We start from the raw sequence: 105,973 nt of genomic DNA on the forward strand, positions 1-105,973 counted from the left end.
CACAGACGGCGGTGTGTGCGGGGGGCGGTGGCAGTGCACACCGTAGAGGTTCCGTAAAACTACGTTCCGCTCCAGAGAACAATAAGTTGTTGACAACAAACAAGTTTTTTTTGGGACATTTTTGGCTAAACTGAGAAACAAAACTTGAGTACTTGAGTATTTTATTTATGACTTACTTGTACTTGTACTTGAGTACAATTTTAATCAAGTAGCAGTACTTCTATTTGAGTAGGATCAATAAGTGGTCTTTACACCTATGAATATGATACATAATACATCTACAATTGCTAATTTCTCAAAGCTCGACTTGGCTCAGGCTCAGCATAACTGTTTTTTTATTACTACTTAGTACAGTCATGATGTGTGTAGGCCACGTGTGTCAAACTCAAGGCCAAATCAAATCAAATTCGGCCCGCTCGAGAAAGTGGAAAAATTGCACAAAAAACATAAAACATTCAGTAAATTACCACCTAATTCAGTTTTAAATATCTCAGCCCCTTTCATTTTTTTACAAAATCTGGCAAATTATCCTCAAACTATTTCACAGAATTTCTCCAGATTCCACAGGGTTGGATACACTCACATGTTTTAGCATTTATATTATCATTTATACGTAGAAATCCATAGCACATTAATGTTGAATTTGTTCTTTTTCCCCCACCCAAAATCTGTGTCCCACTTACGATCAAACTGGTCCGTATTTGGCCCCTGAACTGAAATTAGTTTGACAACCCTAGTGTAGGCCATCAAAGGAAGGTAGTCTGACAGTGATGGCATGGACATCAAAGAAAACAGGAAGTGTCTAAGAGAGTTAGGGATGGTGTGGAGACAAATGACAAACGACAAAACATTCTGGATAATCTGTGGCCTGGAGTCTGACTCTCATTTGTAAAAGCCAACCTGAGAAGACATCAGTAAAAGCTCCAGAAGTTCAGTACGATACCTTAATGTCGACATCAGTATAATTTCTATCCCCATTTATAACAATACAGCAGGTCCTAATACTGTATAAAGGCACCTCCATTTAAAAAAAAAAAATTGCCATAAAATGTGAATTACAATATAGATACGATGTGGATGAAAATTAATTGGTTGGGTAATTAAAGGACCAACTCCACATAAATGCGTCAATTTTCAAAAAGATCGGTTAATTACAAACCAAGATGTGAATTTTTGAAATTTCTCCAGTAATGAGGATTTATTTTTGATTTTTGAAACCGATCCAGAGTCAGTATATTGATCAGAATATCCTCCAAAATGTATTGGAATCTTCCATGGTGTAATTCTGATTTAATCGTGCCAACAAACAAATAAACAAGTAAACACAGGTGAAAATAATACCTCCTTGGCCTGTGGTAGTCACAGTAAAAGTATTAAAATAAAATAAATGAGTCTGACTTCTAATCTAATGTTGGTAATGTTTGGCTGAACTACACTTTAATTAGAAGTAAATTGTTGTTTTAAATTAGACACTGCTTTGTGCAGTACATTTCATCATCTTTCTTAGCTTTTTAAATTACTTTGTTTTGAAAAAAAAAAATAATAACATTGCAAAATATATAGGTTTCCTATTAATATTTGTCCCGTGACATTTTACATTTTACATAAACAGTTCATTTGGGGATCTCAGCTCCAAAGTAATTGTTTGGTGTGAGAAGTCCTTTTTCTCCCAAATTTCTATTGTTTTTTTTTTTTTTTAACTAATAGAGTATCATACAACAAGCTTCAATTCCCTATATTTGCATAGTTTTATGCGAACACACAAAAACTAAAAATGTAAAATGTAGGGATGTAACGATTAATCGTAAGGCAGTTAAAAATCGATTCATAGGTATCACGGTTGATATCGATTTTCTGAAAATTGAATCGCAGTACTTTTTTTAACCAGCAGAGTGTAGGCGGCAGGCGGAGTCTGATAATACTTTCTTTCTGGCCGCCATCTACTCTTAAATATGTTAATAAATGATTCATTACTCCTTTAGCACCGAAAGAATATTTGTAATATTACTTGAATATCTGTAAAAGTCACGTTTTTCTATTAGCTCTGTCTGCTAGCATAGCTTCTCTTCTTCACTGCTAGAATATCTGCATGCCAACCGACCACTGGGTTACCAGCGCCCTCTGCTGGTCCAAACAAATATGACGTAAATCAGGGCAATCACGTTATTTTTTTTTTTTTTTAAAGTCCAATTGTTAAGGCACAAAATACATTTTCAGTTGCACTTTTAAAAGAAAAAGAACTATTATGCAGTTTTGCATTGTTTATTATAGAACCAGAATTTAAATTAATAGGCTTCATTTTCATTTGTATTATTCCTTTATTTACTTCATTCAAGATTTATTTTTAGTTAAATTGCATCATTTTGAATAGTTTATCAAGGAATTCTTTTGACAATGAAAAATAAAAGGAAAATAGTACCGTATTTTCTAGTTTTTTTCCCAAAAAAAAAATTTGTCTACAGTCCCATTTTGTAAAATAAATCAAAAGAGAATCGTATCGTGAACTCAGTATCGCGAATCGAATCGTATCGGGAGTTGAGTGAATCATTACATCCGCAGTAAAATGTGAATTGTCAGATGATAAAGCATGTCAGATGAAAAATAATAATCTTACCTCAGACATTTCAATTCGTCCATCTTTGTTCTTGTCAAACTTCTGCATGAACTCTTTCATGTTTTCTCTGAATGTAGGGTTGGTAGGATCCTAGGGATGACCAATCACACACACACACATTATTGAAGGAGTACATGGGGTTTTTATTACAAACACATGATGAGAATCTGCTGTCCCTGAACTCACCACCCCTGCTCCTCGTCGAGCCATCTCCAACTCCCTGAAGAAGTTCTCCAGCTCCTTTCCTTCGATGTAGCCATTACCTGGGGAAGTGATAGGCCATGATAATCTTACATTCCTGCAACATACTAAAGAGGTTTTCTCTGTGGTTCAGAATAGCTGACGTGCAAAAACCTTATGCAGATGTGATAGCAGTGTCACAGTGTCAAGCAGATCCCAGCGTGGCTCGATATTGAGTATTGATTCAAACATGAGCCTTTTACCAGCAACTCCTGTCTCTCCCTAGAACAGTGGTTCCCAACCTATCTTGTCTTTATGTCAAACCATGAGTGGGGGTACTCGTGGTTTGACACTCGTACACTCATACGTGTTCACGCTTCTCCAAAAGTAGAACGTAACACAAATTAATAATCAACGCAAGTCATTTTATTTCAACTTCTTAAATTGAACAATTAATATTCAGGCTTTATCTTCTTATTTAACTCAAATTAAACATAAAATGATGTTGCCTTCAAGGCAATAAAAATTATAAATATACGAAGAAAAAAAATTATAGTAAAGGTTTGTATTATTAATACTAATATATTATGATTATAGTGTTATTAAAGAAAAATAAGAATAAAAAATAATATAAATAAATAGATACAAAACGAATAATGAACCTGCCTGTGTTATATATAACTTTTTATGGCATTTACTACAAGGAGTTTCTTTGAATCAGGCATTTAAATTTGAAAAACAAGTCATTGCGCACACGTACCATTTTATTGACAGACTTATGAAATGACTGAGAATATTTTTTATTATCTTGGAAATAAATTCTTAATTTTTCCACATACTCCCTGCAATGTGCTCACGTACCCCTAGGGTTACGCGTACCCCTGGTTGGGAACCACTGCCCTAGACTACACTATTGTCAAACACATTGCAAACCGATCACTCTTCCAAGAATGTGTGTTTACCAGAGTGTGTGCAAGCAAGCGCTAATTATAGAGTTGCTATCTTGGATTTTAAAGGGCCCATGTTCAGCTAAATCAACGTTTCTGTGCTTTAAACATCATAAATCGTGCTATTTGGGTTTCAACAACATTCCCATAGTGTTTTTTTTCATTGATTCCCTCAATCGTTATTTAGAGGGTGATTTGCTCCTTTCTTACTGCAGGGTGAGCCCAAACACCTTGCTCCAATTTGATGACGCGTTCCCACTTTGATGACGAATTTGAGCTGGAGAAGCCGCGCCTCCAGGAAGCTCTCTGCCCTGATTGACATGTAAACAGACACGCCCACAAAGGTGAACATTTCAGCGTCCTTCGCGCAGTGCTATGTATGTATTTTCTACAGTCTATGTATGTACCGGTGAACGCCCCACGCTCTGTCTCGTGTTCATAAAGCAGCATGAGCTCGGCTACGGAGTGGGTGGGAGGAGGAAATCAGTGTCCCGTCTATAGACACGCCCACTCGTGAATATGCATTAGTAGGCCGCAAATCAGCCTGTTTGTGTAGAGTTGCTCAGAAAGTAACTTTTCAGAGGCTAAAACTCTGGAAAACATTTGAGTTTGGGAAAATAAACCTCAAATACTATGTTTTGGGGGTTCTTAGAACAAATGGAGACGGGTGAAAAATAGCATGACATGAGACCTTTAAGATGCAGGCTGATTATAGCTCTCACCAATTAATCGACATCGGTCAATAGCGCGGCTGATTAATCGGTCAGTTTATTAAATGTAACTCATGTATTAATGTTTTTGCTGAGTGGAGATTATGTGGCTCTGTGCTTTCAGCATTATAAGCCAAAACTTTTGAATCAGCAGTAATGATTACAAAATGACAACACCAGGAGAAGTACACTAATTCATTATTTGCATTTACATTTAGCCTTTTTTTGATTTATCCATGTTTACGCTCTGAGATTTGAGCAACGTCATTTTTTACTGTATATATTTTTAACAATGTAATTCCAGAAAAACTGTTTGCGCAAGTTTGCCTTTTCTTAATTATCAGTGGCTTTACAGTCCTTTTGTTGACAGTGTTACTAATTAAACTTTTATTTACGGTAGTAGTATTTTTCTTTTGCTGTCTTGAAATATATTTTGGATATTATGAGATTTATTTTTCTTTATGTAAAGTATACATTTTGTGTACTGTCTATCAACGTCGTTATTTAATATCGACCGATATATCGATTATTGGCAGATATATCGGATATCTACAGAAGTCGTATCGGGCCAAATATTGAGTGAGAAAATTATTTTGGGCAAATCAAGAATAAAGTCGAAATTTCGAGAATAAAGTTGAAATATAATGTCGAGATTAAAGTCGTAAAGACAAGATTAAAGTTGAAATTTTGAAAATGAACCCAAAATACAATATTGTGATAAAAGTCAAAGGTTTGTTAACAAAAGTAAAATCTACAGAAGCTGACTAGGGCCAATTCGACAACAAACAGCAGATCTGTTCAGAAAGAAAAATCAGTCAAGTTTAGAAGAGGTGGAGCATTCAGTCCTGTCTGTGGCTATTGAGGAACTACGGAAACAGATTAGGGCCAGTTGGGATGGCGACTGCTGTTGTATATGGTGAACTGGCCCTAGTCTGCTTCCGTAGATTTGACTTTAATAGCAAACCTTTGACTTTTATCACAATATTATATTTTGAGTTCATTTTCTAAATTTTGACTTTAATCTCTTCTTTTAGACTTTAATCTCGACCAAATTTGCATCAAAATTGACCGTAATCCGCTTCCGTAGTTATCAGCTACTTAGAAACCTTAATATCTGCATCAGGGTTGTGGTCAATTATAAGTGTAATTGATAATTGATTACAATTATGGTTTAATTATGAATGTAATTGTAATAAAAATCCCATATCGGTCGGCCTCTACTTTAATCATCTGGTTAAGTTCCTTATTAATATTTACAGAAAGTTATTAGTCTTATTATCTATCCATGGGTTTGCCAATCATCACAAACGAATCCTTATGTTTATTTTGTTGCTCTGACTACAGCCCATTCACATAATGAAAAAGGGCAATAATCACTGCGTAGCATGTGAACCTGTGCCAGTATTCTATCAACGACCATGCTGGATGACTGGACAGATGGCTCCAAATGATGCGACGAGATGCTTCAGTAAAACCCTGGAGGGTAGAGTTGCCTCATTAAATCCTAACAAAAATGATCATGCCTTCCACTTCCTCTGCACTTTCTCCGTCTTTGTCATCTTCAATCTCACATCTTCTCTGCACACACAGGCGGCTTCGCGTCTGTGGACGGAACGCATATGTCTGAATATGCTTATTTCCTTCTTTGATGATTCCATGTAAAAACTCAAACACACAAACTGCGCAGTTTAATACAAGCACAGCGATGCAGGTCTGTATCCTGTGGGCCGTATTGACATTTAGCACTGGCCAACCGGATAATTGAACAGCGTAAGATGTGATTAACTACAAATCGAATGGCACAAAACAACAAAATTATTGATGTATGAATAGATTACACTGGGTAGTTGTCATCTGTTAAACAAATGCAGCAATAGATCAATAAATCTTATGAATATTTGAGGTTGAAATGCACTTGTTATTACTCTTTGGACTGTTCAACATTATGTTTAAAGAGTTAACTTTTCTCCAATGAAATGCTGAAGATGCCCTGAACTATAACTACCTTATACATTCTGGCACTAACATGCAGTATATAGACTGAATATAAGCGATGTGTAATAATTTGTTGCCATGAGCTATACAGCTTATTGCTGATTCCCACTTTATAATGAGAGGATGCCTACCAACTTGCTCTCACTAAGCACTTGACGCTTGCACCAGCCAGCGAGATAAAAGGTTCATGAAACCACTTTTGGCCCAAACACACTCGCTCTCTTTTGGGATACTGCGTCACTGCAGTCTCTGGAGATGCTGGCAGTGACGCTTTACTTCCAGTTTTGATTTAAACATTCAGCCCCCAACACAAAAAAACTTTCAAAAAAGGCAGTTGGACCAACTAAGTGCATATTTAAAACCGATATAATGAGTATTTGCCTTTCAAAGGAGAGTGCAGCCCTGTGTATTCAAATAATTTGTGTTAAGATCACAGCTGGGTCAGCTCAGGAAGGAGATTTTTGCTTAGCGCTGCATATTTCCATATTTAGGACAATGAAAGACTATTGGCAGAAAATAAGCTATAATTAGCATGAGAATGTGCATTTGTTTCAGTTGTCAAGTTTGAAGTGACTGAATCGAGGTCTAAGAGGAAAAAATCAGAAGAGGGATGAAGCTTCTGATCCAGATGTGATATGATCAAGCTTCCCATGATGGATCATGCTGTTTCATCAACACCTTACCATGTATTTGTACCGGCAACTCAACTCGGAGATGTTTAATCAAATACGAACAATCAAATCAGCCCTCCTTTCTTTCCTCCAGGCTAGATGCCATCCAAATATTGAGAGCCATGAAGTAAACACTGTAGCCAAATCTACCATTCCACACTGGAGCTGTGATTTGCAAAGTGGCTCTTTGCAAATCACAATATGCAAAATACCTGCACGGACTCAATGAAAGCCATACGCTTTAACCAGGCTAGTGATTAAAAAAAATAAACCAGATATGACAGTTTTTTTTTTTTTTACACTCGCGTGAAGAAGCTCCACTGAGATGCTGAGATCCCCCCCCACCCCCCTTCCCCTCTCCCCACCCGCCAACCATGCCTGACTCCTTATTGCGTCCTGATTTCCCTGTGGAACGTATTTCAGCATGTGTGCAAGCGTCAAAACCCATCAGGCTGACAATGAATCCCCACGAGGCTGTGTGTAAAACAAATAGGTGTAGCACACTTTTCTCGTTGACAGGTGGGTTTTGCACATCAAAAGAAAGTTGATTGAAGAGGTGGAGCTAAGGACACTTCAGCCTCATCACACACATAGAACACTATATGCAGGTTTGACAGTGTTTGAAGGCGTTTCGCGAGAAAATCCTCGCTTATCGGGTCAAAGAGGCGAATGCACGTGGAAGCTAATGCAGTCTTTGGTGTTGCTAAGGTTCGTTCATCAGTCTTCAACTCCCTTTGCCTTCAGCACTGTGCCTTTATGTGTGCTGATGGATACGAGTGCACAAACAGTGAAATTACACCTTATATGGTCTGTGGTACTGATTGCAAGTTACATAAAATTATATTATATTATTTCAAGCCAAAACTGTGGGTCGCAGGTCTCCAAGCAAAACATCTTATTATGCACCTAACTTCCAGAGATGAAAGTAACAGATTACAAGTACTCACATTACTGTAAGTCAGTTGCTTTTATGGGTACTTGTACTTTTATGAGTATATTTTCTGAATCAGTAAATTTACTTGTACTTAAGTACATTTTAAAAAAGGCTATTTGTTACATTTCTACACCCAACCCTTACTGAGTAAATTATTGTTTTTTTGTTTTAAAATGATCAACGGACATCATGAAACTACAAAAAATGACAACAATCAAATGCATCACATCATGGCCGACCAAAATGCATTGCATCGCACCAAAACAGCATTGAACGGAGGTTATTTTCTCAGTTTTAGAGTTCATAAATTTTGCGATACATAGAGCTTGAGAATTTTTTCTATAGAATGAATTGATGTTATTTGATTTAAAAAAGAATTGTACATTTTGACAAACCTTTTATTTTACATTGATGTCTTTGTGGAAAATAAATTCAATTCCAATTGTGCAAGATTTGGTCTCTTCCTTTTTAAGTTTATACATGAGATGTTTACTGTATGCTAGGGAACCGTGGCAAGATTTATTGCCAAAAATAAACGTAGCTGGTGAAAGTAACTAGTGACTTTTACTTTGAGGACTATTTAATTGAGCTACTCTCTATTTGTATTTGAGTATTTTATGTACTTCTACTTGTACTTATCTCTCTCTTGCAGTCAGTCGACCCGACTAGGACTATCCTATGGTTTCAGCTTTGGTTTGATGACAGTTCTTGAGTACAATTTCAATCAAGTAACAGTACTTCTACTTGAGTATATATCAGTACTCTTTACATCTCTGCTAAGTTCTAAATAGCTCCATACTTAAAATAAAACAGAAGAAAAGAGAGAGCGAGATGGACATTTTTCTTCTTGGTGCCGCATGCTTGGCATCAACACATCACAGCACAGAGCTTGCAGATTTAAGCCCTGTGTGTGTGTGTGTGTGTGTGTGTGTGTGTGTGTGTGTGTGTGTGTGTGTGTGTGTGTGTGTGTGTGTGTGTGTGTGTGTGTGTGTGTGTGTGTGTGTGTGTGTGTGTGTGTGTGTGTGCGTGTGTGTGTGTGTGTGTGTCCAGAGTGAACCACGTCTTGCACCCCACATCAGCTGGGAATGGGCTCCAACATCGCCTGCAGGACAAGCTGGCATATAGAAGATGATCCTTTTCATTATAGACGTTTACGTCTGCACTACTTTGGAGTATATCTTTCATTTAATTCGTGAATTAGACAATATTCACAATTAGGCTTGTAAAAAAAAAACTAAAACAAAAAAAAACATCTGTGCCATCTTAATGAAGGATTGTCACAGATGTCAGAAAGTATTGTCAGAGCTGTCAGAAGTGTGTGTGTGTGTGTGTGTGTGTGTGTGTGTGTGTGTGTGTGTGTGTGTGTGTGTGTGTGTGTGTGTGTGCGTGTGTGTGTGTGCGTGTGAGAGAGAGAGAGGGATAGATAGATAGATAGATAGATAGATAGATAGATAGATAGATAGATAGATAGATAGATTATCACAGTGTATCACTAAATTAGTATACGTGTCCCATAAATACACTTTAACCTATTGGCCAATAATAAACAAAAATCAGTAAAAGAAATGTAAACACACAAAAAACACAAATCAAGTAGAAAACATACTGTCCATCGATGAAGACTTAACTTAATACATTTCTGTCATTGCCCTCAGTAAGGATTGAATACTATAAGTCATTCAATACTGACAAATCCCATCATCATCATTTAGGGACCAGTTATGACCATGGATTTACTAATTAACAGTAAATCTTTATATGCTGTATATTTTTTTACATTTTCAAGTTAAAAATCAAGGAAAAATCACAAAAAGGAAAAAAATTAAGTATGAGTAATTCATTTGAGAATGTCTTTATTTTAAATGAGCAAATCCCCTAAAAAAAATAAAATAAATTCAAAAAATAAAAATCTATCATTCAGAAATAATCTTATAGAATTTATCATTCAGAAGAAGAAAAATACAACTCAGGATTTCCCCGCAATAAATTTGAAATATTTTGCTTTAATTTTGAGAAAGAAAAAAAAAATGTAATAAAATGTAAAATAAAAAAGGTTATTTATTATGTAATATACACATGTATTTCTGTTGCATCTGGGCTATACATGGCTAATTAGTTGTGGTTTGAAGCCTTTGATATAAAAACAGATTTTTAATCAGAATAGTAAAATGTCCTACCATCAGCGTCGAAGTGTTTCCAAATGTCCAGGAACTGGGTCGCTGTGACCTCGGCCAGGTGGAGGTGAGGAGGCTGCTGGGCTTTGTTTGCCATGGTGATGATGATGATGCTCTTTCTTTAGGATGCTGCAGCAGGTCTGACGCTGAGGATAAAATCCGCTGTCAACTTTTTTCTTTCTCTTTTTTTATTTTTTTTTTTGTTTTTACTTTGTGTGTCTTTGGTTCAACCCCAGCACACACTGTGGCCCCGGTGCGCCGCCTGCCGCTTTTTAAAGCCCTGCGCTGCGCATGGGCTGCAGTGACGCTGCATCACCACCAGGGGCGCAGTGACACTCATCATCTCCATCCAAGTCAACGTGTGTGTGTGTGTGTGTGTGTGTGTGTGTGTACTGTTGATGGAGGGCTGTGATAGGATGTCTTCAGCCACTGCAGTTTCTCTCTCTCTCTCTCTCTCTCTCTCTCTCTCTCTCTCTCTCTCTCTCTCTCTCTCTCTCTCTCTCTCTCTCTCTCTCTCTCACACACACACACACCTTTCCCCCCCTTTTTCCTCCATCCTCGTGCGTGTGCGTGTGCGTGCAGCTCCCTGAGCTCGTCAGTGTGAAGCTTCATATACTTAATTACGCCTCACACACTAATCACGTTCCCCACAATGCCTGTGGCCACCAGTGATTAACCCACTTAACACATGAGATGAGGAAGGGAACCAGCAACCATGGCTCACAAATAACATCAACTGATACATTTCTTTAACCCTTTTACAGCAGGAGCTGATGATAATCCAGGGGAAACAATGCTTATGTAATGAGCAGCAGCGTCAGGATTCAGTATTCCTCACTTTCACTGGTTTAGATAAGTGTTTCTCAAATAGGGGTCCGTGTACCCCTAAGGGTTAGCGATGGCACTAGGGCAGTGTTTCCCAAACTTTCTCCCATCCCGTACCCCTTCAGACATTTAACCTGAAGCCATGTACCCCCTACCGCTGCACACTTCGAAAACATAATAATGTAACGCAGGGTTTTTCAACCTTGGGCTTGTGACCCCATGTGGGGTCGCCTGAAATTCAAATGGGGTCCCCTTAAATCTCTAATCATTTATAATCATGAAAAAAATACTGATTAAAAACGCATTTTTAGAATGTTTTGATTATTATTTTTATTTTATTTTTTTTGATTTTTCTATACTTTCGCAAATATAAATCTAGTTCAAATAAAATGCAGTGTAAAATCTGAGCTGGCCCACTTTGTCACTTCATGCACTAATTCTCGCCACAATAAACATGATCAAAAGCTAATTCTAAAAAGAAAAAAAAAAACACGCCAAAAAATTGTCAATATTAAAATGGGGGTACCCGTACCCCACTTTGGGAACCTAGGCACTAGGGGGTACTTGAGAGAGCAAGAGAGAGAGAGGGGGCGGTGTTTAGCTCAGTGGGTTGAGCGCCCGCCCCATGTACAGAGGCTATAGTTCCTCACCTGCAGCGGGTCCAGGTTCGATTCCCGGCCTGGGACCCTCTCCTGCGTGTCATTCCCTGCTCTCTCTAACCCCCTTCCTGTCACACAACTGTCATATAAAGGCCACTAGAGCCAAAAAAATCCTTTAAAAGAGAGAGAGAGAGCAAAATTAACAAATAAAGAGTCAGTCTTGGACCCACATCAGGTGTGATATGATGAGGATTGTTTACTATATATATTTATCTATTTTTATTTCTATGTATAGTTTTGATTATTGTATTGTTTATTTTATCTTCATTGCACTATTTTTTTGTGTATCTTTTGGGTTTTTGTTGTCTTTTTTATTGCATTTTATCTGAAGTGAGCTGTCATGACTGTACATTTCCACACTGCGGGATCAATAAAGATACTCTACTCCCTAGGTTCCCAAAGCGGGGTACAGGTACCCCCAGGGGTACGCAAATTGTCATAGGGGGTACGTGAATGAAAATTAAAAACACTGTTACAACATTGGAAACTAGAATATAAATAGAGCAGCTAATGCTATTGCTAGGCTAATGCTAAAGCTAGGCTAATGTTAATGCTAGGTTAAAGTTAATGCTAGATCAATGTTAATTCTAGGTTAATGCTAATGCTAGGATAATGCTATTGCTAGGCTAACGTTAATGTTTTTGCTCTTGCTAAGTTATTGCTAGGCTAATGTGAATGTTAGGCAAATGTTAATGCTAGTTAATGCTAATGCTAGGCTAATGCAGTGTGACACAGGCCAGCACCTGCATCCTCACTTATGTTTTCTTCAGGAAATTCAAATATTCTGGTTATTATTATTATTATTATTATTATTATTATTATTATTATTATATTGCTCCTCAACAAGATAAGTAAATTTCAGGGACAAATTATACAGCAGGGCTACATTGTATATTGTGTTTTTTAAAGGTGCAGTCTGCAACTCTTATAAAAGTGAGTTTTTGTCAGACTGGCTAAAACAGTCACTATGTAAGGACAGCTTTACATCAAACTAGTAGTTTGTGTGAAAAAAACAAACTCATTGACTCCCCCCTGCTGCTCCTGCAGCCTTTGGCAGATTGCCAGAATGCACCGCGACCGAACAAAAAGAACCAATCAGAGCCAGGATTGTGTTTGATGGACTGTCTGACAGCTGTTACTCACAGGCCCCGCCCTTTTCCCGGAGAACGCCGTCTTTTTTATAGTGTATGGTCTGGCGGAGTAGAAGGTGGAATTAGTGACTTTTCTGCTTGAAAGATAATTACTGCTGCTTGATTTACATTATGTTTGATTTGTAATTGTTCCACTAGAACTCTGTAGTGCATGTGTTGTTCGTGTGTTGTTCATGTGCACGCAGCAGCCTCCATGTGAGCTGCAGTAAGTGACACTGTGTTGTTGCTGCCCCTGCTGAGGTGTGTGCACATAGAGAGAGAGAAGCGCTGCTGCAATATGCTTTTAATAGAGCATGTTATATTACTGTGATGTTGCTGTCGGACTAGCGTTAGCTTGTTAGCTAGGGAAGGACTTTGGAAAGTTTGGAGGCAGGGCAAGAGAGCAGCGGGGAGGGAGGGGGAGAGAGGGATCTGAGAGTTGCGGACTGCACCTTTAATTGTGCAGGAGTAGGGGGTACATGGCTTCAAGTTAAATGTCTGAAAGGCTCCAGGACTGTGAAAAGTTTGCGAACCACTGCTCTCCTCTCCTCTAAATGGTAAAAACTATAGAAACAAATCTATTCAGGAGCCCCTAAATGAAATTTCTGAAAAATAATAATTGATTTTTTAATTTTTTTTAAAAATTATTATGAAACACACAATCTTAAACAACGGTATTTCTATACTTTCATTTTTGTGAATCTAGTTAAACTAAAATGCAGTAATAAATAAATAGATATCTGAGCTCAAAAACTAATTTTGGAAAAAAATGTCTTCGGGGTCTCCAGAAAATCTTGATATCAAAATGGGGTCACGATTCAAAAAAGGTCGGGAACCACTGCACTAAATACTGTTTTTTTCTACTTATTTACAAAATGAGATTCTTTAAAATGTGTGTTATCACTCATTCATTCCATCATTATGCTCTATAGTTGTTTTTTCACAGAATTCTGAGCAAAATATATTAGTTGGACATAAGGGGGTTCTTGGATTCGAAAGTAAGAGAAATGGGGTACTTGAGCCAAATCATTTCGAGAACCACTGGTTTGGATAATAGATTTAGCTTTTGGACTGGAATCTTCTTTGCGCTGTCAGGAATAATAACTTTATAAGTTCATAAAATAAATAAAATTAAAGCAAACTCTTGAGAAAATTAATTATTTTTACTTAGATCAATCGGAATTCGATTTGATGAACTGATCTGATTGACCTAAGTAAACATAAATTAAACATAAATGAACAACTTTGCATTTTTTTTTTTTTTTAAAGTAAAGACAACTTTTTGTTCTTTACAGTGTGTTGGATTCTTTCAACTGGTGAGGTTTGCTCTCTTTTTCAGGATTTTTTTCTAGTTCAGGGGCGTCATACTTATTTTAGCTCAGAGGCCAAACAAACACAGACAAGCAGACCAGAGATTATAACAGAGGAAGATAAGCAACTTTAACACGAATCTGTCCTAGTTTGGAGCTCAGTGTATAAATGATATATAAAGTATGTAAGGCAAGAAACAAGTGACATATATCCTTTCTCTGAACATGTATCAGTTACTTTCACACAATTCTCTGCTGTTTTAGAACATTATCATTTGCTTATGTCATGTCAGTCAAAATGAACTATATTTATGGATGCTGAATTGTCGTTCCCAATAAAACTAATAGTCTTAATTCCATTGCTTGAGTCATTACATACAAAATTGATGAACTCGTTATCAAATTCTGCCAAGCCAATTTTGTACCTTTCTTTATCATTTTTTTCCTAAAAATGTCTCCTAAATGGAACAAGGGATGATATCCATTGTGATGTAGATGTAAATATGTGACCAGACAGACAGGAACGTCTGGATGAGCCAGAATGATTTATCTATGTTCAGTTACAATATGTACGTTCACATTTGTGCACAGCTCTACCAAAAAGATGTTTCTTATGTTTGTTCTAAATAAGTGACTGTGGTGTATTTTTCTTTTGCACAATGCTGTAGAATTGCAAAGAGCATATACAGTAAAAATGTGAAAAGTACGTATTCAGTGTCTTTTGCTCACATACTCCCCTAACTACAGCAATGTGTAACTTTACAGTAGTTTTCAAATGGCTGTAGAAGTAGTGTATAGTGCTGTCTTGAGCATTTTTTTTTTTTTTGCAGTGGAAAACAATGAGAGAATAAACTGTCATAATGAAAACATGACAAAGCCATTTGATGATCTTGTTCATTAATGATGGTGTCAAGACTTCTCATTTTGATGACACTGGCAGTTTCACTGACATGAATACTTGCTTTTGAGGAATGAACATTCCATTTTGAGCATGTGACGTGCTTTTGCAGGTTGTCCACTAGGTTTTGCAGTTTTGAGAAATGCACTAACTGCCGTGCAGATGTTAATAGTGATGTGAGAAAAGCATCAAAGCGAAAAACTGTAAATCGCCCACTTTTGTATAGAAATACATACTTCTTCCTACAAGCGCTGCACTAGTTCTATATAACATTGGTTCCCAACATTTCTAGTCTTGTGTACCCCTTGAGCCTTTTTGTCATACCATGAGTCACTCATACGTGTTCATGATTCTCCAAAAGTAGAACATAACACAACGAATAGTCAACGCAAGTCATTTTATTTCATCTTTTTAAATTGAACAATTAATATTCAGGCTTTATCTTCTTATTTCACTCAAATCAAACATAAAATGATGTTGCCTTCAAGGCAATAAAAATTATAAATATAAGAAATAAAATTATAGTAAACATTTGTATTATTAGTATTTAATATATTATGATTACATTGTTATTAAAGAAAAATAAAAAATAAGAATAAAGAAAAATAATAATTAATATAAATACAAAACAAATAATTAACCTGCCTGTGTTATATATAACTTTTTTGACATTTACTACAAAGGAGCTTCTTTGAATATGTCCCTTTAAACAGGCATTTCAATTTTAAAAACAAATCATAGCGTACACGTACCATTTTATTGACAGACTTATGAAATAAGGAAATCAATTCTTAATTTTTCCACGTAACCCCTGCAATGTGCTCACGTACCCCTAGGAGTACGCATACCCCTGGTTGGGAAACACTGCTATATAACACAGCGACAACATGACACTTTTAAAAATGAAACTATTCAGAAGGCTTTAGCACTGCCCTATTGGGAGCCCAGGTACACATAATTGATGATTCTTACAATGTTTGTGGGAACTGAAAACAGAAGAGTGAACGTGTGTACACATTTAGTAGATGTTCCCTCTATATTCTTATCATTCCTTTCACATTTTAACTATCAACATATTAACATTATATTCCTAATGAGCCCTGTCACCAGGCTGTATGGCTTCCAAGCAGAGCACACCTCGTCCTCCTCTCTTAATCCCATTAGTCGCTCCCTTCTCTTGTCCTAATCCGTGAATCCTCTTCCACTCATCCAAAGCAGGGAGCCAAGTATTTGCATATAGTCTGTGTAAACCAAGTTGGGAGCCATTAGGGTGGATGTGTGTATCACAAGGTTAGTATAGGTGTTTTGTTGTCAAGCTGACTGCTTCATTTGTATTAATATTTCAGCTCCACAGTGGGCTGCACCTCCACACGCTGTATGCAGATGAATTATGTAAGAGAAAGAAGCGGGGCATGGAACAGCCATTTCCACTCCGTCTCAATCTCACAGCAAACTCATGTGTTTGAGGTGTGTGTGTGTGTGTGTGTGTGTGTTTGCTTTCATCCTCCAGCTTTCTTTTTACTGTGTTCACTGATCCTCAATATTGCTGAAAGTGAAAAAAGCTCATTTCCTTTGAGAAAACAACTACCGTATTGATTGATTTCAGGCTGCTCCCAATGCAGCACCCTTATTCACACCAACACTCATGCATGACAGTAAACACCAGCATCTGGATATCATATTTGCTTATTTATTAGACTGCACCATCATTTGTTATAGAAATAAGCTTATTTGAAATTCCAGCCTGAACGCCACACAACAGACAATAGTGTAAGATTGCACTGAAAACATACAATGTGGAGGAAGACAACAGAAGACTAAACAGGTTTGTGGTTATTTTCATCTTCAGAAAAACAGTCAACATGACGTTGGAAAGTTCGTTCAGGCATTTAGTGGTAGATTCGTTGTGATTCATCTTCTATACCTGCCTAAAGCCTGCACAGGGTGGCTGCAGCATAAACTGTCACACAAACTGTGGCACATAGAAATTCTAACTAACGTGCACTCAGGAAAATGTGCAAACCCTGCACAGGTCAGGAGGAGGTAGAACAGCAGCGTAAATGCCAAGGTTGGGGTCAATTATATTTTTCATTTACTGTTTCAATTACGATTACAGTGACGAGCATTTTATTCCAATTACAATTCTTTTTTATCCTCAGAAAGGCAATTACACTCAATTACTAAAGTTCAATTACAAATAATAATAATTACTGAGCCTGAAATAAATAACCTAATAAAAGTTAACCTTTCTCTTGTGTTAACATCTCTTATGATAACGGGTCCTAAAAAAGCTGTAGAATACACTGAAAACAAATATCTATCATCTAATGCACTGATTCTCAAACTGTGGTACGCGTACCACTACTGGTAGTAGTAGCGGTATGCCAAATTAATTTTATTTGATTTATTATTTAAGTAGAGTGTTTTATTTTCCTATATTTAAGCACAGTGTTACTGCTCAAACTGTATGTAATGTTACAGTTGCCATCAATATTAAATATACTTGTTGAATAAAACCTCTGCCTTGTTTTCAATGAATACTCAGGCCTACTACGCTACTGTATTTTAATGTTGGTCATTATGGTGGTACAATGAAAATATTGGTTTTAATATTTATGGTGTGGGCGTCTGAGCCTTTTTTTGTGTCAGTATACCCTTAGATTTCAATTCATTAAAATGGTCAAATGTGGGAAAGCTTGATATGAAAGATATTTTAATAACTCTTAGCAACATATGTGTAGAAATCCCGTAATATGGTTCCCCAGTTTTGCGTTAAACTTATAATTGACCATTTTTATCGAATTTTTTATGGCAGTTACAATTACAAAGTCAATTGTCTGAACTCAATTACAATTTGATTACGATTACAGCGACAGATTCTTTAAATTGCGCCGTAATTGTAATAAATGATCAATTACGCGATTACAATTATAATTGACCCCAACACTTGCCTAGGCTAAATGGACAAACTGTGCTTCTAAAAATGTAAAAACGACTGTATTTTTGTTTCACTGATGCCTCTTTACGACTAGCTCCCATTAGCTTAATACAGCCAGTCTCTGGAGATCAGCTGCTGATGGTGGGTTTCTGCAGCTCTCCCAGCTCTAATGAAAGAGTTGGTCAAGGGTAGCTGGCACAAGGCTGGAGGTCAGTGCAACCAGGATTTCATATTGCAGCTATTTTAGCCCTTATTAGCAATCGGGCATTCTCTTAGTGTGAGAAAAAAAAATAAAAAATATCCTGAGTGCAGTGTGCTGCTAACAAATACAACAACCACGTATATTAACTGTACCGTAATATCCTGTAGTTCTGAGGCTTTTTACTTAGATCACTTTGTGCTTTTATTGTATATTGTTCACGTTTGCTGATTCAGCAGTTCTACTAAATCTCAATATTATTTTAATTTGCCTATAATACATGCTGTACATCCATGTCTTACAATTGTATATAAGTATTCTGACATATAAAATAACACATTATATGTTCTTTGCCTAGAACAACCGATCAAAATGTTGATTAAAAAAGGTGCAAGTTGATTTTAGAGATAATTATGAACTTTTTTTAAAAAAACAAGCAGCATTTGGTAAGCCTTCATTTCCATCAACCAGTTAAAATCAACCCAACAACACAATGATTTAAAACCATCACGAACCTGTAGGAAGCTGATGTTTACATTGGATGTAAGAGATGAACAGAATGATCTTCAAGTAATCAGAAAAAAAAAATGATACAGGTATACAAGAATTACCAGGAATTACAAATTTGCCTGGATTAAGTTTGAGGTTGATTGTGTTGATAATCAGAAACAAGAAGGGTGATGAAAATCTAAAGGCTTTAAATTCATAATACAGATTTAAATTAAAAATTAAAAGCAAGCATTAGAAAAAAAACCCTGCTGTTTATGCTGTTATTTGCATACTGTATGCTCAACATGAGGTCGGTACTTGTGCAATAGCCTCTACTTTATCATTTCTAATACAGTTATTGATCTGTGCTTTGTGATACATGGGAACTGCAGATAAATCATGATGTACTTTCACGTTTCCACATAACTTGATCGTTTCTCAAAGATCTTTTATTCCTTTATCGTATTCATATTCTCCCCTATTTAATTGCCTGTCTATGTTTCACAGTTAACATCAACCCCTTCAATGAAAGCAGGCTTTCTTGTCCTCTAGTGGCTTCGTTACCATAATGTAACCTTTCCCATAATCAAAAAAGATATTCAGTTTCAACCATTTGATTCATATTCACAATTATCCCATCACCAGAGGTATAATTGTGCAATAAAAATAGGGATACTGTTAAATCTTGGTGATGAGATTGCTGACAAGCCTCTGCAGGTCTTGGGTCCTGTGCTTAGTGGTCGCCAGCACTTCTTCATGGTTGGCTTTCTCCTTGCTATCATAATCTGTCACAACCTTGTTGGTGATGAGGGAGAGACCCAAGACTCGCAAGTTGCAGTGACGAGCCACCACTACTTCTGGGACTGTGCTCATACCTACAAAGACGGCGAAGGATGATACTTAATTTCGGTCAAATGCACTCCAACATTTCACACTTTAGAAATACATTTAGCATTTCACTGTAATATACTGTTTGACAAAAACACCTTTCCTTTTATAGGCTAATCCTTTTCAATATTGTTACCTCTGCCAAGAAGGTTATATTTTTCACCGGTGCTGTCCTAGTCTGCGTGTTTGTTACATCAAAAGTATTTAAAGTATTTAAAGCTGCAGTATGTATGTTTTTTTGCTGCAGGTTTTTTGCGTCCGTCATTGTAAAAAGGGAGCTGAGCCAAAAAGCAAAGCTCTCGATTTACAGGTCGGTCTACGTTCCAACCCTCACCTATGGTCATGAACTTTGGGTCATGACCGAAAGAACAAGATCACGGGTACAAGCGGCCGAAATGAGTTTCCTCCGTAGGGTGGCTGGGCTCTCCCTTAGAGATAGGGTGAGAAGCTCAGTCATTCGGGAGGGGCTCAAAGTAGAGTCGCTGCTCCTCCGCATCGAGAAGAGCCAGATGAGGTGGCTCGGGCACCTAATTAGGATGCCCCCTGAACGCCTCCCTAGTGAGGCGTTCAGGGCACGTCCCTCCGGGAGGAGGCCCCGGGGAAGACCCAGGACACGCTGGAGAGACTATGTCTCTCGGCTGGCCTGGGAACGTCTCGGGGTCCCCCCGGAAGAGCTGGAGGAAGTGGCCGGGGAGAGGGAAGTCTGGGCCTCCCTACTGAGGATGCTGCCCCCGCGACCCGGAAACGGCTAAGCGGGAGAAGATGGATGGATGGATGGATGGGTTTTTTGCGTCATTTTTTCAAAAATCCTTAATACCTTTGAGCATGTTGTAATTCAAAGTGTTCTGAGAGGACACCGGACCTGCTCCTTCTCTTTGCTCTGTATTTGAGCTTTAGAAATCCAGGAGCGTGACACTCTTTTTCACCCAATCAGAGATCTTTTTCCAAACAAAGTGCTCCATGAGCTGTTTTGGGTGTTACTATTGGCTGCTCAACTAAAGTCGATACGCGTTCACGTACCATCGGTAGTAAAAGTGCAAAGGCGGACGTTTCAACAGGAAAAGTCCCTAACGGTTACACGGCAAACCAAGACAAAAAAGGAAGAACAAGATGGGAAAGAGACAGTGTAAAGACCCAAACTTATTCGAACGGAACGCAGTGGTCTGCATGGACTCAAAGTAGGTGTTCGCCTCATGGATTGGTGTAAGAGGGAGAGTGATAACAGACTGGATAAATCGCGTGTAAACTTTAGACAAACATATCCAAGGTGGAGAGAACATGTACAATTAATTTGCAGTCTGGGAGTGCCGTGACTGGGGGTTACTGTGTGGACCTGGGTGGGTCTCACGGCAGCACCCACTGCTCATTGAGGACAGTTACTACAGAGTTATACGTGCTTTCATGTCGGACTCTCTAAAACATCAGAAAACTCTCCAATAACAAAAGCAAAAGTCATTTTGTCACTAGTCACTAAAGAGTTCCATATTTGTAGTTGTTCAAATAATGTAGGTGAATTTGAAACAGGGAGTGGGGAGCATGGTTGATTCCATTCCAGTCTCACGACTCTACATACTGCAGCTTTAATGGATTTTGACAAAATCTTAGCAAAAGATAGACCTTACATAATGGAAAATTCTATTACATTTTGGGGGGGGGATCCGGATAGTGATTTCTTCCAAGCCTTTAAGTGTGAATGATGATGGTGCCATGATCAGAATCACTGATCCAGATAACTGGCAACATCTGGTCAAGAGGATATTTGCTCTTTTGTTGATAATAATTTTGTATCATATTTCAAACACACACACACACACACACATACACACACAGCGTTATGCAGGATCTGCACTCACCCACAGCATCAGCTCCAAGTGTCTGCAGGACTTTGCACTCTGCTATGGTTTCAAATGTGGGTCCAGCCAGCATGCAGTAAACGCCCTCTTGCAGGAAGCTGTCACAGTCCTGCTCCACTGCTGTTTGCTTTGCTAGCGCCCTCAGTTCACAGTCATATGCATCCGACATGCAGGGGAAGCGCACACCAAATCTAGTGCAACATTCAACGCATGAGTGGGTTAGTGCATGACACAGCAAACTTACACGTGAGGCAGGCTGCACTTTACACAGTGCAGCATGCAGGTGCTGTACCTCTCATCATTGTGCCCACACAGAGGGTTCTGTCCAGCAAATCCTGGCATGTTGATGTGATCCTTAATCAGCATGATGTCTCCAATATTGTAGGTGCCATTCAGTCCCCCCGCTGCATTTGTCACGATCAAAGTCTCCACACCTATCAGGAAGAAAACTCGCACTGGGTATGTCACCTGAAAAACATAATTTTTTTCACTATCATACATATGATTCCATGCCATGTAAATTTGATGCACTCTAAAGCTACGTCAACATCACGTTTTCAACGAATGTTAATATTAGGATTCAAAATAGAACCTATCCGATCCGCGCATCAACAACGTTGGCCGTGCGAGCGTGCTCCCGATTTTTTGTCATATTCGCACATTCGCTCAAGTTGAAAATATTGAACTCTTGCGACTGTTTCACATGACAAAAGCCAATCAGAGTCTTTGTTGATGTCTGTTCTCCCATTCAACCATGGAGTAGAAGCTGTGTGTGACCACCTGGAGCTGTATGACACAGTGTCGCTGGTGGGCGGTGCTTCACTTCAAAACCTGATCCTGCAAAACCTACGTTTCGTGCGGCAGATGCGTCCGGTGCCGCAGAAGACGCATTCAGTGTGAACGCAGCATACTGTAGGTCAGTCCATCAGATAAAAATCTATGTCTTTCATAGCTTAGCTATAAAGTTGGTGGCTGTGGACAGAGGGAATGAGTGAGTGGTAATACCTAAAGCAGGTATTTGGGATTAACGTGTCTAAAGTTAAGCCCAGTATGAGTTTTATCCCACATCCCAAGGAGTGCCAGTGCATCATAGACCAGTATATGTGCAAAAACCGCTACCGCAAACCCAGGAACTTCCCCGGGCCCGCAGATGCAGCCAGGCCAGAAGAATGAGTGGGGGCCAAGGAGCCCCAGGCCACCCCCCACGGCCGAGCAGCCCCCCAGACGCCCCCAAGATCCCAGGCCGAGAGGCAGCCACCGCCCCCCACACACACATCCGAGGAAGCCCCAAGCAGCCGAGCACCCAGCGCATCCCGCCACCGACCCCAACCCCCAACCCCAAGGCCCCCAGCCAGTATCCCGTCCCCCCACCCACACCCAAGCACCCAACCTCCCGAGGGGAGGGCCCAGAGAGCCCCCCGCCCGAGACCCCAGCAGAGGAGCCAAGGCCCACGCCCAGCAGACGGCCAAAACCGCACCAAATGGGCAGCTGGCGGGTGCCCGCCGGTGGGCCCAGAGCCAGCAGGGACCGGACCCCAGGCCAGAAGGACCTGGAACTGAAGCAGCACCGAGAGCAGCGCCCCCAGGGATGACGACCACGCCCATAGTTGCCGAGGGCACCAAGGAGATGCTGCAAGTCACCCCGCCGGCCCCCAGGCGCACCGACCGAGCACCCCAGAGCGCGCCAAAACTCTGGGGGGGGGGGGGGGGGCTGTCTAGGGCTCATCGCGCGGGTGGCATCAAGGAAAGGCGGTCCGCATCTTTAAGTGCATCTTTAAAGTTATTTGAAAATGTAGTCATTTTTCTCTTCAATACATATTTTTGCAAGAAACACAGAACTAAATGTTACTACTGTATGTAGAAACACAACTATTAAGTGACACAAATGTGATATTCATAATTTTTAGGGTCAGAATTTGCTACATTTTTCAAAAAACATTACACAAAAGACACTTCCAACTCCTTTTTATAGGAGTTTCTGTGGTGCATGTTCTCATGAACTAACACATCTTATTCCAATTAATCTATAATCATCCAGCTCTGCACAAGGCTTAGTAATCATCACATACAGGAATTTTGAAGCAAGAATATCGCAAACAAACACGACTGAGGCTTTTAGGGCATAGAGAACAAGTTTATACATAATTCTCAATTTTATGATTCAAAATGTGTTATATATTTATAGATCCTTTTATGTGAAGGTGGCACATGAAAGGTGGTAATATAACAGGAACACATGTTCAAAGGACAAAGTCAGGAAGAAACAGCACGTACCAACCTCATTTTTTACAGTTAATGTTTTAAACCATAGAAGAATATCGTAAATCATAAATATGTAACTGACAAAGATGAGTAATGCATAATGAAAATGCAAATGTAAGTTACTTTTGAGCTCAAACAAAAACTCAGAATTTTGACATTAATGACAACCAATCCTTCCAAAGTCCAACCAAAGTCAGACTGAAAAAGTTATGCTTCATATTTCTATGATCAAGGTTTTAAACGAAAGGAGACTTTTGGCTTGTCATTGAGACTGTGGCTAAAAGTTTTATGAACCATGGCACCATTAAATATTCATTATCACCTTATACTCTTCATTTTTACTTGAACAAAGTATTCCACAAACATTCAGTTAAAACTTGATTCTGTCCGTCCATCCATCCACCCATTAGGGACCATTAGTCTTGCTTGTGACCACTATAAATGCTATGTCACTAGCATATCAAAACAATAGTTTGTCAGTAATAATGTTCCAACTTTTTATGCTGTGCTCAGAACTCTTATGTTTAAATGTATGCTGAGGTTATCTAATTTGAAAAAGGAGCTGATCTAGGCCTTGGTTGAGCCTACGTTAAGTGACTCGAGATATTCCTCCTGTTATTGGAAGCATTGACAGGCATGTTTGTATGTGTTTTAACTGAAATGGCTAATAAACTGAACTGAATTGAAATACTGAATTTTTATGAAATAAGGTATTTGGACTTTTTCCTCAACATATTAGCAGGTTTTCTTTGTAGCTTGCATTGAGACTGAGCACAAAAGTATCATAAATTACAAAAACACACATTTGTAACGTGTGTGTAGAAAATTGTCATTGTCATTACAACTATTACAACACAAGCAAAATAAAAAAGAAGCAGCAAATGAACTGAATATCATGTCTTACCGTGTTTATGTCGTATCCCTCGTAGAAATGAAAGCGTCCCTGCATGCAGACACACTCTCGACCCTGCAGCGTCCCAAACACCAGCTGGCCTGCATGGCCCTGGACTGCATGGCACAAGGAGATGCTTTGTTTACAGCATCCTAACAAATGTACTCAAAGTAAAGCTACTGACCAGTGCTGGTGGGAAAACGAGGAATATCCTTATATGAGAACTTTCTCTTGTCTTGCAGTAGATCAGCCAGCCCACCGAGGCCTGACCCACAGATGATGGCCACTTTGGGACGCTGCTTTGTTTGTGCTAGCAGCCAGTCTGCTGTCTCTTTATAATCATCATAACTGGATCTGAAAAAAACATAAAACAGCCTACCATGAAATTAAAGCTGTGTAGTCAAAGTTCTTTCATAACAACTCTGTTGCTGTTCGTGTAAGAATAGATAAACAATTGTAATAATGTAAAATGCTTGATCTTTTTTTGTGTGGAAAAAAAATAGGTCTTTAAAGTTAAAAACTCAGAATGAATTTTATCCAGTTATTGGCTTGATTTAAGGTAGTGTGAAGGTGCGAAACATGATGTCAAAGGAGTCAATCAGATGTATTGTGTGTGTGGGAAGTCAACATTACATCATTCCCATCATCATTATTAAATTGGAATTTAGTCAACAGAAAAAGCGAAATACAGCTGATTACAGTAAAGCTGACAAAATTACGTTTTTGTTAAAAGACTGAGAGACTAAATTCAAAGCTACTGTCAAAACAAACAACTAATGTGGGGAAAACAAAATGTGCAAAAAGCTGGTTTTGAGCGCACAGGCCTCGAGTTATGCACACAAGTCATGTACAGTATTTGTATTCAAGTTTAACTTTACTTGTTTTTTGTTTTAAAGAAAAATGTTTGCAGTTTTTACCTTGTTCACTGTGTTTCTGTTAAGTAGAATAGTTCAGAGTTGGAAATGTTATTTGAAGGAATCATTATTATTGGCTTATTGAAAAACAGGCTTTAACATTTGGTTGTATTTATTTAACTTCCATTGGAGTGGCTTTGCATACATTTCATTTTACCCTCAAGGTTAAAGTGGTTCATCCTCAATGTCATCTTGACAGTCAGGAGCATTTAGACAGTAGAGGAGCAGTTAGTAAACTATAGACATCATGTTCATAGAGGGAAACATTTAATTAATTGTGTTTATAATAAAAAAATAATGGCAGTGTAGGGCCCCCAAAAGGTATTCTGCTTTGGGCCCCAATATGTCTGCATACAGCACACAAATAGATCATCAAATAAATAAATAAATAAATAATTTCCAATTGTTTAAGGCTTGAATAAGAAATTATTCTATAAAAAAACTACCACCGCAAACACTTGAACAATGTTTTTCCAATGTGGACAAAGTTTTCAAAAGTTTCTGGCCTGCTCTGTGGTAATCATAGCCACATTAGAAAAATGGCAAACACAAATCAATTTGCTGCTCGGGAAAAAAAAAAAATCGGCAAATTAAAAAAAAGTATTAAAAATGCATTGTGTAACACATGTTTGCCAGCCAAATGATTATTCATGCTGTTGATTTAGTTGGTAGTGCCTCGAGCCGCTACATTTTCCACCGTGTGAAACAGTCTGTGTCTGTAGTTATAAATCTGGCTGTAAAGCTATAACTCTGTTAATGTTTCCTGCCTCAAGCTTTGAACCATTAAAACACAATGACACTGCAGCAGGCACGAGTCTGATGACTATGAGTCCATTTCAGGGCTGTCAACTGAAATGACTGCCACGTCTGGCCAACCCTGGATCTCACTCTGTTCACTTTCTGTGGTGTTTGAATTTAGAAGATCGACTTGAAAAGAAAGTGTTTTGGGTTATAGACTGAACTCAAAGACTTAATGTACAGTAATGGCTGCATACAAAAATTGAAAAGCTTTGATGTAATTGTTTTTTTTAAAGGAGCATAGGGCAGGATCAAGAAATCAGACTCCATAGTGACACGATGGTCATTAGTGTAACTGCAGTCATCAGCTGATGATACCAACCGAAGCCTGACGGGAACTGATGAGTTGGGTTCGGACAGATATTTAGAACTGGTGGTCTGGTTCGGTCACAAAGTGTCCTTGTGCGCAGCGTTCTTTCCATTCCTGCAGCGGTAGCAGTGAGCGCAGCTTCAACGCTGCAGGACAATTGCCCCTGTTTGTATTTGATGCCCCGTTTGCTAATCTGATGACATTAAGAGTTGTAAGTTAAATTAAAGCGGGCCTTACACTAAAACAGACGTAAACTAGGCAAGACCTGTATATGCAAGGCAAATACATATTTGGCAATTGAAAGTTTAAAAAATTGGCAAAAATGACAACCTGTATCTAGATTTGTTGACAAGTTTATCTTTTTACTAAATTGAAAGTAATAATGCAGGAAAAGTGAAAGGTCACACATTGAAAGGAAATGTTGTTCAATGGTACCAGTCTGAGCACTGTGTTTCAATTTGGGGCCAAGTTATATATAAAAAAATTTTTGTTTTGTTTTGGCTGAGCTTTGTCATCCTGAGAGAGTTGAGGTCTCACTTTGTTCACTTTTCTGAGGAGTTCTTGACTTTAAATTTGACCTTGAGTGAAGGTCAAGGTCACACATTGAACGTTAATGTTGTTCAATGGTACAAGTGGCAAAGTAATTTTTTGTGACGTCAAGAACTTGGACCCCTACTAATCTTTTTTCTGGTAAGTCATACAGCTTCGGTCCAATTAAATACAATACTCGTAGAGGTATGGAAAATTTTGTTTTTTGACACTTGACTCAACCTTGACCTTGACATTTTGGCTCCAAAAAAGGTCGACTGCACATCCTTGACTTTGCTCCTATGAGAGGACATACGTGTCATTAGTGCTGCATTAATAGCCTAGGAGGAGTTCTATAACAAAGGAGGTGCGGAAGAAAAATAATAAGAATAAGAACTCCTACGAGAACAGTATATTTGGCAATTTTCAATTGCCAAATACGATAAGCCATTTGTATGAGGAAAAAAAATCAGGTTTTACTGTCGGACTCAGACAAAAAACTGGGGCCCGATATGCACTCCAACTGTGACACGATTATTTCTTTACTTCACATGACTGCAAGACCTCCGCGCATGCCTCTGTGGAACCAAACAGTAGTTTGGTCCACCGTGCTTGTTTTCTTTCAGTCTTCTTCTTCTTGTTCTTCATTCCCAGCAGAGTAGTTGCCTCTCCAAGCCGTCGTGAACGCACATCAGCGTCATTTGGTGTCACGTCCATAGGACTATGTGGGAAATTCGGCCCCGGAATTGCAGTACAAAATGCATCATAGACTATAGTTCCAGCAAGATTAATTTTGTCTTCGTCTTGAGAAGTATGTTAAGTTGAGGTTTCGTCAAAGGCGATCAGCAGAACTCCTTTGACGGAGTCTGGCAGTTGACAGTTGAAACATGACGGGAGATAAAAATGTCCAGAAAAACCTTGTCTGAATAAACCAAACCTCAACTTAACATACAGCATCACAGTCTGTTCAAGGCAATAGGGAAATCAGAATCAGAATCAGAATTGCTTTATTATTCCCAGGGGGAAATTGCTTTTGATATGTGTGTGGGCTCATTCTTTTTAGTTTTGAATACTTGATCATCACTCATTAGCATTAAAAGACTTAAAATGAATGTTATTTTTTGAAAAATCCTGCCCTATGCTCTTTTAAAATGTGTTTCTTCAAAAATCATTGGGTTTTAACAGATGAAAGCTGCTTTAAAGACATAAAAGATGTCCTGCACGTTTCTGCAGTCAACACTTTTGTGAGTTCATTGACTGTCAGCTACAGCGGTTGAAGCCAATGTGGCACATTAACTTTCTTCATGCAGAGTGGCAGGTGACACATAAACTCTGACTCATTCTGGACTGGTGCCAGTGCAAAATGACAAATGAACTACAGCACTTCAGGGTGTTTAACTGGAATCAGTTAAAAAGTCAGTCATTTATAAACTTAAGGGACACGAAGACATCAGCAGATATGTCAAATATGTACCCGAGCCATACAAAGTGTGACTTATTTAACAAAACAATGAAATTATATGACCGTGTCTGGAATTTAAAGCTAATATTTGTTATAAAGCCATGGTTATAGTTTCTGTAAAATTAAAGTAGGGTTTTTGCTAAGTTTAAACAACCTGATGGAATTAACTTGTGATGCCCATTGTAAAGTTGTTAAAACAATTTCACAATGGTTGAACCTTCACAGCAATCTTATCTATGCTAAAATATGTCAACCGGTGTTACTGGTTTAGCTGACGCAAAATGGAAAAAGAGTTTCAGTGCTGTAAGCAACACAGGCCTACAAATGCATTCTTCTATATATTTGCCTAGTTTGTTTGAGAGTATACAGGTGTATTTGTTACTCTCTACTTCCTTTAGTGATTTAAACACATTATTTAGCTCAAATCAAATAGTATAATCAGTTCCAACAACAACAACATCAACAAGAGCCCTCAGAGAGCACAAACCTCCGCCAAGCGCCAAATATCCTCATTGCTATTGACAGTTCTTTTGGACCAGTGATCCTGTTCATGGTACCATGATCATTCACACTTAAAAGGCTAGTAAGAAATGTTTATCCCCATTAATAACACAGTAAGTCCAAATGTATGAGTATCAGAACTTCGCAATGAAATGTGCAATCCAAAACACCCTGGTGGGGTAACTGTGAAACCAACGGGACATAATTGAATCAAATTTAATTAAGACTTGGTCATTATGAACTGAGATATGAACTTTTGAAATGTTGCCAATGACGAGAGATAAGGGTATTTAGATTTTTTAAACAATTCCAGAATCAGCATATCGATCTGGATCCCCTCCAAAATATAATGGAATCTTCCATGGCATAAGGTCTATCTTTGAGTAAAGTCTCCTGTGATGCTAATGAATGCACCCTGGTCTTTAAAACAGGGAATTTTTCACAACCAAGTGTTTCTCTTTCACTCTCTTTCACATTCATTTATATATTTAACTGTACATGAATGCCTCTCTAATAAGGGGTGAATTGGCTGTGGCCACTCCATATGCAACTACAGTCTAAAAACATGAATGTTTGTATACATGTGTATTCTAGACCAGCGGTTCTCAACTGGTAGGTCAGGATCCAGAAGTGGGTGGGTCGCAGACAGCTGGTAAAAAATAAATAAATACTGAATGTTTCTCATGTTTTGTTTTGAAAGAAACTTTTCTTTTGACAGGAATGCTGTGAAATGCATGTCACACATGAAAATATATAAATGTATTTTTTAAAAAAAAAAAAATAACGTTATATATCTGTTTTCAACAGCTATTTTTCGAAAAACTAACAGAGGTGTAAAGAGTACTGATATAACCTACTCAAGTAGAAGTACTGTCACGTGGTCGAAATTATACTCAAGTACAAGTACAAGAAAGTCATACATAAAATACTCAAGTATAAGTAAAAAGTAGCTCAATTAAAAAGTACTCAAAGTAAAAGTTATTAGTTACTTTGATCCCCCATGTTTATTTTTGGTAATAAATCTTGCCACGGTTCCCTTGCAGACAGTAAATATCTCATGCATAAACTTAAAAAAAGAAAAAGAAAAAAAAAAAAAAAGGAAAAGACCAAATTTTGCACAATTGGAACTTCATCTATTTTCCATAAAGGCATCTGTATAAAATAAAAGGTTTGACAAAAATGTACATTTAAAAATGATATTATTATTATTATTATTATAATAATAATAATAATAATAATAATAATAATAATAATAATAATAATAATAAACACCAGGCTCTAAGTATAGCTACATGGTTTGACTGTTTGTCTGGTCATTTCATTTATCGTAGTTTAACAATGTCCATTGATCATTTTAAAACTAAAAATAATAATTTACTCAGTAACGGTTGGGTGTAGTCGAAATGTATCTGTTTATTTCTTTTAAAATGTACTTAAGTACAAGTAAAAATACTGATTTAGAAATATACTCAAAAAAGTACAAGTACCCATAAAATCAACTCAATTACAGTCACGTGAGAACTTATAACCCATTACTTTCGCCTTTGAAAACTAAATTTGATTGGTTGAATTAAATGTGGGTATAATAATGGATGTTTTATTTTTCCGTTTCATTTGCGCCGTTGCACATTTCTGAGGACGCACAAAACCGGAAGTGACGCTGCCAGAGCGGCGACCACCGCAGCGGCTCAGCCCGGAGCTGTCCGAGGTGCTGCGGTGGCTTTAGTGACGCAGGCGGAGCAGCCAGGCGATGTTTCCGTGTGTCCATGTGTCTCATACACACACAAAGCAAGGGATTGATAAATATAAATGGCGAAATAAAACAAAGCCGGTCTGTTAAAGAGAGCAGAGTGAGTGCAGCCAGCCACCTGTGACACTTCACAGGTGAAAATATATCAGCAGCGTCCTGTCACACACGCAAACATACAGTATGCAGTGTTTTTTAGACACTGTTGGAGGGTTTTTCCTGCGTTCAGGTGTTATCATTATCATATCATCCATCCAGCAAAAACATATCAAGCCGACATCACACATTACCTGCACTGAGATTGAGTTAAAGACGCCTTTTCCATGTCGGATACCAAACGATGAGCTGTCCGTAGTTTAGAGGTGTTAGATTTCCGGGTATTTCAAATAGTATTTACTATCTTTAGTTCACAGTAGTTGAGCTGCTTTGGGGGGGGGCGGGGGGGCGCTGTCATGGAGGTTATCACAACGCACTGACGTCATTTTAGAGGTGGGAGGAGCCTACAAGAACTGCTGCTCATTCCTACTGTAGAGATTATAACACAGATGGTGTGTGCTGCAGGGTAGGGTACACACAATAGAATAGAATAGAATAGAATAGAATAGAATAGAATAGAACAATTTTAATGTCATTGCACAAGTACAACGAAATTGCATTAAATGCCCCTCCCAACAACATTCAGCTACACTTCAAAGATTCAAGCTAAACAGACACAATCATCATAAAAATAACATAAGGTACGCTAAAAGTCTGTTGGGATAAAAAAGTTCATCAGCATAACAGTTCATCGTTATAAAAGGTTCATCGGTATAATCAGAATCAGAATTCCTTTATTAATCCCAGGGGGAAATTGCTTATGTTCCAGCTACAAAAAAAAGTCACAACTAAAAGAATAAAAGGTTTAACAAAGAAAAAAGAAAGAATAAACGTTAAATAAGTGTATAATTAAGTAAAAGACTGTTAAAAAAAAATAGGGATCAGATACACACATATTACAGTAGTAGAAAATAAAGTATAATAATAATAATAATAATAATAATAATAATAATATACAAATATGATACAGATATTTACAAAAATTATACAAATATACAAATATAAATATAATAAAAGGTTAATCAGTATAAAACTGGAAGGGTATAAAAAGTTAATCAGAATGTGCATGGGTATAAAATATTAAAAAAGAGACTATTATTCATATTCATAGGAAGTTTCACTGTCACATAAACAAACATTTATTTCAGAGGCTCCAAGTCTCAAGCTACATGTGTTAGGACTTTGAAGAGAAGGAAGTGTTGGTCTACCAGTGTTTAAAAAAAACAAAATATCACCCATAGTGGAGCTCCAGTGACTGTTGAGAAAGATTGGGGTGTAACCAGGAAGTAAACTCATGATCCTTCAGTTAGCTTCCCTTTGAAGAATGCTAAATCCAATTTTCTACCAGGATGAGTAACTCACTCATCCATGAACTACAAAAAGACCAGGCTGGGAAATGTGGTGAAAACAAAGAAATGATTTCTTTAAAATAATAATTTAAGTAAACCCAATTACTTATTTGAAAATAATAAAAATGTATACTCCATAAATAATCTCTCTCTCTCTCTCTCTCTCTCTCTATATATATATATATATATATATATATATATATATATATATATATATATATATATATATATATATATATTTTATTTATTTATTTATTTTTTTTCTTTAGTCACTCCATGTGTAATCATTCCCAATCCAATGAAAAATAATAGAATTAATCATTATACAGAGCAAAGCATAGTTTCAACAACTGTTAGAGAAGTTATTCTCAAACTGGGGTCTGTGAACGCCCCAAGGCCCCCAGTGATGAACATCTGCCTTTTTGTCTGTATTCTTTGAAAATGGGGTACAGGATCTTTCAACGTTCGTTGATCTCTCAAGGAAGTTAGTCATTCATTGCAAAAGTTCATGCGAAACTGCACCTCGCTGTGGGGGTGGGACTGCTGTGACTGGTCTGCTGTATCTTAACCACTCTGGGAGCAATGCCCATAATCAGACTTTTTTTTTAATTTCCCCCTAGTGGCAGTTCAGCAAAAAACCTGGAGGTGTACGTACACCTTAAGTTAATGCGCTTTGTGTTTAACCTGGACTTCTGTTGAAAATTCTCAAATTTGAGGATGATGGTGCATGTGTTGCTGCCTCTACGAGGGATCTTTAGAGCAGACGTCACTAAGCTTTTCAGAACAGCCTCTGAATGATCGTTGGGCATTTCTTGAATACCCGAAAAGATTAAATTGTCTCACATCATGCAATATTTGATGTCTAGGACTGTTTCTTTCACCTATGTGGACACTGCTAATTAGGCCTAATGAACATTGTGATTCTCTTTTTGTAAGTAGTTTATCTGTTCATAGACGAACTCCAGGCTGACCTTCAATCTTAAAATTCCTAGTGAAGTAAGCCAAGACTTCCAACTTCTTGATTCCAGAACAGATACTTGGATATTTGTCTCCAGATTTGATGTGTCAGTTGGTCTTCTGATGCTTTGCTGGCTTACCAGACGCGCTGATATGAAAAACTTATATCATGATACATTTTTCAGGCATATTGCCCAGCCCCACATTACATTCTTGAGCCTGTTTGGGAAACAGTGATCCAGCAGTCATGGAACAGGGCTGAAGCACTAGAGAAACAGGGATCAAATCCAGTGGGAGCCACTTTTGAGAATATATGTACACTGAGAAACATTCAAAATTACTTTTATGTACAAATGTGATTATTTATGTAGAGAAATATATTATTCATAATTTTTTTTAGTAATTCATAGAACCATGAACCATGCCACAACACAAAAAAAGAAGAAAAATAATTACACACTGGTTACAGTTTTTCTCAGTGACTTTGGTGCTTTACTCACATCAATATTAACATTTGCACAGCAGTTAGTGCATTTCTCAAAACAATTAGTGCAAACTGCAAAACCTAGTGGATAACCTGCAAAAGCACGTCACATGCTCAAAATGGAATGTTCATTCCTCAAAAGCAAGTATTCATGTCAATGAAACTGCCAGTGTCATCAAAATGAGAAGTCTTGACACCATCATTTATGAACAAGATCATCAAATGGCTTTGTCATGTTTTCATTATGACAGTTTATTCTCTCATTGTTTTCCACTGCAAAAAAAAAAAAAATGCTCACGACAGCACTATACACTACTTGTACAGCCATTTGAAAACTACCGTAAAGTTACACATTGCTGTAGTTAGGGGAGTATGTGAGCACAAGACACTGAATACGTACTTTTCACATTTTTACTGTATATGCTCTTTGCAATTCTACAGCATTGTGCAAAAGAAAAATACACCACAGTCACTTATTTAGAACAAACATAAGAAACATCTTTTTGGTAGAGCTGTGCACAAATGTGAATGTACATATTGTAACTGAACATAGATAAATCATTCTGGCACATCCAGACGTTCCTGTCTGGTCACATATTTTCAACTACATCACATCACAAGGAAAGAAATACAATTGGCTTGGCAGAATTTGATAACCAGTTCAACAATTTTGTATGTAATGACTCAAGCAATGAAATGAAGACCATTTGTTTGATTGGGAACGACTATTCAGCATCCATAAATATAGTTCATTTTGACTGACATGACATAAGCAAAAGATAATGTTATAAAACAGCAGAGAATTGTATGAAAGCAACTGATACATGTTTAAAAGCATTTGCAATTAATTCAGAGAAAAGATAAATTGCTACGACGATGTGCACAAATGACTAAATCTTGTGGAGGTTGAACTAATAGTTATCAGAATTTTCATTCTGATCTGAGAAAAGCACCAAAGTGACTGAGAAAAACTGTAAGATACAGCTGCCTGTAATTATACATCTGGCCAGTAGGTGGTTTCATGTGCACATGATGAAGCGTAAAGAAATGAACCATTTTTCTAAGTGTTATGATGTGGTGAGGCTTCACCGAACCATTATGGGGCGCCGATTGTAAAGTTGCATATGCCAAAATAAGCAGAAACTTTTTGTAACATTTAGCAACAAAACATATGTGAATTTTTTTATGTTATTTTTGATCAGATTTAAGGCAATATTTGTAAATTTTGTGAAAATATACTGTCAATGTTAAATCTAAATGTTACATTCAAATATACATGTTAAATCTAAATCCAAATATTAAAACTAAATGTTAACTCTAAATGTTAAATATTAAATCTAAAGGGTGAATTTGCATGTTAGCTAAATATTTAGTTTCACCCTCAACATTTAGATTTAGCATTTAATATTTAGATTTAACGTTTTATGATTTACATTTAACATTTAGATTTCACATTTAGCATTTAGATTTATTATTTATATTTAAATGCAACATTTAGATTTAACATTGACATTATTTTCACAAGAAAAAAATGTCACAAATATTGCAGTAAATCTGGTCAAAAGTAACGTTTAAAAAAAAAAAAAAAAAAAAAAAAAAACGTTTTTTAAACGTAATTTGTTGCTACATATTTCAAAAAAATTACTGTTTATTCCAGCATGTCCAACTTTACAATTGGTGCCCCACACACCATCACCATCAAAAATCATCATAACAAGTGTGTAACAAACACATTTTAATCTTGGCAGCAGAGGGCCACCATGATTCAATTATTATTTTTTTCTATTTTTTCTCTCTAAGGGAGATCCTTTATTTTCATTTTTACCAATTTATTTCAGTGTATTTCTCTTTTTTGTTTTTGTTTATTATTTTAGTTTTTAGAATGTTTTACAATGTTGCACTGTAGTTAACACGTTTCTTTAAATACTCTCAGATAATGGTGAAGTGCAATCTGCTCCCAAAAGTGTTTGGGGTATAAATAACACTGTTTATTTTTTGTTATCGGCTTCTGCAAATTGTCATTGTGCTTTTATTATTTTACATTTAAATAAATAAATAAATAAATAAATAAATAAATAAATAAATAAATAAAAAGCAGAGGGCCGTAATGATGAATCTCGACCAGTAACAAGTGACTCAGAACATCTTGCGTGACTTGCCGCTCTCCTGTCTTAGTTCTGTGTTGACAAGTCGTCATGGTAACTCAGGCCTCTGATGTCTAATTCTTTAAAAGAGGTACTGCTGCTCGAAGAACAGTCAGGAGCGCCTTCTAATATCTTGAACACCCCGTGAAGTTTAACTTGTGGGAGTTTTTACTGAGGTACGGTTGTGTAACATCATCTAAAAGTGTGTTTATCACTTGTTTTGTGCAGTAGTTGATGTTAGTTTGTCTTACAACACTCAAAAGCCATTTTAAAATAAATAGAAATCGGAGCACTACGAGATAAAAGTCGTCATTTTATGACAATAATGTCGTAATTTAGTTAAAGTCGTAATAATTTGGGATTAAAATCGTAATATTTTGAGAATATAGTCATAATTTTAGGAGCCTAAAGCCTAATCTTTAAAAAAAAAACAAAAAAAAAACTAGTATTGGTATAGACTAGCGCTCAGAATTCCCTGTTCATGTGAACGCAACTAAAATGTCGACCACTTCCATCCAGTTCCTTCTCCACAGGAGAGGCTATTAGCTTTTTTCGTCGGAACAAGCGCAAACGTATGTAAAGTTGCTATAACGTCCTTAAACTTCAACAGTGTGATATTGATGGGTCAAAAGGCTCAGTATTTTGCCATGTGTGAAACCTAAATAGAAATATAATCTCACTAAATGCTCCACATTTTCCTCCATAACGCAGGAGTGACCGCAATACAGACAAGATCCGGTTTGTATTTCAGTTTTATTCTCGAAAAATTACGACTTTAATCTCATGTAATTATGATTTTATTAAGATTAACATTAATCACCATTACTGAGTCTGAAATAAATAACCTAATATAAGTGTTAGTGTGTCCTAAATCAGCTGAAAGGTACACTAAAAATAAATATTTATCGTCTAATTTATTTCCTATCTATTGTTTTTTTTTTTTTTTTGTTAGGCTTTATATTAATATATAGGTTTTATTATTTTTGGTTTGGGCATCTGAGCCTTTTTTTTGTGTGTCAATGTACTTCTAGATTTAAACTTTTCAAACGGTAAAATGTGGAAAAGCTTGATTTTTTTAAAAAATAATTGTGAACTACATATGTGTATAACTGTACATGGTTCCTCAGTTTTGCGTTAAATTATAATTGACAATTTTTTTTTAATTACAATTACAAAGTTAATTATCTTAACTTAAATACAATGTCATTACGACTACGACAGTGACAGATTTTTAAAATTAAAATTAATGATTATAATCACACTTGACCCCATCCCTGACATTGAAAACCAAGCAGCCATCATTCTGTGAAGGAGGCCTGATTGGGAATGAGCCACACCTGGGTGTAAAACATGAGTCAGCTAAACACAAAGACGGGCAGACTATCCGTCTGTCTTTAACCTTATTATACTTTTAGCTAAATGGCATATTCACAAATGTCGGTACACAAAACCGCTGCTTTCTATTTTTGAAAATGAAGTCATACAATATATGAAAACCATCAAACACTCCACTTATATGAAATTAAGACTTTTGATTGTGTTCTCTTCATTTTTTTTTTTTTTTTATAATGTTTTACTCTGAAGCTGTGGCTCTGTATGTTCGTTAACCCCTGGCAGTTGTTATTGCAGTATTTTGTGCTGTATTGTTTAGAAGGTGTCCCGATCCGATATTGATATTGGATATCGGTCTGATAAAAACGAATATCGGATTTTATCGGGCTGCATCTAAAATCTCCGATATGAGCGCTCCGATAAGTTTTTGTTGTTTTTGTCCCCGCCCTCAGTTGTTCCCACCATATACGGACAGTAAAAAATTACTGAAGTGAACTGTTGTTCTCTGTTTCATTAACATCACTTGATCAAGCATTTTCTAACCTCCCGCAATACAAAATAAGTAAAAAAAAAAAGTATGTATGATCCGTGCTGATATGGTATAGTATCGATATCGGCCATCACTCAAGGCTGCAATATCGGCATCGCACATGTTGTCTGCACTGTTGCTAGAAGTGTTCAGTGGTTTTATGGGTTGTGATAAACTCTGTATTCTTTCTAAGAGTATTTTCTCTTGACTTTGAAAATGAGATGATATTTAAGTGTTTATTTATCTGACAAACTTTCTACTCTTCTGCTCCTTTCACATTTACAGGCGATTTTTCCGCGATTCCAATTAGAAATGACGTCAAAGGGCAACACACCTGTGGTCCGCCGTACCAAAACGGTTGCAAAGTCAAGAAGGGTGAGTCTATCCTTTGTTTACTGCTGCTAGTTGTACTCACTTTTTTTTCTATAGGCGGAGTTTGAGATTCTTGCTGGGGGGGGGGTGAAAAAAAAAATAGAATTAAATATATAGAACGTCCCAAGATTCATGCCAACCACAATATATGTAACATAATCAATAATCCAAAAACAATTAGTAACATAATTGATAATGTTGACTAAAAAAATTAGTTGACGCATTGTTGAATGTTGTAAAGTCATGATTAAATCTTTCTGCTTAATTTTTTCTGCAGTACCATACATGAACTGCTGCAATCCAAAATGCAGCTTGAAATGTTCAGCACCTCCTGTAACTTAAAGAATGAGAGAGTAATAATAATAATAAATAATAATGCATCAATTTTATATAGCTGTACTGTAATACTGTAATAAAAACTTTTGATCACTAGAGGGGGGCAATGCCCCCTTGCCCCCCCTTTACTTTGTAATTGTAATTACCATGGAAATACAATAAAACCTTGCAATTACAATTTAATTTAACACAAAACAGGTCAATGGCTTACACATACCAAATATTAAATTATGTTTCATATTAAGTGTCAGTCAATTTTCACACTAATACAGGTGGTAAATGTTATAAGAGTTAGGGTTTAGGATATATTACTAGTCATTTTCAATATTAATAGTAGAATTTTCCAGAGTAACAATACTGTGAATTTAACTGTCTGATGCAGTGCCCGTAGGAAGTATGTATATATTTAGCACTGTAATATAGGCTAGCATGCATCTGCAGCTTGCTGAGAAAGAGAGTTAGAAATTTCTTCTGTTGATTCTTGTTTTTTATTTTTTTATTTTGCCATTGAAAGAGGCCATTATGTCTCAAAATAACTTCACTAATCAATCGATTTCAATTTGTATAGCGCCAATTCATAACATTGAGCTATGCTGCAAAGCTGCCTTTATGAAATAATTTATAAACGGTATCATTGCAGTCCAACCCTTGAACCAAGCAGCAGCCATGTTGAAAGTCTCAGCTCTGTCTGTCCCTGAACCGCAGAGATATTTAACCCACATACAGACACACAGACAGAGATTCCATGCTTTTATAGATAGATAGATGTTTTGTACAAAGAGTTTATAGTAATTGCTAAATTCCAATTCTTGTCCCTCATTGGGCGTTTACATAAGATATTTTAATAAATGTACTAAAAGGTAAATGTAAAGATGCCAAAAATGACATTGTACACACAAAAAACGCATACAATCATCACAACACTATATGACAGTTAGTGAAATTGTAATCGAACATTTGTAAATGAGAACGTAATTGTAATTGACTTTCAGGAGAAAAATTCTAATTGTAATTTATTTGTATTTGGAAAAAATGCAGTTATCTTAATCATATCTGAATTGTAAATTGACATGGATGATGGAAAACATAATTGTAATTGAAAAATGTAATTGACCCCTACCTGTGCCACCACTGCCCAATCTTATGCCAGATATCTGTACATTAATCATCAATACCTAAAATAGCATGTCCTACATTATTTTGAGGTTTAAGCGACACTGTGTGTTGTCTGTTCTGTTAACACAACTGTCCATTAGTTTTATGGACATTTTTTTCTTTTGACTTTGAAAATGAGATAATATTGAAGTGTTTATTATCTGACAAACTTTCTACTCTTCTGCTGTTTTCACATTTACAGGCGATTTTACCACAATTCCTATTAGAAATGACATCAAAGGGCAGCACAGCACTGGTCCGCCGTTACAAAGTGGTTGCAAAGGTGGACAAGCCAAGAAGGGTGAGTCAATCACTGTAAATATTGTAAATACTTGTTTTGTTGTTGTTGGACTGACTTCATAATTTATATATTCTACATTGTCATGTTTTTGTGTTTGTAAAAGTGTGTGGTGGAGAGAATAGTAATTTCGTATCTCTACTGTACATGTGTTGTACATGTAGTGGATTCGACAATTAAGCTGACTTTGACTTTACTGTTACAAGTTGTACTCGCTTTTCTCTCACTTTTATATTGTTGTTGTAATCATAATTGGATCGTACTTTGTAATTGTAATTCTATAAAAACTGTCAATTACAATCTAATTAAAATGCAAAACTGGAACCATGTTCTGTGGCTTACACATGTAGTTAACAATGATTAGAATATGATTCATGTTTCCCCACTATCTCTCACTTCTCTCGAGGATCATCTTACCATTTAAAAATGATTATTAATGACAATATAATCATTGATTAGTAAGCCTAACAAGGCAACCAAAATATTTGATAAGGTTATATATTAAAAGCTCAGCAATAGTGATTTATTGAATTTGAACTTTAGTAATTGAGAATGTAATTGTATTGTATAAATGTACTTGATTTATATCGCGCTTTATCCCTACACTGAAGTAGTCCCAAAGCGTTTTACATATCAGCTCATTCACCCATTCACACACCAATGGGACTGAGTTGCCATGCAAGGCGCTAGTCGACCTCTGGGAGCAACTTAGGGTTCAGTGTCTTGCCCAAGGACACTTCAACAAATAATCTGGTAAAAAAAAAAAAAAAAAAATAGTATAGACTGGGATTGAACCCCCAACCTCTCGATCAGAAGACGGTCTCCTTTCAAAAAATAACAATTGTAATTTCATTGTAAATGGAGAAAATGCCTGTCACCGTAATCATAACAAAGTTACATTGATCATTATAGACGTAATTGTAATTGAAAAATGTAATTGACCGCAGCTTGAAAAGCTGTCTTTGACACATTTGACCCATGCATTCTTTTAAAGATTGAACATCCAATGACAGATTGTCCTGATAATTACCTTGGCTTCTTCAAAGGGAGCAAAATCAATGTGTTGTTTCAGTGACCTCCACTCAGCAATTATAGAGCTTCACTTTTTACTTTTTACTTTTAAACTTGATTTCCTGAAGCCAGAAGGTGACTGCATCAAAGCTGATTTTTTGTTTTATAGTTGATTTATTTCTGTTTTGGAATTCAGACCAAAAAGCTTTTTTCATTTGGCTGCATTATGAAAAACACAAATATAATTTTTTTTAAGAATATTTCTCTCTTGCTCAGTAATCACTGAATGTTGCTGAGTAAAAATACCAAATTTTGTAAATATTAAATCAAACCAACTCATGTATGTTTTTAGTTCTTGTATGTTTGTGCGTCTCAGGATTGCGTGTTTTCCTATTGTCAGTGTTAACAGTCAGTGACCCATCAGGGCTAATGTAATAGTAAATAAACCGATTGTTAGTGGAGCTAACAGCCTGTGCTTTTGCTGGGATTGCAGGTATCTCCATCCATTTACACCCGGGAGATGAAACAGACCTCCGAGGAACGCCTGAACAACGCTGTGGTGCACCCGCCTCGCATTTTGGAGCTGTTTGATGACAAGAGCAGTGTTTCTTGTCAGAAGGTAAACACCAGCTTCTACTATACCAACTCTGTATTTGTAATAATGAAAAGCAGAAAAAGAGACATGAGTGAGAAGTAAAAGATGAAATATTTAGAGATGTTTCCTGTGTCTTTCTACATTACAATGAAGCTCAGGAAACAATCCTGAAGAAAAACTATTTATAACCTTTACATGTGCTCAGTGTTGCATCATTATTTGTTTTACTTTATGTTTTACTTAATGTTTGTCCTTTTTTTTACAACATTAGAACATTAGGTATGTAGTAAATAAGGTTCATTGCAACAGCAGATCTAAAATGCATTAGTCACTGACTGCACTCAAACTCCTCATTAATGCATAAATAGAAAATATATGCTGTCGGCATTTTAATTGTTCAAAGACCTGTGCTCCCTTAGTCAGCAGGCTCTAATTGATAGGCAGAGGGCAACCAATGTGACTCAGTGCTGTGCTCTTTTACAAGCTCTTTTAAACAAGTGCTTGGAGCAGAAGTGCTTTGGAAAGTTCGTAAAAAGCATTTGAACTCATATAGTGTCTAAACACATCGCACCGAGAAGGACATACAGTAGATGTGGACCTCATTTGTTGTTGACTGTAATGAGTGAAATTATCATCTTGTCATCTCGAGAGACATAAAGTTAAACAAATCATCATATAGCAAAACAAAATGATAGGTGGCTAATTCTGAATGCACTATGTTGGTAGAATTTTAGAATAGCAAGCTATGCTCTGCCTAATGATAAAGTCCCTTTCCTATACTCTTAAACGTCATTATTGCTTACTATAAAAACTGGCTTTTATGACTGAGACTCTGCTGTAGTTACTTATTTGCTTTTGAAAAGTCAAGACAATTTATACAACCTTTCAGCTTTTGCTAAAAGGTTATCAAGCTATACCTGCACTGTAACTTTACGGCCTAAAAAAAGTACCATACTTTGCCTTTTTTGGTTTTTTAAAAAAAAAATTCTTATTTTTGAAGAAGACAATTTATGGTTCATGGGATTTGCCCTCCTTCAAAAAGAATATAGTATATATAGTATATATAGTATAGTGTAGTATATATGGTATCGTATAGTATATATATAGTAGGCAGTGGCTATCCGTATGGTTGCCGTATCGATATACCGACATTCTATCCATACGCAGTGCCCCCATTTGGCCAGTTTAGGTTACGTGATTGGTCAGTCATTGGCCAGTTTTGGTCACATGACTAAGACTAAACCTGACCCTAACCCTAAAAATTGTTGCGATATAGGGTTATAACCTAACCTTAACCCTAAGACAGCAACCGTACAAATAGACACTTTCTATTTAGTAATGGTCCATGTTAACAGAGAATACAATATCACACCTCCTTCTCATACCTCAAAATCAAAGTAGTAGTGCCCGATTGCAGCGCATTACATCAGTTGTTACAGTGTCTGTGTGTGTGTGTGTGCTTTCAGACAACCATTGTAGGTCTGGATCAGGCACTTTTCCAGCCTTACCCATCTGAGCTGATCTTCCAGAACTTCTCTCCTGAACTCACTTACGAGTTACCTCTTGTTCTGCTCAACAATGACAAGGTGTGTTAATTATTTATAGATGTTCAATAATGACCTTTGCCGATATTCGATAAGTCAATATTTTCCGGCACTATTTTTCCGATATATAGATAGATTAATAGAAAAAATACATCATAATAATTAGGAAACTAATGTTACTAGTTCTACAATACACATTCAATATATATTCTTCACAAAGTTCTACTGTATATAAACAGTTTATGCATGCATATTAAACATATATATATACATATATACACGTTCACACATTTACACACATACATATACACATGCATTTACATGACATGTACATAATATTAATTATATACAATTTAATAGTATGATGTTTGATATTGGTGGAACAGTAATATTGCCCATCCCTAGAGGTAGAATATGAATCAAACCAGTGTAATCTATAAGACTGCCATACCTGGACATACAAAGTCAAAAGTAAAAGATGTGCACCAGGCTAGCTGCAAAAACCCTGATTGTGATATCAAGTTAGAATTTATTTTATTTTTTTTTCGCATTTGTGAGTTCTTTTGTAAAGTGAAGTCATTTCTGTTACTCAGGTTCCAAGATGTGTGAAGTTGGAACAAGTGGATTCGCTGTATTTTCAAGTGAAAAGACATGAGTCTCCTGGTAAAAAAGTTGCACCAGGAATGACTGCCACTTTCTCAGTCCTCTTCACACCCCAAGAGAACATGGTTGGTGCTTGGAATTTCATATTTCAAACAAATACTGAGCTTTTCCCTCGTGTTCTGTGTTACAGACTGTGTTTTAATGTATGGATTCCTTTTCCCCCCCACAGGACTATTGCCATAGTCTATTTTTTTGCACAGAAAGGGAACGCTTTGAGGTTCCAATCAGTGCCATTGGACCACGAGCCATTCTTAATTTTGGAGACGATATAAATTTGCCTGCATGTCTCGTGAAGGCGTCAACAGAGAAAACTTGCTTTGTTCGCAATGTAGGAAACTGTCAAGCAAAGTTCAAGCTTTACACACAGAGGTAGGTTTCTGTTTCTAAGGAGAGTTTGTCCTTTTTCATCTGCTGCACAGCCACAGCCAAAATCATCTCTCAACATTCCTGCCTGTGTCGCATTTGCTAATTTCCTCACAATGTTTCTTAATTTCAGTCCTTTCTCAGTGACACCCTCATCTGGGACTCTTGATGTGCACGAGGGCATTCAGGTCACTGTAGATTTCCAGCCAATCACCTCTGGGGTCTACAAAGATGAGATGATTCTCCACTACCACACTGGTGAGATAAATTCAGGCTTCAGTTAATTATAGAAACCTGTTTCTTTTTTCGGTTTTTGATGCTCTACTAACAACCCAGTTGAATACTTAGTTTGGCACAATTTTGACTTCAGTTTAGAGTGATTAATTGCAACAGATGGTTTTTCTTCATTGACTTAGGACTGAAAAGGCAGAAATGACAGAAATAGTAATGAAGAGAAGAGAATCCATAAGCTCCAGAGGGGCCTGAAATATAAGATCGATGTAGAATTAATCTAGTGTATTATGTCACGTTTGATAAATGCTAGATTTGCTAACTGATCCCACTGTCATTACTTTTCAATTTTGTGTTTCTATGACAGTTATTCTCTTTTGCAATAACCTAGTTAAAGCCTGGGCCTAAGTTCAACACTTACACTAGACTAGACTATAACATGACGTTCAGTGGTCACACGGTTTTCATGATAGGCTCAGAAGCCATAGTAATTACCCAGACACTGTAAGATCAAAGACATAAAAGAAATGTTGTCTTGTTCAAACACATGGGGACTAATTAGAGATGTGTGGAGAAAGTTGGTGGGAAAAGTCTGCTCGCATTTTTTTTCCCGTTCAGCAAAAATCACGAGGTGATTAAATGGAGCATTAAACTCTGAGACGCACTCTAGCTAACCTTCTTTTAAATTCCCCACATAAATACATAGAATGGTAAGCAGTAGAAAGCCCCTAATCACTATGATGGATTGTAAGGATTTGAATTTAAACCTAAAAGACAGAAGTGGGTTGAACTTGGCAAAGGGAATGCACTTCTGTGATCATTTTTTATGATTAATAAAGAAATGTGGCCTCCTCGCTAACTGCTGTGCGTTAAACGTAGCAAAAGGAAACACAAGGCAAATTTATTTCTATGGCACATTTCATACACAAGGCAACTCAATGTGCTTTACATGGTGCAACAGAAAACATTCAACAGCTTAAAATCTATAAGAACATCATTTAAAATCATCAGTAAAAACATTTAAAATCATCAACAAACACATTACATCAACAACATGACCAAAAATCTCCCTCTCAATCATACGCAGCAGAGAAAAAAAGTGCCTTTAACTTTTGAGCTGACTTCAGCTCTGCTGGCAGTTTGTTCCACTTCTTTGCAGCATAACAACTAAACACAGCATCACCATGTTTACTGTGAGCTCTGGGCTCCACTATCTGACCTGTGTCCATAGATCTGAGAGACCTGCTGGGTTCATACCTGACTAACATCTCACTGATGTATTCTGGATCAAACCCATTCACAGATTTATACATCAGCAGCAGAACTTTAAAGTCTATTCTGAGGCTGACTGGGAGCCAGTGTAAAGACTTTAAAACTGGAGTAATGTGTTCTGACCTCTTTGTTCTGGTTAAGACCCGAGCTGCAGCGTTCTGAACCAGCTGTAGATGTTTGATGATCTTTTGGGTGATTCCTGTCAGAAGACCATTACAATAGTCCAGTCTGCTGGAGATAAAAGCATGGACCAGTTTCTCCTGATCTTTCTGAGTCATTAAACCTTTCACTCTGGAGATGTTCTTTAGGTGGTAGAAGCTGATAGATTTGATCTGACTGCTGAATGTAAGATCTGAGTCAATCAGAACACCAAAGTTTTTGACTTGGTCTTTAGCTTTTAAAGATCGAGACTCAAGACACTCGCTGACAGCTGTCCTCTTTTCCTTGTTACCAAAGACATTCACCTCCATCTTGTCATGATTTAGTTGAAGGAAGTTTTCACTCAACCAGCAGTTTACTTTTTCTAAGCAGTCACACAACAGCAAAAAAGCAAACCTGTTTTTCTTTACCCTCGCTGATCACATCCAAACGAACTTGGGTTGATTGCATAAAACTAGTTTAGTGTCAACTTATATTAAAATATTGCATGACTAGATTGTTAGTGTTTTTGTATCTAGTATATCTATTTTTGTAATATTTTAGGTTAACTTTATATAAACAGTATTGTAATGTGACTGTTGAAGGAATGGCAGCAGTAGTGGCATTAAGATTTTATAGTGGGAGGGACCTGCACAAGTCTGTAGCACCACTTATAGCCCATCAAGAGACTATCATTTTTAATTTAGCACTTTTCCTGTTTCATTCTCATACATGTTTCAAGTCAGCAAAGACTTTATTCAGTTTAGGCAAGCAAAGAAATGTCAACATAAGCAATTTGACATTGTCGCTGTGTGCATGGAATTGTCACATACATGAATAAGGTCCTTGTTGTCAATTCAGGTGAATAATGTGTGTCATATGTCAATGTGGATTTTTAAAAGACACACTTGTGTTTCTTATGGTGTTGTGAGACAGGACTCTGCTGGACTCTACAGCAGGCACTTTTTTGGGGACTTACCATTAATAAACTCCACTGATGGAGTGGCTCCAACATTAATGGTCACAAAAAAACCGTATTCATACAATCTCTACTTTGTGCAATAACCGGCAGTGACTGATTGAGTTAGGAGATGGTTTTGCAGCCTACTGAAAGAATTACGGGAGGGGAAGTGAAGACAGGGTGGTGGAGAGAAAGGATGAAAGCTAAGCAATAAGCTGCAGCTCTCCCTGCATGTCAGCAGCTGTCATAACATCCAGATGCTGCAAGATAATTGCTTTTCTCTCTGGAATTCCCCAATTCATTGGCCAATCTCGCTCATCTTCTCTTCTTCTGTCTGTCTGTCTTTATCTGTCTAAAGATTTCTTGCAATTTTTTGATTGTGATTGTAGAGAAAATCACGCTTTGTGTTGAAGTGTGTCCGTTTATGGCAATACTTTTAGCCCTTTGTGTCACTGGGCATGATGGGATTATGTAATACTTAGGAGCAGTCATTGAAATCTGAGCCTCTGTGTGTGCTAGTGTGTATTGTTTTGTTTTTCCTAACTATAGCCTGGTCTTAGTTATTGCACTTTTTTCACTGTATCCTGTTTTTTTTTATTTTCCTGCTGTCACATCTCTCACATTGCCAGTTAAGGGCCTGCCTTTTTTAATGAATTTCCTTCTGGCATTTCTTTTTACATGAACCAGTTGACAGATCTTATTTAAAATGATCAAGCTCAGACAATATAAATGCTATTGCCTTTCTCTTCTTAGGGAACAGGTTGTTTTATTTATGTCAGGGCTGTTACTGTAATTCCTAAACAGTGTAGTGTAATCCTCAAAGAAATATATATGCAAGCTTAAAAAGTCAATAACTTTTAAGTTATTATTATTATTATTATTATTATTATTATTATTATTATTATTATTATTAATTTGTCAGAGTTGAAATATGTAATGCTAAAGCTTCGTTTTTCAAAACATATATTTAGAAGTTTTTTTTCTATAGCTCCTAATGGTCAGTTGCACCCTGAATAACCAATACTTATCCATTGTTGTAGGGATTTTTTCTCATGTCAGTCATAATTTTAAACAAAGCCGAATTTCACTCACCATTATTTAGACCAAGGCTTAAATTTTACAATCGTATTTCTTGTATTAAATAGCAATGTTACGCTCTTGTGTTATTTCTACTTTGGCCTCAGAAGTGTATATATGTTACATTGGACATAAGCCTCAGCATGTGATGCAAAAGTTGTTTAAACACAACAAACTGCATGCTGTATCTGACACAGATAGGCTATTTGCAAAAAACGTCTTTTTTCATTGAAACTGAAATGAGTTTTTCTGATTTGAATATAAAGAAAAGATTTACATGAGGCGTTGATCCACGTGTCCTTATACAAAAATCATGCAAAGCATGGCGTTTTTGAATCTGTTTTTCATTGCTCTGCCCGTGTATCAACATTAGCTGTGGACTCACAGGGGGTATGCTACGAAGCGAGATTACTTGTTATTGTGCTAACTTCTAAGATTTAATCAGTGAGTGCTGTCCTACAAAGCTCGCTAACATCTTACGGAGCTAAATCACTATGGTAGCTTAGGCTGAACGACTAGCCTGGTCAGCACCAGGTTTTGTTCTGGCTAGGATCTTAGTGAGTACTAAAGCCCCGCCTACTGACCAATCAGTTCTCTAATAAAATGACCTGCCCATTGTTAGAAGATCTTGGTTGGTGCAGATCTGACAGCTGCGTCAAGGAAAGAAAGATTATTAATGGATAAATGCAATTATTTCATTTACTGATAACATCCTTTAGGAAAGATATAGATTTATATCTGATGGACTGATCTACAGTCAGCTGATGAAGCCTGTGTGTCCCTATGCGCGGATGGGTGAAGTCATTCATTCATTCATTCATTCATTCATTCATACGCTAGTGAGGCTGACAGCATCAGCAGGAACATACTAGTGAAACGATGTGCTCTCATCCCAGTGTGTGTGTAATAAATAGGTCTACTTGAATAGAAAAACGTGTGTGCTGTAATAAAGGGAAACTGATCAGAGCGCTGTCTGTTTATCATCCCATCCAATGGATTCATATCATAAATAATCTCACGCATTTACGCATTCACAGTCGGCATTCTCTCCGTGTGCGCTGCACTAACACTGTTGCTCTTCGTTGTCATCATGTATTTAAATTCATTATATTTGTGTTTAAGATCATAAGCTGTTCCTTCATTGTAAAGACACTCGCTCTGCCAGATTTCTCCATTGTAATGATTGGTCAGACGCTGCAATCTCCACCCCTTTTATGTGAGCGCGCACGTACTTCGGCTGAAAACACTTGGCTTAAATTAGCGTGTTGTTATCGACCTTCGTAGGACAGCTTCTCTCTGACCGGGAATGTTTGGTTAGGTGAAGCCCGCTAATGGAGATTAATCCAGGATATAATTATCTAGCTTCGTAGCATACCCCCACAACAATGATGGCGATACCTTAGTATCAACACAGATAATAAGGTACACAGATAAAGATATACGTCTTTTGAAAGATATATATATTTAAATGTAGGTTTTGAAAGTTCACTGAACCTTTTTGACAATGCATAAAATGTCTTGAAAAGATATAATCATAAAGGTGGAGCACCAATGTTACATATCTTCACAGACTATTGTCAAACCATTGTAATTATCAACTTGTTTATCTCACAGATTGCTGCGATACACATAAAGATATCAGTTATGTTTGGAAATCTGTCAAATTCAGGGCAGTTTCAATAATTAAATAATTAACAATTCATTATATCACATATTAATATATAATTGTTTATTTTTTATTTATTTTTTTTCATTATTATTATTATTATAAACAAAAACAAATTGATTTAGCTCCCAAAGCCTGTATTTGGTCTCTGTTTGACTTTTATGTTACATTTTAATTGAAATTTTGCTCTTCAAGGACCAAAGACTTTAAATTATGCAACAATTTTTGCTTACTGACCTGACAAGGTATCATTAGAATTTAAGCAGGAAAGGCTTTGAGTTAAACAAAAACATTTTTTTTTCTTCTTCCAATTAATAAATATTAATAAGATTCTTTCAAACTGTGCCTGTCTCATCGGGGATCTATTTCTAACCTTCAGGGGTAACAAACTATGAGGTATCACAATGAAATATGGCATAGGTGTGATTGTGAAAACAATACTGTTTGTCCTCTCCTCAGGTGAAGATGTGCACATCAGCTTGCATGGAATTTGTGAAGAAGCAAATTTGCAACTCAGACCCAATTCCGTGTGGTTTGAGAAGACGTTTATCTCCCTGGTCAGCCAGCAGACAGTGTCCCTCACTAACAAGAATGACGTCCCGCTGCGGTACTGCTGGAAAGCTTGGCCCACCCAGCAAGAAAAGGATCTCAGGTTATTGATCAATGTGCTAATACATGTTCATGTAAAACTGACAACAGATGATAGCATTTTGCTTCTCAGTTTTGGGATTGTTCCTAAAGTTGAAGAGGTGGAATTGTTTGGCCTTGGTGTCCACCGTGTGTTTCCAGTTACCAATGTTTTTTCTTTGGTTTTCACCTCTCACCTTCCCTCTGCTCCACTCTCTACAGGGAGAGTTCGGATCTCAAGCAGGTAAAGGGCGATAAAGAACGGCCGCATTCTCCGTTTGACCCCACTGCAATCCATCACCTCCCACTGCTGTCCACATCCCTGCAGAACGGAAGCAGTCAGACAAGGACGAACGATCCACAGGACTTCTCACATGATTGTATAAGCATTCAACCAGCGGTGCGTCCACATTTTAACACTTTTTCTCCTATCTCACAAATTATTTGACTAAATATTTAGAATTCTATGCTGTTTATTGTGTGCTGCAATATATATATTATTATTGCAAATCTCAGATCAAATTTGTGGTGTTAAAAAAAAAGAAGCTGTATTGATTGCATTAAAATTGAATTTAACCCCCACATGGCACCTCAAAGACAGGAGGTACATGGACAGTTTTTTTTCAGGTCGTCTGACCTTTTATCGTAAACCCTTCCCACCTGCGTCATCTCAGGCTTCCTATGCAGAGCCACTGGTGGTATACCAAACAGTTAATGCTGCTTGCATGTGCCTTCGTTACAGTAAACCCATCTCAAATCAACATTTTTGACAGAAAAGTTAAAAAAAATGACAGTGGCTATCTGTACGTTTGTCATATCAATATAGCGATATTCTATTTGTATGCAGCACCTCTATTTGGCCAGTTTAGGTCACGTGACAAACACTAAACTTTACCCTAAACCTAACCCTAATCCTAAAAATTGTTGCAATATTGGGTTATAACCTAACTCTAACCCTAACCCTAAGACGCTACGTACGTGTACTTCGTAACTGTACCAACAGCACCGGGGGTTGTCCTTACAGCAACCGTATAAATAGACACTTTCTTAAAAAATGGACCAAAAAGAAGTACACAGGAATTTGATCTGTAGATTTGAAAGTAATATATTACAAGTACTCACGTTACTGTAATTGAGTTGCTTTTATGGGTACTTGTACTTTTTTGAATCTAAATCAGTAATTTTACTTGTACTTAAGTGTGTTTTAAAAGAAGTGAAGTAATTAATTACATTTCTACACCCAAACTTTACTGTGTAGATTATGATTATTTTTGTTTTAAAATGATCAACAGAAATTGTGAAACTAGAAAAAATGAAATGAACTGACAACAATGAAATGCATCACATCATAGCCGACCAATCAGATTAATCGTAATGCTTGGCGCCAAAACACCATTGAATGTTGGTTATTTTCTCAGTTTTAGAGTTCATAAATGTAGATATACTTAGAGCCTGATAATTGTTTTTATTTTCATTTGAATTCATTGGTGCTTTTTTATTTTATTTTAAAAAGAATTGTACATTTTTACAAACCTTTTAATTAATATACATGTATATAAATGTGGGTGTGTTTTATGGCCTGTGATTGATTATTATTATATTATTATGATTATTAAATTGTTTGTCTATGTCTGACTCAGGAAGGAGAAATATGGCCCAACATGACTGCAAACTTCAACGTCACTTTCAAACCAAAGGAGGCCAAACTTTACCAACAAACGTTATACTGTGATGTTACAGGTCAGTATCCAGTATGAAATAACACCCATTTTATTTGAATTTTTTTTAATTTTACTTCTGACATCTTGGAGTAACAGCAAATGCAATGTGGTTTCCAATATAAAAGACACATAAAACCAAGCACACATCATTAATCATATAAAACAATGATATTTCCTCTGTCTCTGGAATGGTGCAGGCTTAGCAGTGCTGATAACTTTGAATATGGCCTCCATGTGTGTCTTTTGGGACGGAGGTTGGATTTACATTAATTTCCATGTTTTTTGAGGCAGTTGGTGACCTGACTTATACGGGTCAAATTTAGCCAAACTGGAAAAAAGTGTTCACTGTCTCTGTATTGTGCAATAAAATAAAGAAAAACAAATAAATCTTATGCCAACTTCAATGCTGACAAAGCATTTTGGATGCATTTTTTTCTAAATCCTCACAAAATGTCAAATTAATAACAAATTAAATCAAACTTCTGTCATATATTCAGTTTTATTACCCTCATTCTATTTGTTTGTGTTTTTGATTGCAACTTAATCCCATGTGTGTCTCATTCTAGGCTGTGAATCAATGCTGCCTCTCAACATCAATGGCGAAGGCACAGGACCTTCAATTGTGCTTGATTATTACCTGAAGGACATGAAAAATGTATTCATAGGGGACAAGGACTATTATATGGTAAGACAGAACTTTTGACACTGCTTTGGAAATGAAAGAATGAATCAATGAATCATTGTATTTAATCCATGCACAAAGTTGGCAAAATGTATTTTATTTAAAAGCTTTACCTAACTGGATTAAATGTGAGAGTCATCAGCTTTAAAATCAGTCCTGAACACTGCATTAATAAGTTTTATTTTTTAAAAAGTAGCACCCGTTGTCATCTCTGCAGTCAGTAAGCAGATGCTAGAGCAAGTGTCAAACTCAAGGCCCGGGGGCCAAATCCGGTCCTTTTAAACATTCAATCAGCCCACAGGAGAAAGTAAAAATGACCTAATAATTTAGTTGTGGATTAATGAGTACAGTTGCGAAGGGGCATAAAATATCTGGCAAAATTCCACAGGAATTTTAGCAATATGCAAAAAATTTAAACTTTTCATGGGAATTCTTTATTGAAAATAACCAACAATTTGGAGTAATTTTAAATCACTGTATATTATCCAAACATAAATCTTGGAACCCATGCAAAAATAATACACTTTAAAAAAAACACAACATATTTTCAACAGATTTATTTGTAAGTAGAACTTTATTTACTTTGATTTATTATTATTGACAATATTTGCAGGGGTTGGCTGTTTTCTCATGCTTGTATAACACGATGGAAGTCATTTTTACTCTCAAATTGTTGAAAGAAACCTAATTTTTCCAAATTCATACTCATTACTCAAATTATTTGACAATTATTTCCCCAAATTAAATAAATATAGTCATTACGTGTCAGTCACCTATTGCTTGGATATTGTTGGTGCATTATGTATTCTTTACATGCTTTTATATCATGTATACGTATATGGAAATGCAAAGTAGCCCCTGAACTAAAAGGAGTTTGACACCCCTGTGCAAGATCGTAGTAATATCATTATTTTGAAAATATATAAAAACAAATTGGGGACAAATAAAGTAAAATTGTATTGACATTGAATTTGTTTACATTCTTCCAGGTGAAGGTATCGAACAAAGGGCTGATTGATGCCTATTTTAGGCTGTCAGGTCCGGACACCACCTTTGGACGCTGTTTCTCCTTCAGTCCAGAGGAAGGTGTTATTCCCTCTGGGGCCTGCCAGATTGTGGAAGTCACCTTCCACAGTTGTGACTTGGGTTCTTTCTCTGAGGATTTGCTGCTCGCTGTCACAGGACGACCTCAGCCACTCACTTTGACCTTCAGGTAAAGTTGGCAGGCAAAGGATCTCGTTTTAATCTCAACCTTTAAGATATATCTAGGCTCATAAAAATGTCTGTGTGGAAATTCTGCACGTATCAGTTGGTAAATAAAACCCAATAACTTCTGTTTAGCAAAAAGTATATTTTAGAATTGATAAGCTTTTATAAACTAATGTGTCTGTATTTTTTTAGGGGTTGTGTCATTGCTCCTACATTTCATTTCAACGTTTCAACCATCAATTTTGGAGATGTGGCCTTTGGTGAGTTATAGCTTTATATGATATTTCTATTACAATTACACTGTTACTATTTATCTTCTTCTTCTTTCTATGATTTCTATTATTTCTATCCTTCTCATAAATAATAACATTAAAATAGGAGTAATAAAAAATAATAGGAATAATAGAATCATATATGTTCAAACTAAGTACAATATTATATTAGTGTACCTACTTTGTATTTATTTTGTCTATTTGAACTTATGTACCATGAGACCTCATTGTAAATGCGGTAACAGATACGTGCATAGTGAACTTCGACATTTGGCTAAGAAAAGAGCTTCTACATAACCGAAGCTTATAAGTAACTATTTGTTTAGTTTTTATAATAATTTATACTTTGTTCTTTTCTTTCTCGTGTTATAGGTTTCCCGTTGATCACAACTTGCACACTTTTCAACACCTCTTTTGTGCCTATGACCTTTTCCCTACGGGTTGTGGGAGATGGGCAGGGGCCTTCCAGTGTAAACGGGTTTCAGCAGGTCTCTGATTTGTCAAGAAAAAATTGGCAAGGTCTTACTGGAGCCAACGAGTTCACCGTCAGTCCTGACACTGACACTGTGGGTGCCATGTCTGACGTCATCATCAAGGTGCATTTAGTTTTAAATGAGCTTACATTTTGTTCTTGGTTTGATACATGCTCGCCCGTAGTTTGTTTTAATTACTATACTCTGTGAACTATTTAAGAATCTATTCGTTGATAGAAGAGATCTCTGAGAACTGTTTTATTTATTTAAGATTATTGTCAAAAGGCACAGTATTTATATTTTCTTCCTTTTCAAATTCAAATACTATACTGCACATTTTTTAAATATTTAAGAACTAACAGGCCAAATCAAAAAGCTTTCTTTCTTTTATTTGACTGAGGTAGTAGTATGTTTTTTAAAAAAAAAAGATATTTGCTTGGATGTCATACATATCTTAGATATTTGTCCCGAACCGAGTGTCAGAGGAGTGTTGATGGTCTAATGAGAAAATTTCATTTTAAATTACATTAACAGTTAATTTAGAATGCATATTGTTAAGGTACCACCAAGTGTCGCAATATTTGACTCACAAATAAAATTGCAGAAAAAAGGGGGGTGGGCCCCCAATCAAATTGTGCTTGGCATAATCGTAATCTATGTTGAATTGCTTTTGAAACGATATATCACATGACTATGTTCCCTTAAATTTGTAAATTACCAGAAATGGGGGGGAAAGGGCTCCTAGCGTCTCATCGTAATCATTCCTAGAGTATTCATACCAAACTGCATGCCGATCTAACGAGAACTAACTGAGGAGTAGTCTTACTATCTTACTCGCAATTAAATGAGAAATCGACTTTCGGGTGTTTTTTTTCTTTTGGGGCCCCAAATTGAAAATCGGGCTCTGAGCGACGATGCATACACATCCATAGATTATACCGACCAAATGTCAGCCCGATCAGTTCACGAATACCAGAGAAGTAGCGATTTTAACTAGTGCACACAAGAAGAAGAAGAAGAAAAAGAAAGTGAGTGGCATTTTGAATATGATTGCCCGATCCAAAAACTACTCGAAAACCGTAATTTCAACGTTAAACATTCCGATCTCCATCCTTGAAGCATTCCCAGACGTAGCATGATGAAACATGGCTGACTGAAGTAGTATTTACAATAAATACATTAATATTTGTGTGGCCTTCCAATGCACTTTTTTAAATCGGAGGTAAAAAAAATCCAGAATTCTGAAATGCATTGAAACACAGGATTACTGCTCCTCCAGGTATTTCACACATTTGCTCACCCCACTCGCTCCATGCCCCCACAGGCTAAAATAGCATTCGTGTTTTATACAGTGCCCCTTAAAAGTTGTTTTTTTTTCTTCTTTTTTTTATTAACAGGTTCTACTCGAACTTTAATAAAATGCCTTCTAATTTGCAATATATTTATGCTTTACAAACACAAACCTCAGTCAAGTCTAATGTGCAGTTTCACTTTTGACAATACCAAACTTTATTATACTTGATTACCTGCAACCCACATTTACACTAAGTGAAACATTCATGTCAACATAAGGGCCTTATTTGCTCAACCTTACACCTAGCACATCATAAAGCATTGTCTCAACATTCTTACTTTTAATTTTACACTTACAGGATCCCAGCAAGGATTATTTTCTCTTTCACCTCTTTAACAGTGTTTTTTTTTTGTTTTTTTTGTTTTTCCAGGTGACGCTGTGCTCCAATACTGTCCGTGTATACAGCCTGGCTCTGGTTGTGGATGTTGAGGGTGTTGGGAAGGACATCATGACTCTCCCCATCAGTGCCAGGTAAAAGTCACACAAACTTACCAACATTTGCATTTTTGTATTGAGTGTCCCAAACTTTAAATGCGAGGTTTTTCATTTTTTAGATTTTCACAATATGGGGTGAGTGTTCAGCTCAGGTGGATATATGGCAGCACAACAAAGCAATCTAATTTACAGCTGACTAACACATTTTGTTCAAAGGCGGTGTCACATTGTTAGCAGGTAGTTTTGTCTTATTTTGCACTGGCAGAAATTTTTTTTTCAATTAAAAAAACAACTTTAGGTTTGGTCACACCTGTGTAAACACAGATATTGACTCATTTTGAAGTTTCTAAATGCACTACAACTAAACAAGTTAACACCCCAGTCCAAAAGCATTTATGTAAGGCCTAATGTAGTCTATGGAAGAACTGTATGAGTAAATCAGTGCCTGGAATCAGAATCAGAATCTACTTTATTGGCCATGTAATGTGTGTTCTCTAACAATGTAAACATTAAATAATAACAATCAACTAGAAAAAATATAAACATAAACAGGAGTTAAAAACTAATATGTGCAAAACTAAATAAAATTATATAACAAGATAATAATAATAATAATAATAATAATAATAATAATAATAATAGTGCAGTAGTGGAATCAAATGACTTCCACAATAACATTTCAACGTATCCCGGCGAAATTGATTGACTCAACACATTTCTAAGCAATATTACTTAAATGTAAGAAAATAAAATATTTCAAAAACAGAAACTGACCACTTGAACATTTACATTAGCTTGGTTATATACTAGAATTTTACTGAGCTTTAGTGAACTCCCTTGTGGGAATTCCCAGGCAATTTACCGTGAAACGTCCCATGGAAAAGTATTTTATCGATACATTGATTTATTGTTTATATCATGTGGACATCACATTTACATTGGACAACCCAAATATATTGTTGTATGGATAATGTGTGCGATCTATAGTGAGATATGCTGCTGTGCTGCTGATGATTAATGAGTTTTCTATATATTTACACACATGCATGAAGAAGTTCTGGCAGTTTATAAAGTGCATGTTCATGTTGTGGCTATATTGCACACCGTCCTGGTTCTCTGACAAGCTGTGAATGCGACCTATTGAACCTCTGTAAAGGCTGACGATGTGTTGAATATAGAAAGGCTAATTTGCATAATTATACAATAGTGTGTATCAATATCACCCAGAATGAGAATCTGAGCACAGATATTTTCAACCTTGAGCTGATCATGTTAGAGAAAGTTCCTTCAAAATGAACAAAATGTTTAATCTGGTAATACATTCATGAATTTAATCACTTTTATTATTTTTTTTAATAAAATATTTAAAATAATAATAGTTATACAGCTATTAGGAGTGTAAATCTTATTTAACAATATATCAAACATTTTTTTCCCAGCATGTTATTTAATCAACAAAACTTTTTAATTAAAATATATCTTCAATATAATATTTAGATTGAAACATTTCTCATGTTTCTGTTCATTTTTTTTTCTTTATAGATGTGTTGTGCCTGACATTTTGGTGCAGACTCCAGTTTTGGATTATCAAAGGTGTTTCATCAACTGCATTAAACAACAACATGTGCGACTGACGAACCCCAGCAAACTGCCGGCTTGTTACGGCGTGCTTGACCAGGTAAAGTCATTTATTGGTGCAAGTAAGAGGACAAACACCTTATACGCATATAAGAAACGTGGGAATTAGAGCATTGCTTAGCCCACTCTCTACATTACAAAAAAACAACTTGATGCATTCATCTGAGAATTAATAATGGTTCATGATTTCATTCATATGTTCCTATATACAGTGTATTTACAGCATCTTTTTCCTGTCCGGGTTTTCAGGAACATGATGGGACTCCTTTACTGCTGTTTCACAGTTCCTCACCCAGAGGAGTGATCCTTGGTGGCTGTTCAGTGGAGATCCCTGTTAATGTGTCTGCTCTAGCTGTAGGGAGGCTGGAGCATGAACTAAAGATTGCTTTGTTCGGCAGCCTTCAAACACCTCTGGTAAGCGTATGTTACAGAATTATCATCATGATGCTCCTCAATCCATGTTTTCCTTGATTTGTCAGTGAATTCTGTTTAATATTAAATCTCTTTCTGTCACAGGAAGTAAAGTTGTCTATTATTGGACAAGGACCTGTTGTTCATGTTCAAGACACCAACCTGGATTTTGGAAGAATCCCTGTACTCACAGACACAGTTAGAACCTTGCAGCTGACTAATCAGTCTCCGATTCCAGCTAACTTCTCGACTCCAAAGGTAGAACCAACTCAACACTTCAGTATAAATCAACACCTTATCTACACTTAAAGAGATACAGCAGAACATATTGAGAATGTTTATACAGTATATGGCAGTGGTTAGTGTCTGTGGAGACAATATGAAAGTAGTTCTGACAGAGCCCTGGTTTAGTATGGAGTTGGGATACATAACCAAGGCCAAAATCCTATTTTCGTCTTTACAAATTTAACAAGCATACATTTGACATTGGCTGCTAAAAAATGTGTTTAATTTTCAAATTGACACGTATTTGTTTAAAAGTGCAGAATCATGACTGTATTCCTTTTGAATAATAAAATTGAATATTGATCAGGGTTCCTACGGTCATGAAATTCCTGGAAAAGTTATGGAATTTGAATAACCGATTTTCTAGTCTTGAAAAGTCATGGAATAATTGAACTGTTTTGGAAATATAGCCTATTTTATTTGAATGTTTAAAATATATTAAACCCCCAAGATGTTAAGTGTTATCTCAAAGTGACGTTAAGCCCGACCTTGAACCCTAACACCTTGTGTTGTACATCGCTGTGGATAAAAGTGTATTTTTGAAATTGTAATCTTATAATTAAACATGGTAGCACTTAGTTCATGTTTATCGTTGCATTCAATGGCTGATGCATCGTTATTTAAAAAATATTGCAAAATGGGTGTCAAGAAAATTTTGCAAAAGTTTTGAAAGATCATTGTGGGAACCCTGATTGATGTTTTTTCCAACTAACGGGGGTTGTCCGTACGGCAGCTGTACAAATAGACACTTTGATTTTAATACTGTTCATGCTGATTTACCATTCACTTAATTAAAATAGAGAACTTACTTCTTCAGTTCTTCCAAGTCTTGTAAAAGTCACTGATAGAGTCTGACTGCTTTATAATTATCATAATATTTATTCCCTGTTGTGTAACAATCTGAAAGCCATATTTTTCCGGTAGGGTTTACTATACAGCACGTAGCGATTCACCTGCTTCCTCAAAGTGGCTTTCTGGCATCACCCTATCACTGTCATTTAAAAATCAAAAATGGTTCCCTGCTGCATTGGCCCCTCCCTCTGTGTAGATGCAGTTGTGTGACCCTGTCTTTCCTGCTGAGGCAGTGCTGTAGAATGGAGTTCCTCTTCTGCACTTTCAAAGCAACAATCAATGCAGGTCCTGCTAGAATTACATTATATCTTGGTCAATAAGCTTGCACCAAGCCATTCACATAAATGTGATGAGAGAACACTGTGGGGATAATGCACATGCTTTCCACCCTTACTGGTTGCATTAGTGACAATCTTGGAAATTATGTCATCTTTAATAAGGCAAAAGATATTTTATGTAAATATTTATATAGTGTCAAATTATTCAGCACAGATTGGATATATGTGGATTCAAAAAAGGTAGTGATACATAAAATTTGAAGTTGTCTGCCACAATCGTATATAAAAGTTACATAGAATATACATTTTATTCTCAAAAAACTAGTTGTCTTTTTATTCCTATCATTTAAAGAATAGGAGCTCTTTAGTTAAAAAACTGAACTCCAGGAAGAAACTTTTCTGTGGTGTTGTAAAGCTTTGAGATCTCATGGCTTTCCACCACGTTTTCCAAACTTGCCTGACTGCATTTATAAGCAATCGATGCTAATCAAACGGTGGGAGGCAGCCAGTTTGATGTGATTATTGAGATTTCAGTTGTCTTCCTCCTCACTCAGGGGACGCAACCCTGTTTCTTCCTCCCTCTCATGACTCCTCCCACCTCTTTAATCGTAATCACCTTCATATCGACCCACTTCTAAGTTTGCTTTCAGCAGCTCTTTTGTCCCATCGTACAAATGCTGAGAAAGTGATCTATGACACAAAGTGGCTCTGTGGTCGTACGCTGCCTGTCTGAGTTGGACATTTTTATTCACGATCTCAAAGTCTTTTCATCTTCAACATTTTTATACTTTTGCATTTAAAAAAAAAATGTATTATCATTTCACTTGGCATTGGATGAGATCTTGTTAGACTCTATCCACGCATCTAAAATTAGAGACTAGTGACGATTCTTTTAACAATGGACTCAAAAAATGGCAAAAATCTGTATTTATTTAAATGACTGTATTTAACTTTGAATATTGCTTTTCTTTTGGTTATGTTTTGTGCAGTGTAAACTTCCTCCCTAGTTTCTCATTAATTCTGTTACTTTTAACCTTTTTAAAAGCCTCCCGTGGACAAGTGTTATGAACTAGCGCATGTGCTAATATCATCTGGGTAACTAATGTTTTTGTGATTAGGGGTGTCCTGATCCAATATCGATAATGGTACGATATCAGCCTGAAAACAAATATCAAATTCAGATTTTGGAATCTTTTTTTTCAATTCATTTTTTAATTTATTTTATTCAATTGTAGAATACTGTAGATTTTATGTTGAAGGTTAAAATGCATGTAACCAATTGGTTCATAATGATTGGGTCAGTTTTTCCTTACTGTTGCTGACTATTGTTCTCTGTTTGAGTAACATCACTTGATCAAGCCTTTTCTAACATCCCACACAACAAAATAAGTAATTATAATTTTTTTATTAAATAAAAAAAAAATTAAAAAAAGTATGATTCATACTGATATCTGATCAATATCGCTATCGGCCGATACGCAAGGCTGCAATATCGGTGTCATATCGGAAATGAAGAAGTTGTATTTGATGTCCACACCAAATAAAGGGAATCATCATCATTACCTCTCCAAACACAATCAGCTTACTTCCTATTGGATCATTTACTGGCGTGTTCCTGTTTTGCACACAATACTAGTAGTTTTGATTGGATACCTTCCAAAAAATACAATTGATTGGATTTTGTCCCATGTGAACATTATAGTTTACTTTTTATCAGTACAGTAAACGAAAATATCATTACATTTTGACATAGTTTTTGTTCACTTTTTTTAATTAGTCAGTCTAGTTATTGTCACTTAAAAAATGTAGTCGACAAAAATCTATGGCAACTCTGGGAGTGGTGGCTTAGTTAGTGGTTCAGGATGCGGGCTTGTAATCAGAGGGTCGCCACCACAATTGGCAGCCCTCTGCTTCCCCTCGGGGAAAGTGGGTAAAATGCAGAGAAGAATTTTACTACGGTGATGAACAAAGTATACATTGTTATTATTGTTGTTATTAAAAAATTTACATTGCACTTGAATTTCTATAGTATAACATAAAGGCAAAATCATTGGTGGAGCCAAGATCCTACATTATAAATTTTACAATTTGATGGATCTTTATGTATATCTTTATACAGCACTTATCTCATTGATTCTGTCCTTTGAAATTGTGTTTGCTCTTAGACGCGTAAGATAGGAAGTCACTACGCTTCTCTTCTGTGGATCACATACCCCACTAAAATGTTGATGCGATTATAAAGCTACATGATATACACATCTATTTCCCGAAGGCATCCGCTGTATAGTTGCCCATTGCCAATGCGGCACAAATAGAGGAAAGTGCTCCCACAAGGGAACTATTTTTATGCATCACATTACAGACATGCATATATCTACTGGAACATTTAGTGTACACTGTTTCTAAGGGAAGACCCTCTGTGTTAACCCCTTAGCTCTCCTGGTTCGTTCTGAAATTTGACTCATGGTTTGTGTTTGTGTTTCCTGTTAAAGCTTAAAGGCTCCTTTTGGCATGTTGAACCCAGTGACGGGGTCGTGCCACCAGAGAGCACGCTGGAGATCAACGTTGTTGCAAACCTGAAGGACACGCTTTTCTTCGAAGGCCAGCTGAATGTGTCGATACAAGACAGCCATATGCACACTGTCGCTCTGACTGCGACAGGAACTGGAACAACACTTGTTAGTGACAAACCTTTGGGGCCCAACCTGGACTTAGGGACATACTTCAGGTAGAGTACACCACATTCACACTTAAACGTACAATAATAACTGGATGATTTAGAAACTGTAGAATTATCTTTTTTCTAAATAATTATTTTTGTGTTTTTCAAGCCATGAGCCATGTCAGTACAGCTTTAAGCTGACCAATCAAGGGAAGAGGGTCCACCTGATATACTGGAAGATTGAGAATTCAACCTTTTTACCCCAAAACAACGATGATCTTAGCAGTGGGTTACCACCACACTCCAGCACCCAGAAACCGCTATTCAGCATTTCTCCAAACCGCGTGGAACTTTTTCCCGGCGACTCTGTTGACATGTTGCTCACAGGATTGTCACACTCCCCCAAGGTAAAACATGTTTCCTTTAGGCTAAAAGTGAATGAGTTATACACTATCTCTAAATATCACAGTCAGCTGATTTAAAAAATAAATGTAAGAATAATTGAATCATGCATCTCTCCTGTTCTCTCAGGTCGTTCAAGAGTGTTTGATATGCTCTGGAATCATTGGTCAACAGGGTTCCAAACAGAACATCATGGCTGTAAATATGACATGTCAGTTTGTGGCTCCAAAGCTCAGCATCTCTCCAAAGGAGCTGAATTTCTGCATCAAGAAGGTGATGATTAAGAAACTCACTCAAAGAAAGCCTTTTGTTTATTTTTAGACCGGACGCCACTGACTTTGTTGTTGTTGTTGTTGTTGTTGTTGTTGTGTACACTAGTTAAAATCACTACTCCTCTGTTATTTGTGAACATATCAGGCTGAAATGTAGTAGGTATAATCTATGGATGTGTACACATTGACGCTCAAAGCCCGATTTTCTTCTTTCGGGGACTCAAGGGGCCGTAGTTTTATCAGAACTTGTTAGAATTTACTACGTATTTGCCCTATAATTCAATTCCTCATCTCCCAACAATTTTAAATGATAGGAGAATGTGTATGACTTGTACCTTCAAAACGAATTCATTAGTATCAGTGTTATGTAAAAGAACAGAGTATCCATCGTTAGGCACAGTTAGCCAGTGCAGTTTAGAGAGAACTGTCTGATGTTCAGTCACAAGCAAACACTCTCACACATCAAGCAAACAATGTCACAAAATGATTGTCTTTATAGAAAATAAGTCTTTATATTTCAATGTAAACGTGGAACATGTCCTATGATAGTCTGCTTCATGAACAGCTCATACCTGCGTTAGTTGGAGAGTTAGAGATGAACACTATTCTTGAAAACTTCTGTCATTCAGATTCTATTTAAAACAATTTGCAAAATTGCCAAAGAAAACATAAATGGTCATGTAGAAATCAAACATTTTAATTCGTATCTACTTGATGGAAAAGGTTTTTCTCATATCATTCATTTATTTTTGTGTTTTTTCTTAGTGTCATACTGGTAAGTTGAAAGGTTGCTTTTTGTTATTAAAGGATGTGTTTTTCAATTTTACAGGAGATGGGGAAGGATTTACCGTTATTGTATGAGAAGCTGGTCCTAAAGAACGTGACATCTCTGCTCCTCACCATGGAACTTTCAACTGAAGAGCCTTTCTTCTTCTGTGATGCCCCTGGAGACCAGAGCGTAACCACAGCTAAGGTGTTTAACTTCCACCGCCCACTTATATTTTCATGATTAACAGGGCATATTGGCTCAGCAGTACTGTAATTATCAAAGAATATTTCACTTGAATGAATGAGTAGAAAGAGTAACATGATTTTACTTATTTAAGAGTTAGTTACCTATTACGTAATGACCTCCCTTCCTTACATATAGCAATATATTCTTCATTCATTTAGTGGGGTACACAGATTTTGAAATAGAGCTGAATATAATAGGTTTACATTCAACATCACAACTTTAATTGGTGCAAATTTAAGATGATTCGTTTGTTATCATGCTGTACTTTTTCATGACATAGTTTTGTCTTTTTAGTCCATGGTTTTAGGAGATGAGAGCCTGGCCGAATGTTGGATTTGCTTTAATCCAGCGTATTATCAGGATGAGATGTCAAGACGCCTGGATATGGTAACTTATTTTCCCTCAAAAGTTTTTGATACTGTAAAATTTGCAGGATAGTTTAATGAAAAAAGAGTTAATACAACCTCTTTCCTTTTCCTTACATGGGAGTTATTTCTCCAACTGTATTTTACAGCTGTTGTTGTTTATAGTGATGCTTTAAAAAAAAAAACATTCATTCCTGTGTGGACAGGCTCTACAGATTCACTACCACGAACACCCACAGACAGACCTGGTGGAACTGCATGCTGAGGTCCATTACCCCAACCTCCACTTTTCCTCCACCACAGTTGACTTTGGCTGTGTAATAAACTGCACGAGGAAGGAGAGAGCAATCACCATCACCAACTGCTCCCACCTGCCTGTATCATATCACTGGACCTTTGTGGATGGCCAGAAACACAGGGAAACTGACAACAGGTACCTTTTTTCCCTAAACTGGTTGTTCCACTGGTTTTTGTGTACCACTTTGGTATTTTGTATGATTACATATTGTTATTAATATTTTAGTACAGCGGTGACTGAAAGCTATCACACAAGCCAGTGGTTCCAAATATGTTATAGCTTTTTTAGGGGACACTGACAATACAGTGTCTACCACATGCTAACATGTTATCTACTAAAATAGAATATGAGGAAGATAAATTATAATAGAGGAGGTTTTAGTTCTGAAGACTATGTGCAAACATATCAAAATATTAATGATGCAATTGTAGCAATTATTTTCTTTGGTTCTTCTCCCCTAAAAATGTACAATGAGGTATCAATTCTGCTCCTTTCCTTGAACCCTGACTGCAAAAGCTTCTGAAGATGAATCACCTTTAAGGATGATCATTTTGTCCTCCAACCCACCTTTACATTAGTATACACTAATATGTTTTGTGGCCACCTTACACTTCCACATTGCTTCTTCATCTTTTTTTACGTCTTCTTTTGCTATTCCACCTCCACTGCCCGTGTTTGCGTTCAATCCTTATCGTCTTTCTCTCGTCTTTATTACCCCGTCCTGCTTGGATTGTGACCCCTTTAACTATCCATCTCATGGACTGTGTTGCTAATTAAATGAAGACCTCACTTTATTTGCACAAGCACTTTTTCCAGAGTCTATTTATCCCCCCACAAAGCTCTGTGCTATCTACCCATGCTCAGCTAATTACACCCCTATCAGTAAGTACATCATAGTCCTTGGAGAAAAGAATTCTTTTTATTTTAACCTTATTGCAGTAAGACAGTACCGTACTTCGAGGTGTAGTCAATTCTATTTTTAAGATGTTTTTTTTTTTTATTCAAAGAAGATTTTATTATATTTGGACATTTTAACTAAGCTTTATTTACCCAAGAACCAGCAAAAATATGGCTACAATTAAGTTGAATAGTTGAAAAATCTACCGAAGTCTCTACAAATTGCACCTCCTTGTCTGTCTGAAGCTTTAAAAACTATTGTCTATTGTTAATTGACTTGAATTTTTTTTATCAGATTATTGTAAAAAAAAACAGGAGCAGCTAACGTATATTTTTGTCGTTCTTTTCAGACGTTAAAGGGATCATCCACTGTTTTTACAAATGTTGCCTAAAACCTTTGAAATGTCCTTATTAGAAGATCTGTGTCTAACAAAATGCATGATTTTGCACCAACTTGTTTTATTAACTTTTAAAACTGGGACTACTTTTACCCTGTGCGCCGCCATGTTGAAATGACATCATTGGTGATCCTGGTTGCCTTTATGTACGTGCACACGAAGCTCTTCTTCTCTCCTTAATGGCGTCTACTAAACAGCAGAGTGGGAACTGTCGCCCCCTGTGGCCACTGATTTTTTGCGGTCACGGCTCATTTCTCAGTAAACAAAAGAGGTTTACATCAACTTTTTCTTAAGTCTTACTGATTGTTAGAGCAACCCGAAGCAGCTCAAGTTGTCATTTTAACTGAAAAAACTGCTAAATGATCCTAAATGCTTGACCTCCTGTAGAATTCAATGGACTAAAAGGGGCTAATCACGTCACCAATGATGTCATTTCAACATGGCGGCGTACAGGGTAAAGTAGTCCCAGTTTTAAAAGTAAATAAAACAAATGTGGTGCAAAATAATGCATTTTGTTAAGTATGGATCTTCTAATAAGGACATTTTAAAGGTTTTAGGCCACATTTGTAAAAACAGTGGACGATCCCTTTAAGAACAGTAAGTGTGAAAGTTCGGGGTTGGAACGTTAGAAGTTAACCACTGAGAAAGAGTGCAGGCTGGTGCTGTATCTCTTTTTTAATTTTAAATCAGGAGCAAGACACAGGTGCTCCCAAACTTTAATTATGAAAATTCATAACCTTGTCCTAACCTTGTGTTTTTAGCCTCTTTTAAATTCAGAGCCTAAAATCGCAACTTTTTTTATGCATTTGCATACAATGTTTGTTGACTTTCACATGCAAGTGTTGAAATGAGTTATTTTTAAGGCCAAATGTAAATGCCATTTTCTCAAAAGGGCTGCCATAGTGATCTTACAACAGCGCCCCCTGCTGAGGTTTCCCTCCTCCTTCGTTGAACGATAAATTGAAACATTAGGCTGGTGTGAAATTTCCTGCCGGTTTAGATATCAGTTTGGTTCTGCCCTAATGTGGGTGCATGTCTATGTACACACTATAACAACACACAAACACTGCAGCGATAACTAACAGTGAATCGCTCTACTATTGCCACTGCTGGGTGATTTAATGTGAGCCTGATCTTGAACAGCGTTGAGATGGCCTCACTCACTGAATCTCTTTCATTCTCCTTCATGTTTATTCAGCACTTCACTGCCATCCATCCTGACCTGTTTCCTATTGCTTGCCTATTCAAATTCCTCTTAATTATAGAACACTTTGTTTAATTAGCTTGACGGATGCACCCAGTGAGATCCCACGGGGACAGAGTGGAGCAAAAATAAGAGTTCTTAAGGTTCTGGGATGGTAGACTTTAGAGTGTGATTTTATATCAAATGTGCTACTGTTTTCTTAGTGATGAAAATGTTAATTTTGCATGGAGTTCAATAAAATAAGTTGTTTTTTTTGAAAGAATAAATCGTGCATAAAAAAAAGATTGGACAAGCATGACTATTGTTAATATTTAATAACATATGCAGACAAGGTAAAAGAAAAATTTAATATGTTTTTATTGAACTGAACTGAATTCTTGAACTTTAAAAGTAATGAATAACGTCCCTCAAAAAACAGAGAGAAGACGACAGCAGAGGAGGAGAACACCAGCCTACAAATTCATCCACAGGAAAGCATGGGTTCCTCTGAATTGGTCTCTCCAGCCATTTCATTTCCTGACAGCTTCAGTGTGGACGAGCGAGATTGCACCCCCTATCTGCAAGAGGTATGCAAATGTTCACGCGTAAACAAATCAGCTTTCCCCTCAGATTTGCAGCATGTCAGTCGGTTGGTAGGTCCTTTCCGGCTTCTGTGCAAGGTTAAACTCATGTGCATACATTTTGCATTCAAAGCGTCAGTCTGTAGATCCCTTTTTCCTCAGTGTGTGGATGAATGCCGACAGCTTAAACTGACTTTTTTGTACTATTTATTATGTCCTATTCTAATCATAATGGAGATTTCCCTATGTTATATTTATCGTTTGTAAAAATAAGGAAAATGACCGTCTTAGTAACAAAGTGCAGCAGAATTTGCACCAGGATAAAGATTTGTGAATAAGAGGTGGAATAAAAAGATTCACCTTATTGTTTCCAATTACTGTACATCATTAAATAGGTCAATTATAATTTGAATCGCGTAATGATAATTAATAACAATTATGACATAATTATAATTGTAATTTAAAAAAATCTGTTTTTAATCTGTTCGTAGTTGTAATAACATTTTAATCGAGTTTTGATAATTGACTTTGTAATTGTAATTCCCATTTGTAATTGAACGCAAAACTGGGGAACGATGTTACAGTTCTATGTACAGTTCCACACATATGTAGTTAACAGTTATTGAAGTATGTTTCATATCAATCTTTCCTACATTTGGCCATTTAAAAGAAAATTTAAGGGGGTATACTGACACAACAAAGGCTCAGACGTCCACACCAAAAATATTAAAACCTATATTTTCATTGATTAGGAAGTCTAACAAGGTGATCAATAGATAGGAATGAAATGAGATTTTAGCGTATATTACAGCTGATTTAGGACCCGTTATCATAAGATAGAAACAGAAAGCTAACACAAGAGGAAGGTTAACTTTTATTAAGTTATTTGTTTCAGGCTCAGTAATTGTAATTAATTGTAATTGAACTTTAGTAATTGAGAATGTAATTGTAAATGACTCTCTAGAGATAAAAATAAAATGTAATTGATCCCAACTCTGCCCTAAACATACCTAACCCCGCGAGATCGCTCCACCTTACCCAAAAAATGCCAACGTAGCTCCAAAGGTGTCATAATTTAGCGAACGATACTTAATGACAGCCTTAATGACACATTATTCATGCTAATGTCAGCCTTATGTATAAAAGTGTTATCTAACTTAATTGTGTTCTTTATCTTTTTTACGTATAAACAGATTTTTGACATTTTGCCACTGTACGGTCATCTTGAACCTGAAGAGCAACGGGAAGTGGTTTTCTCTTTTTATGGCCATGAAGACATCAGCAGTGCAGTGGTAGCACAGTGCCACGTGGAGGATGGGCCGACATATGAGGTTCAACTCACTGGAGAAGCTTCTGAAATCAGCTACAGCCTTAGCTCCACCCATTTGGACTTTGGCTTTCAGGTACATGCAGACACAGTTTGCCTGTGTGGGATGCAATGGTAAACATGATGTACTAGTGACCTCTCCTGGGTGTAGCGCACCTTTCATTCTGAGGTGGAAGTACATGTACACGCAGAGTCATTATAGAAAATGGATGATTGTTAAAAAAAAAGGTTTGTTTTTTTTTAGTCTAAAGTGACTCAAACTCTTCCTAGTTTGGAAGTATTCGGTCAATGGGAACAGAAAGTTGTTGACAATTTTGCTTTGGTATCAACAAGATATATGTAACATTCCTCAACATTGCTGTGATCAGATGTCTGTGATCCACTCCTATTTATCAAAATTAAATACCTTTAGTACATTCTTTACATATCTTAAAAAAGATAAAGATAACCTTTATTAGTCCCACAAGAGGACATTTGCACAGTTTCAGCAGCAGATAAATAATGCAAAAATAAAAACAAAATAAAAAATAAAGATATATACACACATGGGCCTGTACACAGTAATAATATGAATATTATCAATTTTAGCATCCTCTTAATTTACTGAAATAGTTGACTATCAATTGTTTTGTTTTTTATTTTTTGCTGCTGATAAGTACCGGTAATGTACAGCAGATGAATGATGAAAAGAAATGTGTTGTTCAGGCAGTAATTCTTTATCCTTGTTATTTATTCTTCACTTTAATGTGTTTTTAACAGGCTCTAGTTCACTTCTATTTGTTAACATTGACTGTAGTACCTTTAGTAACGTATTGAAGTCACTTTTTAACAGGAAACACACTGATCAGGCAAACAGCGATAACTTTTACTTTACCTTCAAGTATGTGTGGCATCAAGACCAGTTAATCATTGATATTCAAAACAAGAACTTATTGATTTTGGATTCAAGCGAAGCAATGATTCAGCAGAACGTCCCTCTGCTCTGACCTTCCTGTTAGTTCAGCATTCCTTTCTCTCTTCTCTCTCTCTCTTGTTATTTCTCCTTGTTGTTTCCTCTTGCGCTAAAATATTTTATTTTATGTTTTATTTATTTTCTTGCATCCTAAAAGAGAATAAGTATGGTAATGTAATAATTTAGTCCCTACTCCTGTTGTTGTTGTTGTTATGCCAGCTGCACATAACACTACCTTCATTCATTTGTCTTTATCCTACAAATTTTCATAATGCATGAGTTGGTGAGCGGTGGATCATGCAATGCACATCTGTCTCTTTGGCTATCTGTTTTTTCATTTTTTTTACTTGAATACTATAAAATAGCTTAGCATGAATAAAAAATGATGAGGATAAAATATAAACTGAAGTATCACACCTTTTCTTTCAGCTTTTTTACCAAACAGGAGAGGTGGAGGTGGTCCTTAGGAATACGGGCAAGGTGCACTTCTTCTTTACCACAATAAACCCTGCAGAGCAAGCCAGTTATACACAGCTAAATGAGGAGGACCCGGAGGTCAGGCCTAGCTGCCCTGTTGTCATCCCTGCTCAGGTGACTTTACTTTTATTCATATGATTTTCATGCCAAAGCTTAACATTTTCAGCCAATTCTAGTGAAAGCAATGGTTATATTTTGTGCTGGTGTGTTTCTGTCTCCTTGGCTTAGGGTCACATTAATGCGTACTCAGAGCAGTGCCTAAGAGTCCTTTACCTGCCTGGTATCCCTGGGGAGTTTAGTAAGAAGATTCGGTTGCAGGTGGCTTTTCTCCCACCACAGGACATCATTCTGTCAGGGGTGGGAGTGTTTCCAAGGATCAGCTTGAGTTTACCACGCAATCTGTGTATGTATGCATTTTATACACATTTGTCACATGCTTGAAGCTTTTTGGGACATTTTTTCTGATTATTTTGTAATATATTGCATGCTTGCTACAGATTCTCTTTCTCTAACTTGTTTTGCCAAACTCAATATTTAGTTGTAGAACAAACCAGTCACGATCTTAGATTTGCATTTTAAACACTAGCACTTTACAATATTAAATACCTTAGTAAATGGCTTGTTCTGAGACACAATTCCCACAACATGTATTTCTATGTAACTTTATAAATATAAACAACAGATAATAATGTAATTCTCTTGCAGCAGATGAAAGCCACCATGATATCATGGAGCAAGCCAGGGCGACTTTGGAAGCAGAGAGAGAGAAACGAGAGTCCAAGAAAAAAGAGGATGCAACAGAGTCAACAAGCATAATCACGGTCAGTAATTCAAACACCTACATGCATAGTCAGCCTGCACATAATCACGCATAGGTCCATTCATCCTACTGCCAAAGACACAGCGTTACATGCTTTGTTTTCAATGATTTCTCTTGTAGTCCTGTTAGCCTCAATGTTTGAAACCTGCTTGTCTCATTCTCACAAAAAATATCTGAGCTATTATCTGCTCAACATGTCAGTATTTGATCTCTATATTTTAATTAAAAAATAATAATAATAATAACCCTGGATTTTTCACATTAACACCTGACTTGATATTAATTTTCTTGGCAGCACAATCATTGTAACTGCAGTTTTTGAATCAGTCAAATACAACCATGTACCTTCCTTAGTCACATTAATACTGATTCCCATTTTGATGGTTTTTGTTTGTCAGCTGCAAATATCACACCTCTGAATCAGGTTGCACTGAATGTAATTTGTTTGCCATTGATAAAATGAACTTTTTTTTTTGCATATTACCTTTATTACATTTCAAGGTTCAAGGTTCAAGGTTCAAGGTTCTTTATTGTCAAATATGCCCCATGTTAAACATACAGCACAGATGAAATAGCAATCCCCCCCAACCCCCAGTGCAAACCTGCAGTGCATAAAAAGAGCACTTAACACACAACAAACACACAAAAAAAAACAACTAGCAATACTATACAACAAATAACTTAACTAAAGACATAACAAATAACAAATAACGAACAATTTACCCCTCAACAGTTTATTTTCAACCTGTTTCTTTTTTCCCCATTATGTTTCATCATCTGTAGAATGAAGAACTGCTTCACTTGGAGGTTGATAAGTTGTTGGTGAAGGAAAGTGCTCTGAAGCAGTGTGCTAACCTGCAGGAGCTCAGAGACGCACAGGGTCTTTTTAAAAATGGGAACAAAATAAGAAGGTACGTATGAAGGCTAATGACATGCAGGGAAACATGGTTACTCAATCAATTTATGTGTAGAATATGTGCCAATGTGATGCTGATGAGACTGCACCATATTTCCAGCGCTCACACTTGTTGAAAGACTCTCAGGGCTCCCCCCCCGCCATCGCGACAAAATGTTAAAAAAAAAAAAGAAATGGGGAAAAAGGCATGACATTTATTGAACAAAATGTAAATTTGGACTATTCTTCAAATCTCTTAAAAAATTACATATTTTAGAACAGTAATAACGCTCTTTATTAATCAAGTGCAAAGAAAAAGACGTTTTCTATTTCCCCCCCAGTTTGGGAACCACTGAGTTATGCGTTGAAGTACAAACTAGGGCACATTAATGTTGAAATTGCTCATTTTCCCCACCTAAAACCCTCATGAAATCAAACTGGTTCATTTTCGGCCCCTGAAAGAGAAAGCAAAATAGAATAGAATATTCATTATTATTATTACTGAAGCTATTTATCAGTTTATATTGTTTTCCTTGCCTTTCTTTAGACTTGTTCTGCCTGAATATGTCCTGGACTTTGGCTACGTCATTCTTGGAAAAGTCGTCTCTCACTCTGTGAAAGTCATCAACAGTGGCTTAATACCTGTGTCATTCCAACTAGACTGCAGACAGCTTGCAGGCACAGGTAATGTAACTACTCCCTAATAACGGTGTTTGTCTCTCATATGTTTATTTTCCTCTCATTTACTGTTTGTCAATGCTGACGGAACAACGCATCATTGTGATGCGTCTGCGTAAATACGACACATTGTTTTACCCTTGTTTTTTGTTTATGTTTTTGGTTAAAAAGGCTTTAAGGCAGAACTTGAAAGAGTAAAAGACCTGCCCTGTGGAGAGACACACACTCTGACTGTGATGTTGGATACTCGAGGAGCGGATGTACAGATGGGTAACGTGAGTGCAACGATGGCGATACAGGTACGCAGTCTGAAACAAATGTTTTGATGCACACAAACATTGTCATTAGCCATTCAAAAAACATCTAAAACTTGTTTTCGTGGACCTCGATGACAACAATTTAAAAAAAAAGTTACTGATACGATTAAGATTATCAACCCTGATACAACCACAATTTCACATCGCATCACTTAAAACTATTCCCCACCCATTCCATATCCTATCTTGTATCCCTCTTCCCTGTTAACTTCCCCACCTCCCTCCAACCCCTCACCTTGGTGTAACACTGCCCTCTCTTTTTTACATCCTCCCTTTAATAAAGTATTTCTTACCCTTCCCTAGGGAGGGCTGGTGACGGTCACAATTATGCAATGAAATAAATAAATTTATTTAATTGCAATAATAAAATATGCATTGCTGTCAAAAGATTGCACTTCTTGTAGTGTTAACCTTCGACAGCATGTGCAGACAAGGTAAAAAAAAAAAAAAAAAAAAAAAAAGATTATCAACCCTGATAACTTGCAGTGTTGTGGGTTAAATTTCTGAATACACAAGTAAATTATAGAGTGTTTTTATGTCAAAAGTGCTGCCATATAAAGAGAAGTGCCGCAACATGCCATGGTGCCAACATCTTTAAATTAAAATAATTATGTTTAAGCATCAGTATACTCTCTCTACGAGAATTGTTTAATAATGTATTCATTCTCAAATAACAAATTAATAGCCAAATATCCAAAATACATCTAAAGTTGTTTGCTACTGCCAGTGCAATAATGTGAAGAAAGTCCAGAGCCACAATAACAACTTTTAACTGGCACCTTCCTGTCAAACAGCTGTCTCCCTGCCTTTTTCAAGAGCAAGGTTTGATTTAAATAAATAGATATCTGCACCATTCGTTTTGACGTGTGCGCGATATTAAATGAGCCCTCTATTTAGCAGTTGTCCATGTTAAAGCATCACAGCTAGTGGTTGATATTCAATCTGGTTTAGGGATTGTGTTTTTGTGCAATAAAACATATCTGAACTTTACTTTATTCATTATGTCACCTCAAAAATAAGAATATTTTGTCTTGTGATTACCAGCTTTGTTCTTATGATTTATTTTTTATGGTTTCATAGATCATGTTTGGTCCAACGGTGCAGCTGCGGATGTCTGCGGTGGTAACGATGCCTGCTGCCTCTGCTTCTGTGGACGTTCTACATTTTGAGACAGTGCAATGTGGGATGTGTCAGGTAAACAATTTACCCTACAAGTTCACACTTCATGATCTCTGGATGACCTTGTATTCAAACTGCAAATTTGAATGTTTATATGGTTGTCAGTACTTGCTCTTGTGCAATAGTAAAATGTGTCAAACTAGAACGTATATTCTAATGTTAGACTCCTGTCCAATATGTTAATGGTTTTAGATGCTGGAATTTTAATATATTTTGAGTGGGAAGAAAATAGGATAGAGAAGATGCTTGAATGATTACTAGTCCAGCACATTTAACAACCACATGTAGGAACACATTTACTCTTGTGGTAAATTTAGGGATGAGAAACGCTGGCTGTGTTTGAAATGGGACACTCCCTACTATATGCTACAAAATTAAAGTATATACTGTCTATTATATACTATCAGTATGACGAGGATGATGATGACCGATGATGACCGTTCCCACTTCCAAGTTTCACAGGATACATTTCGAACGCCCAAAACCTGAAGCACACTGAGGCAAAATATCTCACTTGATTCTCCACCTTTGAAAGTTCTGAAAACATGTTAAGCCAGAAAGTGACCAAGTAGAATATCAACATGTGCTCATTTGAGCCATAAAACTCACAGAAACACTTTTCATGCTGACATTTTAGAGATTTTCAGAGACCCACCATTTCGCGACTGACTAAACTTCCGGTTAACTTTAAAACAGGAGCCCTATTTATAAAAGCTTTAAAAAACTAATGGAAGACAAAAAAAAGATGCTTTTGTTTTGAAAAGGGGATGTTTGATTTTTTAGCTTGAAACCGGTCCCAGGGCGATTTTATATTTTGTTGGGAATCCATCATGGGGCATTGATTATGACTAGTGTGCCCACCGTGCATACTTAGGAAATGTCCCAATATAGTATACAGCCCGGTATGTCTCGCATATTCACTCTTTTCATACTATTTAATGTGTACACACTACATACTAATCATGACGTCAAACTTAGTATGGGTAGTACCTTAGTATGAGATTTTGAACACAGCCAATGTTCCCCAAGGCCAGGTATCCTCCATCAACCACACCTGTGTCTCTCACCTGGCTGATTATTTGCCACTCAGTAGCAGTTCCTTATCTAAGCACTGACCAGTGAGCATACCATGTGCAATTACAGTAACAGTTACAGTAATTGACACCATCATATTGCATCAATATGAAATCTCCTATTTATGAAAAATGTGACACAAAAATGAGCTCTTTGTTAATTGGCATGTGATACACATCTTTGAAAATCTTTTGTATTTCAATTTGTTTCCAATAGATGAGGACAATACAGCTGTTTAACCATGGGCTTCTGCCATGTCAGTGGAACATGGCTGAGGAAGTGAAACCTTTCAAAGAGGTAACATGTTTAATAGACTACATTTTCAAAGTCCATAATCAAAACAATCTTTTTTAAACAGCTCTTGTTTAAGCAATTACAACAAAAAAAATCAAGGCATTCTCGAAGATATTTTAGACAAACTTCTGGTTTCCCCACAGGTGGATAAATTCTTGCCTTTTTATGAGCGTAAAAGGTTGCTGGCAGAGCAGCGACCACCTCCAGCTGTGTTTGAAATGTTTCCCTCCTCTGGCATGCTGTCTGTGGGCGAACAAGTCAATATCCAAATTAATTTCAGCCCTATTGAGGAGGTAAGAAATTTCCATATATTAAAACTACAAATCACATCTTTAAAAATCTTTTTTTTTTGCACAAATGCATTTATTGTAATAATGATTTGCAAAGACAGATTATTGGTACAAAGATACAGTATATGACTGCTAACCAGATGAATGTTGTGCAGTGTGCTTACGACAGGAGACTACTGGTCAATGTTGCAGAGAGCACTCAGCAGGTATGGATTACAGCTCGGGGTCAGGGTGTGGAGCCACAACTGGAGTTCTGTCCAGAGGTACTGGAGCTCAGGCCTTGCCTTCCTCTCAGCACTGATGTGATGGCTGAGATCAAAGTCAGAAACCCCTGCACTTTCCCCGTTGAGTTCTACTCTCTGGAGTTTGACAATCAATACCTGGAGGACGAAAAGGTATATTAGATTGTAAAATATACCAATTTGAGACACTTTTTGTTCTGTTTTTATCCTCTTTGGTCTGATTGTTCCTTATTTTTTCCCTTCTATTGTTCATGCAGATCCTACGTCTGATGCCAGGTTATGATGAAAACAACACACTGCTGCTTCCTCCCAGGTTCCCTGGTGAAGGTCTACCCAAAGAATTACACAACTACTACAAGGACATTTCCTCTCAGCAAAAAGATGATGGTAGCGACATTATCTACTGACAGTATATATATATATATATATAACATTTTATGTATGTCATTAAAAGTCTGCTTTGTATTGTCTGCAGAGGACGAAAGTGAGGAAAAAAGAGACAAACAGGAAGAAAATCAACCCGAACAAAATGATGCCAATCTAGTGACCCCCACGGGTTTAAAAGCGACTGAGAACTGTAAAGACACTTTTTAGATACATAATAGTGCATGATAATATTTTCCTGCATTCAAAAACATATTTTTTTCCTAAAATGCTTTTTCTTTTGCAATCAGTTTTAAAGTTGACCGGACAGACAAACGGTGAGAGATGGGGAGAATCAGAGCTCAACCCAGTCTGGAGGGCTACGGCAATCCACATGGGTTTGGATTTGTCTCCTGAGGGTTTGGCTGCTCGTAATTCCAAAGGCATTGCAATCATTGTGTACGGAGCGCCACAAACAGGTAAGACAGAGAAGGTCGTGTTTTGGAATCATGGAATCAAACAGGAATCATCTATTTAACCTTTGTCTTTCCAGACAAGAAGAGCACAGTCGCCGATCTGGGTCTGCTCTACGATGTCGTGGGTCTGAGTATCGATTCAGTGGTTTCAGATGCTCTTCTAAATGGTCTTTCACCTGTTGGTCTGGCAGCCAGACAGGTGTTTCAGCAAGCTGCTGAAGAGAATGCTAAGAAAATCACTGAGGAGTCAGATAAGAACAAAGATGTGGAAGATGCCACAAACGAAGCACCCGTAGAGTCTTCAAAACCTCCTGATCCAAATCCAGCTCAAGCTTCATTTGATTCAGAGGAAAGTCCTGCAAAACACAACGAAAACAACAGCAGAGAAAAGGATCCTGAGGCCCATCTGGACACCATTACCAAGAACATCGCCTCGTGTTTGGTACATAATTTTCAATACTTTTTTTGCCAATGCAGTTCTAATTTTTAACAACCCCAAAGATGATTGTATTTACACATTTGTTTTTGTTTTTTTCCCCCACACATTGGATGCACTTCAGGGTGGAGATTTGACCTCACTACAGGATCTCTTATCGGAACAGATAATGGTCGACATCCTGGCAGAGAGATTTCAGGTGAAATATCTAGGAAAGCATCCTATTTACTTTAATGACCAAAGAATTCAGCTGAAAAAAGAATAGAATAGAATTTATTGCCATATGTCTGTTAAAAAGAACAGGTACAATGGAATTCTTGTGCATGGCCCAGAGTCAGATTGAAAAAATTACGAAAACAAGGAAAGAACAGAACTATATTCTATAAAATGATTAATAAATAAATATAACCTGAGTTGAAGGAACATATTGCTCATAGGAGAGAGTGGGATACATTGTCCAGCATAGGGGATTGATTTTTCAGTTATATAAAATAAAATATTAAATATAGATAATATAAATGACAAAAACTCTGTATACTAGTCTGAGTCTGTGGCCTAGAGTTTGGTGTTTTCTGTATCTGCGTCATTGTTTCTCATATTTTTGTTCCTTGTGTTTTTTTATGCCGATAAAAAGTCAAGCGACTGTTACTGTGGGCTTGTGATTGACGGTCTGGACTCAGTCTACACTCAATCCCCATCAGCCACTTTGCAAGTTGTTCTCAAGGCTCTGAAGAAGCGCAAACACATCTACGTAGTAAACATATCGGACTCGTATGCAGCAACGAAGGCACGCGAACAAGCCCGGAGGGAAGCAGAAGGTAAAAAAAGCACACAAATGTTAATTGTCTTCAACTGAGTGGGCAAATGGAAACAGGTTGGTGTTTCATCTCATGAATGAAGACACTGAATATGTGGCTGTCTGCATTTCAGAGGCCCTGAGGAAGGCAAGTGCTGATGGGAGCGACGACGAGTTACTAAATTATTTTGATGAAGAGACATTTGATGGTCTCCCAGAAGAGAAGAAGCAAAGAATTATCGAAGTTAAAAAACTTGAGCAGCGGAAACTCAGGTACTTATAAGGGAAGTCTTTCTTCGAAGAGTTGTCCTATGCCTAACTATTACATCTAATTAGCTCATTTTTTTTTTATTTGAAATATCTTTTTAATGTGTCCAATGTTTGTAGACAAGTTTGATTTTTGCTTGTGCGATCAATTTGTGTCATGTACTGTATGTAGGCAAGAAATCTCAATATATTTGAAGAATCTCATAAAATAAGATGAGTTATTACTCAGGTGCTCTTATTTACAGCTTTAATCACCGTAACACTCAGAAATATTTAGTATATAAACAGCAACACTAATAACTTAAACCTAACAAGACACATCTTAGTTTTACGTTTGTTTCACAAAATTGATTTTATCATCCCCCGCCACAAAGTGTGAAGGGTTTGAGCTTGTCCGTCCGTGCGTTCGTCTGAGTTAAAGGGGACAGCTTTTCTTAGAAACTGTAAAATAGGATAAACCAAATTCGGTGCGAGGCTTTGGGGTATCAATTCCTTGATGGAGTTCGAAAATGAGAAGCGCACAATTATTCTTTCTGGAGTTATTGCTCTTGTTTCATTTTTTTACTCTGTTCGAGGTATCTTCAAAGGGGACAGCTCTTCTCAGAAACCGTTTAAGATAGAATAACCAAATTTGGTGTGTGACTTCAGGCTTTGGGGTATCAATACCTTGATGGAGTCCGAAAATGAGAAGTGCACAATTATTCTTTCCAGCTTTTCTTACAAATCGTTTAAGATGTGATAATATTTTCTTATGTATACATCTAACTTCTTAGATTTAGGACATTTAGGAAAAGGTTGTGAGTTATAATGACAACCAATCTGGCGGCGGATGTTGATCACGTCTTTTTGTTTTCACTATATTATACTTTGTTAGGATCATGTCTGCTTGGTTTACTTTTAGGTCAGTGGTGACAACATCATTTGTAATGAAGGTCACATCAGCAGTTTGTTTTTTTTCAATATATATTAATTTTTGTCAATAGGAATCCTGTGAGTTAAGAATGAGTAATACTTAAAAATCATCAAAAACAACAAATACATAAATAAGTGTAATGATACTCATTGTAATAAGTGGCTTGTTATCATTTTTTCAAAGCTAGATGATGACACCTCGACTATTTTTGTTTGGGAAATAAATAAAATTGGTCGAGCCATGCATTAACTCTCCAGGGATTGAATAGGACATCATGTTTTCAACCATGTGAACTCTGAGATCTAGAACCAATGTTCCAATGTCCTCTATGAATAAATGTGACTTGTTTGTGTTAGGGAGCTTGAGAAGAAGAAGAAGGAAGAAGCAGAAAAAATGGAACAGGCTGAGATGAAGAGACTGAGTGAGGAAGACTTACAGAGAAAGAGTAAAAAGAACGGAAAAAGGAACAGTAAAGACGTATCTACAAAGAAAAAAGACTCAACTGAAACTCTGAATGGAAGAAAGAACTCCGTCACCAACAAGGTTCCACCTGTCATTTTACAAACAGATACATATGGAATTCAAGTATATTTATTATTCAAATTGAATATTTTTCAATCTACCGTAAATGTTAAAGTCTTTTGACAACATTTTCACACTGTCTCTTTAACTTAAAGAGACAGTGTGAAAATGTTATCCAAATTGTATCTTCTCTGTTGACAATGCAATAATATATTTGTTCATTTCTTCTTCCATTAGTCCATATATTTGAAGCCACTGTACATATACAGATTTATTTTACTGTTTGTCTGTTTTTGTGCTTTTTATGAATAAATAAATTTCTTTGCTTGATCACAGACTACAGAAAGCACAAAGAGAAAGACACCAAGCGAGGACACAGAAATGAACCAAATCAAGACTGGTTCAGAGAATTGTAGTAAAGAACAAATGGGTCAGAATGGTCATCTTGGTGGAGAGGAAATCTCTGAAAATGTGAGCCATTGATCTGTTGCGTGTGTACTGGTGTATATATAAGTCATTTAGAGTCAGGGCGTTGAAATTTAAGGAACATTCTGTTGATTAATGAGCACTATTTATATTTTTCTGGCTTTTTTTTCCTTCCCTGCAGGATGTCGATGATTTGCAGCATGAGTTCACTAAATATGAGAAGAACCTGGCTCAGATGAACCATATCCTGCAGTATTGGGACCGTTCCCAGGGCTTGTTGATGTCTCCTATCTCCAGGGAAGCAGCTTCACCCAGGACAGATATTATACCTACAAAGAAAAAAGTGAGCCAGTTGTATTCTATCATTGATTTACAATGGTGCCCAAAATGATCAGTGCAGGGACCAGGCAATATGTTTAATAACAAATAATAAAAACATGATCATGTAGGGCTGCTCGATTATCATGAGTATTTTAGTCATAATTGAAATCACGATTATTCAAACAATTATTTGTCAACCAAAAATGTATTTATTTTTTGTACAAAAAAACATTAAATATATTCTTTAAACATAAATGAAGTCCTTCAAACTCTAAAATCAAGTATCTTCACTTTTGCACAAAACAACACTTCTTGCATGTGATGTGTCTTTGCATTAGCAACAACTTTCCTCGTGTTAGCCTGCAGGCTAGCTTTAGCTTTGACAGGGGCGGAGTAGTAATAGTGAGTTTGCTTTATTTAGTGAATGAATAATGTGCAAAAAAAATATATATAATATTATATTTTTTCATAATATTTTTTTCTCGATTATGTTATTTTGTAATTGGGTGTAATATTCGAAATCGTAATCGAATTTTGGTTAATTGAGCAGCCCTATGGACGTGTCAATTATCCTTTTAAACCATGTAGCATCGTGTTATGAAACTTTTTGAGATTTTACTGCTGAAACTAAGCTCTTTTGTCTCTTTTCTCATTGTGTACAGTTCCTGAGCGGCAAAGAGAGTAAGAAAGGCAACAGAAAAACCATGTCTCGATCATCCAGTCAAATTGTAATCCCAGAAGAAGAGGTGTCTCCACCAGACATTGTTCCCTTTATTGTACTGAATGTAGAGGAAAAGAAATCCCTGAGTGTCCAGCAGCTGTTCAAATCTGGCGCCCTACCTCCAAAAGAAGAAGTAAGGCAAAAGTTTTACTCGTAGTTTCTTTTTTGTTTTTGTTTGGTGCATAAATGTTATTAATCTTGTCCTTTTCTACCTATCAACATAGCTTAGAGTATGAAGATATTTTACTCTACCATTCATAAATGGTTCTTCTTTTTTCTTAGGTGCTGAATGATTTGGGACTGGGACCTCGTGACCTACTGGCTCTTCCTCCCGTTACGTTCTCGATTGTTCCTTTCCCAAAAAACAGAGAACAAGCTAAGATTGAACAAAGCTGTTTCACCTTTATCCAACCAGCACAGGAAAAACAGGCAGAAGTGATAGTACAAGCTTCACCAGAAAAGGTAATTAGAATATGTATATGTGTGACATATGGAAGTATAAAGAAATATTTCAAAATGCATTGGACTATACGGTAGAAATCATTAAATTTACAACTTTTTTCAATGAAGGATAAGCAGGAAGGAGCTACCTCTAAAAGCCCCATAGCCAGCAGCAAAAGGGACAAGGAAAAAAAGAACAGAAAAGAAGGAAAGAAAAAATCCACTAGCAAGACAAATTTAAAGGCACTGGATGAGTCCAAAGTAATTGACGAAGATCTACAACCCTTGGAGCTGGCAGGCAAACAAAGGTATGGAAATGATTTACTTCGCATAATTGATTCAGTGTTTTTATTTCATTTGTTGCTGATAAATTCTATGTATGTATTTTTTTTGCTTGTAGAGTGACAAAGTTTCGCTGGATTGTGCCTGCTGGTGGTGAAGTAACTCTTGGGATTTGGTTCTACTCAGAGTCACCAGGGACTTTTGAACAGACCTTCAACTTTGAGCTATTGGGCACTCAAAAACATTACCACCTTCCCTGCAGGGGAATTAGCACCTATCCATCGATCAGTCAAGATTATAAGTATGTCTGCAATCTTAGTTACATTATATACATTTATATGAATTTTTATTTAGCAAAATGTATTCATGTTATCTTTATGTCTCGTTTCCACAGAACAATTTTTGCCCACAGTAAGAAAGTCGCAGAAACAAACGGACTTGAGAAGGCTTATGCCATCAATTCCAGTGTTTTTGAGTTTGGCCCTTTGGTCTGCAGTAAGAGCAGAGACCGGTGAGTGAATGGCAGTTAACAGTCTGTCATGCTTCTGTCAGGTTTTCATTTTTTATTTACACATATGAATCTGTTTTCTTCTAGATACAAGGAAAGCCAGTACCCCGAGAACTCAGAAAAACTGGTCATTCATAACAACTCTGTCATGGAGGCTGAAGTCGAGTTTTGCTTTCAGCACGACACTAAGGCCTCTACGTATTTGTTGGACCCTCCAACAATGACTCTTAAACCTAACGAGGAAAAGGTACTCAAAGACTAACTTGAACTGATTTGAAATGAGAAGACTATATATCATATGTGTGATCTTTCTTCTTTCGTGGTAGGAGTTGACAGTCATGGCTTATCCGACTCAAGTGGGACAAGAGAGAGATAGCATAGTTTGCCGTGTAAAGGACAATTCTGAAGTTGTGATCATCAACGTTTCCTGCTGGGGTGTCTGGCCAGAGTTGGTGCTGGAGAAAAAGAAGCTGCATTTTGACCGAATTTTGCAGCACAGGTATGCAGCTATGAGATATGTAACGCATAAATAATTTGAACTTTCTCTTTCTGTGTACAGTAACAAGTTACATATTCCTACTTTTTCTCAATAAAACACACACTTAGGGAGGACAGCCGCAGCTTGGATCTGGTTAATATGACTGCTGTCCCGGTATCTTGGAGACTGCAGGGTGTGGAGGAGCTGGGTTCTGAATTCAAGGTGCCTGAAGATCAGGGCGTCATCCCGCCATACTCTTCTTTGACTTTAAATGTATACTTCAAGTCCAGGAAGCAGCTCTCCATCAAGAAAACTCTACATCTTGAGGTAGGCGTATGTTACTAAAAACTTCCTGGTTCTCAAATTTTAAAAAAAACTAAACAAAACATAAGAAGATAAACAGACTATTGACTTAATTCAAGTAGTTGTAAATACTACCTTAATCTGTGATTGTCGTCATCTGCTTTTTTTCAGGTGTCTGATGTGGGGAACATTTTGGGAGTTGTGCAAACAGAAAGTATTCAGGTCACTGCAGAAGCCTATGAAATTCAGCTGGCGATAAAACCAGGTAAAGTCAACATCACCTTATTATTAATGTTTGTCACAAAGTTCACCTTCCCTATGTTCTTTTTTTAATTTCAATGTGCAGAAATGACTGTACACAAAAAAAGTCTGATGCATAATTAACAACAAACTTCTGCCTTTTACAGATGGGTTCCATGACTTTGGAACCATCAAAGTGTTCGACGAGGCCACACAGTCTCTCATGATTAAAAACTGTGGAAAATATGCCATAGACTTCAAGTGAGTTCAAACAATGCTTTAGATTTTTTTGGCAGCTTTTGTATGTTCACATGCAATAATTTTCTTTGCTCTGGTTTTCAAAGGATGGCATTTGCGGGGACAGAACTGGACTCCATATTCTCAGTATCTCCTCAGTCTGGTACTTTACTACCTAAAGGAAAACCCACATCAGTACTCATCGTCTGCAAGCCCGATAGAGAAGTCAATATATATGACCAAACTATCCTATATTGCAAGGTGTGTGCACGACTATGCCTGTAATATTCCTGAAATGTTATTATTTTTATTATCATGTTGATAAGCTTTGCTCACATTGTTACTTAGTTTAAATTAGGGATGTAACAATTCACTCACATCCCGATTCGATTCACGATACTGGGTTCATGATACGATTCTCTCACGATTTATTTTACAAAATGGAACTGTAGACAAATGATGACTGAAAAATATTCCTTTATTTTTTGGGGGGGGAAAGAACTAGAAAATACTGTACTATTTTCCTTTTATATTTCATTGTCAAAATAATCCCTTGATAATTTATTCAAAACAATGCAATTTAACTAAAAATAAATCTTGAATGAAATAAATAAAGGAATAATACAAACGAAGAAGCCTATTAATTTAAATTCTGGTTCTATAGTAAACAATGCAAAATTACATAATAGTTCCTTTTCTTTTTAAAAGTGCAACTGAAAATGTATTTTGTGCCTTAACAATTGGACTTTAAAAAAAAAAAAAAAAACAGTCTGCACTGTATTTACGTGGTCCCCCAGTGGTCGGTTGGCATGCAGCTAATCTAGCAGTGAAGAAGAGATGCTATGCTAGCAGACAGAGCTAATAGAAAAACGTGACCTTTACAGATATTCACGTAATATTACAGATATTCTTTCAGTGCTGAAGGGGCAAGGAATCATTTATGAACATGTTTAAGAGTAGAAGCTGCCAGAAAGAAAGTAGTAGATTCCACCCGCCGCCAACACTTTTGGACGAGAAGGATAAATATATAGCGCCCTCTGCTGTTTAAAAAAAAGTACTGCGATTCAATTTTCGGAGTATCAATGTGAAATGTGATACCTATGAATCGATTTTTAACTGCCTTACGATTAATCGTTACATCCCTAGTTTTAATGGTTAAATTGGGCCATTATTGGATTTGGCTAAGACACATTTTAAGTAGAGCTTTAAAGTGTTACTTTTGGAACCAAAAGCATCAATCATAGCTTTAGTACTACTATTTGCAACATTTAGGATCTATATAAATGAGTGGCTTCAGACAAGTACACTCCCCACTAGTGGTTACAGGTCTGATTGTTGTGTAACTAAGTTTTAAGTTGTCTCTTAATGATCTAATGTTGCCTCTTAAATTTGATTTTTAGCTGCAACTGAACAACAAATCTGACAATTTAATCTGATTAACAGTGACAGCGTTTTGAGACTTGACTAAAGGTTGTGTATAAATGATTAAGAGATCCACTCTTGATACTAATAGAATCAATCTCTTGCAGGTCATCGACCCTAAGCATGGAAAAGGAGAAGTCGTTGCTACTCCAGCAATCAAGGCTTCACTCAAGTCTGTTTTCTCCAGGTGAAATCTTGATTTATTTTTGTCTTTTATATGCAACAATATAAGATTACTTTCCTGTAAGACCAGATCTGATGTACACGATATTTATTGGTTACACAAATTTTGGTGATCCACCCTGCAGATATGATATCACACCCTCACGTGACATGGATTTTGGTCCCCTGGCCTTTGGCTCAAAGAAAAGCCAAAGCTTCATCATCAAAAACACCGGAGACTTAGAGAACCATTTCACCATCCTCCGCATGCCGTCGGACCAAAACCTCGACGAAAAATCAGGGTAAAAATAATTCAAAGTGTAATGAATTTTTACTTTTTTCAATGAAAAAGGGAAAAAAAAGGACTATTTTCCAAGTTACTCAAAAAATTGCGTACCTGATAATTTACTCACTACTTGCACAAAAACTTCTATACTGTGAAAGATGAAAGAACAACTTGAACACACTTCACTACATTCTCTTTTTGTTCAGGGGTGCTAGAGACAGTCTTTCAGGGGGATCCACTTGTTCCACCATCAAAGGAAAGCGAGAGTCCACCCAGCGAGACAGGGGTTCTATACAGGTGAGGAGTGCTGATTGCAATGATGGTGTCATTCATGTTTCCTCCATGACACAGGAAAAAAGGTTGAACTTCCGCAGAAACTGCTCACCAGCTGTTTGATACTTAATATAATTTCATCATTTCATTGTTGCTTTTGTTAGCATATCTACCTCAATGAGAAACAAATGATTTATAATGTTTTGTCATTTATTGTAATACTAGGGATGCATGATATTGAATTTTTGTGCCAATAGACCAATATTTTTCAACTCATTTGGCCGATAACTGATATTTTGCCCTTCACACCTAATTGCAGAGATCATCTAGTTTCTGCAGTGAAATTAACATAAATAATTATGCTGCATACCCTTTATCATTGCTGGCAAATGTAGAAAAGAGACAAAGCTGGAAATGATCATGAATGAACATCAGTAATCATTCCTTGTGCGAAATAATTGTGTATGTCATGAAAATAAATAATGTACTTGCAGCTTATCCTACTTAAAACAGTTACCCAAATAAATTTAGTATTCAAGTGATATAAACAGCATTTTTACAAGATCCAAGCATTCTGTGTCATAGCTACTGTATGTGTGATGTAAAAAAGAAAAACATTTGGAAATCGGCAAATTCAGTGAATAATTCTACTTTGAGATTGTTGCGTGCCTCTTACCTCCGTTTGATTACAGTCACTCCTGCAGTTTATTCATGCCTTTACACAGGTGATGAGCTGTCTACATTTATGATGTCTATGGCTTGATTAAGAAAGCAGAGCCTGGTTTTCTATCAGTTCATTATATTGACATAATGGTCGATGTCCAAAACTTAATTTTAAAGCCAATATCGGCCGATCCCGATAACGTGCTGATATCATTGCGCATTTATATATTTTACATATTGGAAAGAGCACTAAAATGGCACTAAAATAATTCCCTTGACAAAGTTAATGAGCTTTACGTCTTTTGGTTTCATTTTTCATCTTGTTTTGCTCTTTTTGTCCCCCAGAATTGCCTCAATACGGGGGTGTTCTCTGTGGCTCCCTGCTCAGGGATACTGCAACCAGGGACTCAGCAGCACGTGCAGGTGGACTGTGTTGCCGAACAGCTAGGCAGCTGGAATCGGGGTTTGCTTATAGACATCATTGACCGCGACCCATCTGACCATCCGGATGGCATTCCCTACAGACTTCTAGCTGAGGTCTGCAAACCAGGTAGGATGAGTTCCATTGTTTTTAATAGTCTGAACCAGATTAAGTCAGAACTTTTTGCCTACATGTTGATAGTTACTTGAATCTATTGAATCTAACGCTCCTATCCAACTCTTAGCTATAGATTTAGACATGGCCTCAATCCTCGAGGAGCACTATCTGTGCAACAACAGAAGCCAGCTTTCATCCAAACAGTTCTGCAACGCTGAAGGAATTTACATCCAAGATGAGAACGAGTTTGTCTTTAACGTGTTGGTGGGGCATGCGGCTCAAGCCCGCTTTAAACTAACCAATATCAGCAAGGTCTTGTGTGTGCTTCACATGGCTATTCAAGCTGTTGGATCAAAGGTAAGACCTTGAAAACTCTGCAGTGAATATACAAAGATATAAGTCTCAAACTCGTACCAAAAAGTTGTATTCTAGACTGCTGTAGTAAGATTTCTTTTTTTACAGGGATCACAAAATGTGGAGGGTTTTCATCTGTCGACCCCAACGATGACTATTCCCCCTCAGTCTCATGCTTTTGCTGTAGTCACCTTCACACCACAATCCATGCAGCTATACAGTGGTGTGTTTAAGGCAACTATCGAAGGGTCCAGCAGGTAAAGTCATTCACTTAGGGTTGCCCTTCAATCATATTATGTACTGTATATTACCACCCCAAAACAAAGAAGGCAAATGGTCTTGCTTAAAGTTCTCTGTAAATACATAAAAACTTTCATTTCAGAAACATCTTTGTTTCTGAACTGATGAGTTGAGAGTTTGTTTTTTGAAGTGAATAGACTTTGGGTGTTAGTAGGAAAGAGTTTATCTTTGAAGCATCAAGAATTCAAGTCCAATTGCTTTAATCACTTCCCAAGATTGACTAAAAATTATTCTACATCACTGTATTTATTTTGTGTTTTCTATGAGACGTTTACATGTCTTATTTTCTTGGACGGGTGCACAGATCTTCCACGGCTGGAACCAGACGGACACACATACCAAAGAACAAGGCGCTGAACTTTACCTTGACGGGAAACGGTATTCTACCTAGTGTTTGTGTGGTACGTCCAGTGCTGAGAACCAGTGAAGGATGCCCAATGCTTCAGTTTGGAAGAATCTTGGCGGGATTCAGCAAAACCATAGCACTGGTGCTGCACAATGATGGGAACGTTCCTGCGCAGGTTAGAAGAAATCTCTGAGTTGTGTCAATCAGTCGAGCCATTTTTATGATGAATTCCTAAACAATAATGTTTTCTGATTTTTTAATTATTTTTTCTTCATAAAGGTTCATATTGCCATGCAGGATCAACATGGTGTTTTCAACTTTCTAGCTGCTCCCAATAACAGCTGCTCTGTTAAATCTACAAAAGTGGAAGATGCCTCAACTTTGGGTAAGACTTTATTCATATGCTCTGAGCAGGAATATAAAGACTTGATAACGGATGTTAAATATAGGCTTTAAGGCTTTTACACACCACGGTTTTTACTGGATTTTATGTTAAACCAGTTACTACTTCTGCTGCAATATCCCAGTGTTTTCAATAGGAATATTACCTCATGCACATACATTATCACATACAAACATACATACATTAAGTTGTTATGCTACAGATGACCCATGTAGTGTAACAGTTTCTGATGCTGTTTCATAAAAGAAATAGAAAGCATAAAACAGACAATTAATTCATACTAAACACATAGGTACACTGGACAGGTATCTATATCAGTATATTCATTCAAGGGCAAGGGGAGATAAAATAAAAGCATGGCTGCCAATTTACACCATCTTCCCCTTAAACCACAACCACATTTTTTTTATATTTAAGTAGGACATCATGGGTAAAGTCTAAGTGGCATTTCTCTATTTTCTCCACAGGTTATGAGATGATGCATGAAGCTACCCTAAAGCTAAATGTTGATGAAACAGTAGAGTTTAAGGTCAGCTTTTGCTCTGGCACACCACAAAGTGTGGAGGCAACAATATCACTGCAGGTTGAAGACAACCAGTACAACAACATTACCATCCCAGTCACAGGAGAAACTTACCAGGAAATCGTATCTCTAGTAAACGTCAACAGGTCACGGCAGGAAGTGGATGAGCTTGATGAAGGAGGTATGTGAAATAAATCAGAAAATGAATGGATTATATGAGGGGAAATTGGTTTTCACACAGTCATTGACAATCATCTAATAGCTTATACAGACATATGAATTGCCAACTTGATACTCCTATGACCTTTTTCTCCATCATAGATTGTTTTCAAGTGCAACATTTTGGAGACTGCTATGTTGGCTGTTCATACCAAGAGCATTTCATCATGACCAACCACAGCAGCAGCCAGGCAATTAAGTTTGAATGGCCTCCAGTGGACCCTCATCTTACCTTTTTACCACAGGTGAGTCACTATAACTCTCAAAAGGTGCTAAATGAGCAATTCTGTACAAAACAAGGAAAAATTGCTGAACTTTAAAAAACCTGGTGAATCCTGTCTCTTTATTCTTTGTTTTTTAGGTGGGGCACCTTCATGCTGGTTGTTCTAAAGAGGTAAAGCTTACCTTTACTTCCAATAAGCCTGTGACTCTTACCAGACAACCAGTGAAGTGTAAGATTAGTCAAGTAGAGTTTGGGCAGCCAATAGATCAGGTTCATGACTGGGATGATCGACCGAGGGCGATGCAGCGGCTCACCTCTACAGACCAGGTTTCAAAGTCATCACAGCACCCTGAAATGAAAAAGGTAGAATGAATCTTTCCATCACAAAAATATATTGTTTATAAAGCTCGTGTTAGATAATCTATCTGTTGAATTTTCTATATGCTGGTGATACAGACTGTTCCGGAGCCCAGCTGTTCTGTGGTTAAGGATTCTGTGTGGACGATGGACTTGTATATCAGCGCAGTTTGTGATTATGCAAAATTCAGCTGTAGCACAGAAAACAGCCAGTTCCAGGACACAATGCTTTACCAAACCAGGATCCATGAGTGAGTCATTCCCTTTACTCAACATGTTATGTATCACTTTGAATGAAGAAAATACAGCATTAGCACAAAACAAGCATACTAATTCACAAAACTCATGTCATATTGTGCTTTTAGAAATAGCCACAGTGGCTTCAAGTTTAAAATAATGAAGTGATTTCTCCTTTGGACCGAGGTTCTCAAAATTGGTTCCTTTGACCCATTGGGACATAAATAATTATGTACATATGACTATCACAATGCTAACTATCTCCAGTAAAATTACAAGTCAAAAAGTCTCTATGTATAAAAAAATGCCACCAATATTATTTTCACGTAAATCTTTCACAAATTGCTCACAGGCAATATCACATAATCTAGAAACAGGATTTTGTTGTTTTTTTTTTTTCATTTTTATTTTGCAAACTTAAGAATCAATCACTTTTTGTTTGAAATAAAATGCTGTTTAATAGAATTTATAATTAATTAATTACCAATACATATAGTCATCATACAAATGGTGCAAAAGGATGTTTTAATATTATGATGTAAATATTATGGTAAAGTATGGTACGCACAGTAAAACTGTAAACCACTGATACCTGAAGGAAAAATGTGTTCATCTTGTGAATTTTTCTACCAGACTGCAGATAGCTAATAAGGGCAGTGTGGATGTGGAATTCTCTTGGCAAATCGTGATGGATTCAAGCAGCAAAAAAGCAAAGTGTGAACAAGGAGGTAAAACAAAAACATTTTGTTTGAGCAAATAATCACATTGGGTTGTTTTGAATATTTTTTCTTTATCCTAGTTGTTTTTTGAACTCTTTGAAATCTTTGAGAGGAACAAACAACTTGGTTTAAATGAGACTATGTCATGTCATATGCAGGCTCCTCCCCCCAACCTAGCAGTAGTGCTGCAGGTTCTGGATCCCCTCCATCCAGCGCTCTGGAAGGTGTTGTGTCTCATTTTATGGGAAGCCCTGAGCAGCCTCCTTTTCACGTGGAGCCCAGCTTTGGAGTCATAAAGCCTGCGACAGAGCAGAACTTCAGGATACGCTTCTCTCCCCTGGAAGTGGGTCAGTTTCAGGGAATGCTTGTCTGCAGGTAAGTGAAATGGACTCGTGAAGACACCCTAGCTTTTTAGTTACATCGTTAGCAGTGATCTTATTGTTGACATTTTTGGGAAAACGCTTAATGTTGATTTTTTTTAGCTTTCCTATTTCAAGAAGGAACAATTGGTATTAATTACACTACACTTCAAAAGTTAATAAAAAACAACAAAAAGTTCAGGTCTGCGTTGCAATTAATAACATGTTTTCTACTATACAATAGTTATTTAGTGTTTTCCTTAGTATTTCCAATGATTTGTCTCTAGTTGGCCAAGAAAGTACTGCAATCATTGCAAATAACTTTAGCTTAAAGCAGAACTAAGTAACTTGCGCTTAGTGCTCCCCCTAAAGGTCCTTTTGGTTATGTCACTGTCGTAAAAACTCCGCACCCCCCGCCGCCTGCCCCACCCTACAGCTACATGCGCACCTTTGCTCTCACAAGACGGTAGCAACCGATCACTGAAAAATCCTAATACAACACTGACACTAAGGGTGCTTTCACACATATAGTCCCATGTGAACAGTATGAGGAAGAGAGACACGTAAAATGAATGAAAGATGTGGGAGTAATACAGAAGGGAGTGTGGAAATGTGTGTGTGTGTGCTGACAAAGCGGCTCTGAAAATGGATGGATGGATATTTGTGTGTGTGCTGCCTGATGGAATACTGGGTTGCAAGTGTGTGTGCATGCCTGTTGCGCAATCACACACACTGCCGTTGCGGCGCCGCGAAGACTGTGTGTGATTGCTGCTGAGCTGTCACTGCATGGATTTGCTCCATTCCTCAGACAAAGGTCTTTTCTGCCTTTTTTTGCTGGCTACGCCACAATTTAAGTTTGAGAAAAGTGAATTTGTAGACAACCGTGTGCATAATCTAGCATTAGTTTGTATTGGGCTGCTGTAAAGCTGTAGGTCTTGCTACTGGGTAGGAGGCAGGAAAGTTGCAGGGGGAGATGAAAGACCCCCCAATCACCCCATAAACACTTGTATTACCCTTACAGGGACTATGAGAAGGATTTGTTAGGGTGAAAAAGTTACTTAGTTCTGCTTTAATCCTGCCAATTCATAGAATTTGCGGTAAAATGCTGACAGTGGTGGTTGCCAGAAATTCACCATAGAAAATATTAATTCATGACGGTATAACATTGTTCTATAAAATATATATAACTTAACATAAAATATTGGCAGTCATGGTTGACAATAATTAATCAACGCAAAGTACATTATAGTGTCGTTTATTACTTGCCTATCTTTTCCTAAGAACAAAGAGAACACCTGTATAAATCTTTTTTTCTGTCTCCTATTAGTATTCCCAATTTGAAGGATGGGGACCTTTCTCCAAGTATCTCAGTGAGCGGGAAAAGTCTGTTGCCCCACTGCCACTTTGACTTGGAAGACTCTGACTACCTCAGTGGAAACCGTCGTAGCTCTGAGTTTATCAGCTCTTTGGACCCTGAAACCAAGGTTTTGGAGTTTACAACTTTTGGAATTTCAACATCACAAAGGTTAGAGAAATATATGTTATACACTCCTTAATGCTATCACTACAGTGCAAGCTCTTGCTAACAACATACTTTGCATAACTTATTCTGCAGAACTTTTACTGTGTTGAATCCAACTGGAAAGCCATACACATTCGAATGGAGGTGTGAAGACAGAGGTAGCAGCCACTTCCGCTGCCTCACCACTTCTGGTATCATCCTATCAGGGCAGAGAGTTGAAGTAAGTGGCAAAGCTTATTGATGTGGTAGTGTCTTTACATTAAAGGTTAATTTGCAGTGTTGGAAAGCTAACAAGACCTCCTCTAAGCTCCTCCTATATGCATGAAAAAGATGGCTTGGGGACCAGCACAGTGGACTAAACTACTGTTTGGTGCCACAGTTGTACGCAGAGGCATGTGCGCAGGTTTTGCAGTAAACAGTCAATGAACATGAATAAATAACTGTGTCAGTTAGAGTGTGGATCGGGCCACATTTTGTCATCCGAGTACGACCCAACAGTGAAAAATATATTTACGTTTGTTTTAATTGGTAAGCACCGATTTTATTAACAAACAATTGTTAATGTCAACATCAGATCAGCACACGGGGAACAAGAGAAAGTGAAACACAAGAGACGCTAGAGACCCACCGGATCTATTTACATAATCCATGTAGCAAAGATAAGGATAATCCATGTTATTGTGCAGTAAAAGAAACAGTGCATTCTTTTAAAATTGTCCTCTGCACTGTTCTCCTTGGCCCGTGGATCACAGCTCTCACTGTGCATTCTTCAGGGCAACATCAGCTGTGGCTGCTACTGCTCTCCCTTCAGACTGCGCGCAAACGACACTATGTGACCGAACCCAAACACCAGTTCTAAATATCTGTCTGAACCCAACCCGTCCGGTGCTGTCAGGTCTTGTCAGGGGTATCCATCCTTTATCCACAGTATTATCTGTTGGATGCGTGTCCCGTGGTGGCTTGGCTGATGGCTGCAGTTACACTAACCACTGTGGCGTCACTATGGAGTCTGATTTCTCAATCCTGCCCTATGCTCATTTAACTTTAAATATTTCTATACCATCAATGTTCCAATGTAATTGTATTTTATCCTCTTTTCCTTGTTTGAACTAATATTTTCACTTTGTGTTGTTTTAGCTGATAGCCGTAACTAATGCCCATTCACATCTGCAGGTTTCCTTTGAGTATGTAGCAGAACAGCTGGATACAGTGGAGTCAGTGTGGAGCTTCATGATTGAGACTCTGTCATTGTCTGTTCCCTTCCTCTGTGTGGGGACCTCAAAAGAACCACTCGTCTATTTTGATAGACCTCATCTTGACTTTGGAGAACTGCTTCTTGGTAAATAATATAGATTTACACTCCACTAAAATTAATGTTTCATATGTGTAAGCATCAATGTGTGAATGTCCACAGGTCACAAAGTGGAGCAACAAATTATGGTTGTGAATGAAGAGGAGGAATCCTTCTCCTTCTCAGTCATACAGTCGTCTCTTCTCTCTGAAGACCAGGAAAGCCTCATTTTGCAGCCAATGTCTGGCAAAATTGCACCTAAAGAAAGGTACAGAGCTTCTCTTGTGCTTTGCACTCATCACACGCCGCAGAAAAAAACATAAAATGTCTCAACTGACATAAATTTGTTGTTGTAGGTTGCCTTTGTCAGTGTCCTTCAGACCTTCCCATGAGGGCTACGTGGGTTTTAGGATGCTACTAAAGCTGAACGGAAAGTCTGAGCCCCTAATGCTGCCTGTCAAAGCAGAAGGATTCACCGTCAGAGCTTCTGTTCAAGTTGAAAAGTCAAAAGGTGTCCTGCAAGAGATTGATCACAACCAACAGGAGACGCTAGACTTTGGAAAGGTTAGTGCAGGGTTTTTTAACTTTGTGGGATTTTTCAACATGTGGGATCACCTGGAATTCAAATGGGGCCGCATGTAATGTCTAGTAATTGATTTGTTTTTTATTTATTTATTCATTTTTTTATTATTATTTGTATTCTATACCTACACTTTATGGAAACACTTTATTTTAAGTTTTATACATGAGGCTGACATTGACCTTATTCATGCTTATGACAGGTGTCATGTCATAATAATGACAACGCAATGTTAGCCTTATGTATAAAACTTCAAAGAAAGTTTGATCTTGGCCACTCTGTATTTGCCACGCAGTATAACAAATGTTTCCATTCTTGTAACTTTACATCTACGCTTTTCACGTCAGAATTGGCTTTTTGGGAGTGAATAATATACATCTACTCTTCGCAGGTGGGAATAACAGAGCAAGGCGTGTTCAGGCTGTTTGTGACGAATTTGGCAAGATTCAATCAGGAAGTCGACATTGAGTTGTCGGGCCCCAAAGAACTGCTGCAATATCTCCAGGCAAAGCCCCAAAATGCACTTGTTAATGTTGGAGAACAGCTGGAATCGTCACTCTTCTTATGTCCTGGAAGCGTTTGCATCCTTAAGGATATCACAATGACTGTCAGGGTAAGACACAATAGAGCTTGTTTCAACAGAGGTAGCAGTTGAAATGAAAAAAGATCCAACTGCAAGAAAAGAACAATTGTTGCACTAACTTCTAATGATAGTCAAATGTACTATTTTTTGTATGTTTTTTGCAGTAATATTACCTAAATTTGCATTCAAAATGTTCTGTTGGTTTCCTTCGTTAGGTGAGACTTGGACCAGTGTTTACCTTTCGTATCAAAGGCAGGGCTGTCGAGCCAATTCTTAATTTTTCCTTCACAAAGCACGACTTTGGCACGTGCTTTCTACATGGCCCAAGCACTGTGCCACCCTCTCACACCCTCATGATCAACAACAATGGCACAATGGACATCAGGTTTCTGGCAGTCTTTTATTTATATTCAAAGAATATATGATAATATATGTCATAGTAATCGAACTAAACCTTCTGTTCATTCTTTGACTCCTTCAGCATCCAAAGCCCGTTCCAAGACACTACCTTCCTTAAAATGAACTTCCAGGCCGACATCTTGTCCCCTGGTGCTGTGATGGAAGTTCCATTTACTTTTTATCCTCATGAAGCGAGACAATACAATGCAAAGATTCCCTTTATCCTAAACAGCTGTGTTACAAAAGAGGTGGACATACTGGGGCAAGGCATGGAAATAAAGGTAAGAAGAGTTGTTTGTTTTAGTCAACTAGAATATCAAATTCATACTCGACAAACTGCATTTCCAGAGGAAAAATGGCTAAGCTGAACCCCTCGGAGTCAGTAAATCCCTTAGTATAACCCCTCAGAGTCAGCATAACCCCGTGGAGTCACTATTAGTCAGTGGTTCGCAAAATTTTAAGGGTATTCCCCACTTTGAACGAAGGTGAACTTTAAACCCCCTCCTGCGCCCATTGCCCCCCAAATATTCCTGACAATGAACACATTTTAAAATGTATTGAACTAACAGGAAACAAGTAACATCATATATAATAATGTTAATCAAAAACTGAATTAAACTAATCACCTGCATAAAAAAATTAATTTAAAAGTGCAGTATTAAAAAATACAGGGAATAACCACTGTTTGTAATCTGTGCCAAAAAAAAGGAAATTCAGTTTCCGGTCTCATATCTAATGCAATTTCATAATTTAATGCAGTAAAATTTGTAAAAATCGGACTAATTCTGTTCTACAACAATGATGTACATGTAAAACAATAGTGAGGATACTCTCACTAATAAAAACTTTCGATGTTGCCAAAGTGTACATCTGTAGTTTTTGTACGTCTTATTTGGGATGTAATTTTTTTCTGTAAGCTTGTGTCTTAATGACAGTTAATGGAACATTTCATTGTTTGTGTGTGTACCAGCTGGAAGTGGCAGAAGCTCGTCACAGGAAAGTGAAATTGAGAACTCTAATGGCCGGTCAGAAGGTGAAAAAACAAGTGGTTGTTGTCAACCGCAGCAGTTTGGACCTTCAGTTCAGCCTGGTGCTTAATGCTAACACCCCAGTGAATCCAAAGGTGGGCTGAAACACACACTTATCATGCATTGAGGTGAACATTTCCTAACTTGGGATCATTTTCTACAGGATCTGTCCATTTTTCCAGCTGGGAAGCTGAAGCTGAAATCCAACGGTTCATGTGAGGTTGACATCCTATTTTCACCTCGTCAGCACATTCTTCCCTTTACTGCTGAGCTGCTGGCAGATCTTTCAGGCTTCTTACACCCCCTGCTGACCATTGACGGCTGCTGCCAGGTACAAAGCGTGTGCTATCAACAATTAATACAAGGAATATTTTTTTTCCTTTTTATTACACAGATGTTTAATGGAGGCCAAGTCATATGATAGTTGTTTATGGTTGTATATGAATGAATAACCCTACTTCCTTTGGGGGGAAACATTTTCATATATTCTAGATTTCCTACCTTTTTAAGTTACTGCTAGCCTTTTTTTTATCTTGCCTATTTTTCCTTTTTCTTTTTTTATTACAAATTTTATATTTTGATAGCGCTTTGAGATGACTTTTGTTGTAATTAGCACTATATAAATATAGTTGAATTGAATTAACCTCTAATTAACGTGAAACCATGAACATGTAGTATTTAAGAAGTGCTTTTCTAACTTCAGACTAGACAGGAAGTAGCTCACAGTTTCAAAAAGGTTGGTGACCCCTGTTCTAGATACCGATATACTGTAATTTGGAGGTTAGATTTGTTGTTTGGTCTTATAAAATCAATAAATGACTAAAATAATGTTAATGCATGATTCTGTGTAAACTTCCAGGATGTGAAGGTTCTCCTTGACCCGGTCCAGCTGTCGTTTGGTGCTGTAGTCCTTGGCTGCAAAGCTAAGAAAACCATCTCCCTGACCAATACTGGGGAGGTCAATGCAAGGTGAGTTAGATAGTCTATCTCTTTAAAATATTTGTTTTAAAACATTTAGATGAAGTCCTTAATGTATGTAAAATGATTTTTGACATTTTAAAGGGAAAACTAATGTTTTTGTTGTAGTGGCCTTGTATCAAATCCTATTTAATAACAATGTTTGTAATGTTTCGTAGGTTCCAGTGGAAAGCAGAAAGCTTTCCTGCAGAGCTGTCCATCACACCAGCTAAAGGTCGCATCTGTCCAGGAATGAAGGTTCCATTTGAGTTGACCTATGCCCCTGTCAAACTGAGCAATAACACAAGATATGAGAACCTGTGTTGCTTGGTGGAGGGCTCCTCTTCACCCACCAAACTCACTGTCGCAGCCTCCTGTGTCGCAGCTTCTCCCAACAAAGAGGTTTGACTCCATCCCTTTTTATACATACACACTGCACAAGCAACACCTCTTTACATTTTTTACATTGATCCTGGAAAATGGCTTTATTTCAGTCTCTTGTCTGGTCTTTTAAAAACAGATATTGAATCATGTCATTAGTGACTCCAGTTTTTAGATCAAATGTTACTGAGGCAGAAATGTGTAAAACAGAAAGAAATGGTGAAACATAGTAATTCCTAATTTCACTTTCATGTGATTACTTCAATAGTAAGTAAATATAATTGCTATGTAGAATGTAGCTAATTGTTGTCTCTTATTGTCATAAGTGTAATAAAATGGCCTCAACAGCATAAAATTATCTTGTTTAAATAAATAATAAGAAAATGTAGTATTGTATTGAGTAATAGTACTATTAGTTTGTGGTGAATTTGTTCAAAACATTGCCTAAAAAGGAATGAGGAATATTTCCTGTTTACTTTTAAATTAATTGTTAAATCTTTCAGAGTACCCCCTGCAATGTGCAGCTGTACCCATGGGGTACTCGTACCCCTGTTTGGGAACCACTGAATTACAGGCACCAAATATACTGTGTATCTGTCATCGTTAGATGATTTTTCTTTGAGAATAAGTGCTAGACTTGAGTTTGTTGCTCTTGGCACCACTCTCAAGTAGCAACAGTATATACTGTATATGTGTCACTGAACTCATCTCTGTTTTCTTTACAGGTGATGAACTTTGCTTGCCCTGTGCGCGGTTCACACACTCTGCCCGTGTCTTTGCTCAATCCCACCAATCAACGCTGCAGCGTCAGACCTGTCATCAAAGGCAAAGAGTGGAGCACTCAACTCTTGGTTTCACTTGAGCCTCATCAAAACATGACGTTGGATATTATCTACCAACCACTGACCATGACCACTGATGGAAAAAACCACAAGGTAAACAAAACACACACACACGCGAGGAAAAGTTCTAACCCTAACATAAACAGAGATATAAAGAGTCCTGATATACAGTATACTACTCAAGTAGAAGCACTATTACTTGATTAAATTCCACTCAAGTACAAGTAAGTCATTCATAAAATACGCATGTACAAGCAGTGTTGGGTAAGTTACTCTAAACTTGTAATATATTTATATTACTAGTTACTGGGATAAAAATGTAATATATTTGTATTGCAATATTACTCTTTTTTTTAAAAAAATGTAACTGAGTTACATTACTTTGAGTTACTTTTGGTTCAGAACACTGATTATATCACACTGATAGTGTTCGAATAACATCGTTCTAAGTTTTGTTTCAAATACTTTTGATGTTTCAGGAGCAAACAGCTCTTTTTTTGTTCCCTATATGTTATATTTAACTGTAATGATCATCCTTTTTTCCTCAAATAATTACAAACAGTGAGAAAACAAAGCAAATATGCACTTAAATTAAATATACATGTAACTTGAGTTACTTTAATAGTAACTAGTAATATATTACCACTTTTCACTTTTGTAATGAGTTACGCTCCTGAGTTACTTATAAAAGAAATATATTACTGTAGTAAAAATAACAAGTTACTCCCAACACTGTGTACAAGTAGAAAGTAGCTGAATTAAATAGTACTCAAAGTAAAACTTACTAGTTACTTTCACCCCCCGCCTTTTCTTTTGGTAATAAATCTTCCCACGCTTTCCTTCCATACAGTAAACATCTCATGTACAGTATAACTAAAAAAGGATGTGACCAAATCTTGCACAATTAGAACTTAATTTGTTTTCCACAAAGGCATTTGTACAAAATAAAAAAAGGTTTGTCAAAATGTACAATACTTTTTAAAATAAGATAACGGCAATTAATTCAATTGAAAAAAAAAAAAAAAAGCTAAAAAGACATTCTGGATTATGTTCAGTGTGAGACCATGAAACGGAAAGAAAACAATAATTATAAAAAAAATTATAATTTGCACAATAACGGTTGGGTGTAGAAATGTCACGAATGACTTTACTTCTTTTAAAACATACTTAAGTACAAGTAAAATTACTGATTTAGAAAAAAACTAATAAAAGTACAAGTACCCATGAAAGCAACTCAGTTACAGTAACGTGAGTACTTTCACTTCTGAACATAACTAATATTGATACTTGTTATGTTTACAGGGATCAGTGTTCTTCTCCTTCCCTGATGGGTCAGGGATGCTGTACGCCCTGCAGGGAACTGCTGATTGTCCCAAACCAGAAGACTCCATTGTGAATGAGCTTCCTGCTAAAACTCAACTCTCACTGCGGCTTCCTGTGCACAACTGGCTCAGCAGACCACAGCGGTACAACACACTCTTCTAAAGGCCACAACACATAACATATTCCTAGATGTGGTTCTTATGTATTTTTTAGACGTTTTAATAAGCTTATGAAGGCTTAAGACGTCATCATACAGAGCTCAATGTTTCTGCTTTTAAAAGCACCCTTGACCAAAGATTTGTATTAATTGTAATGTCCGATATATGACATGACCCTTTATAAATATTTTGGTAACATGACTTGACGTTTTATTCTTAAGGCTGAAATTATGCTGTCATTATTATTACATGACACCTGTCATTAGCAGGAATAAGGTGTCATGAAGGCTGTCAGTCAGTGTCGTTTGTTACCCTAACCCTTAACCCTACATTAACTTAACCAGGGTTGGGGTCAATTATAATTGTAATTGCGTAATTGATAATTAATCACAATTATGGTGTAATTATAATCGTAATTTTAATTTTAAAAATCTGTTGCTGTCGTAATCGTAATTAAATTGTAACCAAGTTCAGATAGTTGACTTTTTAATTGTAATTTTATAATTTAACGCACAACTGGAGAACCATGTTACAGTTCCATGTGCAGTTGTACACATATGTAGTTCACAATTATTAAAATATGTTTCATATCAAGATTACCCACATTTTACCATTTAAAAAAAAATAATAATCTAGGGGTATACTGACACAAAAAAGGCTCAGTCTACACCATAAATGTTAAAACCTATATTTTCATTGATTATGAAGCCTAACAATGTAACCAATAGATAGGAAAGAAATAAGATGATAGATATTTATTTTACAGCTGATTTAGGACCCGTTATCATCAGAGGTGCTAACAGAAAGCTAACACAAGAGGAAGGTTAACTTTTATTAGGTTATTTATTTCAGGCTCAGGAATTGTGAATAATTGTAATTGAACTTATTAATTGAGAAGGTAATTGTAATTGTCTTTCTGCTGACTTTACTGGTCGCTGTAATCATAATTGAATTGTAGTTGAACATGGGTAACTGAAAACGTAATTGTATCTGAAAAATATAATTGACTCTAACCCTACCTAACCCCATTAGATTCCTACACCTATCCCAAAAACTGCCAACATAGCTCCAAAGGTGTCATAATTTTGTGAACGACACTTAATGACAGCCTTCACGACACCTTATTCATGCTAATGACACGATAGCGTAATGTCAGCCTTATGTATAAAACTTCCTGCCAAAAATTCAGTGCATAAAGTGAGTGTGTGCCTGAAGCATGACAACATGTTGGCCTTTAACTAACTTACAGCCATACAAACTGGAAGTGCATATTTTAATAGATGGACCACAATAGCTTGTTGAAAAAGTGATGCTATATTTTATCATGGTTTTGCACAAAGTAGCATTTCTCTTGGGCTGGCACTGGTAAGGCAATAAGCACAAGGAAAATATCATATTTCACTCTGACTGTGTGTGTCTACTGTCTGCTGTGTTAAGTGATTGTAATGGTATTAATGGTGTAGGTGAGGTCAGATGCAATCATCACATCACATTTTGTTAGCTAAGACTTTTATTTTTTTCTATTTTCAATAACTTTTTTTTTAGAAATGCAATAATTGTATGTTGTAATGATTAAACAAAGCATGTTTGTCCTCTCAGGTTTTCTGTCCTGGTTGAACCAGTGAAGCCAGACAAACTAGACGCCACAGTGTCAATCAATGGTTTCAGCTACATTGATGTTGCTGCTTTGGCCAAGAGGGAGTACGAGTTATCATTTTCCTCATACAAAGAAGGACAGTTTACCATCAAGGTTTGAGCCCTCTCTTACACAAATACGTCTGTGGAAAGTGTTCACATTCCTGTTTACACGTCTTCTTTCTTTCTTTCTTTCTTTCTTTCTTTCTTTCTTTCTTTCTTTCTTCAGGTGACATTCAGAAATGAGGAGACAGGCGAGTACTTATTTTACCTCTTAACCTTCAAAGTAGCACCTCCGGGAGCTCTGTCCACCATCGAGCTGGAGGCGACTGTTCGTCGGACTTCCTCTGCCACCGTAGAGATGAAAAACCCACTGAGCGCAGCCACAACCCTCACTGTGGAGTGCAAAAGCTCAGCGATCCGGGCCCCATCTCACCACACGGTTCCTGGAAACTCTAAGGTGAACACTAAATCCTCCTGTTAAAAGAAATGATTTTCTTCCAACCTACTGATGACTTATATGTGTGTGTTTATGTGTGTTGTATTTAGGGTGCATTGAGCTTTGAGTATCACCCTTCATGTACGGGAGAGTCCACAGCACGTCTGACTCTGTTCAGTGAGGAACTGGGCTACTTTCACTACGACCTGATACTCAGAGCTCTGCCTCCTCCACCAGAGAAAACCGTCAATTTCAGCACTTCACTGGGCAGCAGGCAATGTGTTGTAGTCAAGTTCATCAGCTACTCCTCCAAGTATTTCTTTGAGGTAAAAAAAAGGCTTTCTATTTAATTAATTTACAAAGGTTTATGTTTTGTAAGTTTCTTTTTCTCATTTTTTACGATTCTACCGGAGCATGAAAAATACCAGATTTTTCACCAAATATCTGCTTCAATAATCAAGGCAACGGGACCTATAGGACGTTTTCTTTGCTATTTATTTTTTCCAATTTAAAGCAAAAAACAGCCTCTTAGAAACATCTTCAGTACAATATGCAGAGGAAAATAACACTTTTTCCAATTATGTTTGGTGAAATTTCATTATTATCAGTTTTAAAACAATACTTTGCAATTTTTTATCTGATTTTCAATTCATATTAGCATTAAACAATATGTTGCAATGTTACTTACTGTACCACAAATCCCATCGCCCAAATTTTAAATAACATAGACAGTAACTTTAACAATTAATAATCTCTTAGTGGCACAAGGTGTTTAATGAGTGAATTTATTAGTACATAACACTGCAGCAAGAACAGCCACAAAAGAAAATATAATGGATGTGGAATTGGGATTTTGGCTAATTAGCAGTTTTTGTCACTGTTAAGCCTTTTGAATGAGATTTAAATTAAAAACACATTATAAACAAGTTAAATAACTTCATGGTACACCGTTAACTTTTAACTTCGCGAATGAGCTTTGAGTTGAAATGTTAATTTTTCTGATTTTTTTTTTTTTTTTAAAGCTGAAGTCCTAAAAACATCTTCATCTCTTTAAGACACCAATTTTCTAATAATCAGTAATTATATAAATGCATTAAGTAGAAAAAAAAAATTTTTTTTTTACAGTAACATGCTTTGGTGGACAGGCTAGTAGAAAACTTAACATGTCAAATAAGCAGAGCTTCATCAAATTTAAAAGAAATGATCAATATTATGTTGAATTCATTTTTGGAGATGGAAGCAACAGGCCTTAATTATCTTGTTCTTGCTTCTAGATTGATTGTCCAGAGTACAAAGTGAAGAAGAACATCAGCGCGTCTCCAGGCTCCAAGGCCAGAGTGGAAGTTTCTTTTGAGCCCCATCAGCTCGGGGAGAGCCGAGGTCAGCTGACTGTGTCCAATGGAAGCGTAGGAGAATACATCTTCCCTCTGTGTGGGGTCTGCCTTCCTCCTAAAGCCCAGGGTCCATTCAGCATCAGCAACGGGCAAAGCATCAACATCCACTTTAAAAACGTCTTCCTGCAGAAAACTGAGTTTGCTTTCCAGGTAATGTATTCATCTAAGAATGTGATGATTACACAATGGACTGAGTGACATAACCACGTTTTAAACAGCCAATAGATTTGATTCTGATAAAGAAAGTCGAGCTCATTTGAAACATTTACACAGTTAATTGTGCCTGCCAGTGTGACGCCAACGTAGTTAAAAACAGCTTGGAACAGTTTATAGAGTGTAGCACACGCATTATATCTTCACCTTCTTCATGGATATTGCTTATTTAATTGAATTTTTCCTCATCATTTGTCGCTGTTATGTAATCATTGTATTATTTGTGCTCGTTCTAGGTTGAGAGCCCTCACTTTACTGTCAAAGCGGTGAAGAGCATGCTTTCCAAGAAAACCCAAAACATCGAGGTGTCGTTTGAAGCTCCTCCCGGACCCTCAGTGGGACAGTTGTGTAGCAGGTTGACCGTGACCAGTCAGAGCTCTGAGGGCCACAGAAGGCCTTGCTCATGGGTCTACTACCTGAAGGGTGACTCTGCATGAAAAAAGAGATATGAATAATAAATCTATTTGAGATTTACCTACCTTTTGTTTTATTTGTGTTTGCATAGTGGTGTGTTACATTTAGAGTTCATGGCACATAAATGTGTCAACATTTTGTATTCAGGTCATTTGAGTAGTTGATTTGATGTTTCCTTGGGTAAACTTTGCAGATAAAGCTTTTCATGCTTGCCATTACACCTACATTTCCACAGGAGGGCAATCACGAGTATTCACTTCATTCCCTGCATCACACTCTACCTGTCTGTGCTGCTGTTCGTGGTGATCTCCTTCACCTCTTTGTTAAAGTGTCACCCTCTAAACCAGCAGCTAATTTGTCCAAACCACCCAGTGAGCTATTTTACTGTCAGCACATTACAGGAAGTACGAGTTAACCAGCAGAAAGGGCAGAGCTGGGGGAGTCCCTCATTACCAAAGGTTAGACACGTGCACACATACATGTGCACAAACACATTTTAATTGGGAGCTGGAGTGACAGGTTTAGGGAACATTATTTAAACCTAAAAAAACATGTTTCTCAACTGAAAACAAATGGAATTGGGGAATGAATTTGTTGTTGATTGATCCTAATCCAATTCTTGACATTTTAGAGCATTTTAATTTGAAATATTTTGTTGTAAAAATGGAAGAGTGACTGCCCTCTATGGGTTCAAACCCAGCTATTACACTACAATTTTGCTATTGGCTGAGAATAGTGGTTTGACGTTTTGGTGAATTGTTACCTCACGAACCGCCATTTTAGGCCCCGCCTCTCCAAAAAACTACCACCTATTGACTGTAATTTGTTAGTATTTGGATTGAGAGATTTGTGGAGGTTTAGTGAGGCTGTGTTCAAAATGTCATACAAAGTACTAAGCACTGCAAACTCAATGAGTATGTACTGTGTACTATATACTAAAAGTATGGTAAGGTGGGTTAGGATGATGATTGTTCCCACTAAAGTATACTTCCAATTTTCCCAAAATGCATTTCAAACCTACAAAGACAAAAACCTGAAGCACACGGAGGCTAAATATCTGTTGATTCGCCACCTTTGAAAGTTATGAAAACATCTTAGTCAAGAAAGTGACCAAGTAGATTATCAGCATGTGATCATTTGATTCAGAAAACTTTCAATCTGGAATTCCGCAATTCTGCTACTGACAAAACTTCCGGTTAACTTCAAAACAAGAGCCCTATTTACAAAAGTGTTCAGAAAACGAATGACATACAAGAAAAGATGCTTTTGTTTTGAAAAGAGGATGTTTGACTTTTAGCTTGAAGCCGGTCTCAGGACGATTTTATGTTCCGTTTGCAATGCATCATGGGGCGGTTGAGTATGACTAGTGTGCCCACTGTGTACACTTAAAAAAAAAAAAGTCAGAATAAAGTATACATCAGGGTATTTCTTGCAAAATCAACTT

General features: G+C 37.0%; 3 protein-coding genes across 5 annotated transcripts in view; 1 reads left to right on the forward strand and 2 right to left on the reverse strand.

The window, feature by feature from the left end:
- calb2a (calbindin 2a) overlaps positions 1-10,480 on the reverse strand; it is a 32,205-nt gene extending 21,725 nt beyond the window's left edge. Inside the window, exons 1-3 of the mRNA XM_028449852.1 lie at positions 10,229-10,480; positions 2,801-2,877; positions 2,615-2,704 (exon numbers count right to left, since the gene is read on the reverse strand). Coding sequence (XP_028305653.1) covers positions 2,615-2,704; positions 2,801-2,877; positions 10,229-10,322 — 261 coding nt within the window. The 5' untranslated portion in view covers positions 10,323-10,480. The remainder of the gene's footprint in view (positions 1-2,614; positions 2,705-2,800; positions 2,878-10,228) is intronic.
- Positions 10,481-19,317: 8,837 nt separating this feature from the next.
- On the reverse strand, positions 19,318-31,257 carry pnp6 (purine nucleoside phosphorylase 6). Its single transcript, XM_028449710.1, has 6 exons — positions 31,119-31,257; positions 24,753-24,922; positions 24,581-24,684; positions 21,707-21,882; positions 21,415-21,605; positions 19,318-19,548 (listed from the first exon to the last, which is right to left on the reverse strand). Exons 1-6 carry the CDS (start codon positions 31,151-31,153, stop codon positions 19,352-19,354), a joined length of 873 nt encoding a protein of 290 aa, XP_028305511.1. The 5' UTR covers positions 31,154-31,257; the 3' UTR covers positions 19,318-19,351.
- Positions 31,258-35,900: 4,643 nt separating this feature from the next.
- On the forward strand, positions 35,901-104,555 carry hydin (HYDIN axonemal central pair apparatus protein). Of its 3 annotated transcripts, none has more exons than XM_028448832.1 (91): positions 35,901-36,034; positions 38,005-38,094; positions 39,785-39,883; positions 41,385-41,510; positions 42,953-43,072; positions 43,624-43,758; positions 43,863-44,062; positions 44,190-44,314; positions 49,861-50,053; positions 50,251-50,428; positions 51,669-51,768; positions 52,316-52,434; positions 53,421-53,644; positions 53,833-53,900; positions 54,285-54,508; positions 56,110-56,210; positions 57,717-57,852; positions 58,062-58,226; positions 58,329-58,481; positions 62,131-62,366; positions 62,470-62,707; positions 62,832-62,975; positions 63,804-63,947; positions 64,284-64,376; positions 64,561-64,787; positions 67,570-67,717; positions 68,905-69,114; positions 70,420-70,581; positions 70,696-70,870; positions 71,173-71,288; positions 72,071-72,198; positions 72,730-72,866; positions 73,032-73,159; positions 74,258-74,371; positions 75,647-75,727; positions 75,868-76,017; positions 76,170-76,409; positions 76,514-76,643; positions 76,732-76,833; positions 76,931-77,098; positions 77,173-77,537; positions 77,656-77,730; positions 78,166-78,349; positions 78,462-78,600; positions 79,864-80,050; positions 80,366-80,500; positions 80,637-80,798; positions 81,439-81,630; positions 81,780-81,959; positions 82,068-82,246; positions 82,339-82,521; positions 82,615-82,731; positions 82,816-82,975; positions 83,055-83,227; positions 83,335-83,533; positions 83,681-83,774; positions 83,917-84,010; positions 84,094-84,247; positions 85,516-85,595; positions 85,717-85,872; positions 86,063-86,153; positions 87,138-87,342; positions 87,458-87,687; positions 87,793-87,941; positions 88,289-88,505; positions 88,610-88,715; positions 89,201-89,437; positions 89,578-89,720; positions 89,837-90,061; positions 90,155-90,306; positions 90,926-91,020; positions 91,170-91,386; positions 92,698-92,895; positions 92,986-93,112; positions 94,066-94,231; positions 94,307-94,451; positions 94,540-94,747; positions 95,155-95,376; positions 95,562-95,731; positions 95,828-96,026; positions 96,716-96,868; positions 96,937-97,104; positions 97,633-97,742; positions 97,910-98,132; positions 98,837-99,046; positions 100,256-100,419; positions 102,034-102,184; positions 102,299-102,529; positions 102,619-102,834; positions 103,783-104,052; positions 104,352-104,555. In XM_028448832.1, exons 2-91 carry the CDS (start codon positions 38,032-38,034, stop codon positions 104,550-104,552), a joined length of 14,607 nt encoding a protein of 4,868 aa, XP_028304633.1. In that variant the 5' UTR covers positions 35,901-36,034; positions 38,005-38,031; the 3' UTR covers positions 104,553-104,555. The 3 variants fall into 3 exon arrangements, with proteins under 3 accessions (XP_028304633.1, XP_028304635.1, XP_028304634.1); XM_028448834.1 differs by having other exon boundaries at positions 71,176-71,288; XM_028448833.1 differs by lacking the exon at positions 35,901-36,034 and adding an exon at positions 36,347-36,430.
- The last annotated feature ends 1,418 nt before the right edge of the window (positions 104,556-105,973 follow it).

The sequence above is a fragment of the Gouania willdenowi genome, chromosome 6 (genome assembly GCF_900634775.1).
Source record: "Gouania willdenowi chromosome 6, fGouWil2.1, whole genome shotgun sequence".
Lineage (NCBI taxonomy): Eukaryota > Metazoa > Chordata > Actinopteri > Blenniiformes > Gobiesocidae > Gouania > Gouania willdenowi.

Coding starts and splice junctions, on each gene's coding strand:
- pnp6 (XM_028449710.1), bottom strand. CDS start 31,153: ATGGAAAAGGCGTCTTTAACTCAATCTCAGTGCAG. Junction 24,923..31,118: donor TTAACTCAATCTCAGTGCAG/GTAATGTGTGAT, acceptor TGTTTTTTTCAG/ATCCAGTTATGATGATTATA. Junction 21,883..24,580: donor AGGGATACGACATAAACACG/GTAAGACATGAT, acceptor TATGTTTTTCAG/GTGACATACCCAGTGCGAGT.
- hydin (XM_028448832.1), top strand. CDS start 38,032: ATGACGTCAAAGGGCAACACACCTGTGGTCCGCCGTACCAAAACGGTT. Junction 98,133..98,836: donor CAGCTTCTCCCAACAAAGAG/GTTTGACTCCAT, acceptor TTTTCTTTACAG/GTGATGAACTTTGCTTGCCC. Junction 102,835..103,782: donor CCTCCAAGTATTTCTTTGAG/GTAAAAAAAAGG, acceptor TCTTGCTTCTAG/ATTGATTGTCCAGAGTACAA.